Source organism: Gopherus flavomarginatus, chromosome 10, assembly GCF_025201925.1.
Source record: "Gopherus flavomarginatus isolate rGopFla2 chromosome 10, rGopFla2.mat.asm, whole genome shotgun sequence".
NCBI classification, from domain to species: domain Eukaryota; kingdom Metazoa; phylum Chordata; order Testudines; family Testudinidae; genus Gopherus; species Gopherus flavomarginatus.
In genome coordinates, this window is record NC_066626.1 from 19,152,175 (window position 1) to 19,257,426 (window position 105,252).

The 105,252-nt window shown below is 42.8% G+C and overlaps 3 protein-coding genes across 18 annotated transcripts; 2 read left to right on the top strand and 1 right to left on the bottom strand.

Annotated features, from left to right (window-relative positions):
- Positions 1 to 3,033: 3,033 nt before the first annotated feature.
- On the bottom strand, positions 3,034 to 22,102 carry FASTKD2 (FAST kinase domains 2). 7 transcript variants are annotated; one of them, XM_050916139.1, is made up of 13 exons: positions 22,032 to 22,102; positions 20,477 to 20,614; positions 18,884 to 19,695; positions 17,573 to 17,676; positions 15,512 to 15,620; positions 13,091 to 13,214; positions 10,435 to 10,574; positions 9,405 to 9,577; positions 8,764 to 8,927; positions 6,808 to 7,032; positions 5,788 to 5,875; positions 4,826 to 4,940; positions 3,034 to 3,808 (listed from the first exon to the last, which is right to left on the bottom strand). In XM_050916139.1, the coding sequence occupies exons 3-13, from the start codon at positions 19,583 to 19,585 to the stop codon at positions 3,689 to 3,691; spliced, it is 2,064 nt and encodes a 687-aa protein (XP_050772096.1). In that variant the 5' UTR covers positions 19,586 to 19,695; positions 20,477 to 20,614; positions 22,032 to 22,102; the 3' UTR covers positions 3,034 to 3,688. The 7 variants fall into 7 exon arrangements, with proteins under 7 accessions (XP_050772096.1, XP_050772095.1, XP_050772093.1 ...); XM_050916138.1 differs by having other exon boundaries at positions 20,477 to 20,701; positions 22,032 to 22,095; XM_050916136.1 differs by having other exon boundaries at positions 21,930 to 22,095.
- A 69-nt stretch (positions 22,103 to 22,171) lies between these two features.
- MDH1B (malate dehydrogenase 1B) lies at positions 22,172 to 40,676 on the top strand. Of its 3 annotated transcripts, XM_050916160.1 has the most exons (14): positions 22,172 to 22,284; positions 24,698 to 24,810; positions 26,460 to 26,594; positions 28,110 to 28,252; positions 29,151 to 29,653; positions 30,503 to 30,644; positions 33,078 to 33,241; positions 33,920 to 34,059; positions 36,363 to 36,411; positions 36,973 to 37,041; positions 38,363 to 38,536; positions 38,901 to 38,975; positions 39,448 to 39,522; positions 40,125 to 40,676. In XM_050916160.1, the coding sequence occupies exons 1-14, from the start codon at positions 22,263 to 22,265 to the stop codon at positions 40,199 to 40,201; spliced, it is 1,881 nt and encodes a 626-aa protein (XP_050772117.1). In that variant the 5' UTR covers positions 22,172 to 22,262; the 3' UTR covers positions 40,202 to 40,676. The 3 variants fall into 3 exon arrangements, with proteins under 3 accessions (XP_050772117.1, XP_050772120.1, XP_050772119.1); XM_050916163.1 differs by lacking the exon at positions 38,363 to 38,536; XM_050916162.1 differs by lacking the exon at positions 26,460 to 26,594.
- A 2,895-nt stretch (positions 40,677 to 43,571) lies between these two features.
- Positions 43,572 to 101,224, top strand: DYTN (dystrotelin). Of its 8 annotated transcripts, none has more exons than XM_050916152.1 (16): positions 43,604 to 43,912; positions 48,190 to 48,247; positions 52,538 to 52,612; positions 56,242 to 56,443; positions 59,487 to 59,572; positions 59,961 to 60,049; positions 64,085 to 64,156; positions 64,510 to 64,673; positions 67,143 to 67,254; positions 69,375 to 69,523; positions 71,993 to 72,161; positions 75,572 to 75,642; positions 85,189 to 85,348; positions 87,043 to 87,547; positions 94,826 to 94,975; positions 100,995 to 101,224. In XM_050916152.1, the coding sequence occupies exons 2-15, from the start codon at positions 48,229 to 48,231 to the stop codon at positions 94,927 to 94,929; spliced, it is 1,977 nt and encodes a 658-aa protein (XP_050772109.1). In that variant the 5' UTR covers positions 43,604 to 43,912; positions 48,190 to 48,228; the 3' UTR covers positions 94,930 to 94,975; positions 100,995 to 101,224. The 8 variants fall into 8 exon arrangements, with proteins under 8 accessions (XP_050772108.1, XP_050772109.1, XP_050772110.1 ...); XM_050916153.1 differs by lacking the exon at positions 100,995 to 101,224 and adding an exon at positions 97,635 to 97,695; XM_050916151.1 differs by lacking the exons at positions 43,604 to 43,912; positions 100,995 to 101,224 and adding an exon at positions 43,572 to 43,597 and having other exon boundaries at positions 94,826 to 96,495.
- Positions 101,225 to 105,252: the final 4,028 nt, after the last annotated feature.

A 105,252-nucleotide genomic window follows, 5' to 3' on the forward strand; every position in this document is an offset into this window, starting at 1 on the left:
TGAGAATTAAAACAACCCTTTAGGGTCAACATTAATCATCATTGCTGATCACTTTAATGGATGGAATGGGTGGGGAAAAGCCCCAGGTGCTGAGAACTTAGGAATTGCTGAGAGGAAAGGAATGCAGAGGGAAGAAAGGAGAGAATGAAAAGGATTAGGGAGAGAAAGAGAATTGAAAGTGAAAAGGAAAAGTGGGTGGTGGTCCCAGGAGGGGGCCACATGCTTTCCCACTGAGTGATACCAAATGTGAAATCAAAGTACTTAATAAAGAATAGTAATTAATAAGTTGAGTTACTGTCAAATTCTATATTTGATCTTTGCAAAAATTTTCCATTGACATCAATGGGAGGATGTTATCCTAAATATATACTCTGGCCCATGAATCATGCCTAAAAATGGAATTTGGCCTTCGCTGATTGACACCTGAAAATCTTGTGACATTTTAGATGCCATGGCATGGTCGCAACTGTAATATGAACAATATTCACACTCAAGCTAGAGGGAAATGCTAGGAGGCAAATACAGTGGCTGCCACTTAATAGGAATCCAGATATTATCAACTTCCAGTGGATAGCAACATTTTCTAATCTCGCCCCACTGACTTTAATGTTAATAAGATTTGGATATTGGCAACAGCATGCTGCTGACAACTTTTTGATGTGGCTCCCCTGTCTGCAGCCCTGCAAGTCTGCCTGTAGCTGGGAGGGGAGGCTGCAGGCAGGGTAGCAGTGGGAAGGTTTGCAGGGCTGCAAGAACTGGGACATGCCAAGCCCAGCCTCACCTCCTCTACTGTACAACCCCGCAACCCCCAAATGGAAAGCCCCAGCATCTGGGCTGCATCCCCCCTACTACCCTGCATGTAGCTGCCCCTCCCAGACGCAGGCAGGTTTGTGGCCAGGCAGGGAGAGGTACCACACATGTCCCAGTACTTCATTCCCTGGCTGCACCCCCCCAGATTTACTTTCTGCTTATTAGCAACCTTTGGATAATAGCAACTTTTTGCTGGCAACTGAGAGGTTGCTAACAAGTGGAATCCATGGTAGGAGGGAAAGAGAAGGGTAAAAGACTCAGAAAATCTGAAGACCAAAGTCTTCAGTGGGAACAAATATCTTTCTTGACTATTCTATAGCTGAGTATTTATAGCAGTGTATCGATAAGGTGCAGGAATAATACAAACAGCTAGTGATACAGCAGAAGCAAGGTACTACCACAAAGTACGTTGCATATGACATGAAATATGCCTTCTAGTCGGGGCTATTACGTTACAACTAGCATAATGAGAAGTGTCATTGGTTCCACTCACTACTGTTTTTTTCCAGTGGTCACTCATTCAATGCAGTGGTCATGAGTGCTCTACATCTCTAATGTAGTTTTGATAGCAAAGAAAATCGCCTGCATGCTATCTTGGCTACAAGAATAAGAAAGGTTCATTCAGATAATCAGTATTTCTTGGTGCATCTGAGTCAGAAAGAGGGAAATCCCAGCAATGAGCAAATCTCTTTGGTCTGAAAATCCAGTTTTAAATCTTATAAGTTCAGGCTTTCTGGTAAAGTTTCCATGCTTCAGGGTTTCAGCCAGTCTGAAAAACAGCAAGGACAGGCTCTTCTTGTGGTATGTTACCAGTCATAACTCTGTACATATCTGTACTAGCAAGTTCCCTCCACAAACATACATCATATTCAGCTGACCTACTCTGTGAAGGGTAGGGCAGCAAATTAAAATAATGCCTCGTTTCTTCTTTTCACCTTAATCCTTTTACCACATCATTGCAAAGCTTCAGCCGCATCCTCAGCCAGACACAGAGACAAAGAAGCGTGCAGTTCATAGTTTGCTATGATGCAAAGCAAGAGCACCACCATTTGGTTAAATAAGGTTACTGTCAAAGGCTCAACCAGAACTAGTAAATATATGGCAGAAGAGTATCCTTATCACAGAACTGACCATAACACAGAAATGGGTAACAGATTTGTAAGACCACGTTTCAATGCTGTTACTACGTAAATGTTCAAAATGACCCTTTTCAAAAATCGCACTTCATCAAAACAAAAAAATACATTTTAATTTTTCTGTCAAGTTTTTCCTGACTGACTCTTGATGGAAGTACCAATGAATATTCCCAAGAACAGGATGCAAAAGCTACGTCTGCCTCTTCCACTCCTTCAACATAGAGCATTCTTTGACCTTTACATTTACATCAGTAGGCAATAGCACCATTATTCTGGTTTATCTTCTACTATGCAGTGGGCCAGTGGACGTTGTGTTGCATCACAGAATCATAGGACTGGAAGGGACCTTGAGAGGTCATCCAGACCAGTCCCCTGCACTCGTGGCAGGACTAAATATTATCTAGACTACCCCAGACAGGTGTTTGTCCAACCTGCTGTTAAAAATCTCCGATGATGGAGATTCCACAACATCCCTAAGCAATTTATTTCAGTGCTTAACCACCCTGACAGTTAGTAAGTTTTTTCTAATGTCCAATTTAAACCTCCCTTGCTGCAATTAAAGCCTATTGTTTCTTGTCCTACCCTCAGAGATTAAGAAAAACAAATTTTCTTCCTCCTTGCAACAACCTTTTACATACTTGAAAACTTATCATGCCCCTCTCAGTCTTCTCTTTTACAGATTAAACAAACCCAGTTTTTTTCAATCTTCCCTCAGAGGTCGTGTTTTCTAGACCTTTAAATCATTTCTGTTGCTCTTCTCTGGACTCTCTTCAATTTGTCCACATCCTTCCTGAAATGTGGCACCCAGAACTGGACACAATACTCCAGTTGAGGCCTAATCAGAGCAGAGTAGAGCAGAAGAATTACTTCTCGTGTCTTGCTTACAATACTCCTGCGAATACATCCCAGAAGGATATTTGCTTTTTTTTTTTTTTTTTTTTGCAACAGCTTGTGGTCCACTATGACCCCCTGATCCCTTTCTGCAGTACTCCTTCCTAGGCAGACATTTCATCATGAGATGAATCAAACTAAGTATTGTGCAATAGCTGTAAGTAGTCTTGGAAAAGCTAATACTGAAACACAAGCAGACATCACAAGGCAGTTTATACGAGGGACAGGATCTTACATCTATGAGTCTCAGCACTTTATAACAGGGGAAAGGCTTCAGACTGAAGAAAAAGCATGGAGCATATAGAATCATTTGCTGTCCCAGACGTCTGAAAACGAGACGAGAATATTATTTTTTGAGTTACAAACTTGTCCAGAGATTTGGGAGTTTCAATTTTCCACTCCAGTCAATAACTAATTATTTACTGCTTTTCTGGCTGAAGTTCTTACTGAAAGCTAATGACAGATTGATGCATGTTGTTCCATTCTCACTACAGTGAGAGCAGTCATGATCCCAACTGCTCTGAAAGATTGTCACACTTCCCCAGTTCAAGAACACATGAGAAGTTTAGCCCACTGGAGTAGCCTATATGTAATTTAAAAAAAATAGATGAGAGATATTTTCAACATTCCTTTTTTTTTTTTTTTCTAAAGTCAATTATTGTTTAAGGAGCTTTAGCAAGTAACTGCTTCTATTGCTAAAGAACTTCTTCAGTAAATATAGTTGAATTTACGAACTTTCTACAGGGTACAATGTCTTGAGGCATTTTTCAGGAATATATGAAAATGCTTCCCTCTTCTTGTGAATGGCTGTGACGGGAAAATAGCAGGGGTTCTGAAGTTCCCAGTCCATTTTAAATATTATCCTGCAAATTCACATCAGAAACAGGAAAAGCATCAGCTGAATAGATTTCTCCCTTCAAACACTCAATTGCTTCTTCTTTCTTCAGTTTTTTAAACTCCTGGTAGTGGACCTTAGTGGAGAGGAGAGGAAAGGAAAGGATGCATTAGTTCTGCTGCTAAATAACAAACTCACATTGTCTTGTGAACCAGCACACTTAGTAAAGGGAAACAGATATAGAGAATTCCTGCATTCCAGAAAGTGATCAGTTCAGATCAGCAATTCCACATGAAAACAGTCAATATCTGATCAAATTCATAGACTTAAGATCAGAAGGGACCATTATGGTCATCTAGTCTGACCTTCTGCACAATGTAGACCACAGAATCTCATCCACCCACTCCTGTAACAAACCCCTAACCTATGTCTGAGTTATTGAAGTCCTCAAATCACGGTTTAAAGACCTCAAGGTGCAGATAATCCCCCAGCAAGTGACCCGTGCCCCACGCTGCAGAGGAAGGTGAAAAACCTTGAGGGCCTCTGCCAATCTTCCCTGGAGGAAAATTCCTTTCCAACCCCAAATATGGCGATCAGTTAAATCCTGAGCACGTGGGCAAGACTCACCAGCCAGCACCCAGGAAAGAATTCTCTGTAGTAACTCAGATCCCACCCTATCCAACATCCCATCACAGACCATTGGGCCTATTTACCTGCTAATAATCAAAGATCAATTAATTGCCAAAATTAGGCTATCCCATCATGCAAGGTTCCGAATAATGGTGGGATTATGGTGTAGGGATCAACTCCACCTAGACATAGTTTACCATAGTGGAGTTGTAGAATATCAGGGTTGGAAGGGACCTCAGGAGGTCATCTAGTCCAACCCCCTGCTCAAAGCAGGACCAATCCCCTGACAGATTTTTGCCCCAGATCCCTAAACGGCCCCCCAAGGATTGAACTCACAACCCTCGGTTTAGCAGGCCAATGCTCGAACCACTGAGCTATTTGCCCAACACCGTAGACTACTATCACTGATCAAGGAGTTTTTCCAGCAGTGTCAATTTAGGTTAAGCTCACCACTCCCAGTACTCTGTTCTTCACTCATCATACATGCCACCATACTCATAAGACTTGCATTTAGACTTCTTACCAGTATCACATGATAGCCCAGCACTTTCAGATGTCTCATTTTCATTGCCAACTTGCCTCGGGGGTGTCTTGTGTCAAAACAGAAAGCAGACGGAGGAGCACAGAGAACAGCCACTCTAAAGCCAAAAACAGCAATAATTTCTTAGGGAGCTGGCAAACCGCATTATGCTGGTGCGGTTTAAGTATTCTTCACAGTTAACTCTTCAGAGAATGCCTTTAATATTAAGGAATAGCACTGCTGTGTTTGTTTATTGCTAGTATTTTTGTCCATTTCTAATTTAATCATTCTTTTGCTTCTCTGGACTTAAGCTCTCCTGCAATGTGTTTTATCAGGTGCTGAGGGCTGCCCATACAGTTCTTATGGCAAATATTGAATTCCTGGGAGGGACAGGGGCCTCTTCAATCTAGCAGACAAAGGTATAACAAGATCTAATGGCTGGAAGTTGAAGCGAGACAAATTCAGACTGGAAATAATGTGTAATGTTTTAACGGTGAGGGCAATTAACCATTGGAACAATTTACCAAGAGTCATGGTGGATTCTCCATCACTGGTCATTTTTAAATCAAGACTGGCTGTTTTTCTAAGAGACATGCTCTAGTTCAAACAGGAGTTAATTCAGGGAAGTTCTATGACCTGTGTTCGGCAGGACGTCGGACTAGATGATCAAAGTGACCCCCCCCTTCTGGCATTATAACCTAGGAGACCTTTATGAGGGCAGTTTATCCTGCATCTACCCACTGTGGAGTTTCTTACACCTGTGTCTGAAGCATCCAGTGCTGGCCCCTGTTGGAGGCAAGATACTGGACTAGGCCCTGGTCTGATCCAGAATGGCAATTCTTATGCTCCTGTGAGAGCATAGAGAAAGTGAATTACTTGCTCTGCAGATCAGTGAGCCAGAGAGGCAACAGGAAGAGCCTCACATAAAGGCCTGGTAAAGAAAACTTGTAACCAAATAAAAGTACCTTTGAATATCTGGAGCATCAGCAGGATCATCTACTTCAGTTACTGGAAGCACTTTCTTTCTGTTTGCATCCATTTTGATTTCAAAATCTGAAAGAAAAACAGTCAAATATTAAATGCCTCAAGAGGCTTTGACCATGGCAAGAGGCTTTGACCATTCCAATATATTTCATGGAGTCAATGGAAAAGAAACAGCTATAATTATTGCATGTGTGTGACAGTTTGGACAATATATTGCTGTTCCATTAAGAGCAACAAATAGATTCAGTTGGCACCTTGACACAGTCAGAAAAGGTGCTTGTTATCGCAAATCAGATACAGTATGCGTAAGTGTATCAATTCAGGATTTAAAGATAAAAATTCTGACCAGCTTGCTAGGAAGATCCATACATATTCCCTTGTCCTTTTTATCATTGGGTTTGATAAATTTAGGAATAAAAATACCAGAAGTATTACAAGTGAATCAGGCAATGATAGCTTGCAAATGATGTAAATCATAGAAGTATAACCCTGCATACAAAAGAAACCATACACCATGGAACTTTACTAAATTTATAAATGGTCTCTCAGTGAGGGTTAGATCCTGTTTAAATCAAAGAAAAAGGAAACTGTTCCATAGCTAAAACAACCACCTTGAAGTTTTATATTTTGCCATTTTATATTGTTTCTTTAATCCAAAGATTAAAAAAATAGGTTAGCATTAAAAGGTCAGTGTTGTTTAATATAGTTATGGCCTATTGGGTTTATGTAGGATTAGTTGCCTCAAAAGCCAGATTTTAACCATAAAAAGCCCAATGCAATTTTACAAACCAGAGCAGTAACAATATTTTAGTCAACTGTCCAACTATTTTAATGTGAAGGTCATAGAAAATACAACCATAAAGGCACAGTTGTCAAATAGACCTTAATCAACAGAAATTTATATTTTAAACCCCTTGTATTATAGGTAATAGTTGCCAATCCATTTCTTTACCACTATAAATCAAAATTCAAAGGCAAATGACAATGAACTGGTTCCATACCAATGTTGTAATCATGTGGCAGTTGGATGTTTTGCTGAAACATACGCTCGTCTCCCAGAAGTTTCAGCAGAGCCTCACGAACCTCAGGGAGATCAGAAACTAAAGGTGAGGAGAGTTTCTTTATAAACATAGTTGCTGGCTTGGTGAATGAAGGAGGACTATCGAGTTCCAGACATATGTTCACATAGTGCAGCATCATTTCATTCTGTTCCTTGTTAAGGCCATCTGAAAAAAGGATAGAAATGTAGCATTAGAGTGGACTCGTTATATTTATGTGGTATCATTTTATGTCATGAAATCCACAATTTCACTGGCTACTATTTGCCGTACAAACAGATTTCAGTTTTGCTGAGCAGTAGATTAATTCCAAATTAGGCATAATAAAACTAATTGTTTCTTGAAAAAATGCCATCAAGACAGTGTTAAAAACTTCTTGTTCTACTTAGCTATCTAAGAAATTTACAAGACACACATTACCGTAGAATCAGCCTCCTGGTGAGGTACAGCAATGCTATTATTCCCACTGTACAGACGGAGAACTGAAGCACTGAGAGGCTAAGAGACTTATCCAAGGTCACTGAGGAAGTCTGTGATAGAGCAGGGAGTTGAACCCCAGGGCTTCCAGCTCTAGGTTACCACCCTAACCACTGGACTATCCACTCTTGAAAGTCTGAAATCTGTTCATTTACTCACTCCCCCCCCCCCCATTGTGCACAGCTACACACATTACCCTGTTACAGCAGAGTTACTAATATGTTGAAAGACATTTATTCACACATGGAGGGTTGTTCTTAAAAAAGAAACAAAAAACCCAAATACTTTAATGGATATTGATAAAACACAAGAAGTTAAGACACATTTTGGATGTCACTTTGAGAGCATGCTTTAACAGTACCAAACTACAGAGCTGGGCAATATTTTTCAGCTGAATGGCAAATTCTCTGATAAAATGCAGGTTATGGGGTGAGTGAAACTATCTGCAAGTTTGGCTCAAATTCAGCAAATAGTTTCAGACAAATAAAATGAGGGGAAAAAAATTGTGGAAATGTTTTTTCAAAACAATGTGCAAACATTTCATTTTACCTGAATGGAATATTTTCATTGCAGTAGAAAAAGCCAGCCAGCCCCCCGCTCCCCCCGCCAAAAAAAAATTCAATTCAAAATAACCTGATATTCCCCCCCTTTTGATTCATCCAGCGAATGAAAGAGTCAATTATTCACTCAGCTGTACTGAATTATTCAGGTTCCAAGTAGACAGACTATTTTGTTGAAGTGTAGGGACTAACAGAACTTCCCAAAGTTTACGTAAACTGCAAGCAACAAATACACTTACGCTCTGACTCGGTGCCAAACTAAGCGATTAGCTGTAGAGAATTATAACACGAAGCTGAACGACTACCTTGAACCATTTCAGTTAGGGTCTTTCATCCTAAAGCAAAACAGCCAAGCAACTTCTAACAACTAGTTGTATTTTGAGCTAAACTTTGATTTAGCTGAAAAACATACATCACTTGGGCTAAGTTTTTTTAAATGTTCTTGGAAAATCTTGAATGCGTATCACAGAAGTAAGAATCCACAATTTGTTCACATTTGACTTTTCTACAACAAATCTTGCATTTACATACATAGGCATACAGTTACCTAGGAAACACTTCCCTCATTACTGAAGTGTCTTATCTGAAAATGGTACTTCCAAAACCCTCCCCACCACCATGATGAGGGCATTGGTTCAGTGCTGAGTCTGAGGACAGAGTCTCCTGAAACACTAAGTAACAACTTGCAGAACTCAGGTTTTTTTTATTTCACATCTAATATTAACCTGTCTGTCCAACTTAGCTTGTGAGCGTCAATGCAACCACACCCTAAGGAGTGATAGTGTTGAAGCTTCTACTACTCTTATCTACACACTACTCTGAATTCAATGGCATAACACACATTAATACATTAATGACTGACCTGATTTTAGTAACTCATTGAGGTTGTCCTCTTGCAGGAGCTGACTAAGTGCAGGCTGTGGCAAATACTCTAAAATGCAAAATGAATACACTGCTTTCAGCAGATCCACATTAGAAATCCTGGTGAGGTACTTATTCAAGGCACCATTGAGAGACTCCAGGAACCTTCAAAAGAAAGAGAGAGACATCTTTACATATTAATTTATAAATAAACTCAGACTTTCCTGAAAATCTCTCTAAAATATAAATCAGTACTTTTGAAATAAAACACCAGACATTCCAATTTACTTGGATAACCAGAACCCAAGTCCAGCACCTAAGCTTGCCGCTAGCTACAACCTGTTCACCACTTTTATCAGTCTATCACTTAAGTGATGGGCACCCATTCTCTATTACATCTTGTGCATTCTCTATTACCTTGCTTTACTGTTTGGAAAAAATGTGTATCTGCCTTTTTTTTTTTTTTTTTTAAAAACAGTGACCGGTATAGCAAGTTTATCTCACAGATTAGTAAAACAGGACCAAGTGAGAATTATTTCACAACTGGAATCCAAGATCAGTAGCAAGTACTCTTTTGTGTGCCTGTTCAGACACCCACATAACTATGTAATTTAATACAAGGCTTTCTAAGCCAGAACCTACTCCTGATTTTGGCATTTGGGAACATGGTTGAGAAGCGAATACACGCGGAGAACACTTAGAATATCCTTCAGGTTCAGAGATTCAGGATGACTTGTCACCTTCTCAGCCAAAATATCCATCAGCTCAACAGGTCGAAAGCGAAGTCCCTCGAAGGCAGACAAAAACAGGACAATCTAAAACGTTAAAAAAAAAAGTATATGAAGAAAAACCATTTTTAAGGCTAAAAAAATAAATTAAAACTAGAGTAAGAGTCTCAATATGGAAATTTACTTAATTGTCTGGTGTTATAGCATCAGAGAGGTTTTTAAAAATGAAAATAAACTTTCGAAATTGTAATATTTTATTATGAGCATGACTAACTGTATTATTACCATACTGCAATAAATAGGAGAACAATGGACTGCTGAACTCCCAAATACTTATTAAAATATTTAAACTAATATTGTCTCACTGTTTCCCTCTGATTCGCCATCTGTATGTCTGTATCCTTCTGTTGTTTCTTGTCTTACACTTAGATTGGAAGCTCTTTGGGGCAGGGACTGCCTTTTGGTTCTGTGTTTGTCTAGTGATGAGCACAAAGGTTCAGGTCCACGATGAGGGCTTGTTGGTGCTACACTAACATAAGTAAAACAAACAGCCAACGTACCAGTTTTACTGAAGAAGATTTCCCTTCAACCAATCTGTATAAATACACAGTGTTGTTTCAAAGATATACACAGAGAAAAAGGAGTTTGAAACTGACATTTTTCAGCCATGGACCAATTTCTACCAAGTTATTCCTATTAAACTTTCATCAAAAGAAACCAGAGAAAAACTGAGTAGTTTTTTGTGCCCTTTGAATTTTCTAACATTATGTAGCTGCTCTACGTGTAGAGCACAACTGGAATGTATGCCCAATTTTAAGCCCATTTCAGAATGCAAACTGAAGTACTGAGTCGTAACTAGCAACTCTATAAATTGTGTTTGTGTGCACCTGGGCACAGCTGAGTACTGGCAGTTCTAGTGGTGTCACTTGTGGTCACTACCTCACCTGTTTAGTGTCCCACATGTAGATGGCTGAAGTCACGTAGTTTGCTATTGCTGAATACAGAACTACATTGCGGTACTGGAGGATGCTGCATGATTTCAGAACACGGATTAGCTGCCAAAATGGAGTACCAGGGATATTCTCTGTAACAGAGGAACAAAAAAAGTAACAGTGACTGTGAGCTGCGCGTTGTGGGATATGACTGGGGCCAGCAGCCAGGAGCGTGTGCTGTGAAAAATCAGATGGGGAGCCATGAAAGAAACTGGGACTGGCTGGGCAAAGAAGACCGGGATGAAAAGTTTGGGGATACAGACTGGGACTTTGACTAGGAGCCTAGAGGGGGATGTTGGGACTAATTGGGCAAGGAGACTGGAACTAGGATGAGAACCCTGAGGAGTGGAGACAGACTGGTTTGGTGAGGAGAACAAGACTGGGACAAGGAGCTGAGGGTGGGGGAAGAGACATGGCTGGGACAAGGCAGAAGGGACGAAGCTTGAGAGGAATGGGCAGAAAAGTCTGTGCCCACCAGAGAACAGTCCTCTCCAGAGCCTGGAATGTAACCCAAACATCCTGAGTCTTACCATTCCTCTGCCTATGGGCTTCACAGCTATTTGCAGACAGCAATGTGTCTCATCCCCCTCTAGTGCTGGTCCCTACTGAGGATCACCAACTATTATTACTATAAGTTACTCCCTTTGAAGTAGAGGGAGGGGTGTATGAGCTGGATCTAAAGCAGTGGTTTTCAATCTTTTTTCATTTGTGGACTTATAAAAAAATTTCTGAATGGAGATTTCCCTTTGGAAATCTTAGACACAGTCTGTGGATCCCCTGTGCACAGACCACAGGTTGAAAACCACTTGTCTAAACGTTTCAGTCCTGCTGATGACCTTTATGCAGGAATCAGTAGGATACCACAGGATGGAATGTTGTTTTTTTTTAAGTTTGCTTTTAAAACCCTAGGAAATTATATGTATGGATGCACATGCACACACAAACCCCAAAATAATTTGTATTAAAAGAAAAGTAGCAAGGCTGCAACAAACACTCAAAAGTTAGGCAATGCAAGAATTAAGGCTTCCTGTGTAACTTAATTCCATTCCCCATGTGCATATGCATTATGATACAGTCTGTAATTTCATGATCACATTCTATTTTTTCCACAAGACCTGTGCCTCCTTCAGTGCACAGGACAGACGTGATCAGAGGATCATCAGGGTTGCATAATGAAGGAGGCTGTCGTCTAACTCCTGCTTCATTTGTTGCAGTAGTTGGAAGGTGTATATTGAATGAGACAGATGACTGCAGAAATAGGAAGGATGGTCTCATGGTTAAAGCTACTTGAATGTCATCCTGGATTCTATCCTTGCCAAGCTTTGTCTTCTATCCTTCGATCCTATGTAATGCTGGGCAAATCACTTAGCCCAATGTGTTCCTTATTTTCTGGGTGCGTAGGTTGAGACCCTGGAATCTGATTTGCAGAACCACTGAGCACTCACAGCTTCAAGTTAAATCAAGAGGAGCTGTGCTTCAAACATATAAAGTGTCAAATAACGCTAAGTGCTCTGAAAAAAAATCAGGTCCAGTGCATTTCACATTGGCAACTCAAAATTAGTGCACACTTCTGACCTTAATATCTGTGTGCTTCAGTTCAGCATATTTAAAATGCAGATACCACCACCTCACTCTTCGGTGTTATGAAAATAAATCCATATTTGTGAAGCACTCAGATATTATAGTGATAAATGCCACAGAAAAGCAAATTAGAAAATTAATAATTCTGTCTTCAGATCAGGATTTGAATCAGGCGCAGTAAATAAGACCTATGGCTGCACGCTAAATAAAGTATTCAATAGCTTCATACTAGGAATACCATCCATCCTGTACATTAATGAGGCAGGGATCCCGTGGGAGAAAATTGTTTGTTGCCATATCATAAGGTGTATGCACAAGGAGATCAAATTAAGGCTGCACATGAACCTGAACTTTGACATTTCCTACCTTCTGAGGGCTTGACTTTGCAACATTAATGTTTTTTTGACCATAGTTTTGGATGCAAGAGTATATATCAATAGATACTGTTCAATTATGTCTACAATACTTATTGCAAGGGTCTGAGTAAAGGTCAGAGTATTAACCTTCATTTTAAGTTCCTTTGGCTCGACTGAGCCATCATTCATGAAGCAGAACTCAATAATGAAATTCACTTAATCAGTGAACATATCCCCTTCTGCTTACTCCCTAAACACAGAGCTGTCAATTCATACTATGAGATGCAAATTTCCAGTTCAGAAACAGTTTTAAAAGCTCATCTGAAACCACTAATTTTGCTTGCTGGTCTTTAGTTAGCATTTTCTCTATTTATAGAATTTGGGGAAAAGAAAACAGAATTTTAACTTCAGAGTTATGAAGAGTGCCATTATAATCCACGGAGATGAAATGTCATGGTATTAATGAGGGCAGAGACCATAAAAACTACTTTCTTTGATCATCCATCAGTCCTCCAAAATTTTTTGTACTGCATTTTGTCTGATGGATCTGTATTGTTAGACTACAGAACAATCATGGTTTGTGGGCTTAAAAGCAAATTGGAGTAAGACATTTTCATTAGGAAGAGTCAGAGTAAAGGAGAGGGGAAGTTTAAAAATTCACTTTAACTCACCAGTGATTTTGTTACTCGAGGCATCCAGGATTGGCATGGAGCAGTAATTCATCGCAGCCAGAGCACTAAACATGTGTTGAGCATTCACAGGAGTCAAGTGGTCCAGCTCTTTCAAAACTCTATCCTAAAATGAATTCAATTTGATTAGACTCTTCATTCTTGGCATTGGCAGTCCAAATGATGTCTGCAGAAGAATGAAGTGAGTTGGGGAGATCAAAACTACTCCAATCCCGTAACCTCACCAGATTCGCACTGAAGAAAGGGTTCAAAGCAGTGGAAGGAGCTTAAAATAACTCCTTCCAATAGCTTTTCTTATAGAAACAACTACAGCTATTCTAATGTTTAGTTTGAGCTGTCCTTAAAAAGTTCTCAGGTGCTCTTGTTTCTTTCTTGAATCAAATCAATACAAGAGGACCTTATAATACTTATTGCTGGTTACTATGTATATAGTTTTCCTACCAGCGCTTGAAAGAATGGTGGTTTGCTAATTAACATGGATGGCATATTTACCAATATTGCACAGTCAGGATGATATCTAGTCTTTGCCATGTGCAAGAGCTTTAAGTTATTCTAAATCCTTAGTAAATGACTCACTATTTTCTACTGCCCTTTGTGATACACCTTTGGCAGATGTACACTAAATTAAACAAGATTTAAAAAACTGGTGAAGCTATAGTGGGCCCACTTCTGATATCACTTAAGCCACAGTAAATCAGGAGTGACTGTTTGCATAGTTCGGATTATACTGATGCATCAGCAAAAATTAGACCCACTAATTTCAGTTTCACCAACTCTTAAAATAGTTTCACCCAGTACATTCTCAAAGACACACAAAGGGCAATGAAAAAAATGCATCAATAATAGAAAAAAAAAGTCAAAACAATGTTTAAAAATACTATATCAACCCCAGCTCCTTTCACTGGAATCAGAAAACATTTTAAGAATATCATTCTACTGGGACTAAGGCAGATTCATAAATTCAAGGACTGGAAGGGACCTCGAGAGGTCATCAAGTCCAGTCCCCTGCCCTCATGACAGGACCAAATACTGTCTAGACCATCCCTGATAGACATTTATCTAACCTACTCTTAAATATCTCCAGAGATGGAGATTCTACAACCTCCCTAGGCAATTTATTCCAGTGTTTAACCACCCTGACAGTTATGAAGTTTTTCCTAATGTCCAACCTAAACCTCCCTTGTTGCAGTTTAAGCCCATAGCCTCTAAGGATAGAACAAGAAGAAAAGGTGAACAAGTTTTCTCCCTCCTCCTGATGACACCTTTTTAGATACCTGAAAACTGCTATCACGTCACCTCTCAGTCTTCTCTTTTCCAAACTAAACAAAACCAATTCTTTCAGCCTTCCTTCATAGGTCATGTTCTCAAGACCTTTAATCATTCTTGTTGCTCTTCTCTGAACTCTCTCCAATTTCTCCACATCTTTCTTGAAATGCGGTGCCCAGAACTGGACACAATACTCCAGTTGAGGCCTAACCAGTGCAGAGTAGAGTAGAAGAACGACTTCTCGTGTCTTGCTCACAACACACCTGTTAATGCATCCCAGAATCACGTTTGCTTTTTTTGCAACAGCATCACACTGTTGACTCATATTTAGCTTGTGGTCCACTATATCCCCTAGATCCCTTTCTGCCATACTCCTTCCTAGACAGTCTCTTCCCATTCTGTATATGTGAAACTGATTGTTCCTTCCTAAGTAGAGCACTTTGCATTTGTCTTTGTTAAACTTCATCCTGTTTTCCTCAGACCATTTCTCCAATTTGTCCAGATCATTTTGAATTATAACCCTGTCCTCCAAAGCAGTTGCAATCCCTCCCAGTTTCGTATCATCTGCAAACTTAATAAGCGTACTTTCTATGCCAATATCTAAGTCGTTGATGAAGATATTGAACAGAGCCAGTCTGAAAACAGACACCTGCGGAACCCCACTTGTTATACCTTTCCAGCAGGATTGGGATGTAGTTACTTGCCTCTCAATAGCATGATTCATTACATAGAAATCCCTGTTACAATGAAGCTCACGGACAGCACCTTATCTTTTATGCTACCAGTTTCTTACATAAACATCTCCACGCTTTCTATCCCTATGCATGGTTTGACCTTCACACCCTCTACTTATTTAAGTCCCTCCTGCAGACATACCTCTGTTGGGCAGGCTACAGTAAACTTAATTGACATGTGTAGTCATTTAAAAAAAAATGTTTCCCCTTTCTCAAATCACTATTTACTTGCTTATCCGTCCCTGGAGGATGAGCAACTTGGGGAAGTTACCATTCATTTTCAATGTCTGGAAACTGCTTAACATACAACAGGTGCTACCATAAACAACTAATAAATAGTCACACAGGAGCAGTAGCTATGCAGGAATAATAGTAGGACCCACCAATGATTTTAATCTTTTACCTCAAATTTCCTCTTGAGAGAGAGTGGGGCATCTTTCCCAAAGCATTTCATCATGCTTTGCAACATAAAAATGTTACTGATCTTTGGAATTCGCTGCTCCACCAGTAACCTGATAAGGAAAAAAATGGAATTGATTTAAGGAGGCTTGGCCTATACACACAAGTTGCACCAGTAAAGCTCTGCTTATTTTGGCAGGAGCAGGCACACATCTGTCTCCCATTGATGAATCGCGAGTTAAACTGGTGGAGCTCCTCACTCCTCTTTTTTTTTTTTTTAAATTAAACTGGTGTTGCTCTACACTGATGTAGTTAAATTGACTTAATAGCAATGCAGCTATCTCCTGACAATGAAGTAACTACACTGGTGTGAAGTATTAGTAGGATGACTTCTCACTATGTGCCATGATCTGTCTGGCAACCTTTCAAGCAGTGCAGAGGACCCTGGAATGCCCACCCACACTGCACCATGCTTACACTGATGCAGAATGCTGCTGTGCAGACAAAGTGCTGCAACATTGCAACATAGACCAATGCAAGGGCAACAGAGTGAACATACTGCAGGGAAATAGAGGTATCAGTTTAACTAAACTGACGTAACTTATCCCAGTGCAATTTCTCTGTGGAGACAAGCCACCAGAGACCCGTAAAATTCAGGAGAGCCTCACACAGGACACAGCAAAGCGGAGCAGATGGAAAGGAGAACAAGTGATACTATGGTCTATAGGAGAAGAACAGGATCTTAATATAGCAGAAGGTAAAGCATCACATAGAGAAGGACTCTGATCTGGTGTATCTGTGGTTGCCATTTTGGCTCAGTAGGAAACAAAATGGCTAAAGAGACCAAAAAACCCCAACTCTTTAAACCAATATTTTTTTAAATCAAATATCAGAGCACTAGTTTTGGAAATTTCAGTGTCTGTATGGCAGTGGAAGGCTCTGAAATTGATCCACTGAGACTGACATTTCCCTGTGAACAGGCAGGCGTTTGATTAATCGAGATGGAGCCAAAGTCTTCTAAGTGAAAAACAGAGAGGGATAACCTACTTTGCCCCAAACTCCCAGAACTGTGCACCTGAATTCTAACAGAATATGTTGTTATTTCACCAATGTGCCCATCCTCTTGTAGCTGGAGCTGAAATTGAATTGATACATACAATACAAATCCACTAATACGTTCTGTTACAAGCTCCGGAACACCAGATCTCTGAAGGAGTAAGCAGATGGGGCTTTGTAGACTGATAATCTGAGCACAAAACCACCACCCATAAACAAGTTATTCTGAAAAAAGAATAGATATAACGCTTCTCTCACCCTTACATTTGAATACAGGAGGAATACAAGCTAAAATGGTATTCCAACTCAACAGCTTTTCCTACTGAAATCAAGAAGAATAATACCTAGCTGAAGCATAGGGCTTTTCATTAATAGATCTCAAAGCACTATACAAAGGAGGGCAGTTTTATCCTCACTTTACAAAGGGGGAAACTAAGGTACAGAGAAATGGAGCAGCTTGCCCAAGGTCACCAAGCAGGCCTGTGGCAGAGACCAGGTCTCCTGTGTCCCAGTCCAGTGTTCTAACATATCTCCACCCTTTCTGCCAAGAATACCAACAATGATGCCAAAGAGAGTTACTTGTTTCAGCTACTAGCTGATGATAATGACTTGGGCCCCAATCCTGCTATGAGCTTCTCAGCGTGGACCTTGCACAGAGTTCAAAGTAGAATTACAGCCATGGTCACTACAGTGTGTCCCTGATTGTCTAAGACCATGTAAAGTTACTTAAAAGTTCAAGCGTCTTCCTGCTTTGGACATTTCTACCATATTTTACATATGAGAAAACTGCAAGGATTACTGAAATATTCTAATGCAATGTATCTTTAAATAATCCTCAAGAAAATGCTAAAAATGTAAGCCAGAAAATATTAAAGTGTACTTTGGGCAAAAGAGTAAAGATGCTCATTCTCCTTTCATACCGTATTTATTTTTGTCCAACAGAAATAAATGGTCACATGACAAGACATGTAAGTAAGGAAACCATTAAAAAAAAAAGTAATTTTCTCACTGTAATCCAGCTTGAAGAGCATCCACATTTCTGCTTTTTTCCATGGTTACCAAGGTGGTTGCCACAACAGAGACACATCGGTCATCAAATTCATTGAGGCGTTCCTATTAAAGATATATTTTCACAATGTTAGAAAATTCTTAACACTAAGTGGTGGAATGGTCAATTTTTACCAGCTATCTCCCCCACCCACACAAAGAAAAAGGTCAAGTCACTGGGGCTGATTCTACTTTGACCTACACGTTGGTATAATTCTACTGACTTCTGTGGAGTTAACTCCCAATTTCCCCTGAGAAAATGAGAAATCAGGCCTAAAAAAAAAGTCGCATTAAGGACAAAAGGAAGAACTTGTGTAATGTACTATACATAGTGCGGATACAAGCTGGGGAATGTCGTAGTGGTCACGTTCAAGATTTCCTCTCTAAAGTGTTTTGTAAACAGTTAACAGTGTTTTTAACTAGCAGGTTCAAGCACATCTGGGGCCCAACCGTGGGCACCCTCCCCCTCCACATAATAAGTTAGTGCCCACTTTCCCTCTGAAAGCTGCTTTATTAAAACACAACTCTACAAAGTAGGATGGATTGGCTAGGTGCAGAGTTAGGAGGAGGAGGAGGTGGTTGTAGAGATGAGGACAGACTGGTTTAAGGGAACAGACAGGGAAGAAACAGGGAGAAGAAGTTGCACACAGATGGCAGGGGGAGTAGTTGATGAGGGGTTCTGAAGAAAGTCAAGAAAAACTCCCAGGGCAGCAGCAGGTCCAGAAATGGAGAAACCCTCACCTAGCACAGCATGAAACAGTTATATGATGCTCAGAGGAAGTCCTGGGTTGCATCAGCAGCTAGGGAAGGTCCTGTAAAAATCCCCAAGACAAGGGGAGCATAATACAGCTAATAGCGGGGAGACCAAAGAAAGCTCCCAGAAGCAGCAGGTAAAGGAACTTGGAGTCAAGGAGGACACTGGCCTCTACCCTCAAATCAAAATATCAAAAATACCTTTCCTCACAACTGCTCACTCTCAAATCTGCCTCCTATCATGTGAGGAGAAAGGAGACGGGAAAAGGAAGGTGGAGGGAGAAAAGAGTTTTTCTAAGCCTCAAACAGATCTAAAGTTTTAGCACGGCCTGAAGCGCACGTATTCTTCGAGCACTCTCTCTTTATATTGTGTGGTGTGGGTAGAGGAATGAAAAGAAAGCATGGGCAGAACTCAAACTACAGGCATTCATGTGGAGACCCTCCGATGCTATAGCCTCTACAACCTGTAAGAGCTGGCGCTGGAATTTTATTCCAATCTTTAAAAGATTCAAATACTTACCTGACAGACCCTCAGCAAAGTCTGAACCAGTCGAGTGTTCTGGGGTACCCCTAGCTTCAGCACAGCATGTAGACTGTATACCAAGTCGTCACACCACATGCTCCTAGACTCTTGCATCAGACGCTGACATAGCTGCATAAATGCAGGATGCTCGACCATCAGTTGTTTTTCATAATGCTTCTGGTCTTCGGACAGCTTTTTGGTGAGCATCCACATAGTAGTAAAACAGTTACTACAATGCTTCTCAGAAATAGCAGACTTTGAAACTAGGTCTAATACATCACAGGGAGATGTGCATTTTTTAAGGTCATCAAAGAACTGCTGTAGCTGACTCCTTCCACTCTTCACTACCAGATTCTCTTCAACAACACTTCTATCTTCTTCTAGAGGGTCCAAGGCACTAGATGAACTTTGCACATGTTCATCTAATAGAGTCTTTGTAGCATTCTGTTCTTGTACAGTGCCATCTTCTTTACTATAAACAGGCACCTTCTGAGACAGCAATCGGAGAGATGATTCAAGCCGCCAAGGAGGAACATTTAACAGGAATCTTCTCAGGTTCACACTTTGTATGGCACTCTTACGTCTACTGATCCCTAACGTGTATGTCCTCATTGCAGTTCTAAAGCTGGGACCCAGTTCAGAACCACATACATGCAAATGTCTGATTGTCCTTAGCAAATAGCCCACTTTATTGTTCATTTTTGCTACTGTTTTATACACAGCTTTCAAATGCCAGCTCAGAAGACAGGGCCTTAATCAGATTCAAGCCCACAGAAACAGGCCTTTGGACACTAGGTAAAATTCATTATCTGTGAAATCAATTGAAAATTATAAAATCATTAACAAGCTTTTGGTTTAGAGGTTAAAATACCACATCTATTAACACATCTTTTACAGAGGGAACCTGAAACAGACAGCTCTGGAAATAGTTCATTTTCATTTTTAATCAATCATTAATTAAACGAGTGTCTTCTGCTCCTGACTCCACAATTACACAGGGTCTCATGGTCACAAAACTGTTGCAATTCCACAGTACAATTGAAGAGGGACAGGATTTGAAGAGAAACTGGGCAGACTTAAGCCTTGAACGTGCATCTACACTTGTAAATTGATTTCAGTGGGTTTCCACACACTGGTACAGAGGTCTGTCCTCATGAGTGCACTTACAGAACCGAGTTCAAACTCCGTACCTTCACTTTCCTGATTTCCTTTTCCCCAAGCCTCCCAGAGCCATGCAGCACTGCTGATTTACCAGAAGTGATAAAATTCTGACACTTGCAACAAATTCAGCAGTTAGACAACACAGAGATGGGAGCATCTAGAAATGCCTGAGACAGATAGAAGACCTATATTATGAGACTGAACAGGACCAAGTAAAAGATAACACCATACATTTAACTGTTAAGGGCTTCCTGCACCTTTCTCTGCACAGCGCTTCTATCAAAGGTTGCATCCATTTTTGTGGTGCAGACGGAAGTCATGGATCCAGTTAACTCACGGGGAGTCTTGACTGTTCAAGAAATGTATGATCAGGGCCTGATGTCATAACTTGCATAACTACAAAAGTTAAGAAGAGAAATTAAAGCTCACAATTCATGGAACAATCCGATGTACTGGGACCAGACAGGATTCCGTTTCTCTCATGAACAGCACGCCACAAGTGGAAGACACATTTCAGTACAGGCAGTAGAAATCTTCAGGGATTTTACTTTCAGACCTGCAGAATTTCTGAAGGGAGACGGACTTCTTTTTATTTTTCAATCCACTATTATGTTTTAATGAGATATAACTGAAGGTATAATTGTAAGCAGAATTCTGTGTATATTAGGACAGAAAAGGAGTCCATGTTGTAGCCCTTTGTTGTGGAAGACTAGCAATTCTGCAGCAACTTCGAGCAAGATATAAATTAAATAAAATAAATAACTGGAGATATACCTATCTCCTAGAACTGAAAGGGACCTTGAAAGGTCATCGAGTCCAGCTCCCTGCCTTTGCTAGCAGGACTAAGTACTGATTTTTGCCCCAGACCCCTAAGTGGCCCCCTCAAGAATTTTTTTTTTCTTAAATGCTTGCCTTTAAGGCATCCTCTCATAGAATTATAGGGTTGGAAGGGACCTCAGGACCTAATCCAACTCCCCTGCTCAAAGCAGGACCAATCCCCAAATTGCCCCCTCAAGGATTGAGCTCACAACCCTTGGTTTAGCAGGCCAATGCTCAAACCACTGAGCTATCCCTCCCCCTAAATTAAAGATTTGCTGTCATTAAATATGAGGAGAAAGGATAGCTCAGTGGTTTGAGCATTGGCCTACTAAACCCAGGGTTGTGCGTTCAATCCTTGAGGGGGCCATTTAGGGATCTAGGGCAAAAATCTGTCTGGTAATTGGTCCTGCTCTGAGCAGGGGGTTGGACTAGATGACCTCCTGAGGTCCCTTCCAACCCTGATATTCTATGATTCTAGATAGCAGTTGAGCATTTAAGTAGCTGGGGTGGCACTTCTCTCTTTTCCATTTGCAGATGCACACAGAGGGGATTTTTAAGATTAGGGGGAGTCTCCAACCCCAACTTTCATAACCCAGCAACCAGCTGCCCCATTAACTGCATGTTTCTAACACAACCAGTAGCAGCAAAAGAGTTAGCAACGGTTCCCGTTAAGCAGTTATCTTTAGGTTTCAACCGTTGACCACAGGCCAGATCACACACATCTCAGAGGTGCAGTTTCAGGCTACCTGCAGACTCAGGCAGACACCACTGCTTCGGCTACGTGCCGTTTACAACGCTAAACGCAGGTCACAAGGCTTATAACCTTCCTTAAAAGAAACCTCAGGGCCTGGAGCACCATGGCACAGCCGGGGTGGATCCTGATCGTCACATACCAGCACAGACACCTGTGGACTCCTCGTGGCCTGGCATGAGCCCATGGAAGCCCCCATGGGGACCCCCCATCACACACACACACACACACACACACACACACACTCCGGGCGGGGCAGGGGCAGGGGCAGGGGCAGACCCTCCCACCGTCACCCGCACTGTGGGCACTCACAAGCCCCCTGGCCCCCGCCGCGGCTGGAGGCAGCCGGTCAATCCCAGGGCCTCTCACTATTCCAGGGCAGCAGCCAGGCTGATTCCCCAGAGGCGACCTCACCAGGCACTGGACCGAGCCGGCTACGCCCCATGTGACCGGCCTACGGGAGCCGCCATGATACCTTCCTGACGTGCCCTCTCTAAATCTCGCGAGATTACGGGGCGGACCAGGGGACAACTTCTCGCGCGCTCCCTCGCTCGACGAGGTTGACTAGAGGCAGCGTCTCCACGTTGCTAAGCAACAGCCAAGAGCCGCTGCCCAAGGGGCTCGTGCCCCGCCGCCAGCCACCCCATGGCAAAGTTCGTGCTGGCTGGTGAGAGACCCGCCCGCTCCCCCAGGGACTCCCCGGCGGCGGAGCGGAGGGTGCTGAGCTAGTTATGAGATAGTTAGTGGGGACAGAGACATGGGCACGGTATGAGGGGCAGTTAGAGGGAGGGGGAGGGGTTATGGGGGCAGTTAGAGGGAGGGGGAGGGGTTATGGGGCTAGTTAGAGGGGGTTATGTGGGGGCAGAGAAGGGTATAGGCAGTTGGAGGAGCATGGGGTAATTAGAGGGCTATGGGGGTAGTTAGAGCAGTATAGGGCAGTTAGAGGGGTAAGGAAGGGTTATGGGGCTAGTTAGAGGGGCCAGGGAGGGCTGTGGGGGCAGTTAGGGAATTTTGGGGCAGCTCCATGCTCACTCAATTCATACCCTTTGGGGCGCATAGGTTTGTTTCACATTCTGTAGTGTTTTGCCCAGTCTGGTTGTAGGGCTGAGGCCTCACCTGCTCTCCCTGGGAGCCTTATACATCTCAGTGCCAGGAAGAGTTCCCTTACACTCAGACTAAATGTTACCCTTCAGCACACTCATTATTGCAGGCCTTAGTGTCCAAGAGTGGTCCATGATTGCAGCATAGAGGGCCTATCGAACTGCCCTGTTCATTTGCACATGCATTTTATATTTGCTGTCACATCATGTTGCAAATACATCTGATTTGCTGTCTACTATCAGACCTTGTCTTCATTCCATATTATTGGGTTTGGTTTCTTTCTTCCATGGTGTCCTAGTATTTTTGATTATTTTATTCCAGATATATTACTTCTTTTTTCAAATGAAATTTCATTTTGTTACGTTTTGGCTGTTTTTTAAAATTATTCTGTGTCCAGTGGTAGCAATAATGTGACGAGTATAAATCATACAACTCTCAACTTGGTCTCATTTGGAAAAAAAATTTTTTCTGTTGTGGCTCATTAATGAAGATGTTAAGATAACAACAACAGTAAATATTATATCTTTATCATTACACTTGCTTTATGACTGGCAAGCCAGTGTTCAGAACCAATGGCACAGTTCCTAGCTAAACCAATTTGAATATAGTTGAAGAGTAAGATTTCACGAGAAACTTTATCAAATGGTTTACTAAAATCCAATACATTACCTCCCATTTTTTTCCCCTCATTCATGAAGGTAATTTACTTCAATGGGATATAAATTTAAGCAGGCAGTTAAATGCAATCCTGAATTAGGCTGCTTTCCTAAACTGATTTTCAAGCATGTATATCATCTAGAAAGACTGATATGTTCACATTTTTTAAGTCTTACCTGTTCTTTACCAGTACAGTAGAATATTGCTATTCTGCAGACTTATAATTCTTACAAGTAGTGGTGTTGTCTTCCCATCTCAGCAAAAATGTAATAGCACAGAGTGCTGTAGTGATGTCACATATTACTACATCTTCATTACATTTACAAAGTATGCTACAGAATATTTAGAGTGTGTCTATGCTGTAACTAAACACCCATGTCAGCTGACTCAGCCTGTGGGGCTGAAAAATTGCAGCGTGCATGTTTGGGTTTGGTCTGGAGCCTGGGCTCTGGGACCCTCCCTCCTCATGGGATCCCAAAGCCAGGTTTCACTCCATGCCCAGATGTCTACACTGCAGTTTTATAGCTCCACAGCCCAAGCCGTGCAAGCTCAAGTCATCTGACACAGTATATCCTGAAGTATAGTCATATATAGTCAAAATGACACTTGACATATAAATGAACAGCATGCGCTTTAATTCTGCATCCTTGCACTTTAAAAAATTGTTTTGTCACTTAAGTCCCTATCCTGTAAAGTTTCCCATGTGGATAGTCTCCTATTGACTTCACTCGGGCTCCATCCTGGTGCAGTGAGATCTGCCTGTGCAGTGCACCTTGAAGGATTGTAGCCTAATTTATAAGATTCAATTATCCTGATTAGGGTCTCCCAGGCATTAGTGTGAGTTAGTCAGGTTCTGCTTTTTAAAGAGACTCTCTTACTTCTGGATTTTCAAAGCTTCTTTTATTTTCTTGTTAAAGGCAGATTTTTTTTAAAGAAAAAAGAAAAAATAAATACAGTATCTTAGCTATTTCTGAGTCATCATTAATTTCACCTCCCTCTTCATTTATTAATGGACTTTCTTCCTACTGCTACTATCACCCCTGCTATATTCTCCTTAACCCCTCTAAAGTTAAGCATGTGAATAAGCAGTTTTGTTGACCTGGAGTTTAGATGTCTTAGCTCCCTAAAATTTTCTTTCCTGGTATTTAATATCCTTATACTACTACTGTTCCTGAGCCCACAGAAAACTGGTCCTGTAAAGTCCCCTCTCTTATTCCTTCTTTTGAATCAGAATGACTTGTTTTTCAAAATGTGTATCTTATGAGTCTTTCACCAATCAGATTAATAAATTCTTAGAGTTATGCTAATTCCCTTATTTTCAGGTAAGGCAGACTGTCCATACTTTGCTAAGGCAGAACTTCTGGCTGACTATCTTCAGATTAATTTGCCTAATTTCAAGATACACAAGATTACTCAGCATCCTGACAAGTGGGAGGTAAGGTATTTAATTCAGTTCATTAATAGATGCCCTTGTGCTTCAGTTTGAGCATGGAATGTGCCTCTGATCTGCAGTGTGCTTCCTTTGTTGCGCATATTAGCACCACTTTCTGGCTCTGAAAACTACATGAGTTTCAGACGCCACATTACTATTGTAGTCTGGGACATTTACAAATCATAATACAAAATATGATGGCAGAATGATTATCAGTCTAAGATTATATTTTGATATTAAAATCTTAAAGAAGTTACTATTTCCTTCAGTGTACAAGTGCCTGCTTAGCCTATTATATACTGATCCTCTAATATGTGCGTATTTCAAATATATATTCCTTCTCAGTCATTATTTGCCAATAAATCTGTGGAGAAGGAACAGTTTTATGTTACAATGGCTGAAAGTATTGAAACTAAAAGCCCCATTCTCATTTACTCTTAGGTTCCCTTTACAGCACTTTGGTGGAGTCACATAGATCACCGTACTCTGACAGTACTATCTCATTGTTTCCTTGTGCTTACCTCTCTGTCTGTTAGTATCCATCTGTTGTCTCTTGACTTAGACTGTGAGCTTTCTGGGGTATGTTTGTACAGTGCCTCACACGATGGGGCCCTGGTCCATACGTCTAAGTGCTATAGTACTACAAAGAATACATTATATTAATAGCAGCATGCTGTAAAATATCGTTAGTGTATGAGAATCTGTCACTAAGTGTGTGAATGTGCAGTGGATAGTATCAGAAATATCCAGCTGAAGATAATTTCCCTTTTATTGTGGCCATAATATACTAGATCATATCTAGAGTAAGTCAGACTAATTAAGAATCAGTATCATCAAAGTATTAGATGACTTATGAAATTGATGTCCCTGAATGCTTCTAATAACCAGTTAAACTAAATTGGTACGCACCGAGTAGAGTGCAGCATAGTAAGTAGTAGCTGTAGTTGTATGGATGACAGTAGTTACAAAATAGCATTTGATAAAATGCTGTACATTACAGAAGCTGCAGTGAACAACTAGACAACTCTTTCAGCCCACCTGTAAAAATCTTCTATTTTGAAGCAGTTGAAATAATATCTATTAATAAAAAGGGCTACCAAAAAGACAATGGAAAAAGACAGTTGCCTCCTTCAAGTTCTTCCTTACTGAAATGGCATTTCTTGCATGTGTTACAGAAAAATTAAATCTCTTAGATGTAATTTCCTTTATTATCTAACCGCTGGTAGCTATTTAGGGTAATGGTGATATCTTACCTGCAGCGGAGAAATTAGGGGAAGTTACTAGAAAAAAATGCCAGAACTATCTCATGAGGCAGACAAAGCTGTAAGAGAGGTTTTACTGATAGTATCACCTCTTACAGTTCACTGCTAAACCAGCTGAGCAATACTTTTCACAATGATATGATTAAGGAGACAAGTATGATATTTTGTTCTCATGCTAATTAACTCCTTGCACAATACATCGCAGCCATCTGGTTGGTAAGGTTCCTCTGTTTTTCAGATATTCACATTTGGGAGACCTGTGAAGTATCCCACAACTGTGCATTTAGATAAGAATTACGATCTTACATTGGAAAGTACCAGCAGTAATATTTAAATATTGCCTTTTTGCATGTGAAAAAATTAAAACTGTTTTGGGTGTATTGCCTATAGCAGTGGCTTCGTGATATCTGTGAAAAGAATGGATGGAAACACAAACGTTCACCTATTGTTTGGCGGGAATTATTGGACCGTGGAGGGAAGGGCCTGCTTCTGGGAGGATTTAACGATTTTATGGAGCATGCCCAGGTAAAAAGACTCTCAGTACAGTAACTCCTCACTTAATATCCTCTCGCTTAACGTTGTTTCGAAGTTACCTCTCTGCTCCATTAGGGAACATGCTCGTTTAAAGTTGTGCAGTGCTTCCTTATAATGTCATTTGGCTGACTTTGCAATGGAGCATTGCACAAGTTCCTCTTCTCCGCCTCTGCCTCCTCCCTCCGAGTGCTTCCCCTGCCGCCAAACACCTGTTTGGTGGTGCTTAGGACTTTCTGAGAGGGAGGGAGCTGGGAAGCTCCTCCCCCCCCGGCAGGCAGGGCCACCCGGAACACAGGGGCTTTAGGGGCTCCAGGGCCCTGGGCTAAGGGGGGCCCAGGGCCCTGGCCCGCAGCTCTAAAACCCCTTTCGGAATGTGGCCCTGTGAGCACGGGCCGGAGGACTCAGGAGGAGCAGGGGCAGTCACACAGCCGGCAGCCGGAGAGAAGTGGCGCTTTCCCCTTCAAAGCCGCCCAGAGACAAACGGTGCTTTGAATCCCAGAATCCCAGCCAGGGGGGCAGTGCTGCACTGCGCAGAGCCACCTGCACACCCCTTGCACCAAACAGGAGCTGCCTCAGGTAAGTGCTCTGCACCTCCTACCTGCCTCAGCCCTGGGCCTTCTCCCACACCCCGACCCTGAGCTCCCTCCCGCACCCTAACTCCCTCCCAGACCCCTCACCCAACCCTGAGCACCCTCCTGCACCCTGACTCCCTCCCAGACCCTGCACTCCCATCCCTGAGCCCCAGGAGGAGAATGGAGAAAAAAGAATGAAAAATGGGGGGGGGAGATAAGAGAGAATGCTCCCCCCATGGTAGGGGTGCCCAAAAATGAAGCTGAGCACAGGGTCCCACTAACTCTAAATCTGCCATTGGTGGGAGAGGGAGGAGCGGGGAAGCACCGCATCTCTTCTCCTCCCACTCCCTCCCACAAAGTCCTCAGTGCTGCCAATCAGCTGTTTGGTAGCAGGGAAGCACTGGGAGGAAGGGGAAGGAGCAGGGACACAGCATGCTCCAGGGAAGAGGTGGAATGGGGGTGGGAAGAGGCAGGCCTGGAGCATCCCCCAGCAAAGTCAGCACCTGTTCTTCTGGGGGGGAAGCTACTGCTGCGCAAGGTGCTTCCTAGCGTTCTTGCCTGCCTCATTGTCTGCCCCGGACTGAGCTTGTGTGGGGTAAGCCAGGGGCACCTCCCCACCACAGTACAGTACTGTAAAGTATATAATGCCTTTTGTCTGCCCTCCAAAAATTTCCTTGGGACCTAACCCCCCGCATTTACATTAAATCTTATGGGAAAATTGGATTCATTTAACATCGTTTCACTTAAAGTTGCATTTTTCAGAAACATAACTATAACGTTAAGTGAGGAGTTACTGTACTGCTAATCAACATTTTGCAGTCTTTTCTCATTCCTTCCTCCTTTTTGAGATGTTACATAACATTATTTTATGTGGTAAAACTTAGTTGTGTTGGGGCCACACTCTAATTACTGAATGTCCTTTCTTCATTGTGAGCATTACTATGGCATCACCTCGGACATGCTGAGTGAGCAGATGCTGAGAATTGCTAAGGAGAATTTGCAGACCCACATAGAAATTGAGAAAGAGAAGGAATATATTAAAAGTCTTATCAACCCCTTGCAGGTCTGGATCAGCAGGTGAGAAAGCAAAAGCACAGTAATATTCATTCAGCTTTAGAATAATGTATTTCTTCTCATACAGTCTTTCTTCAGCTGATTAAATGAATGTGGGGCTTGCACATATACATTTTGATATTGTTTATATTAACTGAAGTACATACACTTTACAAGTAATTTATCTTTTTTGTAAATTCTTTCTTTAAAATCCTAAACCTTAAAACACATTACTACATCAACTTCTGATGTCCCTTTTAATTAAATTTTAATGTAAATTAAAAAGCTCTTTTTGTAAAACATTGTCCATAGCTGTAGCAATTTGTTTTAAAAAATACTATAAATAAAGCACTAAATTCTTCATGTACTTGCTGATTCGTTTACTTGGAATAGGTTGTATATATTTAGTCATTTTTACTGCACTTGTCACTATTGTTTATGGGCATTTAATAGATATTCCAGAAGGTATTTGTTTTGTTTGCAGCTTCTAAACTTCCCCCCCAATCTAATCCTTCTTGTGCCCCCTTTTCCCCCCAAAAAACCTGGCAAGGTGATATGAACTTAAAGGGACACTGTTCGACCAAATTTAGCCCCCAAATGACCTTTGGAAAAAGAACATTGTTACAATAGCAGAACCCAATAGAAATATTTTGATGATTTTTTTTATTTTAAAGCATAGAGGAAATTTTCACATGAATAAATATTCCCATATAGTGTTGGTAATCCAAACATTGCAGCATTATGCTAATACACGAAATGATATGAAAGCAAGACTGAAATGATATAAGGTAATAGATCATTTGAATATTAATCAGCTACAAGACTAAGTTCTTTGTCATTCATTTTTATAATACATTTTATAGTACAGACAGGAGCATTTACTGATTAACGAAGATTTTCCATATCTAAATTTTCTCATCAGTGCATCAGCTCCTGCCTGCTATAACCTGATTCCATTATTGGCTAATGGAGAAGTGTTTGGGATGGCAACAGAGGTTAGCATTCATCTGCTTGACAGTAGCCAGTACAAGGAAATTCTGCATGGTATTGTAATGGAGGCTGAAGACTTAGCATTCCCCCTCCTTCGCAGTGTCTCAATGCACACTGAATTAGATGATGCCTTTGTTCAGGCTGATATTGTAGTTTTGCTTGATGATATCCTCTTTCAACACGAGATCCCATCACTTGAAGACTGCATCAGACAGGTGACTGAGCAATGTAAGGTGTATGGTTCCCTGATTGAGAAGAATGCCAACAGCAGGGTCAAAGTTATTGTGTCAGGAAAAACCTTTGTGAACCTTAGGGCATTAATGATTATGACATTTGCCCCATCCATTGATGGCCAGAATATTGTCGCTGTGGCAACGTTCTTGGAAAATGCAGCTAAAGCTATGCTGGCCAGGAAACTGAATATGAATTCAGCAGGTGAGTAATTTGTATTTGTACTCTTCAATATCAGTCACAATCTGGGAACTTCAGTGGTCAGAATTAACACATTTTCAAAGCAGGATGCAGTTGGAGTATATGTAAAAACAGAAGTATACCCATTACACCTGCAAATGTGGGATTCTACATAAGAGAAGTGCAGACATTTATAAGTACAAGGCTGCACACTCATTTTTGCAGGTGCAATCACCACCTTTCTTTGAAGTTAATATGTTAAATATCCTATTATTTGGGGAATTCACCGGGTATTTGCTATTTTGGTATTCACCAAAGCAGTTTGATTTTTTATTTAATTATCTTTTACAGTTCACCATTAAGAATTGGTACCTAAGGCTTTAAAAGTAATATTACCATGATTGCAATTTATTCTGATTTGTTATCCAGTAACTTAAATAGGCACTACGATATACATTAATGCAGTGATTCTCAAACTTTTGTACTGGTGATGCCTTTCACACAGCAAGCCTCTGAGTATGACCCCTTCCTTTATAAATTAATTTTTTTATATATATATTTAACACCATTATAAATGCTGGAGGCAAAGCAGGGTTGGGGTGGAGGTTGACAGCTCGTGACGCCCCCATGTAATAATCTCGCAACCGCCTAAGGGGTCCCGACCCCCAGTTGAAGAACCTCTGCACTAATGTATACAACGGCATCAGATAGGTTAAAGTTCCTTCTTCAATTTCTGTCTGGGTTTCATACATTAAGTTCTTTTTTGTTATTGTAGCAGTTTTGAGGTAAAATGACTCCTGCTCCAAGGCAGTAGGCATTTAAAACACAAAATCTTTCTGTTCACTCATCTTTATATATTCTTCTTTGTTACAGGAGTCAAAGATGTGATTGTTTGGGGTAATATCAGTGGCAATAGCTACGTTGATCTGTCTAAAGCAAAAGTTTACAAATATGACAGTGCTATCTGGGGCCCACCTAACTTTTCACGTCATTTGCTGGACATGATCTATGATGGGTACAGTATACATTTGTTTTTCGTTTTGATCTTTTAAATGTTACCCTTTTTAAATCCATATCAACCTGAGACCACTCACAAACATATGGAGATTATTATTATTAAAGATGATACTTTCTAGCATAATACTAAAGCTACACTGAGTTGATCAGACAAATGTAGTGGGTGGGTACAGGGTATATCATGCATCCAAAGTTACACAGAACCCCCCCCCCCTCCTTTATATACACATTTACACGTCACATTAATTTGCTATACATAGCATCATGTTTTGGTATTGACTTTATTACTTTGTTAGTGTTTGACTTACTCTTTACCTCACCTTACATTCCAGGCTTTATTTTATACATTGTTGTCTTGTCCATTGTAAATGATTCCCTGGATGTTCCCCCTTATCTTAGTTAATACAGACACTGTTTCCAGCCTGCTAATCCATTTACCTCCATAATTCTGTCTCCCAAGAAATGAGGCCTCGCCTCTGTCTAGTTACTCATGCCAAGTGAGGCCTACAATGCTAAGGTGCCTGTCTCCCCTCATGCATTGTACAAGGAGCCTTGGCACCTAACCCAGGCTTTGTGGATCACAGTGCTGTTCCTGTGATTTTCTAGGTGCCTAAAAGTTAGAGGTTGTGATGCTTGGTGTCCCTTTGTGGATCCAGGCCCTAATCTTTATTGACAAACCAGCTAAGGCACCTGTCTACATCTTTATGTGCCTGTCATGGTATGAACCCCCACTCTGAACCTTAGTGTCCAAAAGATGGAGTACCAGCATGAATCCCCCTAAGCTTAATTACTAGCTTAGAAATGGTAGAGCTGCCACCACCCACTTTCTGGCCCCCAAACCCTTCCCTGGGGACCCCAAGACCCAAAGCCCCTTGGGTCTCAAAACAAAGGGAAATAAACCATTCCCATCTTCTCTTTCTCCCAGATCCTCCCTTCCCTGGGTTACACTAGGAGATTGCTGTGATTCAACTCCTTGAATTTTAAAACAGAGAGGAAATTCACCTCCCCCCCTTCTCTCCCCCTCCCAGACTCTCCCTGAGAGAGAGACAGTAATCTTAACACAGAGAAAAATCAGGCTTTTCCTCCCCTCTTCTCTCCTTCCTCCCACCAATTCCCTGGTGAGTGCAGACTCCCTCCCCTTGGGTCTTACACAAGATAACCAAAAAATCAATCAGGTTCTATAAAAAGAAAAGCTTTTAATAAAAGAAAGAAAAAAGTAAAAGTTGTTTCTGTAAAATCAAGATGGGAAATGTTACAGGGTCTTTCAGCTTATAGACACCAGGGAGAATCCTCCCCCCAGCACAAATACAAGTTGCAACAACAGAGATACAATCCTTCCAGCAAATACGCATTTGCAAATAAAGAAAACAAACAAAAAAGACTAAACTGCCTTTCTAACTGGTACTTACTAAATTGAACAGAAGAGGTTGTTTCAGAAACTTAGAGATATCTGCTTACATGTCTGGTCCCTCTCAGAACCCAGAGAGAGCAAAGAAAAAACCCAGAAAGCACAAACAAAGGCTTCCCTCCACCGAGATTTGAAGGTATCTTGTCTCCTGATTGGTCCTCTGGTCAGGTGTTAGCCAGGTTTACTGGACTTGTTAACCCTTTACTATCTGTTTATGACAGTGCCTAAATACCTTTGAAAACCTGGCTTTATTAACTTGACAGCACTAGTCGAACAGTCTGTGTTCTGAGGGGACCCTGCAGCCACAAGGGAGCAGCGGAAAGGTTATGATCAAGGATTTGCAGATTTAGCACATTCCCCCGGTTACCTCCACCAAAAGGGCCTTCTGGAGTCCCCACTACAATTTAGAATGCTGAAAGAAGGCATCTGAATAAATGACCTGCACCTACAACACTCTTCACCTCTGACAACCAGGCCACTTCTACCTCTGTGCTTTTATCTATAGCTGTAGGTGACTAGCTTTAAGCTCTCAAGATTGAATTAGTCCAGCGATTCTCAAACTGTGGGTTGGGACCCCAGAGTGGGTCATTTTAATGGGGTTGCCAGAGCTAGCTTACAGTTGCTGTGGCTTGGGGCAGAAGCCAGGGTCCAAAGCTGAAGCCCAAGGGATTCAGCCCTGGGTGGTGGGAGTCAGGTTATAGGCCTCCTGGCTGGGGCTGAAGCCCTTGGGCTTCGGCTTTGACTCCTACCTTGCCTAGGCAGTGGGGCTTTCGCTTTGGATCCCCATCCAGGGCAGTGGGAATCAAGTGGACTCAGGCTTCGGTCCACGCTCCTGGGGTCATGTAGTAATTTTTGTTGTCAGAAGGGGGTCATGGTGCAATGAAGTTTGAGAACCCCTATTTGAGAACTGTATTAGTCCATACTGACATCTCCCACTGTCTTTAGTTCTTATTTAATCTAGAAGACTACCTGATCTTGAGTCTTCCATAATTATATTAAAAATCTCTCCTTTCTTGATGACAGCAACTGGGTGCGTTCAGAATTTGCATTTGTACTGAGTTCCCTGAGTTCCCGAGGGCATCACTGCTTAGGCATGTCACCTGCTCATGTAATAGCTACTGTGCTGAGATACTGGTATCAAGACTCTCCTCCTGGGGAGATTGTCTCAATGGGAATACTCAGCGAAGGTAAATTTCTATTTGTATTTCACACATACTGTGAAGATTTTGCTTTACTCTGTAGCGTCCTTCAATAAGTGTAATAGTAATTTTTTAATTCAGATCTTTAACAATTTTCAATTAAATCATGATTCTCTGAGGATAATTTTTCTTCTTAACACAAGAGCTTCCAAATCTAAGGAATTATTCTTCAAAGATCCTAGAATGCTGTGTGTACTTTTTACATGTATCTCACAAAATTACTCAGGTATTTTTGTGGTTTCATTTTCCTGTCCCTCTATTTTAACCCACTAATTCAATTGATTTTAGGTAGTCACTGCTTTGTAGAAAGGATTTTTAAATTCCTTATTGATTCTTTGGGCTACATTTTGAAAGAATGTCCTTTAACTGTGATTATGAGTCCAAATACATTTAGAAATATTTTCAAATGTGCCATTTAAAGAAGAGATGGAAATAAGGAATTTTGCATATCTCGTGTTAAGGTACACAATGATTTTGTGGATTCCTAATTAAAACTTGCAGTCATGATGAATCAGGGAGTTCAGTGTTCTTTGAATTGTACGATGAGAAAGGCAATAATCTGTCTATTTTAGAGTTTTAGATTGCTACTCACTACTACAGTATTTGAGCACATCACTGTGTGTTTTGATCAGCAAGAAACATGTTTGCGGGGAATTTTTTCTTTAGGTCAATTTTGTATCCCTGAAGGGATTATCTTCTCCATGCCTGTGAGGTTCCGGGATGGTAGCTGGGAGGTCATTACAGAAACAGAAATTAGTGAAGAAACTCAAGAAGCTTTGAAGCGTTTAGCCCATGATCTGATACAGGTGATGTCACTCTCCATCTAGTATTATTTCCATTCAATCATCTATGGGTATGTCACAGGGTGCTCTACTCACCGCTTGGAAGTGCCTCCTCCTGGTTGTTCTGGGGATTAGCACTGCCAGGCCAATGCCCCTTTCTGTGATTGCACTCTGTCACTCTCACTCTGCGGCCACTCTCTCGCTCCAGGAGCTGCAACTTCCTCTTCGTGACTGTCATGGTATAATTCCCCACTCTGAACCTTAGCGTCCAAAATATGGAGTACCAGCATGAATTCCTCTAAGCTCAATTACCAGCTTAGTACTTGTAGCGCTGCCACCAACCAGGAATTCCAGTGCCTGGTACACTCTGGTCCCCCCAAAACCTTGTCCGGGGACCCCCAAGACCCAGATCCTCTGGATCTTAACACAAGGAAAGTAAACCCTTTCCCTCACCGTTGCCTCTCCCAGGCTTCCCCTCCCTGGGTTACCCTGGAAGATCACTGTGATTCAAACTCCTTGAATCTTAAAACAGAGAGGAAAATTCACCTTTCCCCCTCCTTCTCTCTCCTCCTCCCAGACTCTCCCTGAGAGAGAAAGTAATCCTAACACAGAGAGAGAAAATTAACCTTTCTCTCCCCCTTCCCTCCTTTCTCCCCACCAATTCCCTGGTGGATCCAGACCCAGTCCCCTGGGGTCTCACCAGAATAAAAAAACAATCAGGTTCTTAAACACGAAAAGGTTTTAATTAAAGAAAGAAAAAACAGTAAAAATTATCTTTGTAAATTTAAGATGGAATATGTTACAGGGTCTTTCAGCTATAGACACTGGGAATACCCTCCCAGCCTAAGTATACAAGTACAAATTAAAATCCTTTCAGCAAAATACAAATTTAAACTCCTTCCAGCCAAATACACATTTGCAAATAAAGAAAACAAACATAAGCCTAACTCGCTTTATCTACCTAGTACTTACTCTTCTGGACATATAAGAGACTGTATCAGAGAGATTGGAGAGAAACCTGGTTGCACGTGTAGTCACTCTCAGAACCCAGAGAGAACAACAACCAAAAACTAACCACACACAAAACTTCCCTCCCTCAAGATTTGAAAGTATCCTGTCCCCTGATTGGTCCTCTGGTCAGGTGACAGCCAGGCTCACTGATCTTGTTAACTCTTTCCAGGCAAAAGAGATATGAAGTACTTCTGTTCTATTAACTCTTACTTATCTGTTTATGACAGTGACTCAGTCCTCCAGTCAGGTCACTAAGTGGTTCACCTTCTGGACTATCAAAATCTTTCCATACCAACAGTCTCAGGCAATTCCCCAGTGGCTGATAGGGAACCCAGACCCGCCCACTACTTTGGGTTCCAGTCCAGGGACCTATCTCTAGCAATGGTAGCCTGCTCAATTCCAGACCATGGTCTTGTCATCATTCAGGGGATTACTTAGGCCACCTAATTCTCCTCAGCTGTGGCCTAGCTGGTTAAATGGCCCTTTCTGAGCCTCATGGTGTGTGTGCATTTTGTAGGGGTCTCATTTGGCAGATGGGTCTCAGCATCCAAAACTATAATACAGCCCATGATGGGGTGTTCATCCCACAACAGCCTGGAAGGTGTGTTAACCTTCCAGGCTGGTGTGGGATGAACACCCCATCATGGGCTGTATTATAGTTTTGGATGCTGAGACCCATCTGCCAAATGAGACCCCTACAAAATGCACACACACCATTGTTGAATATACAAAAATTTTATAGTGGCATGTGTAAACTAGCATTTATGTATGCAGATTCGGCAACTGAACAACTAATTGCCTATTAGCACATAGTAGTAGTTAACATGAGCCAATATAGATTTTGCACCCAAAAGTTAGTGTGTTTTGTACTGTGCCGGACAGAAATTCTGCCTTAATTTTCCAGTTGCATTCTGAGTGGCTGATTGGACCATTTTGTTTTGGCTGTACCATATTTATGACAGTACCATGGCAGACTGACTGTCTGCTGGTATGACTGTGGTGTGCCATATGTGCAAATACTGAAGGTTTTTTTCAAATACTGGGTTTTTTCAAAGCCTAGAATTTCTCATAAAACACAAAATAAGCTAAACAGCTATTTCTTTTCAGTGTGTCATTCACAATAAGTTGAAAATTGTTATTAATATTGAATACAAGAGGACTGATCTCAAACACTTCACTTCAGCATCATTCATTTTTTCTCTTTAGTCATGTTAATAGTATGTAGAGGGTATCTTCATCCGAACATTTTAAATTCATGCTAGAAATTGTAACTCTTGTAAATAGTATATGATAGTAAAGCTCTCTTTCTCATGTAGGAAAAACAAGTTGCACTAGGGGAAATACCAGAAATGCGTCCATATAAAGGTAAAACCATTAGTAGTAAATATTGGTTTAAAGCTGTGTCATATAACGGAGGACATAAAATAAGATTTTGAGGGAAATTTAAAGTAATGGGTGTGATGACTGGGTTGTATGACTTTTTTTCCAGTGGATTAAAATTCTGCCTTCTGGATTTCTGAAGTTATTTTAAGTGCTGGTATTAAGGGTACTGATCCTACCAACTGTTGAAATCTCATAGCCCTTAGAGAGTGCAGGACTAGATGATGGCAGTCATGTTTTGGTTTGTTGATCTTCTAGCATTCAGAGACTATGACTATCATCACTTGAGTTGGGATGTAGGATTTATATCTGTCATTGTTTAATGTTGAACATTAAGCCTCTTTCCATATTGAACTGACTAATTGGAAAATACTTTTGCCGTATGTCTTGGTTAATGTTTTTGAAGCTACTCTGGTATATCATGGGCTCTTTTGGCCTCTTTGTTAACCACCTGCCATTTAAAAAAAAAAAAGGGAAAACCTCAGATGCAAAAAGGGCTGTTGTAAATGTGAATTTGAATCTTTTCATTTGGATGTTTTTTTACAGAACCTGCATTCAATGGCTTCAATCTGCTAGCACTTCTAGAAGAGGAAAACGTTCAAACACCCCCAGAGGGTAGGCTAAAAAACATGATAGTAGCCCCAATTATTTCAGGGAAGTTAAATCCAGTATTTCACTGTTAGATCTTGTCACTTCCTCGGGAGGTCCCAATTACAAGAAAGGAGAGATTTTTTATACCAGCACTGAATTATTGATCCACTTGGCTTCACTTAAAGTAAAATTCCCAGGTTACCATGGCAAAGTTCAAGTGCATAACCACATAAACCGAACTCTATCAATATTTACAGAAAATCCAGTATCTCTTCTAAGAACATAAGAATGGCCGTACTAGGTCAAACGAAAGGTCCATCCAGCCCAGTATCCTATCTACCGACAGTGGCCAATGCCAGGTGCCCCAGAGGTTGTGAACCTAACAGCTAAGGATCAAGTTATCTCTCTCCTGCCGTCCATCACCACCTTCTGACAAACAGAGGCTGGAGACATCATTCCTTACCCATCCTGGCTAATAGCCATTAATGGACTTAACCTCCATGAATTTATCCAGTTCTCTTTTAAACCCTGTTATAGTCCTAACCTTCACAACCTCCTCAGGCAAGGAGTTCCACAAGTTGACTGTGCGCTGTGTGAAGAACAATTTCCTTTTAGTTGTTTTAAACCTGCTTGACATTAATTTCATCATCTCTATTTTGGGAGTTTGACAGATGAGCAGGATTAGTTTGACGGGATCTGCAAACCACATCATAATACCATGACAAACTCTTGAGCCTTCCCCAATCTATTTTTCCCATCCACAATGCAAGGCCAAGTCCTAATCCACCTCTTCGTTGCTTCATTTCCCAACAGTTTTGCTACTTGGATTCTCTGCCTTGTCACTTCAGGATGATTACATTAGGGAAAAAAGAAAGAGCATCCATTAAATTGAAAATTTCCTAATCTGAAAGCTGTGTGTTTTTGGGGTTTATTCTGTTTTCCCATTTTTTGCTCTCCTTCCTTCCATCTCCAAGTTTTATTTTCTTAGCTACATTCCATGTTCTCTTTTTTCATCTTTTTAAACTACAGTTCTCTCTCAATTTTAGTTTTTACACATTCCATGTCTCTCTCACTCTTCCTTTGTGTCCTTTCTCACTATCCCTCTTTCCCTGGATTCTTCTCATTTCCACTGAGTTTTCTCCTATCTTATTTCTCAGTCCCCCAAAATCTCTTTCCTCTTGTTCTCATAATGCCCCAGTTATCTCCTTTCCCTTACACAGGTGCTGCTATTTCCCCTGGTCCTAAATTGCTTTCCCTCGCTCAGATCCCCTAAAATTCCTTCTCTTTCAGGTCATATCAACTCTCTTTCCCCGAAAACTTTTCTTCTTTCCCATCCACTCTATAGATGCACATACTGGGAAACAGGAAGAGGAATGGGAGTGGTATTGCTGCAGCTCCAAACCTCCAGTGACCCCCGGAGTATTTTGGTCTCTCATCATAGTCCACAGCCCCAGTGATGAATTCTTGATATATGAAGAGCTCAGTGATCCACACTGGCCACATCCTGGTGCTCTCAGAGGTAGACTTCAAGTGAGAACAGGACTCTTCCTACCTGGCTGCCACCTGGTGCCCTGTGCTGCTCTTTTGCAAAACTGCCTCATACTTTGTGGCAAAAAAGGAAACACTGGCAGCTCAGCAGAAGAGCAATTTAGCTACAGGCAGTCAGCTAGCCAGTAGTAACCTAAATACTCAATTGGCGGAGAACCCTGCAAGTCAAGTTTCCCTAAGGCTTTGGGGGGGTCTTAGGATCAAATCTTCATAGCATCATATTATTCAGATAATAGCAAAACATATCAAAATGCCTTTCCTGTTGCCCTGTATATTTAAGTATGAGGAGATGTGTGTTTTAAAACACAGAGCATTCTATTATTTTGTTTCTACAGACCTGGACACCTTATCCAATGGCTTACTTCAGCCAGAGACCCAGGAAGGAGAAAAAGTCCAAGCAACTACTGATGGTAAACTATATATTCCAGAATATTACAGTTTCTACAAAATTTTCCTTGTTGATAACATCTGAGGGCGGGTGCTCTTTATGCAGAAGCAGGTTGAAAAACAAAAACAATGCAAATGTGACATTCGCAGACAAGAGAGCAAAGCTTCTTCTGTGCAATCCTGGTCCCACTGAAGTCAATGAGGCTAGGATTTCACCTTTTATATTTATCTTCCTTTGTTGTCCAAAATATTCACATTCAGGTTATACTGAACAATGGTATTCACAGGTAAAAAGAAGTATTTCAGAGCCCCAAGCTGCCACCTCCTCAGGAGGTCAGATATAGTAAATGACAACTCCTATGTAAGAATATATATAAGCAAGAGGAATAGTTAAGGTTGAGCTTTCTTTGTCCTTTCTCTGTGGAAGATTTATGTACCCAGGCATAACTGTAGTAAAGGTAGAACATTTTGGTCCTTTCATTTTGTTTATTACAGAACCTGAAGCTCCACCCGATGGGTTACTTCAGTCAGAGATGCTGGAAGAAGAAAAAGTCCAAGTGCCTATAGATGGTAGACCAAGATGCCTAAATATGATTTTTTTAATTGTTGATAACGTTCAAATTGTAGCTCTAACACCTTTTGACAAACCTGCATACAAATAATAAACTTTTCACAGGGGGCCAGAAACAAAACAATGGAAAACTTTTGTAAGTAAACAGGATAGCAAAATACCAGGTCTAAATAGTTTATTCAATCACTGAACCAGTTGGTTTAATTTAAAACAGAATATAAAGATTTATCCATTCAGTTAATGGAAAGTGTAGCATAAACAAGAAAAGCAGGTGTTAAAAGCTTCTCAGTGGGGATTGTTGGTAGCTGAGCCCTTTTAAAAGTCTGGCCACATCATTTAGGTGCCTATCTGGGAGATGAGCTCTTTGGAAAACCTGGCCAATGAATTTTACTTACTCCCTAAGGGAATGTCTATGCAGAAGTTGGGAGATGTGATTCACAGCTCAGGTAGACACACATGTACTGGCTACTTTAAGATGGAAATTTCCACAGAGGGCATGATCTGGATCCTACAGACCATCAGAAAACAGAACAAATAGGGAGAAACTCCAAAAAAAGAGAACGTCTTGTAAACCTAAAATATTTTAAATCTGTTTTTACAGATCCTGAAACTTCCTCTGAGAGCTTAAATCAATCAGAGACCAGTCTGAGCAATGCAGAAAACAATGAAAACCCTTAAATAATTTCTGATCAAGTAAACTACGGCAAGGGATATGCTATTGTACTTGGAACATATTACTTCTGTGATCTGACAGAGACACATTCATGGCTTTGAACCTTTACAGGTTTTCTTTTGTAGTAGTTATTTAAGAATGTATAGGAACTGGCACATTTGAAAAAAAAAAAAAACAACCCACCACACACACACACACCTCATGGTAATTGATTCTATAGGGCTGCAAATTTAAACACAAATTCAATAAATGAAAATGTTAAAATTATTTTATCAATAAGTAATTCATATTGCATGTGCTGTATATTAAAGTAAATATTTAACAGCCTAAGCAAAAATCTTAGGCCAAAATTTTCAAAAACGAGAGCTTAACTTTAAGCATCCCTTTTTTAAAATGCTGTTTTACTTTTATTTGTTTTCTGATACCTGTATGTTTGAATTAGTAATATTAATATTGTATTAAAATAAGAAATTGAAATGATTCCAGCATAGCATTAATGTTACATATTTAAAGTGTAGTTTGAAAAGTGACAGTTAAAAATGGCATCTCTTTGCTCAGCAAATAGGACTCTATATGCACAAAAGTAATGTATTTACTCAGTTTAGTAACAAAAATATTCTTAGCTTTACAGAGCCACCAGAACTAAGATGGAATAGAATCTGCATCTTAGTCAATCTTGCACAGCCTCAGCAGATTGTTTACCGAGTTCCAGTTATTTACACCTGTGCAAACCCATTGAAGAAAATGTTGCACAGATAAAGCTGAGTGCCAGAAGCTTTATCAAAGAGGCTGATGCAGGATTGAAAAAGTGCAAATTGATCCTCAGACTCCAGAATGAGGTGGTAGTTAGGAAACAAATCTTTTACTTGTGTACTGAGCACATTTGACACAAAAATTAGTAATACAACGAACATGGAGGCCATGGTATCAACTTTGCAAAGTCACTTTTCAGACTAGAACTTCACATAGAACAGAAAAGAATCAGAGAATGAAAAAAAATATTGAGGCTCTTAAGCAAGAATTGCCTTGGTATTTTTTTAAATTTGTGCTGGAGATGTCAAGATAACAATAAAAAAAAGCACCTTCGCTGGACACTGTAGAGTTGAACTCTTGTGCTTTTTTCTTGTACTTGGAACATATTACTTCATAGGTTTTAAACTCACTCTCTCCTTAGGTGCACACAGCTAAAAGGACCTTTATAGCTACATCTAGACAGATGCACTAACATGGCTTCAGTACCTGGGGAGCATTAGTGGAGGCCAGTTAGCACTGCTGGCAGCACTCTTGGTCCTAAGGGAGTCATGTCTGGGCAAGGTCATGGAATCAATAGGCATACTCATGTGAGTAAGGGTTGCAGGATCTGGCACTTGATAAATGAATGAAATCAAAGGGTTATAATGGAAACTTTTACGCAATTTATAGGAAACTCAGACTGGTTTTGCATATCCAAAGCATCATTTGAAAGGTCTACAAAGCCTTAATCTCTACAAAGTTTGCTCAGCCCAAGGTAATACACAAAATCATTTTCAAGGGTTATTACTGTCACTTACTAGAGAGGAGATACTAATGGAAAAATTCTATCCATATTTATTACATAAAATAAATGTAGTGGTGCCAGGACCACTCCCTTTACAAAAGGAACAGATTTGAACGAAATGTTACTGAGAGGTGTTCTCTGCTGCTTATGGACCAACACACAGCTCCCATTACAGTCAATGAAAGTTTTGCCAGGGTAAGTACCTCAGGATTTGGCCTTAATTTCTTGACGCAGCCATTGAAAGTGTTTTCTTTCTGAATGTAAATTCTGTGTAGCACTCTCTAATCAGCACAGCAGAAGTACATTTTGCTCTCAAGATTGGCTCTAGCAAATATAAGCAATAATAAAATGGGAGGCTTAATAGACAGTCAACTCTGTGTGATCAGCCAAGCTGTGGTTCTTGACATCCCTGATTCAGTTGCAGGACTACAGTGTTATGGTCAGGGCAAGAATTCTCTTTAATCACAAAAGATCATTTCATTGCTTCTTAGTGCTTCATCTTAAAAGGAAGAAAAAATATCAACTTTTCTTTCATTTTTTCCTCCATTCATTATTTCATTCATTCCATTAGTTTCAAATGGCACAACTCATATGCTGAAAGATAAGCAGATGCTTAAGTCCTTGCCCAAATCAGAGTGTTGGCTAGCTGCAGTAAACCTTTTCATATGCACTCAGTGGAAGCTGGTTGTACACTTATATTGGGAACTCCTTTCTTTTGTTAGTCTACATCTTTTAATAGACAATCTTAAAAATAAAGTAAATGCCACTGTGCATTCTTAATTCCTTTTGCTGCAAAGTTTGGAAACAGGATACACATTTTTGCTGTTATCTGCAAGAAATAAACAGTGTTTGAATAAACTCATTTCTGGTCAAATGGAAGCTCCGTTTGACAGGTGAGGAAACTAAGTGGAGTTCTTTGGTGATCTGCCAATTGAGATGGACCAAATGGGGAGAGGGAGTCTTGTGGGTCATAAGAAAGGGAGCTTATGAGAAGGGTGCTCAGGTGGCCCAAAGAAAGATGGGAGATTGGGTGTTGGGTAGGATTTGGAAATGGAAGTTGTGTGTTTTACAGAAGGAACAGCACAAATGGGAATAGTGTCATGGAGGCAGCAAGTGAGAGACCCCTAAGTTTCTTATGGGGGCAAGTGTCTCCCTGGCAGAGTTCATACTGGAATCAAGAGTCTCCTGGGTGTATTAGGGAAATCATGTAGGAGTCAAATGATTCATGGGGCAAGGGTGCATCACTAGGGACACATGTTTAAGGGAATATATGTGGCTCTACTCAAAACCAGTTTGTCACATTTTCTTCAAACTTTGTAATTATGTTCTCCTTGGCCTTCAGAGTATTTCTACCAATTTTTAGACCAGACCAATTTTCTAAGCCTAAATTAAAGGGTAGTTAAAATCTGACATTGTAACAGCCTCTTTGTAAGATATTTGTTCATATGTTCTCAGATTTAGTATCTTTTAAGCCATAAATAATTTCCAGTACCTACTTTATGAGCTATTATTTAATGCTACATGTGCAGGGGACATGTAGAACATATGAGTTCTGATATACTGCCTGTCAGATTAACTGGAAAAGCTTAATTTTAAAACTTCTTTAAATAAATGAATTTATCTTGCCAATTTTAGCACATGCATTGCACATACTGTACCATTTAGGTATACTGTAAAACATGTAAGCTTTCTGGTTACTCTAAGCCTGCTTTACCTAGGGGGTTACATTACCAATTTGACTTATTACTGTCCCTGTTTGAGTTGTCAAACTAGTTGATTGTCACAGGACACTGCTTCCTGCCTAAGAGAGAATGACTTCCTCCAGTGTCCATAGCAACGTCATGTTTCTCAGCAACCAGGAGAGGTTTGTTTGTGTTTCCCCCTTCTAGAACTATTACCTCGCAGTATAAGAAAAATGGCCCTTTGAAACAGTGATCAAGGAAGTTCTGTATTTAATTATTCAGAATATTTATTAATTACTCTTCTGTGTTTTGAGTGCTGAGACAATGTATGATGTCTTGAGCTGAGCCTTTCCTGTGTATTACCGTGAACAGCATTCATTTAAAAGCAAAATCGTTTAGAATTGCGTCTTGAAATCATCTTTTAACTACTGTACAACTACTGAACTGCTTCCACAGTACCTTGTGACTTCCAGGCTTTTCGTAGGTACTAGAGAAAGGTAAGAACCATTACTGTATTTGAGAATAGATTGTATTTACAATTTCAGCATGAGAATAATTCCCTTCTCTTTCCACCCCCCCCAAATATATATATGAAATATATGAAAATGTTTTATATTGCTATGGCTTCTTCAGGGTATTTAAGTACAGAGCACCCTGAATATTTCACCTGACTCAGTTTTGCCTGACTAAAGACTGCAGGATTGGGCCCGTTGATCTACTGTAGATATCTTTGCCTTCCAGAATCTTAGTTAGCCTATTTAAAAAAAAAAATGATGCAAGACCTGATTCTGCAAACACTCTTGCAAATGAGTAACTTTAATGCATGAGACTATTCCTGCTGGCTTCAGTGGAACTACTTATGTGAGTAATGTTACTTATACCTTGCACTTCTATTGTTACTTGTGTTTGCAGGATTAATCCCTCAGGTTGTAGGAGTTATGTCCTGTATATTCATGATTTATCTTATAATACTACTACTTTGTTCGGTTAAGGCCTATTTAATTATTAAATAAAGCATTTAGACTTATTGTTACTGACCTGCTGTACTGTGTATTAAGTATAGTACATCAGATCCCACTGAAATTGCTAAGAGGTGTTTATGCAACAATTAGTTGCTACCTGGATAAATATTACTTTTACCTTTTTATCTTGCTTACTTTACATATAGAACAGATATTAACCCTGGGCCAAATCCTGTTCACCTCACGAGTAGTCCCCATTAAAGGCAATCACGATTTTGTTATCTCCTTCTTTAACACACAAAAGTTTATAAGTTCATAATGCGTGTGGGTGTAATAATGCCTTTAAAACACTTTGAGCCAAATGCATTGCCGATGCACACGGATGCAACTCCACTGATATCTGAGGGCTTAATCCTGCAAGATGCTGAGCACTCTAGTCCAACCCAGCAAAACACATGATCATGTGTTTCACTTTAAGCACTTGAATAGTCCCATTTACTTCAACAGTATAACAGCTATACTTCACTTTTAGGATATGCATAAATGTTTTGGTGGATCAGGCTAAAATGTTCAACATTTTGCAGGATCAGGCCTTAACAGATTTGCACTCACCGCTTAACTTCACTGAAGACAGTGGAACTGTTACCATACATGCTAACACCGAGTTTGCCCCATGTCCCTTTATACACAGTGTCACGTCTTGCTTTATTTTGTATACCTTTGTCAGGAAAACAAGGTAAGAGGTATTTCATGTAGCAGGCTGTGTCTATATAAGTCTATGTCTTATAAGAAAAATGAGGCACTCTTTAGGTAACTACACCTTTAATAACAATGTATGCCCTGATGCACTAGCATGGAACCCTGCTGTTCTGGGGTCCCACTGATTTCCCTGGGACTGCACTAGTACATCAATACACACCTCTGCCCCAATCCTAGGAGGACTTCAGTAAGCAAAGTTATACACTTGCTCAAGTACTTTGAGAATTGGGGCTCTCAGAGCTAATGGGGAATCAGGCCCATAAAATGTAATAAGGAAGAAAGTAATGGAATAAGGAGAATTTTTAAAAAGTGATATGCCTTTCAAAGCAAGAGTTTTGAAAGAGTCTATAAATGAAGAAACAAAAGTAACTGTAGGTTCCTCTATTTAAAATATTAATATGGGAGTAAGATTGGGACCCAGAGTCACAGCTTTCACACAATAAAATGGTAATCAATACATCTATAATAGACATAATTTTTCAGACCCACTAATAACTATAGGTCATTGAATTTCTATGCTGTGGAATTGGCATGTGTACTATCATGTTTATTTGATAAGTAGTGGTCAATGGCTATGAATAGAAAAATACAGTATGATGCAAGTTTGGATAAGTTCAGCTTTAATGTCATATTTATTATTAATGTGAGACCATTTCCAATTCTGACTAGGTTACTAATTTCTTGTTCAATTGAACATCAAGAATTTTCACTAAGCCATACATAATGCTTTTGGAACCTCATAACTGTTCCATTATGCCCTATGTTGCTAAAGGTGAGTGCATAACTAGAAGATGAACGTCACAGGAAAGTTGACATTAGCTAATAACAGAATTTAACTGATTGCATTTCTGACGTGTAAGCTGAGAGCAGGGCTTGAAGTCTCCACTGTTCTCAGTGGTATAGGGACTTCTATTTTCCAGAGCAGGGGTGGGTTACAGAGGTTAGTTGTGTGTATGTTTTCCATTCTGTGTTTCCATATTCACCTCTGAAAAGAATAGCACCTTAGTTGAAGAATCTTACTCCACTTGGAACAATCTAAAAAGTTGAATTATTAAAGCAAGTGCAATTACTAAGTGGCTAGCAGACGTCAAAACATGCTTTCTTCTCTGGTATTATTTACTCTTGAGTGGGTGGTAATCAGGGCCGGCTTTAGGCTGATTCGCCCGATTCCCAGGAATCGGGCTCCGCGCCTAAGAGGGCCCCACGCCTTAGACACTTTTTTTTTTTAAACTTACCCCGGGTTCCTGGCTGCGATCTGCTCAGGGGTCTTCCGTGGTCCCGCTCCCTTGAGCGAAGCGCAGGAGGGAGCACAGCAAGCCCCGCGGCTCCGGCTGGAGCGAGCAAGTCCCACTCTCCCGGCTGGAGCTCTGGGCGGAGCGCTGCAAGCCCCGAGGCCCCGCTCTCCCGGCTGAAGCCCCAGCCGGAGCGCGACAAGCCCCTCTGTCCCAGCTGGAGCCCTGGCCGGAGCACGGCAAGCCCCGAGGCCCCGCTCTCCCGGCTGAAGCCCCGGCCGGAGCACGGCAAGCCCCACTGTCCCGGCTGGAGCTCTGGCCGGAGCGCGGCAAGCCCCACGGCCTCGCTTTCCTGGCTGGAGCCCCAGCCGGATCACGGCAAGCCCCGAGGCCCCGCTCTCCTGGCTGGAGCCCGGCTGGAGCGCTGCAAGCCCCGTGGCCCTGCTCTCCTGGCTGGAGCTCCGGGCCTTTAAATAGCCTCCAGAGCCTTGGGGTAGTGAGGGGCTCCGGGGGCTATTTAAAGGGCCAGGGCTTCAGCTGCCTGCTTCTGCCACCCTGGTCCTTTAAATAGCCGCCAGAGCCCGGCCACCCCCATGCATTCCCCAGGGCTCTGGTGGCTATTTAAAAGGTCCAGGGTGGGGTAGAAGCTGGGGAGCCCCGGGCCCTTTAAATAGCCCCAAAGCCCTGGGATAGCAGGGAGCTTGGGGGCTATTTAAAGGGCTGGGGCTCCAGCTGCCTCTGCTGCACCCCCTGCCCTGCCCACACCAGCCCCGCTCCCCCTGCCTGCAGCCAGGTCTGCACCCCGTGCCCACAGCCAGCCCCTGTCAAACCCCCTGCTGTGTCTCCAGTCAACCCCTGCCACACACCCCTGTGGCCCTGCCCAAAGCCAGCCAGCCCCACACACACTGCTGCCCGCACCAGCCCTGCACACCCTGCCCTGTCTCCAGCCAACCCCTGCTGCACCCCCCTGCCTGAAGCCAGCCAGTCTCACACTCCTCTGTCTCCAGACCTGCCAACCTCTGCTGCATCCCCCCGCGGCCCTGCCTGAAGCCAGCCCACCCCACACCCCCCCCATCTCCAACCAGCCCCGCACCCCTTGCCCTGCCTGCAGCCAGACCCTACCTCCAGTCAACCCCTGCCCTGCCTCCAGCCAGCCCCATGTCCACTTGTGCCCTGCAGTTCCCAGGGCAGTAACCCTGCACACCTGCTTCAATGAGGGGGGCAGGGAACAGCTGGGACCCACACATGTGAAACGGCAGTCATTAATAACCAATCAACAGCATATATGATGCAATGTACATAATATATAATTTTATTATTTATATAGTTATCGAAAGTAAATAATACATGAAAGAAATGAAAGGCTTTTTTTTCCACTTTTTCTTTTTAAGTCATCCCTGCCAGGGCCCCGCTGAAAATGTTCGAATTGGGCCCCGCACTTCCTAAAGCCGGCCCTGGTGGTAATGTTCTACATGCACATTGGATCACTGAATAGCAAAGGATCCCATCCTACCACATACCTGCATTTAAATTCCATTGGTCCCGATTCTCCTCTCACACCAATTTACAATTACTCCTGTTTCACACTGATTGGGAGAGGGGAGTCAGGCCCATTGTCCTCAATTTAATGGAATTTATGCACATGGAACTGCACCATAAGGGAGCCCATTTTAAAGTAAAAACTTGTTTTATGTAATTTTTATTTAATTTCATCTTGTAAATATACCAGTAAATGATGCAGATTAAGAAGTCCAGTTTAAAGAGCTTGTACATATCCTAGCTGGGAGCTGGGATTTAATACGATGGTTTGTTTGGTTACAGGAAGTTCAGTGGCATCTGCCCATTCTAAACCTCTCTGTTATGGATCCAGACCAGCAAGGTAAGTACTGTTATCAAGTGCTTTCCACATTTCACAAGAGAATTCCCAGTGTTCAAACTAGTGAACTTAACTGGAGTTGTTCCATCTTCAGAATCTTTTTGCTATAATGCAGGAGACAAGATTGAATGCTATGGCAGATCAGCCTGTTGCTTTAGATCATGCAGCCTGGAAGAAGGATTTCCTGGTTGAGTTATTCTTACAGTGCTCCCTGTATTATATGTAAAATAGTATCTGTTCTCCTATCTCATCTGCCAATCAAGTCAGTAAGATACAAAACTGCTGGATAATTAGATGTGAGGTGTAAGGAAACAAGGACAAAAATATACAGCTTAAAACAATTTCATCCTAGGACTACCTCAAGAGGTCATTTGGCCAGTGCCTTGCACTCATGGCAGGACTAACTATTATCTAGTCCATTCCTGACAGGTGTTTGCCTAACCTGCTATTAAAAATCTCCAATGATGGCGATTCCACAACCTCCCTAAGCAATTTATTCCAGTGCTTAACCATCCTGACAGGAAGTTTTTCCTAATGTCCCACCTAAACTGCCCTTGCTGCAATTTAAGACCATTGCTTCTTGTCCTATTCTCAGAGTTTAAGGAGAATAATGTTTCTCCCTTCTCTTTGTAACAAACTGGTATACTTGAAAACTGTTATATCCCCTCTCATTAATGCAAGTTAATCAGCAAACTATTATAAAAGCAAGAGTTTTATATCAAGGACCATCAAATACTTGGCCTATGATATTTTCATGAGTTTTAAATGTGAGGGCTAGCAGCAGCATCTTGGCCAACTTAGTCTAATTGAAGTTCAGGAGGTCCTCAGCCCAGCTTCTGCTGTCTGGTGTAACCCCAAACTGAATACAACGTATTAATAAACCGTTTTGTTCAGTAATAACATGGAGAGAAAGTCTACTGTAATATTGGTGCTCTGTGTGCCATTTTTTCCTCTTGTTGGTTTTGATTCTCAGGCTCTAAAACCCTCCCAACTATAAATTAATGACTCCCAAGTTGTGTTTTTTTAAAAAACCTAGTGGTCTTGGGTACAATTCACCCTGTGCAGAGAGTCAGCACAAGGTCTAGCACCACTTAAGGATCATTTAAGCCTTGGACCTGCTCAAGGCCTGTGCCCCAGTTAAGTTCCATGAAAGAAGTCCATATAGGGAGGATGTGGGATTCTGGGGTGCATAGGCCTCCTGCTGGTTCTCTGCATGGGTGACTTTCACCCCACTTTGAAATTAGATATTTAGTTTGTATCTTGTAAAGTGTCTTCTCATCAATAGTAATTCTGATTGATATGTAACTTGGGCTAATGCCTTCTTTGCTTGGACACCTTGCAAATTAGTTTTGGAAATGTTAGTTGATTGGTACAGAAGGTCCTACAATATGAGTAATCAGTAATCTAATGTTTGTTAAGGATTGACTTAAAAGTAAAAAATATGGTGAATTGTTTCCAAAGCAGACCACTAGCAGATGGCTACCAGTGCCCACTGCAAGTGAGCCTAAGAATGTCAGATGATAGCATGAAATTCCCTCATCTCAGAGAATCTTATTCACGGAAGAATTTCCTGTTGTGTCACATGATACCTTACATTCATGTTTTTTGTTCTCCTTCTGTAAAACAGACTTGGGACCTGATCCAAAGCCTATTAAAATCCGTAGGAATCTTTCAATCGGTTTTAATATACTTTGGATCAGGCCCTTGAAGAAAAAAAATAACTAGTACTACAAGCCAGCAAAACCAAACTCATTTTCCATATTGCATTACTTGCTACAGTGCACTTGTCATAAACAGATAGTTAAGGGTTAATGTCTCTTTTACCTGTAAAATGTTAACAAAAAGGGAACCAAAAACACCTGACCAGAGGACCAATCAGGAAACAAGATACTTTCAAATCTCAGTGGAGGGAAGCCTTTGTTTGTGTTTTTTGGGTTTTGCTTTGTTCTCTCTGGGTCCTGAAAGGGACTAGATGTGCAGCCAGGTTTCTTGCCAATCTCCCTGCTACAGTCTCTTATGTATTCAGAATAGTAAGTATTAAGTAGGAAAGGCGGTTATAGTCTTTTGATTGTTTTCTGTATTTGCAAAAGTGTAGTTTGCTGGAAGTATTTTAAATTGTATTTTGCTGGGGGAGGGGGCTTCTCTCTAGTGTCTATAAGCTGAAAGACCCTGTAACTTTTACCATCTAAATTACACAGACAACTTATACTTTTTTTCTTTCTTTTTATTAAAAGTGTTGCTTTTTAAGACCGGTTTGATTTTTTCTCCTTGTTGAGGCTCAAGGGAATTGAGTCTGTACTTTCCAGGGAATTGGTGAGAGAAGAAAGGGGGGAGAGAAGGGGGGAGAAACAAACCTGATTTCTCTGTGTTGTGATTCAAGGAGTTTGAATCACAGTAATCTTCCAGGGTAACCCAGGGAGGGGAAGCCTGGGAAAGGCAACGGTGAGGGAAAGGGTTTACTTTCGTTGTGTTAAGATCCAGAGGGTCTGGGTCTTGGGGGTCCCCGGGTAAGGTTTTGGGGGGACCAGAGTGTACCAGGCACTGGAATTCCTGGTTGGTGGCAGCATATCAGATCTAAGCAGGTAATTAAGCTTAGAGGAATTCATGCTGGTACCCCAACTTTTGGACTCTAAGGTTCAGGTTGGGGAAATATACCATGACAGCACTATGCTGCATAACTTCTCCAAACAGCAGGCAGCAACATAACCTGACAAAAGCAAGACTGGACAGATGGCAGAGCAGACACAGGTTTACTTCTATACCATAGGAAGCAACTGAGAACCAGCAAAGTCCATAATTTGCTGACTATAAGCATTAGACTGGTATATATGTGAGGAACCACAAATTGGTCCATTTCCACAGGATACAAGTGGAGAGTTTTGTGACTTATTTCCACTAATTTATGCATATTTGCAGTTTATCTACACCCTTCATCATCTGTAAGTATTTGCCTCCTATTTGAACTGCAGGGATACATATATGGCTCACCAGGAGAAAGGAACAAGCTAATAAGTACTTTGATAGCTTCTAAAGATACTGTATATAAGCATTTTTTTTAAATACAAAGTTTACATGTATGTCTGTAAAGCGCAAGGAATATTTTTGGCACCATATAAACAACAGGTCAAGTCATGAAGCCCCTTACTCAGTTTCTACTCAAATGCCCATTGACTTGAACGGAGTCAAAGGAGTGAGTAGAAGTAGTAACGGCACAGGATTTAACCCAAGAACTTCAGTGAGATTGCTGACAAATTGTTTGTTTCTAACAGAGCTACAGATGTAAGACCCAAGCATTGTTTTCACAATATAAAGTACAATTGTTTGAGAAATTGTTTTTCCCTGCAAAAGACTACAAAAATTAAATTGTTTTGGTTTTCATTCATTTTCCTTCAAAGTTTTAGATTTTTGTTGAAGCCAAGTTGTTAGGGGGTTTTTTGTTTTTTTTTTAAAGTCTGCAAAAGTTTCCATTTTGTTGTAAAGCTATTTTCTACCAAAAAACTATTTCAGTGGACATTTTTGTCCAGCTGTAGTATAGCGTGAGCTCTGTCATTCTGTAGTACCTCCCCAAAATGGCATCCTCCTGTCTTGTGGCTCTAGTGATGGACAGGCTAGTCCCTCTAGCATTATTTATGGAGAGGGTCTAAAATAGTGATCAAACTACTAGGCTGGTCTTTCTTTGAAAGATTCACATCAGGAGAGCACTGTGTTTTTCTGTACCATGTGTACTCTGTACTGTAAAAACAACACTTGGGTCCTACAGTTCTGGAACAGAAACCTATTAACTCCTCTGGGCATTGGCTCTGTTTATGGTGCAGAGTAAGGATGAGCACTGCGCATATCTTTTGCCAAGTTGATAATGAAACAATATTTCTAAAAACAGTGCCCTTTCTTTATCAATGCAGAGATGCTATTTATATAAGTGCTTGTTCAGTTACCCTCACACCCAGCAGGGCTATAGTGTTCCATGCACTGTGTAAATTCTATGCTAAGACAAACAGCTGTGGCCCTCTTAGAATCAAATAATTTTTCAGCTTTAATGCTTCACCTTGACTATCTCACTGAAGTTCTTGGGTTAAATCCTGTCTCCTTAGTCAGTTTTTACTCACTAATTGTAATTGAGTCCAGACTGGGATCAGGTGTGAACTGGACAGTTTGAGAAACCCTGGTCTCAGAGGTCAGGTCTTTGAAGATTCCTTTCATATTTTTTCATGTTCTCTTAAGTGTTCCAGCATCCCTTCCCTTCATATCATAGATTATTTTATACTAGTTAATTTATTTTGTTTTCCTTTACAGAAGCTCTAAATGACATTCAGAATTCTGTCTATAGAACAGCCCTGAAACTACACTCAGTGCAAACCCTGTGCCAGTGTAAGTAGCTCCCTGTGGGAGGCGAATCTGGAAGAGTGCTGGCTCTGAGTTGCAATCATAAATAATACTACTTGCTCTTCTCTAATGCTTTCCATCTGATGATTTCAAAGATTACAAACGTTAATGAATTAATAAATAATACTTCATACATTTATTAGCTTCCTTTGAGATTCTCATTCGAAAGACACTAAATATCATTATTCCCATTTTACTGATTGAGAAACTGAAGCTCAAAGGGGTGAAATGTCTTGCCCAAAACGACAGTTTAATCAGTTAGCTGGGAGTAGAGCTCAGATTCTACCTGTTCTAACAACTAAATGATTTCCCAGAGCCTCACAACACAGATGTGACATGGATAAGTATCATTATCTCCATTTGTATTACAAAATAAGTACCTATAGAACGGCTCAAAGTATTTTCAACAGCAAAAAAAAAGCGGGGTTTCATTTGAAACAAGATTTTCTGTAGAAAATTTTGATTTGATTAAACATTTTGTTTGAAAAAAATTCAAAAGGAATGAGAAGATTGAAAAATTCTTTTAAAACAGCAGGAAAATACCCATTTTTCCCTTACTTTTTTCCTTCTCTATTGGAAAAGCTAAAAATAAATATTTAATTTTTTTCCAATGTAGAATAAAATAAGGAGTAAAAGAAAGTGGAGAAAAACCAAAACCTAATTTTTCCTTTCACCCTCCCACTGGATTGGGGCTCCAACTCTGCAAACTACAATGTCACCCCCTATGCTAAACCAGATGGTAACATAACCCCTAATACACTGGCAAGTACTATTTGTGGAAAGGGGGTAAGAGGCTGGTCACTCAGTAGCTACTTAACACAGAGCATCATAATCATCTCAGCTCTCTAATGGAAAGAATGGTGAAGGTTGAGGAGCACAGTCTGTGCTATTACAGAAAAAGCAGATTTGCTATAATGGCCATAGTAGATAGTTCACTGCACCCCTCTTTGCCTCTGACTGCCCCTGTTGACCACCAATTTGGTCCTATGGTGCATCATTGGTCCACAACTTGCCCTCTAAGTCACATTTTGTCCAGATGTCTTCTGGAGTAACAGAAGGCCAGCTAGAAGTCCACATGTCCCAACAAGAGATCCTTTCAGCCCACTGGGGCTACTCCTAAATCCATCATCTGGGCTCAATCCTGAGTCCCACTCTGGAGTCAATTGTCCTTGTGATGGAGTTTTTACATCCTTTTCCCAGCTGGTAGGGGAACCTCAATTTCTTCCCCTTCCTTCACTGTGGTTTCCAGCCCTTTTGTTGAGCAGTTAGGTTTTCTCCTTTAGATCTGTTTCCCTAGGCCACTTCTTATCTCCACATCCTAATAGCTTATGGATAATACAGCCTCTTCTCTGGCTCCGAAGCTTTTCCCAAGGTACACCCAGTTCTTTGTTCCTATCTTGGAATACCAACCCACAAGGCTGCCTCCCTGGACCTTTTTCGTTTTCCAGCTCCTAATTCAGGACTAATTCTGTCTCCAGGGCCCTGCTCAGTCTGTCTTCACCAGGCTTTTCCCAGAGATCAAGAACTCCCCTTTCTCCTGGACTTCCTCCTGTGTCTGTTCTCTCCCTTCTCTAGGTAGTCTCCCTGACCCTTCCAAAGCTGGGATCTCTATTTGTAATGGAGTTCAGATCACTATCCGCTTGGGGTTAACTGCTAAATCATAGGCTAGATTGAATCCAGCTCACCTTAGAGGGCCGGCCAGCCTGAGACAGTAGAGCTTTTAAAAAAGTGTTTGCAAAATAAGCAATCTTTGCATTATTATTACAATATATTACATTGCTAACATAGCGTAAAAGTTGCCAGCAATTATGGAACTCCATATATGTTATTAATTGTCAAAATCTGATGTGTTGCTTAGGAATGGATTTATTGGAAATAAACATAGATCATCAAAAATGAATGGGTGATTTGCAAACAGTATTGTTAATGTTAATAGCATTAACAACAACAAAATAAATTAGACTATAAAGGATCTATTCAGCACTGCTTATCCAAGCAAAATTCTCACTGAAGTCAGTGGGACTTTTGTCTTAGTAAGATGGTACTGCGTAGAGTTCTGGGCATTTATTTAGCTCTCTAATTCTGGATGCAAGTTTAACATTGAGTGGAAGCATATGGAATTTGTTGTCTTTGTGTCACTTTCAGCAAAGTGAATGCCGCAGTATCCTCACTTGAAACAGTCTGTTCCTGAGGAGGTACAAAAATAGCAGTCATTGCCTTTAAGGCAAAAGGCAGCATGGAGAGGAAGATTAGCCTTGTGTTATGGCACTAGCCTGGGCTACAGGAAATCTGAGTTCAGTTCCTAGTTCTGTCACCTGACTTTCTGTGTTTTGGTGAGCCATTGGAGTGAGGGGTCTTCAAAATACTTAAGTCACTTGAAAATCAATAGACCCTCTGTTCCTAAACCGCTGAGGTGTTTTCAAAATCCCAACCTTAATCTCTCTGTGTCTTAGTTCCCTTTTCCTAAGAGGGGGATGATAATACTTTTTTTCTCCCATCCTTATCCATCTAGATTGTGAACTCTTAGCAGCAAGGATTGTCTCACGGTATGCATGTACTATACCTGGCACTATGGGGCCCTGATCTCAGCTGGAGCCCATTGCATCTACTGTAATAATAAATAATAATCAAAACCAAATTAAGGCTTGGATTTAGTAAAGTAAAATATCCCATAAATATCTTTATAGCGGGACAGACTAGACTATCACAGGGGTCCCTTTGAGCCTTATAATCTATAAAAAAATATTTTTAGACTCTGGAGCGTATGTAAAAGTCATCACAGAATCATGACTTTCTAGATGATTTCAGATCATATGTCCAGTTGGTTCAGTGGATGTTCCCATTATGGAATCTATTCTTTGATCAATGTGCACGCAGGGCATGCTCATATTAATGGTCTCAGTTGTTGAGTGAACTCCAAGGGTATACTCCTGCTGTTCACTTTGGTTTTGTTCATCTCGTCTCCCTTTCCAGTCACTTTCCATGCATTTTTTCCTCTAGTTGGATACAGTTAGTTCTATGCTCTGGCTCATGGTCTTTTGGATGTGATCTTAAAAAAATCAGAGTTCCGTCTGCACTCTGTGGACATTAACTATTCCATGGCACTTTTTTATAATAGGGCAATTACCCAGGTGTTCTTGGCCAAACCATTTCCCACGCTCTTTCATTCTAGCAGACATTGTATGGAAACCTACAGTGAAGGGCAAGGAAACCTGAAGTCCCATTTAAGCCTTATTTTGAGGTTGTAAGTGGTGCACAGGCTTTGTGTTATCTCTCTGCACAGGGGTGAATTGCATCCCACATACAAAAGTTACATGTACAGTTTGGATAAACAATTGCTCCTGCACTTTTCCTGTATCACCATTTTAAAATCAGGCCCATGAAAGCCCAGTTGATCTTTTCCTTCTTTGGACTTTCAGAAAATTAGCTGAATGTGAAAACCCAGCACAAGCGCCCTTGCAGGGTATTTCCCCATTCAGTTTTATACCTAGTATTGTAAGAGGCTTTGCTTTCCAGACAGGTCTTAGTTATGTATTTTCAATGAAGAAATGTTCTGCCTCCATTTACAATAAAGATATAGGGATTGATTAATTTCTCCCATTGTTTTCCCACAGTGGGTTTGACTGATGTCTCCCTGATTCAGCACATCCTGCCGAGCCACCAGTGTCAGAGGGAGAAGCAGAGCTCCCTGACAACACAGCAGCTATCGCAGTTGCTGAAGGAGCTATTCCAGAATACCAGATTAGATAAACCAGGCCAGGTAGATCCACAAGCCCCTGAGCTCACCCAGAACCTGCTAACTGCCATGTATGACAGGTGAGAGCAAGTTCACCAGTGCCTTCATCATCGCTATAGTAACACCCATTTCCATCCCCTCCTGCTTTTACATGCCATTTCAGTGAGAAAGTCCCCACCCCCGATCAGAAGGCGTGTGTTAGTTAAATTATACATAGTCAGAGGGGTTCATCTTCAGATCTGGATTAAGTTTAGGCTAAGTCTGAGGTTCAGGTCAAAGCTCAAATCAGGGCTGAGGTTCAGGTTAGACAGCACCAAAATCTTGCAGACTTGTTCTCATGAGCGTTCAGGCCAACTTGGTGGAAATCTCACAAACTATGCTGCTTTTGCAAAATTTATGCCATTTTGAATCAACCCCCTTGATGGCAATCTCAGCCAAGGGGCTGGGGACCAAAAGTGCAGGGAAGGTGAATTATCTCTTCAACCTTAGAAGCAGTGAGGGTTGAGGCATGTTGGCAGAGCAGTGCAGGGAAGCTTGCACGATGGCTTCCCATTCTGCAGCTATTCAGTCTGATAGAATTCAGTCTCCAGATCCGGTGAGCTTCACCCACCACTCCCAGTTATCAAATAGAATGGAGCACTAAGTTCACAAACAACAACAAAAATGGGAAATATACAAGTGGGTTTTGTTGGTAAGAACAAGACCTGGAGAAGCTTTGTTGTTGTGCGAACAACCTCACTCATGCTACAAAAGAGCAGTAATTATGTACAAAAATGGTTGAATCTATGGTGGCTTTCCATGCCCTGAAAAAATATAGTGGTAGGTTACATGACATGAACTGTGAATGCTCTGTGCAGCTGTGACCTGAGAAACCAAAGGATGGTGAATTGGAAAGGTGTATGAACCTGATTTGCTGTTGAACAATGCAGAGGATAAACCCCATCACTGAAAAGAAGTGCCCAAACTGTAGGGTGACAAGCAGAGAGAGTGTGCGCTGACAGCAGCGGCCCATTAAGTAGTGAAAGGGTGGTGCTGACAGCTGGGTTTTTGCTAACAAGGAAGCCACAAAGATGAACTAGCTTTAATCATGGTGGGAAATTTTTGCAAAATTTCACTAGTGAACACAAGACTTATCACACAGTTTTGCCAAAATTCATTTGAACCCTACTCAGTTGTTCAGTTTGACCCCCTGCTAACACCTGCATTACTATCCATCATTCTCCAGTTTAAAAAGTTTGTCATCCATTCATAAGCAGAATCAATCAGGAACAAACCAAAAAAGTTAAGTTGATTGTTTAATTTATTCACAATGGATGGGACTTACATAGGTTTTGTTCTGGCTCTTCATGCAGGGTACCACTTAAGCCTTCCAAAGCAGAACTTAAGTGAGTCATTGTATTTTTACAATCCTCCTTGAATTTCCCATAATGAATAAGTTGATCTGCTCTTTTCAATTCCATGTGATAAATAGCTTACAGAAATCACTTGAAGGTTAAATATAAATTAGTGCATTTTAGAACAAAACAAGAAATATCAGGAGTATTTTCTAAGCTTCATACTCTAAGTACATACAACCCAAAGGAAATTGCATAGAAGAATCTCCATTACAGGACTGACTTGGTCCCTTTTTGCAAGCCATTTTCTGTCTTCCCAAGGCCAGGCATCATTGTCCTTTTGCTGGATATTTGATTTTGCCAGTGACTTTCTTGCCTTGCATGCACTGTAGGAAAAGCTTCATGTCATTTTGTTTTCTTCCAGTGATCATTTTACTTCCATCTATCGTTTTTGTCCACTATCTGAAACTAAAACATTTTTTCCTAAGTGAGACACGCCAGAACCTTTTGTGTATCCATATGTTAGTTTACTTGTATGCCTGCTGAGAATATCACAAAGGCTTTTCTGTGGACAGTAGGAGTCCAAGCGTGATTTCACTGGTATCTTTTCTGCACATTTCATCAGAGAGCAGTGTCTGGTGAACATTCTGTTTACGTCTTCACCTTTTTCCCAGCTGATTGATCTTAGTTTGGTCTCAGTGCACTGCTGATGACTCAGCCCACTAGTCCATTCAGTTTAAGTGAATTTCTGATCATCTGTAGTTTCCTTTCCAATAGTGCAGCACAATTTTATTCTTCCCTTTAAACCTCTTGCCACTGATGTTCTGAAGAGAATGGTAAGTTTCCAAGTGTAGAAACCCTTGTTTGACTGAAACTCCCACCAAGGTATATATTACTGCTATATCTCAATCCTTCCCATGATAAAATAAGATTTATGGATACTTCTGAAGATGATTTTGATGCACCATCTTAATTAAAATTCTTTAAAGTGCTACCTTATCCTAAAAAGTGACCCTGCTAAAATAGCATTGCAGTGTTCCACGTCTATGGTCTCTCAGCTTCCAAATCAAATCTTCCCTGTTTTCAGGTTTAAAAAAAAAAATTAACTGTCCACCTTGCAAACTGCAATTGATCTGAAAGTTAAGCTGGGTCCTTTCTGGCCTGCACTTCAACAGTTAGAGTTTAGGCCCTGATCCCACCTATCCATAAGCCTATCAAGAGTCCCAATGAAGTCAGTGAGGATCTGCTCAGTCACTGGGATCTGCCCACACAGAGCCCCCGGCTAGCCTGGGGACCAAGTTAATTCTTTTGTTGATACATAAGATATAGTAGAACTCAGCTTTCTCTCCCACAGCTGTACTGGCTCCACAGGAGTCAGAGATAGTAAAAACTTAGGGAGGGAGTTCGGTGACAAAGCAGATCAGAAGCAGGTCTATTGAGTAAGAAAATGCCATTTATAGGGTACCTTTCAGAACAAAATCACATTTTAACACAGTGTTTCAGATGAGACATAATCTTGTTACAGTTTGTGATATAACAGTGTAAAATCCAAGGCTAAAATCCACTTAGATTGTAATCTTTTTGTGTTTGTACAGAGCCTGGCACAGTGGAGCTCTGATCCATGACAGCGGCTCCTAAGCACTACCCAATACAAAATAAATAATATATCAAAACACGTACATATAAAAGGACTTGGATTCTTATGAGGTTGTCTTCCAATATGACAATGGTTTTTGCACTAGTAGCTTTAGCTTTCGCATTCCTAGCTTTATTTTTTATCTTGTTCTAGGACTGGAACAGGTTTTATCAAAGCCAGATCGGCTGCAGCTGCCTTAATTGCTCTCTCAGGAGACAGTCTGCTTACTAAATACAAAGGTGGGGAAAACAGACCTTTCCACACTACTTAAGGTGCTATGTACTGAGTGCTGATCAAATCTCCAATCTATTTTATTTCTACGCAAAAAGAAAACGGGGTCCAAGTGTGCACAAATGTAAGTACATGGGACCAAAATTTGTGGCTTTATTGTAGGAAAAAGGTTGATGCAGAAGGGTAATATCCATCCGTGAGTGACTATTAATAGTACCCTTTGTGTAAGCATCTCAGAACAAGTCTCAGACAATACAATGGTAATAGCTTTCTTGATAGTGGAGTATTGATGAGACACCCAACTGTTGCCACGGCAACTCTTGTTGGAAAGAAATTGCATTGAGAATCTTCAGGCTCTGCCAGGATTGTAAAGCTGTCTTCTCTGGTCCTTTGCAGCTTTGTTTCAACTCTATGCTGACCCCAATGGGAGGGGGACCCTGATCACTCGGAGCGCCATGAGGAGCCTACTGACAGACTTACATCAGGTGATGTCACTGCTATGCCACACATAGAATGGCTAAATGCAGTAAAGTGGTTGTAAAAGGGCTAACTGGGTTACCCCACATATTATGGGATGGAGCCTTGCTCCACCCTTCCCTACTTCCTATTTTGTAAGGTGGGAGGCTTTCCCTCACTCTGTTGTGCTACGAGTGAATAAAGCAGCAAGTTCCCAGCCTGCAGCACTATGAGTAGAGAGTTTGTTTTGTTGAACTGAGCAGTCCCTTTACAAAACTGACGTCATTGGGGCTACATGTAAGCACAGGGATCTGCCATGCAGAGCAGTTGTTGGATCAGGGCTTCAGTGTCAAACCCTGTTGTCTTCACTCAGTCAAAATTCCCATTCATATCAGTGCCTCTGCAGCTTGAGTTTTGGCTAACTTTATGGTAGCCAGATCCTGTAAGTAGTTCCAAGAGCATGGAATTGCACCTATGCAGAATCTTGTTGTTGTCAAAAGGGGTTCCAGCTGTTTGCTGGGTCCAAGCCATAGCTACTGAGGATATGTCTACACTATGAAATTAGGTCAAATTTATAGAAGTTGTTTTTTTAGAAATCATTTTTATACAGTCAATTGTGCATGTCCCCACACAAAATGCTCTAAGTGCATTAAGTCGGTGGACTGCATCCACAGTACCAAGGCTAGCGTCGACTTCTGGAGCATTGCATTTTGGGTAGCTATCCCACAGTTCCCTCAGTCTGCTGCCCACTGAAATTCTGGGTTGAGATCCCAGTGCCTGATGGGGCAAAAACAGCGTCACGGGTAGTTCTGGGTACATATCGTCAGCCCTCACCCATGAAAGTAACATCAGACAATTGTTTCACGCCTTTTTTCCTGGGTTACCTGAGCAGATGCCATACCACGGCAAGCATGAAGCCCGGTCAGCTCACTATCACCATATGTCTCCTGGGTGCTGGCAGATGTGGGACTGCGTTGCTACACAGCAGCAGCTCATTGACTTTTGGCAGCAGATGGTGCATTACAATTGGTAGCTATCGTCGTCGTATTCCTGGGTGCTCTTTTAGCTGACCTCAGTGAGGTCTGTCAGGGGCTCCTGGGCAGACATGGGAGCGACTCAGCCAGGTCATTCCCATCTTCTGGTGAGCAGCCAGGAGATGATGATGGCTAGCAATCGTAATGCAGCATCTTCTGCTGAGCACCCAGGAGATGACGATGGCTAGCAGTCGTACTGCACCATTTGCTGACAGCCTAAGATGTAAAAGATAGATGGAGTGGATCAAAACAAGAAATTGACCTGATTTGTTTTGTGAAATCAATGGCCTGCCAAACCCAGGGTTTCGAGTTCAGTCCTTGAGGGGACCATTCTGTGTGACAGTTGTTTGTGTTTCTCCTTGATGCAAAGCCATCCCTTTTGCTGATTTTAATTCCCTGTAATCCATGTCGTCAGTCGCCCCTCCCTCCATCAGAGCAACAGCAGACAATTGTTTCGCGCCTTTTTTCAGCCCAGATGCCATAGCACTGGGATCATGGAGCCCACTCAGATCACCGTGGCAATTATGAACACTGTAAACACCACATGCATTATCCTGGAGTATATGCAGAACCAGAAGCTGCAAAAACAAAACCAGGCAAGGCAGCGATGGCAGTGGGGTGATGAGAGCAACGAGGACATAGACTTCTCACAAAGTGCGGGCCGGGCAGTGTGTGCCCCAGCAATATGCACATCATGCTGGTGAGCTCTGCATGAGCTCTGCATGGTCACCTATGCTGATCAGCTCGCCACGCTGGCCAAACAGGAAGTTAAATTCAGAAGTTTGTGGGCCTTTTCCTGTCTACCTGGTCAGTGCATCTGAGTTGAGAGTGCTGTCCAGAGCGGTCACAATGGAGCACGCTGGGATAGCTCCCGGAGGCCAATACTGTCAAATTGCATCCACACTACCCCAAATTTGACCTGGCAAGGTGATTTCAGTGCTAATCCCCTTTCAGAGGTGAAGTAAAGAAATCAATTTAAAGCGTCTTTTAAGTAAAAAAAAAAGGGCTTCGTCATGTGGATGGATCCAGGGTTAAATCGAGGTAACACTGCTAAATTCGACCTAAAATCTTACTGTAGACCAGGCCTTAGATTGTAAGCTCCTTGGGAGAGGGTGGTTTTGGGACAAAATTGATAAACTAAAAAAGTAATGTCACCAGGACCAGATGGTATTCACCCAAGAGTTCTGAAGGAACTCAAATGTGAAATTGCAGAACTACTAATTGTAATCTGTAACCTATCATTTAAATTAGCTTCTGTACCAAACTGGAGGATAGCTAATGTGACACACATTTTTAAAAATGGCTCCAGATGTGATCCCGGCAATTACAGGCCAGTAAGCCTGACTTTAGTACCGGGCAAACTGGTTGAAACTATAGTAAAGAACAAAATTGTCAGACACATAGATGAATATAATTTGGGGAAGAAATTTGTTGAGGATATAGTATACTTAGATTTTCAGAAAGCCTTTGACAAGGTCCTTCACTAAATGCTCTTAAGCAAAGTAAGCTGTCATGGGATAAGGGGGAAGGTCCTCTCGTAGATCAGTAACTGGTTAAAAGATAGGAAACAAAAAAATGGTCAGGTTTCAAAATGGAGAGAGGTAAATAGTGGTGTCCTCCACAGGTCTGTACTGGGACCAATCCAATTCAGTATATTCATAATTGATCTAGAAAAAGAGGTAAACAATGAGGTGGCAAAATTTGCAAACGATACAAAATTGCTCAAGATAGTTGAATCCCAGGCCAACTGCGAAGAGCTACAGAAGAGTCTATCAAAATTGGATGACTGGGTAACAAAATAACAGATGAAATTCAGTGTTGATAAATGCAAAGTAATGCATATTGGAAAACATAATCCCAACTATACATACGAAATGATGGGTCTAAACTTCAAGAAAGAGATCTTGGAGTCATTGTGGATAGGTCTTTGAAAACATCTACTCAATGTGCAGCAGCAGTCAAAAAAGCAAACATTGTTGGAAATCAGTAAGAAAGGCATAGATAATAAGACAAAAAAAATTCATATTACCTCTATATAAATTCATGGTATGCCCACATCTTGAATACTGCATGCAGATGTGGTTGCCCCATCTCAAAAAGGTTATGTTGGAATTGAAAAATATTCAGAAAAGGGCAACAAAAATGATGAGGAGTATGGAACAGCTGCCATGTGAGGAGAGATTAATAAGACTGGGACTTTTCAGCTTGGAAAAGAGATGACTAAGGGGGGATATGATAGAGGTCTATAAAATCATGACTGGTGTGGAGAAAGTAAATAAGGAAGTGTTATTTACTCCTTCTCATAACACAAGAACTAGGGGTCACCCAATGAAATTAATGGGCAGCAGATTTAAAAGAAACAAAAGGAAGTATTTTTTCAGACAATGCACAGTCAACCTGTGGAACTCCTTGCTAGAGGGTATTGTGAAGGCCAAGAATATAACAGGGTTCAAACATGAACTAGATAAGTTCATGGAGAATAGGTCCATCAATAGCTGTTAGCCAGGATGGACAGAAATGGTGTCCTGACCCAGTGTGGCAATTCTTATGTTCAGGGACCTTCTTTTGGTTCTGTTTGTCCAGAGCCTAGCATAATGGGGTCTTGTTCCATGACTTGGGCTCCTATGGGGCTATGATAATACAAATAATAAACAACAGCAGACAGGCATTACTCATTGGCATGGCTCTGAGAATGGCCTTCATAAGGCTCTTAGCCAGGAGACACTATGAGGTGTGGAGGTTAAGGTGGGAGTTTTCTCACTTCACTGTGTTTAGGAAAACATGGAATAAGTCTATGCTGGAGGAAAAAAAAGTCTGTCCTACTACTGGGTTCAGTGCTTTAGCCTGACAGCACTATCTGTTGATTCATATCTAATTACTGGGCCAGAGGCATCATTCTGACACATACTCAGGTTTGGAATTACACTGGTGTCATGTGTTTAAATTTAAACAGTCTTTTCTCCACCATAAGAAGTAAATGGCTTTTCCTTTGACACTTCACCATCTCAGCTGTCTGTCTTCCTGATGTAGATCCCAGCCGTTGTCGGGGAAAGCTGTGATCTGTCTTGTGTGGAAATTGCTATTCGAAGCTGCTTTCATGGGGTGAGTAGAATTCAGATGACCTTGGGAAGTGATCATGAATGTTGCTGATTGATTGAAATTGCCAGTGTATCACATTACAGCAATTAAAATTACCTCATTTTAAAGGTGAAGCTTGCTTCCCAATTCCACATTGTAAACATCTGACACCAATAAAGAAGAATACCCAGTAAGGTACTAGCCATGGACCCTGCACTCATGTGGAGACCTTTTGAAGCCAGTGGTATTCTACATGTGAGGAGGAGTCTGTGCTAGCATATCTTGATTGAGGATCAGGGCTTATATTATGAGGTGTGACAGAGACAATAGTTCTATTTAAATAAGTGATTGTACCAGACATTGATATTCTTTTCCAGGTTCTGAACTCAGCAATCAGTGAAGAGAAATTCCTATCTTGGCTACGATCTGAACCTGGCCTTCTCCTGTGGCTTCCTACCTGTTACAGATTATCAGCCACTGAAATGGTTATGCATCACGTTAGATGTAGCATCTGTAAGAATTTCCCCATCACTGGACTAAGGTACAATACACTTTATAGTAAAGTATTATTTGTAGCGTGTAGAGATCAGCCAAGATCAGGACCCCATTGTGGTAGGCATTTTAGATGGACGTAGTGAGATATAGTTGCAGCCTTAAAGAACTTACAATATAAATAGACAAGACAGATGGGGAAATAGAGGCACAGAGAAGGAAAGTGATGTGCCTGAGATCACACAGCAGACCAGTGACAGAGCTGGGTATAGAACTCAGTTTCCTGAGCCCTGGGCCACTACCCTGGTCATTATGCAATGCTGCCTTGTAGCAAAACTTAACAGCAACATCTACTTTCTGAGCAAATGCAAGAAAAAAAATATCATCCCCAGAGATCTCACCATCTGTAATCCTCAGAACACTACATACAACCTCACCCACGATGTCTCTGTAATATCCTGGGGCTGACCCGGCTACAACTACACTGCATACATTGTAGCCATGGTGTCTTTCTGTTATTAAATCTTGCTTTGCCTTCTCCGGTTGGTTAGGTTTAATAGGGTCGCCAGAGCTTGCTTAGACTTGCTGGGGCTCAGGGTCCAAGCCAAAGCCTGAGGGATTCAGCCATGGTGGGTGGGCTCAGGTTTTGGTCCCTCCTCCTGGGGTCGTGTAGTAGTTTTTCTTGTCAGAAAGGGGTTGCAATGCCATGAAGTTTGAGAACCTCTGCTTTACATCCATGCAACTAAAAAAACACCTCAGAGTATTAAAAGAATGCTACCTGCTAGCTAGGACCCAAAATAAAAAGCAAATGAAAAGCAAATAGCAAAAGCTTAATTATAATGTAAAATGTTTTCATGAAACTAGGTTATGATCTGGTTTTGAATATTCTCTGGCAGTGTTTGCCTAGATCTGTTTTACAAAGCTCCTCTACAAAGACTCAAAAAGCTCTATGAGGGAACAAGGTTCTCAAGAACTGTACAAGTATTCAAAGTCCAGTGAGTGCTACACAGTGAGCAGTCAGTTCTCCATCCTAGTCTAGCTGTAATTGAGGCCTCTAGTTTTGATTTTGGTATCTCATACCTGGTTTAATAATAGTGGAACAGGGCTCAGGGCACTGCCTGGTTAAACTGTGTGAATAACTGTTTTTTTCAGTTCAGTGGCTGAACTAAATCACTGGTGGGGGAAATTGTTTTGAGTTAACTCCATTCAAAAACAATTTTCAGCAAACCAAAAAAAAAAAAGAAAAAAAGTTTTACAGTTTGGGTTAAATGAAACATTTCCTTTAGGCTGTTTTTGTTTTGTTTTTTTGTGGGGGGGAAGGTCACCTTCTAAAAAATAAAATTGCTGTGAAATTCGAAACAAAGGCTTTAATTGAAAAATCATAACATTTCAAAAATCTTGAAATAAAAATTCTGATTTTTTAATGAAACAATTGGACCTTAATCTCAAAAAGTTTGTTGACTCAAATCTGCATATTTAATTGAAAAAAGTTTCAGCTGAAAAGCTTCACTCTGCTGTATTGCCTGGTCTCCAGCAAGCCAGGAGTTAACTGCAGCTTGTCTTTCCCCACCTCTTGGACAGGTGCTATGGGAAGGGTGAAGGGAGGATGTCTGAGAGAAGGCAGGACTAGATGAGATGACCGTGATGAACCCAGGACAGGGAGTTTTATTATTACACTTTTGTGGCAATGTTAACTTGCATTATTGACTTATAAGTTTTTTCAAAGTCATAGGTCCCACTTTGCTTTGATGCCCCAGCATTCATCATGCCGGGATGTTATAGCCCACAATGAACCATATATAGAGATAAACTGAAGCATGTGAAATACGAGGATACAGCAACAGTACCAAAAATGGCATCATTGGCAACTATTGCTCCACTATGTGAAATTCAGTGCATCAGTTATTAGCTATAAAAATAAAGCTGTTCTAATTATTAGAACATTGTCAGCTGATCAATTACTCATTTTGATGATGAACTCCTTGGCTCTCCCCTAGCTGTGGGAAACCATTATTACATTGATAGTATCATCAGAAAAGCTGGGTTTTTTGATTAACTGAATTTTCCACTGAAAAATTCCAAAATTTGATGACCAAGGTTGGTTTCAAAGTGTCCAACTTCAAAACATTTTTGGAAAATAAAACTGACATTTTCAAACCAGAAAGTTTCAGTTTTGAATCAAAAACAATTTTGTTTCAAAGTTTCAGTAAATTTAGTCTAAAAGGTCAAATAAAAATGGTAAAGAAAAAGTTTCAAAATTATCAAAATGAAATGTTTCACTTGACCGAAACCAAAATCTTTTTTAGATTTTCAGTTTGTGAAAATTCAAGATTTTGACTATTCATCCTGATTTGGGATAGAAACATTTTCAATATCTCAGATTTTCTTGGACCAGGAAAACTGTTGCCTGCCCACCTCATCAGACATTCATGGGTGCTGATTTCCAAGATCCCAATTCACTTGTATGAAGCTGCCAGTCCTTGGAGGTTAATTTTATCCTTTCTGTTTTCCCTGACAGATATCGCTGTCTGAAGTGCCTGAATTTTGATCTTTGCCAAGTCTGCTTCTTCACTGAGTGTCAGAGGAAACCACACAAGAGGTCACACCCTGTGATGGAGTACTGTGTGAAGGTACCATCTCATTTTACTGACTCATCTGCTTGCTTGGCCTATGAGTGTGGATAGGTAGGCTCTTGGCTATGATGATTACGGAGAGGAGAGTGAGAGAGAGAGAGAGAGTGTGTGTGTGTGTGTGTGTGTGTGTGTGAGATCACCCCCATAAAATATATCTGCACTAGCTGCTGAGCAATGTTAGGTGAGTGAAAGAAGAAAGTGGGGTTTTAAGTTTAGAATTTTCACTCTGCTTTGAGATAGACACATTCTAGTCACATGGGACACTGAGGAGTAAACCCTGCCCCCTCCTTTGTGTGTGGTATGTCAGGTCACCACCCCCAGGCATCTATTATCCCATTTTTGGACCTGTGGAAGGGGTCCTCCATGGCACCAGAGTTGTGTGTGTGCGCAGACTGGCTGGGGAGCTGGTAGAAGGGAAGGGAGCTTGGCACATGGCTGGAGGAGACATGCATCATTGCCCCTCCCTTCCACCCCATCCTGTGTCCATTCAGGAGCTAATTCAGTGTAAAGCTATGTGAACTCCTCAGTAAAGCTTCTTCTGGTTGGTTTATCAAGCTTTGCTAAGAGGCCCTAGGGGCAGTGTTTGAAAAGAGAATTCCCTTTTTATCATGGCTTCACTTAGTGTGGGGGTCCAGACACCAAGGAGCTCAACCCTCAGTTACAGGAGGACTCCAGTCCTATAAACCACCACATCCAGAAGAAGACTGTATTAAATGGAATAGGTTGTTGCAGTAGCACCTAGAAGTCACAATTGGGTGCTAGGCACTGTGCAAACATACAGTAAATGAGAGTCTGTCCCACAGAGCTTATAGACTAAGAAAAATAAAATGGAGACATAACACGTGAATGAGACGAACAAGCCAGTCAGTGTGGGAGAGCAGTGAGGAAGAAACGCTGCAAGGGGAATCCCAGAGTTTTCATCTGCTTGTTGCAGGCTGATCCAAAGGGAAACTCCTGTACCAAACCCCTCTGAAATCAATGGGGTCCCACAAGCCATAGGACTCCACCCACAAGGATCAGCTTGCAGAGTGAGGGGTTTAAGGTGTGTTGACATTAGAAAATGCACTGCATTTGAAAGCAGTTGACACACACACTTACTCTCTAAGCCAAACTGAGCGCAGGCTTTACTGTGCTCAACAGCGGATTCAGAAAGTACTTAGTACCTCACTTGAAAGTGGGAACTGAACATGAGATGCCCATCCTTTACATCAGTGGTTCTCAAACTGGGGTCCAGGGCCCCCTGGGGGGCCAAGAGCAGGTTTCAACTGGTCCGCCAAGCAGGGCCAGTGTTAGACTCACTGAGGCTCAGACCAGAAAGCTGAAGCCTCGGTCTCTGAGCCCTGACACTTGGGGCTGAAGGCAAAGCCTGAGCAATTTAGTTTCACAGGGGCCCCTGTGGTCTGAGGCCCCAAGCAACTGCCCTGCTTGCTATCCCTTAATGCAGGCCCAGGCTTTTCTATGCAGAAAACCAGTTGTTGTGGCACAGGTGGATCATGGAGTTTTTACAGCATGTTGCAGGGGGTGGGGAGGGGCTCAGAAAGAAGAAGGTTGAGAACCCCTGCTTTACATTGTCTTTCTTTACACCCCACACCAATATTTATAGTGTCGATGCTGTTTTTCTTTACCGCAGTGACACCTTGGGGTAGTTTTATCATCAGTGTAAGAAATGAGTAGACTGTAAAGTGGTTGCATTATTTTTTCCTGTTTGCTCTTTCACAAATTCCCCCTGTAGATGCGCTAGGTGCATAATGAGCATCACGTGCTCCCAGCTAGGAAAGGCAGCATTTTACACCCACTTTGCACAGCAGGAAGTAACTGGCTCCTTTGTTGTCTTTCAAACACATTCTTTAAAGCAACCTCAGGAGGGACAGTAGGTTCATCCCTATCTACAAAACAAAATCATATTAAAGATGAAGGTTATATTAAGTTCCAGACAAACTAGGGAAGAGCAACTAAAGTTAGCCAACATCCACAAGTCTGGAGTTATATTTGCTTTCTTGTGGGTGGAGGGCAGAAGATAGCATCACTCAGCTTTATCTGGGATTGGGTTGACTGCTTGTGCTTCAGAGCAGTGCTTGTTTTAAATCCACTCCTTTCTCTGTTGCATGTTGTTCCAGCAGATGTCAGCAAAGGAGAATGCAAAGATCTTTTTTCGCACCATCAGAAACAACCTGTTTCAAGAGCGCTGCAGAAGAAAGGAGGCTCGGAGAAGGCAGACACTGGAAATAATGGAGGGAGAGGACTTCCCAGAATATGAGCGAGCAGCGTGAGTGTCAGTCCTAGTGTGTTTATACCACCTGAGTGGTGAATTTGAAGAGACCAGATACTTCAGGCTGCAGCACATTCACCACCTGCATCTAACAGTGCTAAAAAAGCAGCAGTTTTGAACATTAGCTGCTTGACTGTGCCCACACAGTAAATGACTTTGATTTGACAGATGAACTGTGGTCAGTCCATAAAACACAAGTTAAGATTACAAAATGGAAGGGTTGAAACTTTACAGTAAAAGCAGTTTCTTTCCATTCTTTTAAAAAAATATCATGCAAATACTTATTTCAGATGACTGTTATATTGACACTGTGCCCACAAAGTAGCCATTACAGTCTACGGGGTCAGTGAAAGAACCTTTTCCATGCCGTGACTTCATATTATGGCAGAAAGTTTTGCAGATTCCTGCTCCTCTCCCCCTAGAGAATGTGAAGGTGGTTGCAATGGCCCACACACAGAGAATTATCAACAGAGCATTTTGTCAAACCTAACACTTCCATAAAAGAAATTTTAAAACATTCTGTCAGGCTTTGGTCCTATACAGTAACTGCGGAACTCAGCCTTGCTAACAAGTAGAAAGGGAGGCTGGTCTTGTGGTTATGGCCTTGGGTTGGGATTCAGAAGCTCTGGGTTTAGTTCCCAGGTCTGCTACTGAATTGACACCTTGGACAAGTCACTTAATTTATCTGAATTTCAGTTTCCCCATCTGAAGGTGGAGACAACAATGCTTCCTTTGTGTATTTAGAATGTAAATGCTTTAGGACAGGCACCATATTTTTCTAGGCATTTGTACTGACCTAACACAATAGGCCCTGATCTCAGGTGGATTCACTAGGTGTTACCATACTACAAATAAGCAAGCAGTTTTGGATGAGTCAGTTATTCTATAACACATACTCTCCTTTAGGGGGTGTCATGGGTGTTGTAGTCCATCAACTCTGCTTGGCAGCAGAGTCGGTGAACAATGAATTTGAAGGCATGTGACTTACACCAACCTTCTGCAGGTGTTTGAATATTATGGTGCTGGGGGCCATATTAGTAACTATCTAAATAAAACAAAGATGAAATTAGAATTATGAGCACCATTCACAAACAAGCACATTTATTTTGTTTTCTCTTCTTATCAGCTTTGTGCCATATTTTCTCACACCTAATCTTGGGCCCAGCTCTGCAATACTTACTATCATACAGTGCCTCCCACTGTGGATAACCCCACTGATGTCAGTGGAACTGCTCTGTGCCCTTTAGACTCAAGTAACTGACTTAAGTCTATTACGTCCATTCCTGAATGATCCATGGCCCTTTATATCATCCAGGTGTGAGAAAAGGCTCCTTGGAGTTCACGGCAATACTCTATGTCTGAATTGTTTTGGCATCTTGTTACACTTGTCCTTCATTTGACCCATTCTTGCACTTTGCCTATGGAGGACATGAATGAGACTGAAGAGGTCTCTTAACCACGTGCTGGTCCTTGGCACAAGTTCTGAGTGTTTGTCTTGCCTAATTGGTCTGTTCAGTATGTAGACTTAAATATCTGCCAAACAGGGCTTATGTAAAATTGAGTGATGGCATTCACCCTTTTGAACAGGGGTGAATTTCATCCTTCCCAACAGGAAAGAAATGGAAAATATATTTACTAAACTTTATAGCGCAATAACACTGGGTAGCATTATTGCTATTAGAAACCAATTTTAAATATATTCAGACTAATCAAGAACCACAGCTACCGTATGAATAGTTTGATGGAATATAAACAGTGTCAACAAGCTATCTGGTCACTGAGATGTTGCTCAAGTGTTTGTGCCTTAGCATGGAATGTGATTGAAGACAACTTGCCCATTACTTCTTTCATGACTGATATTTCCTTATTTTCATTTAGCTCCCTTCTTCATATGAACTTTACTGTAATCTTTCTCCGAGTCCACAAGGTCATTTGATAACTTGATGGGTGTTTGCTTACATCACATTTGGGCAGGATGAGCCATCAGTGACAGCAGAATTTTGAGTTGCTATTCCAGGTGTCATTAAAAAGATCATTAGTACCTTACCCTAGCACAGATTGGGCAGCAGGATTTCTGTCTTTCTAAAACTTTCCTTAGTTGAATTGCCTAGTTTAGTTGGCCCTCTACTACCAGTGGCTAAGAAACTGGGGAAGTTGAAAAGAGAGAGCAGCTGTACCGTTGCTAAATGAAGGGGAACTGGAATTCTGTGCTAGGGACTTTAGGGTCTCCATTCAATACACAAAATGCACTATATGTTATCCATTTTTCCAGCCAAATATAGTGCTAGCTAACAGTGATCATAATTAACCCATAATTCTTACTCAGGCATGACAGTTATTACTCTGTTGAAAACAGAAGTTTTATTTATGACGACTCTAGATTCCGGGGAAAGGAACCTAAGAGTTCTCCTGTTGAGCTTCTCATTTCATCTTCACACTATTTTTGCTTTCTTTCCTGGTGTACAGGCCCTCTACAGAGCTCAGCACCTCCACACAGCCTGCCCATCATTACCTATCCTCCCCAGCATACAGACTGGCCCCAATGTTATCCAAGCACTTGGCTGAAAAGGGGTCTGCAATGCAGCAGATTGAGAATGACAACAGGGCACCAGCACAAGACAAGACATCTGCTCAGGTGAGCAGAAACAAGATGTAGTCACCTGAACATATCAGGGTGACTATTGAAGCGGTGCAGAGAGACTCGGACCAATTCTCATTCAGCTTTCAGACTGCCTATTAAATACTGATCCTAAGATGTTCCCTTGGTTAACCTCAACCCTGTTAATTTCTCATGTTGGAGGAAGGGAAGTGGGCAGGAGAAAGTAGAGGGAAACAAATCAAGAACATGGAAACTTTGTACCGTCGTCCCTTAAAGAACTTGGCCACATTTCAGTATTGGTGACTGCAGAAGAGTTGACTCACCATCGGCAGGTCCCCTGATGGCAGAGCTTGGGATAGCAGCTATTTCTTGCTTAATGCTGTCAGTTTCTCCAGCCCTACAAATGATCTGTCTTGCCTTGCAACTTAGCCCTCTGACCCCATTACATTTTAGTTCCCCCCTTTTGAGGCAACAGAGAGTCTAACAAATAACAGTCCCAGTGTCCTTACAAAAGGTCTTCACGCTCCTTCTCTCAGGGCTTCCAGTCATCCTTATACCCCTCTCAGGAGGCTTCATGCCATCTTTCCTGGTAAGGAAACCCAGGTCCTCCCACCCTACTAGGTGCCAGAGCAGGTATCATGTAACAAGCAGCAGTAATCTGCTCTGTGAGACTCCTTGCTGCTACATCCCTGGACCTCTTCCTGTGAACTACAACCATTATGTTAGGGCTTCTGCAGTGCTCTACTCTCCAGGTGCTATTCAGCTCCTCCAGCCTCTCTCTACTTCTTATGAGCTCTGCCTCAGGGTCTCACTCAGGACCCACTTGCTCTCTGTAGCCTTTGCAGCTGTAACCCCTCAAACGTCAGTCCAAATGCCCCTTAGGCCCTAACTTCTCTTTGCCTTTAGTTCAGATAAACTTTCTAGCTCTCTCTCACTTGGGTCTTCTGTCTGCCTTCCTATTGCTCTGTACTCCTTAGTCCTTCCTTTATGAAGGCCCAGCAACTTTCAGCTGGGTATGATCATCTGTTATGCCTGACACCCAGAGGCTTAATTGGGCTCAGGCTTCATTGACTCCTGGTTAACAAGTCTGGGATGTATACACCCAATCATAGTGACTAGGCCCACATTCACTAAGGGACTTAGGCACCTAAATCTGGGCTTTAGGCATGTAAGTCCCAGCTTCTAGTCACCACTGAAATTCACAAGACCCCACTGACTCTGTAGGCACCTATACTTATTTAGCACTAACATTTTCAAGAGTAAAATTTCCTTAGGTACCTAAGTTTCTGCCCCTTGGCACGTGTACTGCTATTCCACACTAGAGACCTGAACACTTATCTTCTACCTCAGCCCAGAACAATTCAAGAACCAAAGGAATATAGACATTTCTCTGCTTAACTCACCTGCAGAATCATATCCAGTCAGTGTACACAGAGCACAGCTTCCAGATTGGGTCCCACAGCCAAGCTCACACAAAATGGCTGGTGTGAGGAGGAGGAGGAGGAGGATCTGCTTCCTTATAACTTTTAGCATAGTGGTGATGTGAGAACTTCAGGCTTCCCAAGCTCCAGCCCCCTGCACCTTTACAACAAGGATGTCCCAAGGCAGTGCTTCTTTCCAGCTTATAAAGGCCCTACATAACTTTTAGCTGAGGGGTTGTGGCCATCACCTGCAATGTGGGAGTCCAGAGTCCAGTTCCTCTGCTCCAATTACTTTTTATGTATACACAGTGGAACAGCTGAGACTGAGGGAGCCCCATGTCAGAATATCCTATTGCCCAATGATTAGGGTGCTCACCTGGGAGGTAGCAGATTCCCAGTCAAGTCCCTTCTCTTCATCAGGTGGAGGGGGCACTTGAACTGGAGGTCTCTGACATCCCAACTGAGTATCTTGCTTCCCCAGCAATTAGCAAAAACAACTTTGGGCCCCTAACTCCAGAAAAGGGTTCACAGCTGAGACAGGTGCTAGCACATACCCTCCTTGTCAGTATCTCCCATTGGCAAGCTTAGGCAGCTCCCCAGCTGGTTGCTGGCTTTGTGAATCACAGTCTAGCTCCTGTCATTGTGTAGGGAGCCTAGCCCCCAACTCCCGATTTGTGGATCACAGTGTTGTTCCTGTGATTTGTTATGCGCCTAAAAGTAAGGCATTATAACACTGAGCACCACAACTCCTATGTCCCTTTGTGAATCCAGACCTCACTGCTTGACTGTGATAGCACACACAGTTATTTGCACTGCAGGGTTATTTGTTCTGTTATTTTTTATTTGCATTACAGTAGCACATTAGAGGCTCCAGCTGAGACTGTGGTCAAAATACCATCATCCGTCCCTTCCGAATAGTTCAAGGAAAGACATCATAAGCCTGATTCTCAATTAGGCTTTGGCCATTCTGTGCCGTTGTGACAGCATAAAGGCAGCAGAAATGGTCCCCCTGAAGATATGCCCGGAGTAGTGATTCTCACCAGCCGATGTAGAATTGACATGAAGGCTTTAAACCAACTCTTGCTCCCTGCCCCTGCACAGCAGCCATGTTAGGGGCATGCAGGGATGGGTGGAAGGTATAGGTGAATCACTGCACAACAGTATTTCTTTATTTTTGAGGGGCCATGGGAAGCAGAGTGTAAGTTAGAGTAGCCTCAGGTTAGGCAGCCCCTGCATAGCCCTAAACTATGAGGAGCACAGAAGGTGTCTTAAGGCCAATTTTGCCTCCCCACCCCTCTGTCCCTTCCCCAGCTTCAGAATGGAGTAACTGAGAATCAGTCCCCTTATATCAGCTCCATCCATTTTGCCTTCACATCCATGCTCTGCCTCTAAAGACCTCTCTTCAGGAGCAATACTTCCAAGGAGAGACAGTGTCAGCCAGCATGTATCAGCAGTAGCAGCTGTTCAAATCAAGAGCACTTCACCTCATTGCCAGGCATGCACTCATTTCAGAAGAGAGGTAGACAGGGCTGCCACCTTTGGGTTCCTGCAATGTATTCATTTTCCATCTGGTGAGGTAATCTGGGGTCTTGTCATGCTGGCTGTTGACTTGTTTAGTTTCTCCATGGGCTGAGAATTGTTTCTGAGGAGCTTTATCCTCCTTTTGTGTTTCTACACTGACATCATGCAGGTTTTTCAGTGCTGCTTTAAAAGACACATTGGAAGTCTTAGAGTCCTGTTTTGTCAGAAGGTAGATATAGGGTGTACCAGGACTGTACCAGACATGCTCTAAATTAAGATGCTTAGGAGTTCATGAAGATCTGCTTCCAGGCACAGTGGAAAAGTATGACCCATAGAGAAGTATCCAGACTGTTAATGACAGTCAATTAGCTCAAGGCAAAAACTGCAATGTAGGCATATCCTAAATGTGATATTCCTGCTTGTAGCAAGGTTTACACAGCAAATATGATTACAAGTAGCACACTGGTAAAATTCAAAACAAGATTTTCTCTCTTTCTTCCACAGGCAATAGCCTCTGTTAAGGCAGAATTGTTAAAAGTTCATGAATCCATCAAAGCCCTTCACAGTGAAAAGAGGTGGGTAAGTGTGTTAACACCAAAGCTAAAGCCTAATGGAGGTAAGTATTTTAATATTAAAACCAGACAACTTGAATAAACATTACTACTTCTTTCCTTCATTTCCCACCCTAACCCGGACCAAAGCAAGAGAAAGGTTTTTATCCTTGTGCACAGTGTGTGTGTGTCCATCAGATTTTTTCTAGCTGTCAAATGCTGGGATACAGGTCTCATGTGCATTGTTCAATGAGACAGCTTGAAAGTGCTAAGAGATTTTAATTCTGCCATGTGGGCATCAATTTAATGATCCAAATTTTCTGCTGGTGTCAATTGGCATGGTTCCATTTAAGTCAAAGAAACTGTGCCAGTTTACACCAGGGAAGAGTTTGACCTTACACCTGGGTCAGTAATATATACATCAAGGGTCGGCAACCTCTGGCACGTGGCTTGCCAGAGTAAGCACTCTGGTGAGCTGGGCCAGTATGTTTACTGGCCGCGTCGGCAGGTTCGGCGGACTGCAGCTCTCACTGGCCGTGGTTCGCCATCCCACGCCAATGGGGGCGTCGGGAAGCGGTGCAGGCGAGGGATGTGCTGGCCACGGCTTCCTGCCCTCCCCGTTGACCTGGGACAATAACAATTTCCACAGCAGCTAACTCTGCTTCAATAAGCTCCTCTGTGTCTAGCTCTCCTCTGCTAGGTCCAGCTAGAACAGAAATAATGTGCAATTTTAAAAAAGTGAGGATAAAAAATCCCTGGAATATATTTATTTAGGGACATGGTAGATTCTCCATCACTTGAAGTCTTTAAATCAAGATTGGATGTCATTGGAAAATATATGCTTTAGATCAAGCAGAAGTTATGGGTTTGATGCTGAAATTATTGGTTGACATTCTATGGCCTGTGGTTCATTGTGGGAAAACTTTACTGCCTACCCTGCACATTACAGGAAGTTTGAACAGCCCACCAATGCAGCTTGCCAAGCAGTCATTTTGCTCTGTGCATTCTCAGCTACCGGAGCCAGTGACATGGAAAAGGCGCCTTTTGATGAACTTCTTTTGCTTGTGCTTTCACTCTTGCATTAAGAAACTGGCGGAGTGTCCCCAAGGCACTGGTGGACATTTCAGTGGCATTTTCTGTCCCACCAAAGGTACCTGACAGATTTCGTGATGGATTGGTAGGAGGAGTACCCTGGCATTGCAGACTCGCATTGGCAGAGGCTCTTCAGTATAATTGGCAAAGCTACTGATGTCTCCTATGTAGACCATTGCTTCTGGTGCAGGGCCACAATCACAGACAGGTGGAACCACATCATCATGAGGACCTAGGATGACCAGCAGTGGGTCTAGACCGGTCGCATGAAGAAAGCCACAGTTCTGGAGCTTTTTGAGTAGTTTACCCCCACCCTCCGCTGTAAAGAGACAACTGAGGTAACCCTTGCCGGCCCAGAAGCGGGTTGCTATAACCGTCTGGAAGCTGGATGCACCAGACTGCTACAAGTCCATTGCCAACCAGTTTGGGGTTGGAAAGTCAACAGTTGGTAACATGGTGGCAGAGCTAATGCAAGGCAGTCAGGCATGTGGTTTGCCCCAAGGTGGCAGGCATTAAAGATATTCTGGAGGTAACTGCTGACTTCCAGAAAATGGGGTTTCCTACCAGTGCTGGGGTCATGGATGAGATTCATGTGGCCATAGTTTGCCCTTCCTAAGAAGCATGAGTACGTAAACCACAAAGGATACTACTTTACTGTTATGCAGACACTGATGGACCACAAAGGCAGATTTATGAACAAAATCATCATGGACTGTACTGGAAAAGAGCATGGTGCCAGTTTTTCCCCACTCAGGAGTCTACATTCATGGACAGGCTGGAACATTATTCCCACAGATGACATTGACATAAACAGTGTTACTATGATTCTGGGGGAATCCACATATCCCCTTTTGCCATGGCTTATGAAACCATACCATGAATCAGAGGCCCTGGCAAAAGAAGGTTAACACTCTCAGCAGGTGTAGAATGGTTGTTGAATCTACTTGTTGGCAGATTAAAGTCATACTGGAAGTGTCTACAGACCCGTTTGGATGCCAGTGTCATCAATACTGTCCACATTACTGTGGCTTGCTGTGCTCTTCATAACTTTTGTGAAGCCAGAGGTGAGCCATTTCCCCGAGAACGGACCTATGATAGTGAAGAGATGCTGGATTGGTACCCTCAACCGGAAAGTACAGTCCTACAGCTGGTTGCACACACCTGGGCATCAGAAGTGAGGGATGCTTTGTCCTCTCACATTACAGACTTGCATGGCCCAATGGAAAAGGGGGAATAGTACTCAGGGATGGCTCCAGGGGTTTTGCTGCCCCAAGCAGCCAAAAATCCCAAAAAAACGTGATTTGCAGCAATTCAGTGGGAGGTCCTTCGCTCCAAGCAGGAGCAAGGGACCCTCCACCAAATTGCCGCCAAATACCTGGACGTGCTGCCCCTCTCTGGAGTGGCCGCTCCAAGCACCTGCTTGCTAAGCTGGTGCCCGGAGCCGGCCCTGATAGTTCCTGTAGGAATGTGCTTGTGGCGGGAAAGTGGCTTATTATTTTTGAGGGGAGCAGAGAGCAGTGATTGGGAGGATTGATTGAATGACATGAAGAATAATGAATTGGGGGTGGCAGAATGGGTGCACAGATGGAATTTATTGAAATGTGAATTGCCATAGCTAGCTAAATTGAGGAATACTATTTGCTTACTAATGTTTAATTGCTCCTGAACATGTTTTTAGTTTTATTAGCCCAAATCATGATTGCTCGAAGTGATGCAATAAACTTTACAGATAAAGCATATTATGTTTTCAAGAAACATGTCTTAAAATAGCAAAACACTCACACGCTGTTGGGCAGACCAGCTGCCTTAACAAAACCATACACAAACACACAAAAAAAAGAGCAGGAAATATTTAATACCTGACACAATCCCCATGCCTCTACATGTCCTCTAGCTCCACGTTCTCCTTTCCCTTCTTTACACATTTTCCCTTCACTTGGCAGAGGGGTAGGGAGGTGGAGGTTTACACTAGAGAAGAGTTGAAAAAGAAAGGTTGCATGGAGTTTAGTTAACCTGCCCCACCGCTTCTGAGTCCTGAATGCATTGACCACTCTGATATGGTGTTGTCCAAGCTACTACAGGATTAAGGTATGTTGCAGGGTGATCCTGCCATGGTGTGGGGGAGGCAGCAGGAGATGGTACTCTGGCAGCCATTATGGACAGGAGTCTCTGAAACAGTTCTCTATTGAGCTCTGTCTCCTTCCCTAAGCTGCCATTCCTGTTCCAGGAACTGCTTTCCAAGTGCCAGCCCCATCGCTGAAACCCTGTTCTCTGCCTGGGTGGCGTTCCCCAGCCTTTCCTCTTGTCTGTCAATATTCTGTTGTTCCAGTCTTTCATCCCTCTTCTTCTGGTACCGGACCCACTGGTTTGCCCAGTTAAGATCATCGACCATAACTTTGTCATGGAAACTCTTCCTTGTGGAACAGTCCATGAAGGTACCTTGGGCCAGGAATCGAGTTCCTGAAGAACAGCAGGCAGTAGAGGTTGAGGGTGCTGAAATAGGACAAGAAAAAAGGATTGTCTAAAGCAGGGGCAGCTCTAGACATTTTGCCACCCCAAGCACGGTGGCATGCTGCGGGGGGCACTCTGCCCGTCACCGGTCCCGCGGCTCCGGTGGACCTCCTGCAGGCGTGCCTGCGGAGGGTCCGCTGGTCCCGCGGCTTAGGTGGAACCGTGGGACCAGCGGACCCTCCGCAGGCATGCCGCCAAAGGCTGCCTGCCTGCCGCCCTCCCGGCGACCAGCAGAGTGCCCCCCACAGCATGCCGCCCCAAGCACGCGCTTGGCGTGCTGGAGCCGCCCCTGGTTTAAAGTAGATCAGTAGCACAAAAATTAATTATGGTGGAATCTCAAGAACATAAAATGTAACCTTTCTAAAGTGAACACATATTGTGAAGGGGCTGCTTCAATCCTCATGCTGTCTCTGAACACAGCCTGTTAGTCACTGTTACAGAAGTGTGGAGACAATGGTAAGTTTAAAATTATCTTTTTTCTGTTTCGTAAAAATTTCATAACTAATTGTCATGCAGGGGAGGAGAAGAGGTGTGTATAATGCCGTTGATGCAAAAGGCTTTTTCTGTCATTTCAGGTCTTTCATGTTTTGGAAGATGACATAAGTGTTCTTGTGATGCCCTTTTGGCAGAGGGACATGTTATTCCAAGCTGCTGGAGGGAAACATGCAGTATGTGCAGCTGAAGTATTCAAACATATAGTGACCAAACAGCATATTTGAAAGTTGGGTGGACTAGTCAGCTAAACAGGGGGATCTGGAAAATAAGCCCTTTCCTGCAATGTGACTATCTATGTGGAGTTTCTGCTTCAGGAAAAGCATGCAGCTATCAGCAGCCAGGATTCGGCCAGAATCCATGAAGGAATTAATTTTATGAGCTGACACAGCATCTTTGGCTTACCCTGTTACTGCCACATGCAAATATGCTAAAATCTGCAGCTTTTCTCCACCCTGTACCTGGTGCTAAGTTCTGGGAAAAAAACTAACACCCCACTTGTACTTCGGAGAAATGAATTTGTGACCTGCAGACTGCATGGATTACCTCTAACAGAAATGGACTAGATTTGGAAATTGAAGACTTTTTTTCCCAAACACCCACACTCAGTTTGCTGTTTATAGGCAGCTGCATAGACCCAGGTGGAATGATTACAGAGTGGCACATTTCTTACTGCTGAAAGGAAATCATGAATGACCCTAGCAAACATCTGTGACTTAACAGTTACAATAACCTTTACAGCTGTTTATGAATCTTTGAAATTTCAAGTTGCCATTTTGAACTAAACAGGTAGGGGAAGGGAAGGCGAACAATATGGTGCTTTGCTACAATTCACCATTATTGGTCATGTGCTAATAGCTGGGACTTATTTTTACATTGCTTCTTAGAGCAGAAATCGCTCCCATTACTGTAATAATAAACTGTAAATTTGAATCATACACTTACCGGGCACTGGGGCCACTTTGGACTCCACCGTGTTTGCTGCACACTTGGCAGTGGGCTTTTCCTCTGGCAGGGGATCAAACAGCTCTTCCAAGTAGGAACCAAGAATTCGCTGTTGATCCTGATCCACAGCCTGCTCTGGAACTGGTTTCATTAAGAGGGTCACTTCATGCTCCTTACTCGGAGCCTGCTGCTGACTGCCTTCAGTCCTCATGGTGGATTCAGGGGCCAACATAGAATATCAGGGTTGGAAGGGACCTCAGGAGGTCAGCTAGTCCGACCCCCTGCTCAAAGCAGGACCAATCCCCAACTAAATCATCCAAACCAGGGCTTTGTCAAGCTGGGTTTTAAAAACCTTTAAGGCTGGAAATGCCACCACCTCCCTATGTAACCCATTCCAGTGCTTCACCACTCTTCTAGTGAAATCATTTTTCCTAATATCCAACCTAGACCTCCGCCACTGCAACTTGAGACCATTGCTCCTTGTTCTGTCATCTGCCACCACTGCGAACAGTCTAGATCCATCCTTTTTGGAACCGCCCTTCAGATAGTTGAAGGCTGCTTTCAAATCCCCCCCACTCTTCTTTTCTGAAGACTAAATAAGATGAGTTCTTTCATAAGTCATGTGCCTCAGCCCCCTAATCATTTCTGTTGCCCTCCGCTGGACTCTCCAATTTGTCCACATTCTTTCTGTAGTGGGGGGCCCAAAACTGGATGCAATACTCCAGATGTGGCCTCGCCAGTGCCACTTCCCTCGATCTGCTGCCAATGCTTCTACTAATGCAGCCCAATATGCCGTTAGCCTTCTTGGCAACAAGGGCACACTGCTGACTCATATAAAGCTTCTCATCTACTGTAATCACCAGATCCTTTTCTGCAGAACTACTACTTAGTCAGTCAGTCCCCAGCCTTTAGCAGTGCATGGGATTCTTCCGCCCTAAGTGCAAGACTCTGCACTTGTCATTGTTGAACCTCATCAGATTTCTATTGGCCCAATCCTCCAATTTGTCTAGGTCACTCTGGACCCTATTCCTAACCTCCAGCTTATCTACCTCTCCCCACAGCTTAGTGTCATCTGTGAACTTGTTGAGGGTGCAATCCATTCGTTCATCTGCCTCATTAATGAAGATGTTGAACAAAACCTGCCCCAGGACCAACCCCTGGGGCACTCTGCTTGATACCGGCTACCAACTAGACATCGAGCCCTTGATTGCTACCCATTGAGCCCAATGATCTAGCCAACTTTTTATCCACCTTATAGTCCACTCATCCAATCCATACTTTTTTAACTTGCTGGCAAGAATGCTGTGGGAGACTGTATCAAAAGCTTTCCTAAAGTCAAGGTATATCATGTCCACCACTTTCCCCATATTCACAGAACCAGTTATCTCATCATAGAAAGCAATCAGGTTGGTCAGGCATGACTTGCTCTTGGTGAGTCCATGTTGACTGTTCCTCATCACCTTCCTCTCCTCCATGTAGTTCAATATGGAATCCATGATTTTTCCAGGGACTGAGGTGAGGCTGACCAGTCTGTAGTTCCCCGGATTCTCCTTCTTCCCTTTTTTAAAGGGCAACATCATGACAGACCAGGTCATCATGAAGCACAGTTGGCTCTGTGCTGGGTGCAGAGCCCAGAACCCGGTCAAAGTCATCTTAAAATGGGCATGTCATTAGCAAGTTGCCTGAGGTGCGGTTCTTGTTCCTGGTCTTCCTGTATCCACTCTTTAGCCTCTTAATAGGACCACTTGTCCAGAAAATCTGTAGAGCTGCCAGCTCTTTATCTATTTGCTGGTAAGAGTAATCATTCCTGGTGTTTTACTTGCCTTGCATCAGAGATTCACCAAAATTTGGCTGTGCTCCATGGCTATGGGCATGAAGCAGCTCACTTGGCAAGAGGCTTGATTGTTTTGCTCTCCATTGCAAGCCCAGAGGCTCTCTATAGTGTGCTTGCAGATCGGTGATCAGAAGAGAATGGGTTAATGTGACATGAGCTGCTGCTATTTGCCAAAGTAGGGGGTTGGCTTCTGTTTTCAATAGAGTGGATTGGAGATTGTTGGGATAGAGAGGACTAAGGAAGTTGTCCCATGGAATTGTAGGATACTTCTGGCAGACAGGGCCAGCGCTTCCATTTAGGCGACCTAGGCTGTCGCCTAGGGTGCCAGGATTTGGGGGGGGCGGCATTTTGCCACCCTCAGCAGCAATTCAGCAGCGGTGGGTCCTTCTGCTCTCCGGGTCTTCGGCGGCAATTCTGCAGCGGGTCCTTCACTCACTCCAGGACCCACCGCCAAAGTGCCCCAAAGACCAGGAGCGCGGAAGGACTCCTCCCGCCGCAGAATTGCCGCCAATGACTGGGAGCGCAGAATGACCCCCCTCCTAGGGCGCCAAAAACCCTGGTGCTGCTCTTGCTGGCAGACTACTGGGACATGTATCAAGTGGACTGGATCTGCACTGCAAAGTAATAGGGGTGAAACCCTTGGTCCCAGCTTGACTTGTGCTTGGACCCTGCAGGGTCTTGGGACTGAGTCCTGAGTTAGAGCAATTGCAGTGTAGGTGCAGAAGGGGTTAGGCTTGAGCCCAAGCTCAAGCATAGGCTTACACTGCAATGTAGACATACCCATAGGGGCCAGTCCTGTGAGATGCTGAACATCTTCAACTCCCACTGAAATTAATGGTAGCTGAGATGGTGCATGTGAAGCCTACTCCTTCAGAAATGTACTCTGTCCTGACTCAAGACTACGGTTGCCATCCTCCAGGATTGTCCTGGAGTCTCCAGGAATTAGAGATAAATCTTTAAAGATTATGTCATGTGATGAAACCTCCAAGAATACAGCCAGCCAAAATTGGCAACCCTGCTCAAGACATGATCCTGTAAACAGGAAAATGAGTAACTTTGCACACGGGAGTAGTCTCCTTCACTCCTAGTCACTGGAAATACTTGCACAGGTTAAGTTACTCAAGTGTATGTTTGCTGACAGAAATGGGCACAGAAATAGCTAAAGATTCTCAGAACCGAACAGGACAGGGCCATTAAATGCTGAAATATCAGGACTATTAAAAGGACTAGTAGAGGTGGTCAAGAATTTTCCAATGAAACATTTTTTATCAGGAAATGTTGATCTGTTCATTTTGTGATTCAAAATGACTTTTTGCTTAGAAATTTTAATTTGTACTAAAATAAATTAAAAAAAATTAAAAGGTAGGTATCAAAATGAGATGTTTCAACTGATCCGAACCAAAAAAGTTTTCAGCTCATTGGTTCACAACAAAATTTGAGATTGACTTTTTGTCCCATCTCAGGGTGGGAAAAAAATTCAAAAATCTGAAAAAAACAAACAAACAAAGAAAACAAAAACAAACCCACACTCTCGCAGGATAGGAAAACCTTTTCTAAACCCAGTCTAAATACTAGTGTTAACTTTGCATATCCAGGCTTTTTACAAACCTTCTGGCCAAGTCTTGCTCAGCTGATATGTATAATTTCATTGAAGGGGTCAGTGGGGCTACTTGCATGAGGAAAGTGAGCAAATGAGTTCTGTCTTTACTCCTAGTGTGGGTTTTTCTGAGTGCATACTGACTGATGTATTTCTTCTTTCAAAAATAGATCTGGAAGAAACCGATTAGTAAAAGACAGATTTATAACACCATTACATCTTGCTTATGTGAACCAACACATTATCCAATAGAAAGTTAAACTAGAACTCTTGGATGTAATAGAAGAGTGGGGAGGACTATTTCAATTGAGCAATATACAGCAACTGTCTTATTTCGCCAGTGCTAACCAGCTTTTATCTCTCTCTCTCCGCCTCAGCAGTGGGCAAGACAAAGCTGTATTGCTATCCTGTGGGCAGCACTTCTCCATAGGAGTTTGCCTCTAGTTTAGAGAAATGGGTGATATTTATTTATTGTCTGCCCTGAGTAGATATTAGGTGCATCGTCTCTAATTATCCTGCTCTAGTTTGTGTGTGTGGATAGCACTTTTGATTGCAATATCCTCATCTTTCCAAGGACAGTGGCTTCTGTCGAAACTTTCTGTGCAATCAGTGGAAGCCATACAGAAGGTCCTTAACAAGAAGGATCATCATGAGGGAACAATGGGATAGATTCATCCCTGTCCTGGGGCCAGGACAAACAGCGTGCACTCCCCACTTTGAGAGCTGGCAGGAGCTGGCTCAACCCCAGGCACAGGGGAGGGCAGCCTTGTGCACTGCCCTGTCTCTTGTCTCTGTTGTGACAATCCCATGGTCCATTCCAGGAATGTTGAATCACCAGAGCCCAGGACCATCCTGGCCACACCTTCTCCATCCTGCCCATGTCCTGGGCTTCCTGGAATGCCCCTGTGCATAGGCTGCTGTGGAGACAGTTCAGCTCCTGGAGTACTGGCCTCCTGCACCCTGGTGGGAAGGTTCTTATACCTGTGCTATGACCCCTTTGCACCAGCCCAGCTGCAATATTTGTTCTCTCTCATGCTCTGCATTAAGGAGTGTGCATGGAAGGTAATTTAGTCCAGTAACTTCCCCTGTTGCCTGGCAGGTACCTGAGAAAGCAGTTAAACAAATGGAAAGACGAAGTGCTGCTCCTCCACAAGTCCCAGGAAGACAAAAGCTGCAGACTAGAAGCAAAGCTCCAAGTCCTGATAGCAAACCATGAATGTGTGCAGGCGGAGCTGCAGCAAATGAGGCAGGAAATAAAGGTACAGAGAACAATGTGCCAAGAATCTTGACAACAATTTGGCTTTTGGCATGCTTTGAGCACTGTGCACCAGTATTGTCTCATTGTTACTTTGTGTTCCCCCTGTTGTCTCTTGTCCATAGATAGATACATAAACAGACAGACAGTAAGCCGGGACTCTTTTTGTTCTGTTTATACAGCACCTAGCACAATGGGACTCTGATCCACAGTGGGGCTCATAGGCACTACCACAATACTAATAAATACGTAAGAATTATAATGAATAATAATATGTGAGAGTGAAAATACCCTTAGAGAAATTCCAACCATAAAAAAAGTCTCCAAAGAGAATTGCTCAATGCATCTTAATCAAGACTGGACGCAGCACTAAACAGTGCAGTCTAAAGAACAATCTTACCTTGTCAGGTGATAAAAATTAGAGATCTAGTCTGATAATTAAAGAAAGTCTTTCCTTGCTGTGGATCAATATCTTATTTTGCCTTTTTCTTTTGAAATATTTTAATTCTGATTCGTTTAAAGTAACCGTTGGTTTCTAAAGTTTAAATGATGTTCTCACTCTAAAATATTAGTCTATATGCTATGCAAATACATGGCATTTTACAACTGGATATATATGCAATTTGTTTGCATGAGTCATACGTACACAGACACATATATATACACTGAAATATGCATACACACCTTGCATGGGGGTGTGTGTGTGTATATATTTTTTCTTAGTTAAATTCTTTTAGAATAATTTTCCAGCAAATTAAATCTTGAGCTACTATGACGTCCCCTTTTTACTGGTGCAATAAAGTATAATATCTTGAGACTGAAATTACAATAAATTAAGACACTGAAAATTGTGGAATGAAACCTGTGTACAATATAATTAGACCCAATACACTTAAAATCCAGGGCTGCCCAGAGGATTCAGGGGGCCTGGGTCTTCGGCAGTGGGGGCCCACTGCCACCGAATGCTGCCAAAGACCCGGCACTTCGGCAGCTGGTCCCGGGGCGGAAGGACCCCCCAGCACCAAATTGCTGCCAAAGAACTGGAGCTGAAGAAGCTCCGGGGACCTGGGCCCTGCAAGAGTTTTCTGGGGCCCCTGAAGCGAGTGAAGGACCCCACTCCAGGGGCCCTGAAAAACTCTTGTGGGGGCCACTGCAGGGCCTGGGGCAAATTGCCCCACTTGCCACCCCCCCCCCCCGGGCGGCCCTGTTAAAATCAGCATGGGATAACTAGAAAAAAAAAGGCAGAGACAAGGTGTTTCTGGACAGACACCAAAGTTTCTATGGGCATGATCCAAAGTCCACTGAAGTCAATGGAATAACTCCTATTGATTAGTTGTTATATTGCAGTAGTGTTGAAAGTCCCCAGCCACGATCAGGACTCCATTGTGCTAAGTGCAGTACAAGCTTATGAAGAGAAAGTCCCTGTCCTGAAAAGCTACAAACTAATTAGACAAGACCGACAAGGGAAGCATCACTATCCCCTCTTTACAGGTGGGGAAACTGAGTCATGAAGATTCACTGATTTGCCCAAGGTCATATAGGGTTTCTGTGGTAGGGATGGGAGGGAACTGAAACCAGATCCCTTGAGTCTCATTTCAGTTCTTTAACCACAAAACAATCCTACCTCTTTAACAGGCTTCCAGTGGCTTTGGATCAAGCTTTATAAGCAACAGGTTTCCTGTGCTGTGTTCATTTCAGGTAATGTTACAACCACCAAACCATCCTTCATTTGTATTGTGTCAAAATATGATGTCAAAAAGCGAAGACCCCTGGGAGGAAAGAAAGCTTCACAATGGATCAGATTCAGCTCTGGCAAAACCCGTCCCCACTAGCTATACTGAGTGGAAATCCCTGGATCCCTCCTCAGCTACAGAAAAACAGCAGCTACTGCAGACTCAATCTGATCCAGTTGCAATGAACCTGAGATCATCAGGTACCACTTCAGGGTCGATATTCCTGCAGAATGGCAACCCCCTAATGAGACAGCATGAAAAATCAAAAGAGAAGGGAATTCCTCAGACAGATCTGGAGGGGATATCACAACCTGAAAGGTCCAGGAACCTTCCCCAGCAAATTATGACCACAGCTTCTAGTCCCACGGCAGGAGAAGTGCCATTTAATGAGAAGGAGGTGAATGAAGAGAAGGAACTGCAGCAGCTAGTACTGAAGCTGAAGGATGCTTTATCTCTCCAACTGCAACCAGGTAAGAGTTCTAAAGTCACAGATATTGGGCCTGATTGATATCTGACCTACGTCCAGTTTACTCCAGCGTAGTTCTATAGACTTCATTGGAGTTACTCCGGAGATATGTACATGAGTGAGTGGAGAATTAGACCTGATGGACCAAATTCTCTATTCTGGTGTAAATGAGTGAAGCATCACTGACTTAGCAGAGTTTCACTCTTTGACACCAACAGAGAATTTAGTCCATTGAGTCCAGCATGAGGTGCCTTTATATTTACACTTTGGGTTGGTCAGGTGCTGCACTTATCTGCATCCTGAGCAACTCTAGGAATTGCCCAGAATATAAAGGTTGCAACATGTGAGATGCTCATTAAATACTACTCAAGCCTGTACTCAAATATTGTTCAGTCTTTCTGTGTAGTTATATTTCACCTTTGGAAATGCTGTAGAGGTTCAGCAGGTTATGTTCCCAACAAAAGGGTACTTATTTTCTTGCCTTCTCTATGAATTTGAGATCTCATTTTAATTTCTTTCGCTGGTTCAAAATTACTCTAAAAAGGATGCCCACAGAGTTCACATCCATTCTTTAAACACAGGGGAGGTGTCCTTCACATCCCCTCTTCACAGAAGGCCTGGAGTATGTAATGATGGCACCTGCTGTTTTTCATCAATTTGCATATAATTTGGTGAGACAGTATATTATTAACTAGATAACTTGTTACATAGTTTTCTTTTTATTTCTAGACATGCAGTAACTAAACCTCACTGTATCCCTTGATATTAGCAGAAAGCTTTTACATGGGAATCTGAAATGCATGGGAGGCAATAGGTCTCAGGATATTTGTGTTAGATGTGCTTTCTGGCACTATAAAATTACTAAGGAGGGAGTGATATGGCATTCTGAGGAACCTGTAGTTCTTCGAGTGATTGCTCATGTCAGTTCCAAGTAGGTGTGTGCACGCTGCGTGCACAGTTGTCGAAAGGTTTTTCCCATAGTGGTATCCGTCGGTACTCTAAGGGGTACAAATACCTTTTCACCCACCCCTAGCTGGGCATGCTGGTAGTGGATGTGGCCAAGGCCAAGGCAAGGCAGGGTCACCAAAGCCCCATTCCAAAGTCGAAAGAGGCAAAGAAGCTGGACCTCTTTGGCCATAAGGTCTATTCCACCAGGGGGCTCCAGCTTCAAATTGTCAATCAACAGGCAGTTCTTAGCTGCTACAGTTTTAACTCTTGGAACTCCCTGTCCAAGTTTAAAGAGGTACTTCCATCTGACTCCTGCTCTGTCTTTGGGGCTGCCCTGAAGGAAGGCAAGACCATTGCAAGGACTTCCTTGCAGGCTGCATTAGACTCAGTAGACTCGGCCACCCATACAATGTCTACAGCTATTGTCACGTGGCTAGCTCGTGGCTACAAGTCTCGGCCCTCCCCAGAGGTCCAACAGACTATACAAGACCTGTCCTTCCATGGTGCGGGTCTCTTCGCTGAGCAGACGGACTCTAAGGTCGCTCTAGAATCCTTGAGATTATTGAGCCTAAAGTCCTTGGGGCTTCATGCGCCAGCCCTGCAAAGAAAGCATTTTAAGCCCCAGCCCCTGCCTCACTTCTACCCCTCTCAGCTGAGGCAAGACTATAAACAGGAGACAGGGTAGGAGTAATAGGAAAAGGCCTCTGCAGTCCTCCTCTACCCAGGGCCAAGGCTCAGCGAGACAGTCATTACCTCCCAAGAAAAACTTTTGAAAGTGCACCCAGGGTGACGCATCAGTCCATATCTCGGATCCTTCTCCTTTTGTGAACTATCTATCCCATTTCTACCATGCTTGGGCTCAAAAAACATCAGCTCACTGGATCTTGACCATGGTAGAATTGAGATATTCTCTCCAATTCTGTACCTTCCCACCCACCTTCCCCATCCCTCTTCAGGGTCCCTTCTCATGAGCAACTTCTAGTGCAGGAGGTGCAAATGCTCCTATAACTCGGGGCAGTAGAAGAGGTACCTATGGAGTTCAGGGACAGGGGATTCTATTCCTGTTATTTCCTAATCCCCAAGGCCAAGGGTGGACTCTGGCCAGGGCTGGCTCCAGACACCAGCAAAGGAAGCAGGTGCTTGGGGCGGCCAATGAAAAGGGGCGGCACATCCGGGTCTTCGGTGGCAATTCGGCAGTGGGTCCCTCACTCCCTCTCGGAGGGAAGGAGCCGCTGCCGAATTGCCGCCAAAGAATGAAGCAGCGCGGTAGAGCTGCCACATATCTCGGCTTTAATTTTTTTTGGCTTTGCTGCTTGGGGCAGCCAAAAAGCTGGAGCCAGCCCTGGCTCTGGTGTATTCTAGATTTGCAAAACCTCAACAGATTCATGAAGAAGCTGAAGTTCTGCATGTTCTCCTTGGCTTCCATCATTCCCTCTCTGGATGCGGGAGATTGGTGTGCCCCCCACAACCTGAAGGATGCATACTTCCATGTGTCCATGGTCCCAACCCACAGACGTTTCCTTCGATTCATTGTCAACAACACCCACTATCAGTTCACGGCCCTCCCCTTCAGCCTCTCAGCGGCTCCTCAGGTGTTCACTAAGTGCATGGCAGTTGTGGCGGCCTTCCTGTGAAAGCAGCAGGTGCAAGTGTTCCCATATCTGGATGACTGGCTGATCAAAGGTCAATCTTGGACCCAAGTGGAGGACCATATGAGCCTGGTGCACATGACATTCTTCCGGCTCAGTCTCATTCTAAATGTAGAAAAAAAAAGTCAACTATGACCCCTATGCAGAGGATAGAGTTCATCGGGCCCTCTTGGACTCCACCCAGGCCAAGACTTTTCTCCTAGAAGCTCATGTCCTCGCCATAAGTGCCGTCATAGAGGATCTCAAGAGATTCCCCACTACAATGGCACAAACTTGTCTGAAGTTGCTTCGGCATATGGCTGCCTGTACGTGTATGTGGTACTGCATGCCAGGTTGTAGCTATGCCCACTTCAGATGTGGTTAGCCCGAATTTACAGGCCAAACAGAGATCGCATAGACAGACTGGTCACTCTTACTCCTCAGGTTCTTGAATCCATCTGATGGTCGCTAACCCTCAAGCAATATGGAGAAGAGCACTCCCGCACATACTTCAGCCGTTGCTGTTTCTAGTCACAGATGCATCGGCGATGGAAAGGGGGGGTGCACCTGAGTGAACTCAAGACACAAGGCCTTTTGATTCCAGGCGGAACTTTTGCTGCACATCAATGTCAGGGAGCTGTGGGCGGTTCGCCTCACTTGCCAGACATTTCAAACCCATCTACAGGGAAGATGTGTATCCGTACTGACGGACAATACCACGGCAATGTTTTATATAAACAGACAAGATGGTGCTCGCTCCTCTCCCCATGCCAGGAAGTCCTCAAGCTGTGGTTCTTCTGCATCACCCACTCGATACAATTGGAGGCCTTGTACCTTCCCTGTTCGCAGAATGAACTGGCTGATTGCCTCAGCAGGTCATTTCACAGCCACGAGTGGTCCCTGCTCTCGGATGTCGCTATCAACATCTTCCAAAAGTGAGGATTTCCCCAGACAGACTTGTTTGCGACACGATGCAACAGGAAGTGTCAACAGTTCTACTCCTTCTTGAATTACAGCCCGAGCTTGCTCGGGGATGCCCTCTTCCTGTCCTGAAATGGGCACCTGCTGTACGCATTCCCGCCCTTCCCACTCATCCACAAGGTCCTCCTCAATGTCCAGGGAGAGAAAGAATCATTGATTTTAATAGCACCAGCGTGTCCACATCAGCACTGGTTCACCACGTTACTGGACTTGTCAGTGGATATGCCCATTACTTTGCCCTTGGTTCTGGACTTGATCACACAGGACCATGGCCACTTCCAGCACCCTAACCCAGAATCTCTCCATCTCATAGCATAGAAACTCCATGGCTGAATCCACTAGAACTTACCTGCTCAGACTTGGTTAGGGAGGTTCTCCTTGGCAGCAGGAAGCTGCCTACTCGTGCCACTTATCCAGCAAAGTGGAAGAGATTTTCCATTTAGTCCCTCCAGAAAGGTTCTCCTCCATTGCAATCCTCGATCCCCTTTATCCTGGGCTTCTTGCTTCACCTGAAGCAACAGGGGCTGGCAGTATCGTCAATAAAGGTGCGCCTGGTGGCGATTTCAGCTTTCTATCCTAGCTCAACAGGATGCTCAGTGTTTGCTAACTCTGTGGTTGGCTATTTCCTCAAGGGGCTGGACAAACTGTACCCACAAGTAAAACAACCAGTCCCTCCATAGGAGCTTAATCTGGTGCTCTCAAATCTCATGGGCCCTCTCTTTGAGCCCCTAGCAACGAGCTCGCTGTTCCACCTGTCTTGGAAAGTGGCATTCCTAGTGGCTATAACATCAGCCAGAAGGGTGTCTGAGCTCAAGGCTTTGACGTCCGAGCCCCCTTATACTATGTTTTATCAGTACAAGGTACAATTGTGACCGCACCCACGTTTCCTCCTGAAGGTAGGTTCACAATTTCACACAAATCAGGACATCTTTCTGCCAGTGTTCTATCCAAAGCCACATGCCAATGACAGGGAATGCATGCTCCATTTCCTGCATGTCAGACAGGCATTAGCCTTTTACATCAAGTGAACAAAGCCGTTTAGGAAGTTGATGCAGCTCTTCATTGCTATTGCAGAAAGAACGAAAGGTCTCCTTATTTCATCTCAGAGAATCTCTTCTTGGATCACAGCCTGCATCAAGAACATGCTGTGACCTAGCAAAGATTCCAGCCCTAGTGTTGACAACGCACTCCACAAGAGCACAGGCTTCATCTGCAGCAGTCGTGGCACAGGTCCCCATTCATGACATCTGCTTAGCAGCGACGTGGTCGTCTTTTCACACCTTTACGTCACACTATGCCATCACTCAGCAGGCAAGAGACAATGCCGCGTTTGGTAGAGCCGTGCTACAGTTGGCAGCTCAGTGAACTCCGACCCCTCCTCCCAGGGACTGCTTGGGAGTCACCTACTTGGAATTGACATGAGCAATCACTTGAAGAAGAAAAATTGGTTACCTACCTTTCATAACTGCTGTTCTTTGAGATGTGTGATTCATGTCCATTCCGAGACCCACCCACCTCCCCTCTGTCAGAGAATCCGACAAGAAGGAACTGAAGAGGCAGCGGGTCGGCAGGGACTTATATTCACTGCCATAAGGGCACCATTCCAGGGGTCTCCACAGCTGACCTGAAGGGTACTGCTAGGGGAAGAACCTTCCAACAGTCATGTATGCGCACACACACACCTACTTGGAATGGAGATGAGCAACACATCTTGAAGAACAACAGTTATGAAAGGTAGGCAACCGTTTTTTGTCTCTTACTGACAGGAAGTGGCTAGATTCATAGGTCACCTGTGTTATGCTGGATGGATTTTCAAGGCAGGAGGGGAGTCGGATATGAGAAAAGATAAAACAATGCTGTAAAAATGAGCTGGGAAGATTTAAAAAAATTTAAAACAGCTTAAAATCTGAAATTAATAACAGTCTATTAAACCTTATCATGCAAGGCCCAATGCACTCTGTGTCCATTACATCTGGCCCTATAAATATATATTACACACAAAAAAAATGTGAAAATAACATTACTGAGATTGCAACAGTTGGAAAATGCCAGAATTAAGGTTGCTTCTGCACCCTTAATTCAGCCCTTTTATGCATTTGCATTATGAGTCAGTCATTAAATACATGATCATATACTATTTTTTCCACAGGACCCTTGCCTCCCACCCCCAAGATCCCAGTTTCCTTGACCAACCAGTTCTAGCCTCCATCCTCCTCCCTGGCTTCCAGTCCCACCTCTTTGCCTAGCCAGTCCCAATTCTGCCCCTCACCGCAAGTGCCAGGCACAGCTTCTTTTCCCTCCTCTCCACTTCCAGCTTCACCAGACACCTTGTCCCAAGCTACTCTTCCCTCCTCCATAGTCCAGTCTTTGTTACCACTGTAGTCAAATGAGACAGCTTTCTCCTCTGTGCTGCTGCCTGCGAGTAGGGCATCACTGAGCGGACAGGAGAGACAAACTCATTGCTCTCAAGTTCTAGTGCCAGCTCTGCCCTGGACCAGAGCAGCCACTACAGGGAAAGTTTGACTTTGCCCTTGTAGCCTTATGGAGGAGGAGCATGCTCAGAGTTGCTATGTGGGGATAGCACATGTGCAGTCCAGTCCCATGTAGAAGCTGTGAGGAGATGGAGCATGCTCAGTGAGGATGGATTCTTTGGAGATTTTAGCTTTTAAGTGCTAACACATCTCTACTGAGCATTTGCAAACTGCGATTCTTCAAAGCCTTATAGGATGGTTAAATTTGGGCAGATTTTCCTAGAGATGGAAGGAGGCACATTCCTGCCACAAAGGTCACTGCCTGATGAATTTCTACTCCCTGATTCTAAACATGGGTGTATTAGAGTATTTCAAAGAAAAGGTAACAAGAATTTTTTAACATGATCAAAACAATTTTTATCCCTGTCCTTGTTCTGAGAAATGGCTGGGCCATTTTGGCTGAAATTGTCCAGATAAGTTCAGCCTGGGGAAGATGTGCAACACAGAAAATGTCAGCCCAAAGGGTTAAAGTTTAGCAAAGTTATAAGAAAATGAAAACGGGGTCTTATAATGGGAACTCTTGGGTAATCTTAATAATAGTCAGTGCTACCAATGCTGCTGTTATATAGAAGGTGCTTAGGAATGGACCTAAAGAGCAGTCTCTTACTGTAAGGAATCCATATAAGTCACAGAGAAAAGACCAACTCTACATGAGTAGAGATATAATCTGACAACTCTGTTCATAGTTTATAAACATATTAGACATGTGGTAGAGTCAAGCATTGAACCCAGATCTCCTAATTTCCACTACAGTGCTGTCACCACAACACTAGCCTTCCTCTCTCAGTTTGCAGTTACTCTAGAATTACTCCAGATTTGCACTCATGTGAGCTCAGCATTTAACCCTCACTGCTTGAGTCATTTAAAACTGGAGAAGACATAGTACTGTAGAGGAAGTCACTCTCAGCAGTCAATATGGAACAAACTTGCATGGTGGGCTTTTCTGTCTCTGATTTTTATGACTGTGTAGTTGTTTGACCCCCACAGTCAGCCTCCCACTCACATAAAATTCCCTTATAATCAATGGTCTTATTACAGCAGAGCTTTGTTCAACTCTCAGGATGCCTCACTTTCATTGATAATAATAAGGAAAGCCAGCAGATAAAACTTTTGTTTCTACAGAGCTACCTTGAATTGGTTGTACAGGGATTTTGCTGCATTCAGGTGCTGTGAAATAATCTCTTTTCTTTCTAGCTCAGCAGTCTGCTATAAAGCAGGAATTGGTCTCCACAGCTGAGCATGTTTGCAGGTCCTTCTCTGATCTCATCAACCACGTGACTTTGCCAGCTAGGAAGTAATAGGATGCCAGTATTAGCCTTACTACTTCATCACACTATTGCCCAGGTAATTACAGCCATGTGTCATCTCTAAAGTTGGTCAGATATTGAACTGTAATAATCTAACATAATCGAGTTCTGTCTCTGGGGTCTTTATCAGAGTCTTCTGTAGTGTTAGAGGAGAAATTCTCCGTTATATTCGTACCATGTATTCCTAGCCTATTCCTAACGTGAAGAAAATATAGGGCCAGATCTTGGCCAATGCATATCAATATAGTTCTGTTGATTTCAGTGAGGCTATGCTAACGTACACAGCTAATGATCTGGCCCATACTATCTTCTCATTACTATAGTACCTGATAATTGCTTGTGTTTCAGGAAACAAGAGGATTTTTTCCCCACATGCACACATGGAGATGGCTTTAGCTAACCAGTCTCATTGATAAGTTGTCTGACATTGTATCATAGTTCAAGAAGCACTGAATAGAAGGAGTAAATCTTTAGTTGTCTTCTCCAAGTTGTCCATTGTCACCAATATCTGACAGTCAGGCATTTGCATTTTACTAAATTAGCAACTAAATTGGTGAGAAGGAAGAGCTGTGAACAATTACAGGCATTCTATTGCTTTAGAAGCCCCATATATCTGGAACTGTTAAAGAGCTTAATATTACTTGAAGGACTTACAATATCAGAAAAGAAACTTTTGTTTTTCTTTTGTTGCTAGCACAGAGTAGTCACAGAGTCAGCTGAAAACAAATTATGAAAACTTTTCCAGCACAGCATTGAAAATATTTAAGGATGATGTTTATATATGGAAGGTAATATGCTATTGAGAGATATTGGAATTCTTATAAGGGTTCAGATGGTTATTTAGGTTGTTGTTAGCTGACCACCAGATCCTGTGCCCATTGTAGCCAATGGCAAAGCTTCTATTGACTCAGCAGTGCAAGCTTTCAGCCTTGGATGCTTTGGGGGACAATCTGGGATTTGGAGGGGAGTAAGATAGTGGACAAAAGAGGAATGATATATTCACTACTGATTCATCTAAGATGTGCCACATTCCACTTCCTCTCCTTCTGGTACATAGGTGAGATATCTGGAAGGAAAGGATTGAGCTCACACTTAGAAGAAAAGCCACTTGCACTATATGCTGTTCTTTAATATCCTGGCCATGGGCCTGATTCTCTATGGTTACATCTGTTTTACACCAGTATAACTCCCCTGATTTCAATGGAGTTATATTGACATAAATTGAGGTAACAGAAGAGTCACACCCATCATAGTGTTGTTCTGGAATAGCAGTGCTGAAGATTGAGACAATGGTGAGCAGGCAAGGCAGTCACGTTTGGACTACTAATTGTGTTAGTTTTGTGGGTAACTGTGACCAAAAGCATCCCTGTGTTCACACTCTACACACTATTGTAATCTTTGTATGAAATGTGCCTTGTGAGATTTCATTTGAAAATAATAAATAACTTGCTGGCCAATAGTATTATATGTGAAGTTACAAATTCACTCTATACGATATTAAAATATGTTCACAACCAGACAGCCCTGTCTAGGCAAAAGTTGTTAAACAGGCATATTCTAAATAAAGGCATGTATGTTTACCCCTCAATGTACATATAAGTAGTAAATCGGGTCCTCGAGATAGCAGGGGGAAGAGATGACTAGAAACAGAACAAGTTGGATTTCATCAAAGACAAAGGGAGGAAAAAAAGAACATGGAGCCTCCATCACCAGACTCCATGTTGCCTTCTTTACTGGTTGAATAAACTTTACTCTGAAGCAGGGGTGGGCAAACTGTGGCCCGTGGGCCACATCCAATCCAGCAGCCGATTTAATCCGGTCCTTGAGCTCCTGCTGGGGAGCAGGGGCTGGGGCTTGTCCTGTTCCCACACTCCAGCCGGCGAATGGGGGGCGCTCCACACACGTGCCGCAGCTCCTGGAAGCAGCGGCATGTCCCCGCTCTGGCTCCTATGTTTAGGGGCAGCCAGGGGGCTCTGTGCACTGCCCCTGCCCCAAGTGCCACCCCTGCAGCTCCCACTGGCTGGGAACTGCAGCCAGTGGGAGCTGCAAGGTGGCCCCTGTGGATGGGGCAGTGTGCAGAGCTACCTGTCCATGTCTCCGCATAGGAGCTGGAGCGGGGTCATACTGCTTCTTCCCTGAACTCCTCCTGTGCCCCAGCCCCCTGCCGCAGCCCTAATCCCCCTCCTGCCCTCCAAACCCCTTGAGCCCAGCCCAGAGCACACTCCTGCACCCCAAACCCCTGATCCCCAGCCCTACCCCAGAGCCTGCACACCCAGCCAGAGCCCTCATCCCCACTCCTGTGCTCCAACCCCCTGGCCCAGCCCTCATCCCCCTCCCACCCTCTGAACCACTTGGGCCCAGCCTGGAGTACCTTCCTGTTCCCCAAATTCCTCACCCCACCTCGGAGCCTGCACTTCCAGCTTGCAACCTCCTGCCCCTGCCTGGAGCTCCCTCCCACACCCTCAATTCCTCATTTCTAGCCCCATCTCAGAGCCTGCACCCCCAGCCAGAGCCCTGACCCCCTCCTGCACCCCAACCCCAATTTCATGAGCATTCATGGCCCACCATAAAATTTCCATACCCAGATGTGGCCCTCAGGCCAAAAAGTTTGCCCACCCTGCTTTGAAGAGTAACCTTCAGAAGAATCCACCGAAGAAAGGGGCAGAGAACCCCAAGTTCTCTCTCTTTCTTCTAAGAAAACTAAGGCACCAGCACCTTCGGGCCTCTGGGAGAGATCCTAACCAAGAAAACTGTCACCCTCCATCTTGCTGGAAGACTGTGGATAAGAAAAGCCATCCCAAACAAAGCATTGAGCCAAAACTTGCTAGAAGAAGTTTGACTTTTAGATGTGTTTTTTCACTGATATTTACAGGTGACCATTTCTAACTTTCTCTCTTATACTTGTATTCACTTAAAATCCTATCTTCTTTGTTAATGCTTAATGAACTTGTTTTATTTTTAATCTAAAGTAATCCAGTACTTTATTTAAACTGAACTGTTTGGTAAGTCCAGCTGAAGTAAACTGTTGAATATCAACTCTTTACAAGAGCAATGCATCTTAATAGCTGAACGTTCCAGGAAAGGGCTGGACAGTGCAGAACACCTATTTTGGGGGGAAGATCTGGGCCTGGGAGCATGTAGGGTCACCCTGCAAGTAGTAACCGAGGCTGGTGGAAGCGAGAGTGGAGCTGTAGACAGGCTGGTGGGATCAGAGTGGCTGAACCAGGATTGCCTAGCACACACAGAGGGTGCAACCTGCATGTTGGTAGGCTGGCTGTGAGCAGTCCAGAGTGGGAGCTACAACAGAGATGCATTGTGAGGCACCCATGGTTACAGGGAAAGCAGTGACACAACCCCCTTGCTGGTCTGGGCTGCACCCCAGAATGTGCCAGTGATGCACTGGATTGGAAGCAGATACTTTGTTAAATGAGAAGATGATGAACTAAAGTTCTTCTTTGAGTGCTTGCTCACATGTATTCCACAGTAGGTGTGCGTGCTTGCCCCCTGCACCAATGCCAGAAGTTTTCCCTCAGCAGTACCCATAGGGGGAGAGCTGCTGAGACCCCTGGAGTGGTGCCTCTATAGCATGCTATAAGGGGAGCTGAGCGCTCCCCCCACCCTCAGTTCCTTCTTGCCACCCGTGACAGTGCATCGGAACTACTTGCTCCAGCTTTGCTGCAGCTCATCCCAGAACTCGTTTCGTTGTTAGTAGTACCTGTGTTACTAGGCTGAAATTTTATTCAACTAACTTAATTAGTTAGTATTCAGGCCGGGGCATGCCCCAGGGTTTAAATCGTGCAAGTCTTGCAGGTGTTCGATGCCTAGAGGTGACCCACATGCCGACTGTCTTCACTGCTTGGGCGAAGCTTACATCATCGAGCGCTATAAGATCTGCAGGTCCTGTAAATCCAGAACTAACAAAAGAGAGAGAGAGACACACACAGAGACATTAGACTTCGGGCCCTTCTCATGGAGTCAGCACTGGCCCAAACCATGGTGCACCGAGCAGAATCGGCACCGGACACTTAATCTTCGGTGCGCAGTGATCTCCCGGCACCTTCCGGTGGCCAGCACTGCTCCTCATCAGGGAACTCAGGGTGATATGCTTAGCCTGTGTGGTGTTCAGCTCATAGCTGCGCAGCAAAGTGGTCAGAATCCTCACAGACAACACCGCCACAATGTTTTACATCAACAGGCAGGGCGGGACTAGGTCCTCGGCCCTCTGCCAGGAAGCCCTCGGCCTCTGGGAGGCTCTGTATAGCCCATGACATCTCCCTGAAGGCTTTCTGCCTGCCAGGCATCAACAATGCCATGACAGGATATTTTTCTCAAAGGGCTAGACCCGTCCTTTCCTTATGCTAGAACCCCTGGCCACATGTTATCCCACCTCCTGGGGCCCCCTGTTCGAACCCCTGGCCACATGCTCATGGTCTCACCTTTCACAGAAGGTGGCCTTCCTCGTGGCCATCATGTCAGCCCAGCAGGTCTCAGAGCCCTGACCTGCGATCTCCCTTACACAGTCTCACACAAGGACAAGATTCAGATTCCTCCCTAAGGTGGTCTCCGCTTTTCACATGGGCCAGGACATCTTCCTGCCTATCCTCTGCCCCAAACCTCATGCCTCTAATGAGGAACGTCACCTCCATATGCTTGATGTGCGCAGAGCGCTGGCTTTTTATCTGGATTGGACTAAGCCATTCTGCAGGTCTTTGCAACTCTTTGTTGCTTCGGACGAGTGCATGAGGGGCCAACTGGTCTCCACCCAGAGGCTTTCCCAGTTATGGAACAGGTAATTCTCCTTCTTCTGACTTGGCTATTCCCCAGTGCTGACTATTGCTAATTTTGCTCATCAGCCCATTCTTGCTATGTGATATTTTATTATATGATAGGTTATTTCCATCAAGTGCAGCTGTATGTTTCCAGTTGACACAAATGAGGAATCAATTACTCTGAAGTTACAAATGTACTTTAATGAATAAGAAATGGAAGTGATTCAGTATCCCTTCAGACAGTGGAATTAGAGATCCCTCAACCTGCCATCAGTGTTCTGAAAGACTACCCAGAAGACCTAGTGAACAGAGTACAGAGACATGGATTTGCATAAATTATGAGAGCAGACAGAATTCCAAAAATAATGTACCTAAACTAGATCACTTACAGGTGAAGTTAAGGATGCTACACCAACTGACACCAGCTGAGAATCTAGCCCCAAAAAATAAAACTTCTGAAGACAACCAGAGACTGTTCATGGCTTTAAGGACTAGAAAAATAACTCAACTTGGGGGAATTTAATGCACTGTTGAATGAAGATAAAGTGAAGGAGGTCATATGCTGAAACAGAGCTCCATAAATAATGCAGCAACATTTACGCAGATTGAAACATGGAGTTTAACAAAGAGAGGCAGTCTCAACGGACAGCTCTCTTTTCTGCCTAGAAGAGTTCTGTTTTTTAGAAGTTTTGATGGGATTATAAGGCATCAAGATAAAGGGGGCTATCTGACTCGAATCAAGATGAATAGAAACTTTTTCTTTGGCAAGACCTCAGCCACCCACTCAAGAGACCTTTAAAGTAGTGATCATGGTAATAAACATTCCTAATTCTTCATATAGACTTTGGTCACAGAATCCCCAAATCATGCTTAACACAGACGTCAAAGAATACATATGACAAAATGAAGGGAATTATCTAGATGCTAACAAGCACTTTATCTACAAATGAACAGACGTTAAAGAATGTAAAATACTAGTTGGCTTGTGATAATACAAGAAGAAATGGAACAAATGGCAGAGTAATAGGGACCAGTGAGAAGCAGGTACAGCTATATCCCCATAAAGAGAGACAGAATGGGGGTTGGGGGGATAAGATCTGGATGGGAACTTAGTAGCCTTAGCACTAGCAACAGTATAGTACATAGTCCAATTTGCCTAGGATACTATCCTTGATGGCCCCAGATTGCGACATAAGGAAGTACATTTTCATATGGTGCATAGCTATTTGGCTGCCCATTTCCCCAATATATACAAAGGACTGAAGCCTTAACTCTGTTTTCACTTAGGTTTGCCTCAGGCCAGCTCACGCTGAAGTCTGAGACTTGTCCCAAGACAGACCTGAGTGAGGACTTCAAGGTTTGCACTTGCAGGTTTCATATGGCTGAATCCCCATGCACCATACGGATACTTCACTCCCAGAAGATGATAATGATCATCTCTGAGAACAGAGCAAATTGGCGGTACAGAATTCTGTTTTAACAAAAATATGGTCCTGACCTTGATGCCCTTCCATGCATGGTGTAAAATCAAATTATTTGATAAGGATTTGGAGGTGAGGGTGGGAAAAAGCTGGGGATATGTTCTTGGTGTGCTAAAAGTGCAGATTTTCTGCACTGATTGGCTGAACTCAGTCATTGTTTGCACATTTTTCTGCTGTGTGTTGATGATTTGTGATTATAAATCTAATTGTTAGGGCATGTGCAGCTTCTTGCCTGGGCTTTATTTGTATTATTTAAATATAAATAAATGACAGTATTTTCCATTGAAACAGCTGATCTAACTACTACTGATATTGGGCTAAATCCTCAGCCTAGCTGAGGGTGGAAGAGAAAGGTGGCTCAAACTTACCTTTTAATTCTGCCAGTCTTGTAATCAGTGAGGGCCAAAATATCCTCCAACATCCCCCTGCATCTAGAGCAGCCTCTGGGGACTGCTACACAGCTGAGGATCAGCCAGACTGCTATGAATTCCCACTTGGCCCTGACATCCTCTGTGATGGGGGGAGGAGTAGAGTAATAGAGCTGACTATGCCAGCTTTATACCACCTAACAATTCCCTTATAGCAGGGGAGGGGGATCCCTGACTGCCCCGTCATAGTAGCCCAGATACAGGGCTGCAGCTGTGGCTCGTAGTTTGCACTTGCCAAAGGAGATGGATTCCTTTACACAGCCATCTCTACCAGTGGTATCCAATTAATGAGGACACAAGAAGAAATAGAACACATAGTGGCATGGAGGACCTACAGGAGGCAGCTACCTCTAGTCTATTAAAAATGGTTAAAAGGCCACAGTCCCTCCTTTTTGGCAGCTCTTATGTTCCATTACACTCTCTTTCTGGTGCTCAGGCTGAGTTATAGTAAGGAAGGGGCAGCAGTACACTTGGCTCACATCAGAGCTACTCCTAGGGTTGCAGGGGGTAGTGGTGGGAGGCAGCTGCATTTCTTCCCATTAGCAGTGAGCCTGATTCTAGGAATTGAGTTGTAAGATTGCAGGGCCCTGGGAATGCACATACTTGCAATTCATAATCAAGTACTTACTTTGTTCTTAACAGGTGTCCTTGAGAGCCTGTAAGCAGTTGCTCTACACAACAGCAGTAAGTGTATCATGTAGTGTTAGAGTATCAAGCTGAAGGTGTTTGCATCTAGCACACCAGTTGTCAGCCACTTTGGTCCCATAGTGACTTGTTTCCATCCAAACTTGCCCTGTGGTTAAGCCACATCTAGTCCAGGCCCTTTCTGGAGTAAGGGAAGTCCATATGTCTCAATAAGAGATCCTTCAGCCTGTCATGGGATACTTCTCAGCCTATCCTGTGGGCTCAGACCAACTTGGGCTTGAGCGGCTAGCCTGAGCCTCTGCTATTGCCACAACACCCACACAGCTATTTTTAGTATGCTAGTGTGAGGCTAGGAGGCTCACTTCCAGCTGCAGTATAGACAGACCCTCTGCCTTCTCCCTAGATCTGCCCAGCTCCTTGGTCCTCCTCTAAACAATAGCCCACAGAACTGTCTTTCCGGGCCTTGTCCTTTTTCCTAGGCTCACCCTTGATAGACAGACATATATTACTCACCATGACTCCCTTCAGCAGCCCACTGCAGAGCTCCTTTCTCTAGCTACATATGTTCTTGTTTATTTGCTCTCTCTCTTTGTAGTCTACCCTGACCCTTTCACAGCTCAGGCTATTGGGTGTCATTAAATCACTACATCAATATCAGCTGGTGCAAGGCTACTACTCTCACAGGCAAGGCTGGGCCCAGCTCCCCCAAAAGCACCAGCCAGCCTGTGACAGGGCCCCAGTTTAGATTCAGTGAATCTATAGCAAGCATCAATGTCATATTTTATCAATATCATCAGGTTGCATTTTCATGCCAAGCAATTGAACTCCAGTCAAAAACAAACAAGGTTTATGCTATGAAATGGAATTAGGCTCTGAGGTCTTCAGACAGGAGAAAATGCCTGTGGTAACAGTTCCTTCAGGAATTTCATTACTTGCAAGTTTACATTTAATTGCCTCACTCCTTTATTTCAGCAAAATTAATACCATAAATTGTTTCCCTTACAGCATCAGCCTCCAGACCTCTTCATAATACCATGACCTTACATTATAAACTAAACTATTCTTTCAACCCCATGCCCACACCCACCTTTCCCTGCCCATTTCCTCAAAGGTCAAATGCCTGCTATAGTTTCTTCATGAAGGAAAAGAGCTGATGCAGAGCTGTATGGTGGATTGGTCCAAAGCTGAATGTTGTCTTGGCCAGCAATTACCTTTCACCAACAGTCTTGATATTCAATAGGAGAAAGGAGAACGCAGGATCCTGTTGTTAGAGAGGGAAAGTATATAAAATTACAGGCCTGGTCTACACCACCACTGCCGGTCGATCTAAGCTACACAATTTGAGTTACATTAGTAGTATAACTCAAGTTGACGTAGCTTAGATCTACTTACCGCACTACACTACACTATGTCAATGGGAGACGCTCGCCCGCTGACACTGCTTCCGCCTCTCATTGAGGCGGAGTACAGAAATCGATGGGAGTGCATGTCTTCACTAGACCCGCTAAATCAATGCTGCTGCATCAATTGCAGCAGCACCAATTTAGTTCCGTAGCAAAAACAAGCCCATAGTAGTAGCCTCTTCCTGAAGGCCCCTCCTTAAGCATGTCAGAGGCAGAAAGCAGTGTCTTCTGAGAATCTCTCTGCTGCTAATGACTAGTGAAATCTTGGGAGATAGACAATCGATAGATGAGGAGAGCTGGCACTATCTATAGTAATAACAATTGCAAGTGTACCTATGTGTATACTAAATTGTATCCTTCTCCCCCATAATCTGTCTATCACTTGTCTTCATAGACGGTGAGTTTTTTGGGTCAGGAATTGTTTCTTTGTATGTGTTTGTACAACACCTAGCACCATGAGGCCCTGATACCAATTGGTACTGCAACGTAGTGCAAGAATGGTCCTGGCACTACTCCCAGGCAAGTACTGGGGACACACTAGTAGGCCATAGCCACAGCCTGAGACAGTTAAAGCTTGTGAAAGTTGCTAAATATTTGAAAACAAAGGTTCTGTCCCTGTGTTCATGCTCCTGTTGGAGTTGCCTCCTACAGATATTTTAGACACAAACACAAGCTTAACTTTAAGTACATATGTAGTCCCATTGAAGTAAATGGGTGAAATCCTGGCCATATTGAGATTAATAAGAGTTTTGTCATCAACTTTAATAGGGCCAGAATTTCCCTATACGTGCACGCTTTAAGCCAACAATGCGCTTATTTGTTTTTCTGGACTGGGGCAGACTGCCTAGCACCCATCAGGATTGAGCCCATCAGTAAATGAGTTTTCTGGCAGATACATTCGTCAGAATAGAAAATATTGCAGAATATTCAATGAAAGTCATTTTAAATTTGTAACTTGGACATAGTTGCTCCGTAAACCTGATTCTAAGGCTATGGCAGCTCTGCGAGCTAGGATGTGATGTCCCAACTCGCCTACACATACTCAGCCTAGCACGCATTGAGATGGCATGAGTGTAAATAGCTGCTTAGCTGCTGTAGCATAAGTAGTGGCAGTGGAGTACACCAGTGGGTATGTACTTGACCCAGCTCAGCTGTGCCTCCACTGTGGACATCCATGAGACTGTGGCTGCGCTGCTATTTATACTCATGCTAGCTTGCTGAGAGGTAGTTTGAGTATGTGTACACAGGGGAATCGCATACTTAGCTTGTAGTGTAGACATAGCTTAACAAGTATCAGAGGGGTAGCCGTGTTAGTCTGGATCTGTAAAAGCAGCAAAGAATCCTGTGGCACCTTATAGACTAACAGACGTTTTGGAGCATGAGCTTTCGTGGGTGAATACCCACTTCCTCAGATGCATGTAATGGAAATTTCCACGGGCAAGTATATATATGCTAGCAAGCAAGCTAGAGATAACAAGGTCAGTTCAATCAGGGAGGATGAGGCCCTGTTCTAGCAGTTGAGGTGTGAAAACCAAGAGAGGAGAAACTGGTTCTGTAATTGGCAAGCCATTCACAGTCTTTGTTCAAT

Excerpts from the sequence above, each read along its gene's own strand:
- MDH1B (XM_050916160.1), top strand. The coding sequence starts at position 22,263 with ATGGCAAAGTTCGTGCTGGCTG. Across the intron at positions 34,060-36,362 it reads TAGCCCATGATCTGATACAG|GAAAAACAAGTTGCACTAGG; the intron begins GTGATGTCACTC and ends TTTCTCATGTAG. Across the intron at positions 38,976-39,447 it reads AGTCCAAGCAACTACTGATG|AACCTGAAGCTCCACCCGAT; the intron begins GTAAACTATATA and ends TGTTTATTACAG.
- DYTN (XM_050916151.1), top strand. Across the intron at positions 67,255-69,374 it reads TGATGGAGTACTGTGTGAAG|CAGATGTCAGCAAAGGAGAA; the intron begins GTACCATCTCAT and ends ATGTTGTTCCAG. Across the intron at positions 72,162-75,571 it reads AAGACAAGACATCTGCTCAG|GCAATAGCCTCTGTTAAGGC; the intron begins GTGAGCAGAAAC and ends TTTCTTCCACAG.
- FASTKD2 (XM_050916139.1), bottom strand. The coding sequence starts at position 19,585 with ATGAACAATAAAGTGGGCTATTTGCTAAGGACAATCAGACATTTGCAT. Across the intron at positions 8,928-9,404 it reads CCCAAATGCCAAAATCAGGA|GTTCCTGGAGTCTCTCAATG; the intron begins GTAGGTTCTGGC and ends TTTCTTTTGAAG. Across the intron at positions 5,876-6,807 it reads GCCACATGATTACAACATTG|ATTTTGAAATCAAAATGGAT; the intron begins GTATGGAACCAG and ends TTTTTCTTTCAG.